The sequence below is a fragment of the Castor canadensis genome, chromosome 3 (genome assembly GCF_047511655.1).
Source record: "Castor canadensis chromosome 3, mCasCan1.hap1v2, whole genome shotgun sequence".
NCBI classification, from domain to species: domain Eukaryota; kingdom Metazoa; phylum Chordata; class Mammalia; order Rodentia; family Castoridae; genus Castor; species Castor canadensis.
Window position 1 is genome coordinate 30,736,377 of NC_133388.1, and position 143,533 is coordinate 30,879,909.

General features: G+C 48.5%; 1 protein-coding gene and 1 non-coding gene across 3 annotated transcripts; one reads left to right on the plus strand and one right to left on the minus strand.

Annotated features, from left to right (window-relative positions):
- Positions 1-10,859: 10,859 nt before the first annotated feature.
- On the minus strand, positions 10,860-111,484 carry Esrrb (estrogen related receptor beta). Of its 2 annotated transcripts, XM_074067485.1 has the most exons (7): positions 111,178-111,484; positions 59,244-59,653; positions 44,488-44,604; positions 27,234-27,344; positions 26,687-26,848; positions 18,740-19,009; positions 10,860-12,979 (listed from the first exon to the last, which is right to left on the minus strand). In XM_074067485.1, exons 1-7 carry the CDS (start codon positions 111,225-111,227, stop codon positions 12,735-12,737), a joined length of 1,365 nt encoding a protein of 454 aa, XP_073923586.1. In that variant the 5' UTR covers positions 111,228-111,484; the 3' UTR covers positions 10,860-12,734. The 2 variants fall into 2 exon arrangements, with proteins under 2 accessions (XP_073923586.1, XP_073923587.1); XM_074067486.1 differs by lacking the exons at positions 59,244-59,653; positions 111,178-111,484 and adding an exon at positions 44,707-44,725.
- On the plus strand, positions 77,450-77,552 carry LOC141421833 (small nucleolar RNA U13). Its single transcript, XR_012446523.1, has one exon. It is a non-coding gene; the product is annotated as a small nucleolar RNA U13 (small nucleolar RNA).
- Positions 111,485-143,533: the final 32,049 nt, after the last annotated feature.

Below are 143,533 nucleotides of genomic sequence, written 5' to 3' on the forward strand. Positions count from 1 at the left end.
GATGGAGAGCTTGTTGTTGCAAAGGGGAGGAGCCTGGGTAGCTGGTAGACTACCTTGGGGTTGCCATGATGTGACCCTGTACCAGGGTCTGATTGGCTGAGCTCAGATCCTGACCCCACCTGGTGTGGAGGGAGGGCAATAGAGCTGACAGCCTAACTGCCATCAAGTGGAAAAAGAATTGATAAGTGGGGGCTGATATGATAAACAGAGGAAAGGGGAAGCTCACAAGATCCAGTACTGAGTGGTACAAGAAGTAACAAAATGAGACAATGGGAAAGTAGCTTAGAGTTCATTTATTCTACACAGCAAGTTAGGGATTAGGATACCAGGATCAGAGAGACCAACTTGGGTCCCTGGCTTTCAGTGGCAAGTTAAACCCCAAATTTAGGCAAGTTCCCTCGCTATTAGAGCAGGGCTTCTACTTCACACTCTATCTGCTTTGAAAGCAAGAAAACACACACTAGCCAAGCCTCTGCAGTCTCCTCCTTTCCTGCAGCAGGCGTGCTTCTGTTTGCTTACTCTCAGGACATTTTCACTTGGTAATTTAGTCCTCCAAGAAAGAGACAAAACCCCCTCCACTCAAATGGAAGGCAAGCACCTCTAGTCATTTCCAGGCATCAAAGGGACCAGCAGAGTCACAGGAAACCATTGTTGCCCCAGAGGGGGCCATTGGGAGAACAGCTGGCTCAGGTTGACTTCCATCTCTCTCCAACCCCAGGGTAGCCACCTACCTGCAGGTTCAGGAGACCCCCCCAAGGAAGATGAATTGTGCTGCTGACTCTGAGCAGAAGGGGACAGAGTGCCCCCACCTCTTCCAAAAGCAAGTCACTGTTTGGTGCCTCATCTAGCCATGTGCTGGCTTCACTGCTCTGACAGTATGAAGGATGTTTGGTTTTGTTCCCGGCACTGTTATCATTTATCATCCTCTTGTAAGAGCTGGCACCCTCTGCCTGTGCCCCTTCCTGCGCACTCCCCCATCCCCACCTTACATCTAACCTCTCCCTTTGGCCTGTTCCCCTCACCACTTGGGGAGCCCTCTTGGAATATCCCAGAGGAATATTCTGGTTCCCAGAAGTCCAAGAGGCACTCCAACCGAATTCAACTCATAAACATTTGCTGAGTGTTTCCTCTGGGAACAGTGGGATGGGTGAAGTTGAAGGTAAAAGGATATTATTGTGGAATGAAGTTCCAGAAAGGACTGGTGGCCAGGGTCACATCTAGGGAAAAGGCTAGCTGTAGAGGGAAGTCCAAACACATCCATTTCAAGAACAGGAGAAAGGTAGAAATTGGTGTGCGCCTGGGAGGGATATTTTGTAATAAATGGAAACTATATTGGCTCCTTATCTGTGACTCAGAAAGTGAGGTCACCTGCTGAGGTGAGCTGGAGAGTTTGAGATTACTAGAGGTCTGGGGATGTAGCTCAGTGGAAAAGCATTTTTCCTAGATCTGTGAGGCCCTAGGTTTGATCCCCAGAAGCAAAACAAAAAGGATTACTGGAAGTTAGAATATCCATTGGGGAACTACTGAGAAGTAAAAGAGCTATTTCCCATTGAGGACCTTGGTGAGATCCAGTCTTACCACGGGGCCTTTGCACTGCTGTTTCGTCTATTTAAACATACTGGCATGGTTAGCATTTTATTATCTTTCAGATTTTGGCTAAAATGTTACCTCTTTAGAGTGGTCTTTTCCAGTAATTCTAAAGTGGGTCCCTTCCCCCACTTCCCATGATTCTCCATTTCAGCCATGTGTTTTTTCCTTTCTAAAAGTACTAACACTAGTATTCATTAGCTTGTTTCTTTTGTAATCTTCCTCCTGCTCCTTGTCCTCCTCTTCCTTCTCCATCTCTGTTTCTTTTTCTGTCGCACCCAACTAATACGTAAGCCACAGGAAATCAGGGACCACATCTGTCTTGTTTATTCCTGTGTCTTTTGTGTCTGGCTACATATCAGACACACAGCAAGAATGCACTGAATTCTTGTTGAGTGTAGGAACAAATATTAAAGAGCCAATCAGAAGGCTTCATGTTTTTCTCAAGTTGGGGACAACACAAGGTCAGTCACACTGGAAATTCAGGGTCCTAACTGGAAATTCCTGAAGTGCTTGATGAAGGGGAGTTAGCCCTTTATAGCAAATGTTCTAGAAAATTATAAATATGTGAGAGTTTTTTAGGAGGGGTGCTACATGCTATGATGGTTAATCTTGATTGTCTACTTGACTGGATTGAGAGAGGACTAGGAGATTTGTAAAGCACATCTCTGGGTGTATTTGTGAGGGCACTTTCAGAGACCATTAGACCATGAGGGCTTTGACCTCGTGAATGGTTTAATCTACTGAAGGATTTAGAATTTAAATAGACTATTGGGAGGTGCTGGAGTGGGGAAGGTGGAGTCTGGTTGGAGGAAGTAGGTCATGGGAGCATGTCTTTGAAGGGCACAGCTTGCACTGGCCCCTTCCTGTTGTGCTTGCTCTGCTTCCTGGCCACCATAAAGTGAACAGCTCTTCTCTGCCATGTGATCCCCGCCATGATGATTCCACCTTACCTCAGGCCCCAAGCAGCTGACCATGGACTGAAATCATGAGCCAAAATAAATCTTTCCTCCTGTAAGCTGTTTTGCTCAGGTATTTGTCATGGTGAAGAAGTCAGATTAGCACAATGAATATGTTTTATTGTGTTTCAAGAACCCACCACTCCCGAGCATCACACCTAAGGACACAGCCTTAACTTGACCAAGAAAAAAGCCAAGTCAGGATTGCTCTCAGGCTCCTGGATCCAGCTTTGCGGAAAACACAAGAAGCCACCGCAAAGCAGTCTGCAAAGTCAAGGTTAAGACTGCAGAGTGCCTGAAGGAAAGAAGAAAAGTGGGCTCAACCCATGATTGGGGATGGATAGCTTAGAGTATTGTGCTGGGAGATTTAGCAACTACTAATTCAGGATACCCAGTGAAATCTGAATTTCAGATAAACAACAAATAAGTCCATAAAATATTTGGGATATAGGTATTAAAAAAATTATTCGTCATTTATCTAGAATTCCAAGTTAACTGGCATCTTGTATTTTATCTGGAAAAGCTCCCTGGATGGTTCATTTTTGTTGCTGAAGGCCATGGTTTGAAGATTGGTTGAGATATTGACTGGTAGCCTTGGCATGAGGCCGCCCCACCCACAGCCAGGCACCCAAGTTTACCATATTCCTGGGGCAGGTGGTCAGATAAGCATCCTCCTCCACACATCCAGGGAAAGCTTCTAATTCACTGTCACTAAGGTCTATCCTTCATTTGCCTTACAGGAAGAGTTCCATCCCACATTCAAGAAAGCCAGCCTGGGGTGGGGGTGCAGGTGGCTGAGCTGCCCCTACTTTTGGGTACAGATGTGGACCTACCCACCCATCCACTTAGGGCCAGGTTCCTGCTACCATGACCCCTTAGCAAGCCTCTGCATGGTGAGCTGCTGCCTGTTCCTGTGCTGTTTCCCTGGCCTGCTGTCACCCACGTGCACACCTGATTAGGGAATCGAGTGACTTACAGGGGCTCCTATTCCCCAGGGTCAGCATTTGCATAGGGTGATGGATGCTGGGATGTCATCTAAACACAGCTGCACTTTGCATATTAAACAAAGCAATTTCCAGGGGAAGCTAGGGGAGATTTCTCTGCTTCCAGAACATTTCCCCTAAGTCAAATTTGCTCCCTTTCTGCCAACACTTCTCCCCAAGTCTGTCCTGGGTCCCTCTCCTCTACTGTCCCCTGTCTCTACGCCATTGCAGTGACGTCAGCATGGAGCATACGTTACTTGGAGCATAGGATGGAGAAGGACACAGGTCCCTGGCCAGGGTCAGGCAAGGGTCACTCCAGTCCTCCTCCATACCTGAATCTGGTACCCAGTCCCCATGTCTTGTCCACAGAAGACCTGTGACTAGGATAGGAAAGTAATCTTAGCCAGTGCCTGCCTCCTTGCTACCTGGCTTGAGGGACACAAAATGTCTGCTCCAGACATCACTGTCGCCTCTCCTTCCAAGATGCAAGCCAAGGGCTGTCATCTAGATCCTTCTGTGTTCTGTCTGAAGACATGGGATTCCTTCTGAGCTCTGACCTCTGATGTCACATAGTTGAGTTTTCCTTTTAATGAGTCAATGCCTTTCCCTCAGGGCCCTTTAGGATGATAATAAAAATGTCACCATACTATTGACCCATAAGGTTAGGCTCAACTTTTTTTTTCTCAGAGACAAGCAGGAAAGAACAAGGCTGGACGTCCCTGACCTTTGCCCCAGTGACATGGTCTGAAGGCATGTTAGTTCAGCTCAGTTACTGTAATTGGAGCAGGACTTCAGGTAAAGTCACTTAACCACCAAATGGGCACAGCACTTATCTCCTCCAGAGCCCCACTGCCATGGCGCACATAAGCTGTGTACCACCTAGAGATCCTCTGACAGACATGTGTCCATGTCCCCTCCCTCCTCTCTCCCTCCCTTCCCTGATGGAATGGTTGGTGAGCTGGCCTGGTGGGGTAGGAGCAGGCGTCTGTGGTTGGATGGGGTTCCTGTGAGGCCTTGTAGTACCTTGTGGTGGGAAGAGGATGGAAAGAAAGAACAGACACTTGAGGGACCATTATGTACCTGGCCCTAACCTAAATTGCAGCATGACGTTATGAGAAGAGACTTGAACTCATACAGATCTGGGTTCCAATTTGACCTCAGAAATCTTAAGCAAATTGATTCACCTCACTGAGGTAAATGAGGTGACAAAGCTGGGCAAAACTGGCCTCCAGTTTCCAGCCTTCTCTTTTCTTCCTCATCCGCTGTCTCCAATCAACCAACCCAAAGGTCTTCCCACTTCTTGAGGAAGCCTGGACCACCCCGTGTCTCGCTCTCTTCCTCCCTCCATTCCTGCCCCTCTCCCACCTCACCTGGCTCATCTACTCCTTCAGGTCTCAGCCTCAATCTGCTTCTGTTTCCCCCAGGCTGATGTCCTTGGACGCCATCCTTGCCACTTCAGGCCAGGCTGGTTCTCTGTGACCCCTCCCTGTGTTGGGAAAGTGTGTGCAATGCACTCAGGAAGCACTACTGTGCTGTCTGTTTTCTTTGCTAAACTGTGAGCTCCTGCTGTACTCCCCAAACCCAGTCCGTGCCAGGTGGCAAACAAGAGCATGGACCTAGCCAGGCACTGGTGGCTCACACCTGTAATCCTAGCTACTTGGGAGACTGAGATCTGGAGGATCGCGGTTCAAGGCCAGCCTGGGAATATAGTTTGAGAAATTTCATCTCCAAAATAACCAGAGCAAAAAAATGGATTGGAGGTGTGGCTCAAGCAGTAGAGTGCCTGCTTTGCAAGTGTGAAGTCCTGAGTTCAAACCCCGGTCCCACCAAAAATAAACAAACAAGAGAGTGGGCTAAAAGAGAGAGTCAATCAGGGATCATCAGGAGACCACCCTGGGTTGGGAAGGATTTGCCCAAGGGGGGTTGCTGCAACAAGACTGAAAACAACAATATTGCTGCCCTGCCTTGGAGCCTGGAGGTGACTAACTCCCAAGAGGTGGATCCCAGAAGTGAGTCCCAGAAAGCATGCATAGGTCTGTGGAACCACAGTGTCTACGTCAAAGCCTCAGGACAGTTAAGGGACAGTATTTTTGGGTTCTGGGTGGTTTCGGCAATTGGGGGATGAAGCATATTTGCAACTGAGGTAAAAATAAAAAATACGAGAGGGGAAGGTTCCTAGTGCTGTGCAGTATGCAGGTAGAAAAGGAATAACAATAATACAGAGGAGCCAGGGAAAAGGAGCAGCACCATATCCGGGTACATTTGGCCATACATTCTGCTCCCCCATTATCCTGGAGTAATGGTTGAGTAGCAATGGCTACTTCTTGGTATAGCAGCCAATCGTTCCCAGTAAGGACCCTCCACAGGGATTTTTCCCAACTCTACAGGTTAGCCAGAGGCCTCATCTACATTTCATTATAGTTGCGGTTTCTTGCACGCACCTCCCTCAAATCACCATATTGGCTCTGAGGACACTTCATTAGGTAAACCATTCCCGGTTCCCCGGTTCTTGGAAGTGCCCTCCCATTTCTTGGAAAACTCCACAATTATGTACAAGTCCTTAGCATAATCATTAACTCCTATCCACAAAAGTGTGTAAGACTGAGGGCTCAGGGCACTTGACTGCTTGGCCAAGCCTCCATCCTCAGTCTCCTATGGGGGTACTGTCGCTTTATGATCACTTCTGCTTCAATAAAATCTAGTTTCTGCTTAAATAAATCTGCCCGTTAAAGACACCTTGTGTGTCTGCCCCTAAATTCTTTCATTTGAGAGACCAAGGATCTGCCACTCCTCCATCTCCTGACTCAAAGGCTCGATCTGGGTATCCAAGAGGAGAGGAACAAGATGGGTGGGCCTGAGGAGGCCATGTCAGGGAGAGCTGGGGACCTCATGCAGGACCATAGAGAGGTTTTCGGGAGCAGCTCTGTGTGGGAGGAAGATGAAGAAAGACACTTCTGGTGAAGTTTAAAAACTTCATAGCTCCTGGGTGGTGTTGACAATCCTGGGGATAAGACTTGGGTCCCTTTCAGCTGTTTTGTGGTTGGCTGAGCTGTTGTTTGTTTGAAAGTGACCTCTGGGCTTTACTTGGGACATGTATTCATGGAGGGGTCTTGATGGGAATCAAGGTGGAGGTGTAGTCTATGGACTACAAATCTTCCTGGACCTTCCCAGCAACCTGACTGGCCCTATGTAAGTTACCCCCTTACCCTTAGTCTTGCTTGAGTTTGTCATATCCGTCGATGGGAGGAGAGAATGAGAGGTCCTGGTGCTCCCTTTTCTTAGGGAAGTGAGAGAGACTCCTTGGTCCCTGAGTGAGAGCCCCGGTGCCTCTTGGTGTGGCTTTGTTTGTGACAGTGGTCACTTGGGATCTCTGTGCAGGTAGGCTGGCATTTGGGCTGACAAGGGAGGGATGTCTGCAGACTTAAAGCCAATTTGCTGAAAAAAAGGTAAGTAGAGCCAGGTGACAGTGGCTCACATCTGCAATCCTAGCTTCCCAGGAGGCAGAGATCAGGAGGATCATGGTTCAAAGCCAGCCCAGGAAAATAGTTCAACAGACCCTATTTTGGAAAAAAAAAAAAATCACAGAAAAGGGCTTGTGGAGTGGCTCAAGGTGTAGGCCTTGGGTTCAAACCCCAGTACCACAAAAAAAAAAAAAATGTAAGAAGGAATCTCAAAAGACTCCCCAGCCCTAGCCTGCAGAATCGCAGGCTTGGCATCTGGGTTGCAGACATTGGGCTTTGAATGGCTGACCCAACCCTGACAAGGGAAGGGAGTAAAAGAGAAAAGCCACAGATGGAGTAGAAAGATAGGGACAGTCAGTCATGGGCTAGGGCCACTAGGGGGCAGGAAGAGGAGGAAATGAGTAGACTTTGTTCTGATGAACTTTGAGTGGGGAACACATAGGTTTGCCAAGCTGTCCCCCATCTTTCATCCTTGAGGACACAGGTGCTATCTTACTTTACAAAACCCAAAGTTTATATAGAAAAGGAGCTGTACCAAGTGTGCCAGGTGCTAGGAGCTCACGCCTGTAATCCTGGCTACTCAGGAGGCAGAGATCAGGAAGATTGCGGTTTGAACCCAGCCTGGGCAAATATTTTGTAAGACCCTATCTTGAAAATACCCAACACAAAAAAGGGCTGTTGAAATGGCTCAAGTGGCAGAGCACCTGACTAACAAATGTGAGGCCCTGAGTTCAAAACCCCAATACCGCCAAAAAGGAAAAGAAAAAAGAAAAGGAGCTGCTGTGGCCTGGCTATCCAGTGACTGCAGGACCATCGCAGCTGCCCCGACTTTCAGACTAGATCTGAGCAAGAGCCATTGGTAAACACAGAGCAAGGGATGTTTGCCCCAAATGGAAGTGTTGGGGCTAGAGTCAGACCAGGTGAAGTGCAGCTGGCATTAAGCTGAGAGTTGAAACCCCCCCACCCCAACAAATCCTGTTCCCTGGATCCTTGGGTAGAACCCAGGGGCCTTTCTAGAAGAATGGCTTCCAGATTTGCCTTGATAATTCCCAGAGTCCCTCTAAATAAGGGTTTCTCTGAGCAGCACCATGGACATTTTCGGAGGGACAATCCTCCCCACTGGGAGCGAAGGGTGCCATCCTGTTCGTTATAGGATATTTAGCAGCACCCTGGCCTCTGCTCACTGGATGCCAGTAGCACCCACCCCTCTGTGACAACAACGTCCCTGGGAGGGGGCACATTTGTGAGCTGCTGGACTAACTGTAGTCAAGAAGCTGTGTATTCCCCAGTAGAGCGAGCTTCCCAACACCTCACAGTTCCTAAGCCACGAGGTTACAGTTCTCGGGTTGTAGTTCAGATTTGTCCAGCAAGGGTCTTTCTCTTTTGGCTTATTTCTATCAACTGTCAAATAATGACAGAAAAGGCAAGGTTGCTGAGCCCTTTCCGTTCCACAAACCTGTGCTGAGATGAATTTAACTTTACAGTGGTTCCCCTTTATCCACTGGGGATACTTTCCCAAACCCCCAGCGGATGCCCAAAACCACAGATCATGTTTTGCACTATTTTCTACATTTTTACCTATACATACATACCCATTGATAAAGTGTAATTTACAAATTAGGCACATGAGATGTTAACAACAATAACTACAGATGAAATAAAACAATTATACCAATATACCATACCAAAAGTCATTCAAGACTTAGGGATTGTTTGTTTCTGGAATTTTCTATAATATTTTTAGCCCCTGCCTGATTGATCTCAGGTAACTGACATGAAAGTGAGTCCCTAGATTGGGGAGGTGGGTAGGGGATATACTGCCTTTGAGTTATCTGGGCAGATAATGGTGGAAGGTGTGAGCTGTAAGGAAGTCAGAGCCAGCTGTTCATTATTGGGAAGAGCACATTCCCTGCTTCCTCTTTAGCTACCCTCCTGCCCACTGCCTCCCCATGGTGGTGCTGTCCTGGTGTGCTCTAGCATCCCAAACCTCACGTGGATGATGCTCCAAGGCCCCGGCCCTGATCTTGCCCTTGAGTCCTTCCCATCCCAGCAGACAAGAGCCCTGCTCTTCCATTCTGCATCCCGTGACCTTCTTGTTGCATTATGGGATGTTGTGGTTGATTCTCCTTCCTGGAGAAGCACACAAACATCAGTAGTGTGTGTATGCATGTGCGAGCTTGTGTGTGCACACAGGTGTATCAGGCATCACGAATATGAATTGGGAAAGTACTTGAAAATAATCCAGGGAGTGGGTTCTTTCACCCCCACAGACGCTTGAAAACTTCATGCATTAGATGTGCTGCATGTTGTGTAGACTGCCTCGTGGTCCCACGGCTGTGGATTCCCAGCCTGCTCCTTTCTTGTGGCCTAGCAGCTAGGCTGTTGAGTGGGACCGGGCCCACCCCGAGAAGTGATTTAAGAGAGAGGACCCAAACCATTGGGATCCAGAATGAAGCTGAGACACTTTCCATGGTTGCAAGAAATCTGCTCCACACACACACACCTCCGCCGCCCCTGGTGTGAAAAAACTAGCAGCCTTCTTGCTACCATGAGAGAAGTTAGCTTGAGGATGAAGAACAGGGGAGATCTGAATCAGAAAAGCTGACCCGTAATTCCACTGACTTTGCAAATCTCTGCATCAAATCCTGTCTGATGCTTAACCCACATAGATATAACCAGTATAAGCTGAGTGTGGAGCCAGGAGCTGGTGGCTCACGCCTGTAATCCTAGCTACTCAGGAGGCAGAGATCAGGAGGATTGTGGTTCAAAGCCAGCCCAGGCAAATAGTTCATGAGACCCTATCTCAAAAAATACCCCCCAAAAAAGGACTGGCAGAGTGGCTCAAGTGGTAGAGTCAAGACCTAGCAAGCTTGAGGCCATGAGTTCAAACCACAGTACGCCAATAATAATAATAATAATAAATAAAAGCTGGAGGGTCTTTGACTTGCAGCAGAAGGCATCCTGATAGAGTCCCCTTTCAAGTCCTCCTGGTCTTGTGTACTCAGTGTTGTGTGTGTACATGGATGCACTTCAAAACCCTAAGGCAATTGTTTGTGGTTCACACATATCTGATGTCCCATTTCTCTAGCACCAAAAATTGAGTGCTTCCCAAGAGCAGTAGGGGCTTCTCAGACCTGTGTCAGACTTCGCAAGTTACACTTCTGAGTTTTGCTACTGATCGTGCTTATGTTTTTGCGGTGCTGGGGATTGAACCTGGGGCCTTCTGGATGCTAGGCAAGCATGGATCACACTGTCCATGTAACATACCCCTGCCCTGATCTCTGAGGCTGAGGTGGCTCCCCATGGCCTCTCCTAGCATCAACCTGAGATGGAGGGCAGTGAGCCCAGACAGATGATGCCTGAAGAAACTCCCCTGCAGGGCTTTGCTTTTCTATTAGATTGCAGATACACCGCACTGATGGGAGACCCCTAGGGCTTGTGATTTGCATGGGGCTGGGGGGAGACTTTGGGAGAACATGTACAGAACACAAATATGTACAGGGGGGCAAGACAGCAACGAGGGGCTGCCAGTTAAAAAATATATACATCTCAAGAAGTCATCCCAGCCACATGTCATCATTAGAAAATAAAACGACCTCTTCATAGTGCTTTTCTTTGCTGCTGTTCCATGGGCATGGGCTTCTGGGCCCTTCAGTCCCCTTGTCACAAGCTTGACTTCCACTTCTTCTTTCAGCCCTGCCACAGTCCCTCAACCCTGCTTCTGAGAGCCTCTTGCTTGGTACTCAAATCGCGGCCTGAGAAATTACCAGGTTCTGTGTGCAAAGATTGGGAGACACAGGTGATAGCCATCTGATACCTTTAGAAAGGACAGGAATGAGGGAACCAAACAAAACCCAAGCAGTATGGATTTTATGTTTTATTTCTTGGTTTGACTCAAATGACCTTGTATCATGAGCGCATGAGAGGGCCTTACAGATTCTCCCAGAAATGGCAGATTTGGGCTAAACTTGGGTTCCATCCTGTTTATGGGACTCAGTGTTTCTTAAAGTCAACTCTCATTAAGTCAGTGGCCTCCCCAGGGGACTCACATCTGGCAACACTTTGAACTAAGAAGCCGCCCTCATCCTGCTCTGGATGCCCAGGGGACCCAGCAGTTCTGCACTATAGGCTCCCTACCACTCGCACTTCCTGTCACCTGTTGTACGGACCGGCAGCCTAGGGAAGGAGGCACTGGTTAATTCAATGTTAACTCATCCAGTGACTCAGGCCTCAGATCCCCCACAGGCGAAAGGGCAGGGATCTGGAATCCTTGAGAGGGGTCTGCAGCTTCGGGTCTGGCCAGCCTCCTGTCTGCAGGACCAGCATCATCCCAGTACAGCACAGGCTGTCAGCTTGCGGGGCTGCTGGCCAGGGAGGCAGCTGTTTCCAGTGGAATAATCACTGGTGAAGAGGGGCCTAGGGTCCCAGTGCAGGGTGAGATCTGCCTACCTCTCTGGGCTGGAGGAGACTGGTCAGAAGCTGTGGAATAAGGACTTCCCGGGAGTATTCCAGACAGGTTTCTGTGATCCTGACTGTAGAAGGCTGTTGACTGGCAGGACACTCCCATTGCGGACAGAACCCCTTCATCCAAGGGAGACCCTCCCTGCTGCCCTCAGCCAGCCTGTGAGCACCCATGAGGATCTCCTTGAGTAGGTAAAATCTACCTTTGGCTGCCACCCACAGAAACAGGGTGTCCAACTATCTCCATGTGCCTGGGGCAGTGGGAACAGATCATTCAGTTAAAACCTGGAAAGTCTTGGGCAGAGTGGGATGGCAAGCCATTCCACGTAGCAGCCAGAGAGTGTAGAGACTTGCCAAGGTTTGGCCCAGCTGCACCAACATCCTTAGTCCAAGAGTGGCATAAAGCCACCCTCTACATGTGCCCCGGATGGAGCCAGGCCCCTGGACTTTCCATGGGTGCCCTGCTCTGGACCTGCCCAGAAGGAGGGAGGGGGAAGGAGAAGAAAGGAAGCAGAGGGGCTGGGGGTGGAGGGCCTGGACCCTGCTCACCTGAGGCAGCAAATTCCCGAATACAGGCCCTGGAGTCACCTGGGCTGTCTGAGCCCTCTGAGGTAGGGGCAGGAAGCAGCAAGGAGAGGGCCAATGGTGGGTGGCAGGTGGGCGAGCAGAGGGTGGTGACTAAGAAAATATGGGAGGTCTAGCTGCTGTTCCCTGTGGGTGCATCCGACTAGGAGCTGGATGCTTGAGGGGTGGGAGGAGGAAAAAAGGAGCAAAGAAGCCATCTGGATAATGGAGGAGCCTCCTGAGACCTCAGAGCAGGGAATCTTCTGGAAGAAGATGCTACAGCCCTAAGGACCGGTCCTCTGTGAGAGAAACCTCCAGGGCTCCCAACCTGAGCTGTGGGAGTCCCGGGCACCGAGTGTGGCTCACCCAGGCTGTTGACAGAGCACGCTCTTACAGTGGACATGCTATGTCCTGCCTCTTGGTGACTTGGTAGGGTGGGGGGGCTTACTCCAGAGCTCTGCAGTCCCAAGGGGAGTCAGCCCTGGCCCAGGTCCCAGTACTGCCCACGGAGAGGGAAAAACATACCAAAGAAAGAGCGCCCCTGCCCTCCCTCCCTGCCCCTGCCCCACCTCCCCCAGGAGTCTGCACATGTGGCTGGGAAGCAGGAAACCTTCCTCTGGGACAGCTCAGAACCACAATGCAGGGGTCAAAGGTGGAGGCTGGTGACTGTGGAGGTCTCTGCATGGGTCCATCTGTCCATCCATCTGTGTGCCGGGCCATCAGACCTTGGCCTCCAGCATCTCCAGGAAGAGTTTGTGCATGGGCACCTTGCCCTGCAGCTTGACGCTGTAGAAGTGTTGCACGGCCTTGGCAGCCGTCTGTCGCAGCAGGGGGAGCGTCAGCAGCAGCTTGCCGGTCCTCCGCGGCTCCTCGTGGCGCTGGCTCAGCTCGTAGTCCTGCAGCGCCTCATGCAGCAGGTCCTGCAGCTTCTGCACGGCCTCCAGGTCCTCGATGTACATGGAATCTGTAGGTGTAAAGTGAGCATCAGTGCCCGGCCGTGGGCCACCTCCAGGTCTGGGAGATAGGCAAGGCCACCCTCAAACGCTTGCTTCAAAAAGCAGCCTGAGGCTCAGAGAGGTTTCTGATGTCAGAGGCTAATGGCAGCTGGGCTCAGGCCCTGAGAGATACCCACATCTACGGGGTGCATTTCTTGAGAGACCACCAGGAGGTAGCCATGTGAGATGCTGAAGGACTTAAACCTGAGCAGACATGTTGGGTGCCCTGGAGGTGCCAGGCGGTCCCTAGAGCCTGACTGGCAGAGCTGGAGTCTGGTGCCTCCCACCTGCTAGCTGTGTGACTTTAGACAAGTTATCCGATTTCTCTGAGCCTCGTCTGTGAAATGGGGTTTAACAACCATACCTACCTCACAGGTTTAAAGGAGTTATGCAGGCTACGAGTTTCTAACAGTGCAGTGCTCGGGTAGCAGGACCACCACCACTGTCACTAGTCCCATGCTGCTGCCACCACCATGGCACCAGCTCCTCCAGTCCGCAGAGTAATCACCTAAGCCACCCAATCCTCGTTCCAGAATAGCCACATATAAAAGGGCTGAGCTCTGGGCCAGGTGCCCCATGCTGAGGGTCATGGGCAGGGTGATGAAGGGAGCTGATGGGAGTTTTCTTAAATCTTGGGGATGGGGGCCCTGGAGCTGTGGCTCAAGCAGTAGAGCACCTGCTTTGCAAGCTTGAAGCCTGTAGTCAAACCCCAGTCCCACCAAAAAAAGAATCTTGAGGATGGGGGTGTGACTCTGGCAGATCTTCAGCACTGCAAAGAAAAATAAACATTGGGGAGAGCTTTGAACTTAAGACATGAACTGGTGATCTGAAGGAAACTGACCTAAACCTGAGTAGAGCAGGGACACACCAGCTGACACAGGGTACAGTGGGGTCTGACTCTCCTGGAACCCACTGAGGGAAAACAGACAGTCTTCTCTGGCTCCCTCAACGCCTTGGGCTACCATTCTGAACTGTAGCCCAAGGAGTGCCGAGGCGCACCCAACACGGGAGCTGATCAGGCAGGCTGCCCAGCTTCCTGAATTCCTCAAAAGTGTACCTTTTAGGTGGTACTGGGGTTTGAACTCAGGACCTCCTGTTTCTGTTTGCTGGGTAGCCATGCCCCCAGTCCTTTTTTTTTTTTTTTTTAAATCTTTGTCATTTGTCCCATTAGATTTTTTTTGGCCTGGAGACAGCCTCAGGCTGCAATCCTCCTTCCTATGGCCTCCCACATAGGTGGGATTACAGAGATGTACTACCATGCCTGGCTTACTGGTTGAGATGAGGTCTAGCTAACTTTTTTGCCTGGGCTAGTCTTGAAATGTTTCCACATAGTAGCCCCACACCTGGCTAGGGCAAATCCCTTGCATACTACTCGGTTGATTAAGGCACCCCACTGCCAGGAGCAACTGTACCAACTGACTGGCCCCAGTGACTCTCTGCCAGGATCCTGCCTTTTTCTCTTGGGTGGGGAGCAACAAAATGAGGTAGAAAAGACTTTTAGAGTCTCAGATGCTGTGTGACACTGGCCAGGTTACTGAGCCTCTCTGAGTCTTGTGTCCTTATTTGTAAAATGGAGCAAATAATGGTGAGGGGGTAAATGAAGAAGCACATCACCAGGCACTTGGTAAGCACTGGCAAATGTCAGTTGCTACTGTCATTAGTGTGGGGCTCAGCTGGGGTGAGGGTGAGCCTTTGCAAGGTGGGACAGTATGGCAGCCATACCCGAGTCCCCTACACACTTTTCTGCTCCCTGCTACCAAGCCAGTGAAGACTCCCTTGCCAATTGAGAGATGAAACGTGGCTCTGTTCCTGTATTCTCAGCCATTTACAGTGCACTCAAAATGTGGCTAGGCCCTGAAAGGCTGGGCCCTGGCCACCAATCTCACCAACTGCCATCAGCTCCCCTCCCCATCCTGCCACCCTCCCCCACCCTCCCCAAGGAGATCGCAATTGGCAGGTGCCTTCGACCAAAAATGAAATAAAATAGCATTGCAAGATTAATTTCTTTGCAATCCATCAGCAAGTCTGTATCGATGGCATTGATAAACTGTTAATTACAAAATCAATGACTATGAATTTTTTTCTGCTGTCAGAGTCCTGGAGATGGTGGGATGCCGGCGGAGTGAAGGCAGCAGCCTCCAGAGGCATCACGGTGTCAGGCCTAGTCTGCCTCTGGGGTGCTTTGCTCTTCCACCTGGCATCAGCTCCTAGGCTACCAACCCACACCTGAGTCACAGCATCCACTCAGGCACCTCACTGTGTACTCTGATAGCGAGCTGCCTTTCTCCCTATTTCACAGATGAGGAAATGGATGCTCAGAGAGGCCAAGCTGCTGGACGTAGCAGAGGCAGGATGTGGAGCCAGGTGAAGCTGCACTGCTCACAGACTGGCTCTGCCCCTGGGGTCAGATAGGGATAGATTGTAAGCAAATGTCTGGGAACTTCAGAGCAACTTGGCAGAGTAATTTTCAACTATGTCTGTTAGATTTAATAGTTTAGAATGACACTTGCATTATGTACATGTTTTTCTTTTCTTTTTGGTGGGCTGGGGTTTGAACTCAGGGCCTCACACTTGCTAGGCAGGTGCTCTACCACCTGAGCCACCCTGCCAGCCCTTTAATGTGATGGATTTTTTCGAGAGAAGATCTCCTCAACAATTGCTGGCTTCGAATTGTGATCTTCCTGATCTCTGCCCACCGAGTAGCTAGGATTACAGGATTACACCTGGCTGAATCAAACTTTTTAAAATGGATCGTTCATCACAGGTACTCTGCTTCAAACCATTAGTTAAAAACAAAAAGAAAAAGGGGGGAAAAAAGGGGGGAAGCGGGTATTTATCAGCTGCTTCCTGAGAACCTGCTGGTAGCTCAGGGCCTTGTGTTCAACCTGTCAGTGCCAAGAAGGAAGCAGCCTTCACAGCTGGCCCATGAGGCCTGCAGCTCCTGGAGGCAGGCAATGCTCGGCCTCTCTTGGAAGTAGGGAAGCAGTCATGCATGTCACAAACTCCTCCTTCTACCCCGAGCTTTCACACACCACTGCAGGTAGCCCTCTGGGTGCCACTGGCCAAGAAGGCTGAGTTCCTCCAACCTCGTCCCATGTGGCAAAGCGTGTAATCAATCAAAATGTGACACCAGCAGAAGCCCCTAATGGGTTCACACCAGCAAGCCACAGTGGGTCCTCAGGTGGTGTGTGTGTGTATGCATGTGTATGCATACATGTCTATGTGTGGGTGTGTATTGTGCACAAGTGTGCACAGGCATGAAGATGCGTGTGTGCACATGTGTGTGAGCACACGCACGCATGTGAGGGTAAGGGAAGGGCACATGAGGGTGGCAGCTGTGTGGCACTACAGGGAAAGGGTAGAGACATGAACAGCTTTTCTCCTTCACTTGCCTCTGCAACGTGGGCAAGGCATAAGCTCTGAGTGTGGCAGGAATTAGGCAGGAGCATCCTAGATCGGGGACTTGACCTCCCAAGACTGAAAAGCCTCCTCCTTGCACCCTGCTCACCCAGCTAACTGCTTTGCCTGTCCTCCTCTGCCCATCAGAATGCCCAGCCTCTGAATGGGGTGGCTGAGTGCCCCTAAGAGGTGACACAGATTGGCAAAACTTCTGCATGATGTCACTCATTTGCCAAAACCCAGAGAAAAAGGCACAGCGCCAAATGAAGCCCAGTGCAAACTACACTTTTGTTAAGAATAGTGTGTCAAATCACTACACCAACGCAAGATATCAGAGCACCTGCCTAGCAAGTGTGAGGCCCTGAGGTTGAACCCCAGTGCTGCCAAAAAAAAAAAAAAGACTAGGGGAGACCTTGCTGGGGTGGGGGACCCAGCATGGAGCAGCGTATGGAATTCCAGGTATTATGGCTCAGCTGTTCCATAAATCTATAACTACGCTTTAAACAAACAAAGAACCCAAAACATAGCGCTAGCATTCCCCAACAAATACTTTACAATTTTGAAATCTGAATGTGTAAATGATAGAAGTATGTAATTTTTAAATTATTATTTGGTATTCTTTATTAATTGAATAAAAAATGCTTTCTTCTCTGTGTTAGGTCAGGCTGCCAGGAGCAGAGCCCGAGACAGGGGCTTGGGTTCAGGGCGTGGGTTCGGGAGAAAGGATACGGGGAGGCAGGAAGCATAGGAAGGAGTGGGCAAGGCAAAGAGAAGGCCTAATCCCTTCTCTCCTCCATGCAGGTCCACCACTGGCTGACAGTGGCAGGAAGGTAACAGAGTGAGATAACAACAGTGTCCCTGAATGCGCCATGAGGCCATGTGTTAGGGTGAGCAAATGTTCCAGTTTCCCGGGTACTGAGGAGTTTTGATAAAAGCCCCACAATGTGTGTGTGTCTCCACCCGGAGCCAGCTTTCCCTCCTCTACATACTGGTAGCACTGTTTTCTCTAACACTGTAATAGTAACGACAACAAGCAATATTTATCAAGGTCAGGCACTGGGCTAACTGCTTTATCTTCCATCTTTAATACTCACAAATGTGCTTGAAGGAGGTACTTGGAATATCTCCACTGAACCCAAAGGACACTGGGTTAGCCAAGGTCATGCTGCTACAAAGTGTCAGAGATATAATTTGAACTTGGAAAAAAAAAAATTTGAACTTCAGTCCCTGTGACCCAAACTGGAACGATTAACTTTGCCACACTTCACACTTGCCCGGCATTCTCAGGTGCGTGCTTTCTTGACAAGTGCTTGTGGGCAGGGACCTTGTATTTCTATTCCTGCGTGCTCCAGCACCCACAGTATCTGGCATAGCTTAGAGGCTCTCTAAGTGTTGTCACAGGTTACAGTCAAGGTCAGGGGAAGAGGATTAAGAAAGAGTAACAGAGAAGGTGAATACAATAAAACACAATATGCATGTATGGAAATATCACAATGAAACTCTTTTGCACAGTTAATATGAATTAAAAAAAAAAAAAAGATTACAACCTAGTTCACTCACCACCATTACCCAATGCCCACCCCCCGTTCCAGATAATCTAACCAAAGTTTGCAGATGCTTAAGAAATAGAGTGACTAATCCCCTTTTTTTAATGCCTCACTAAACCATTCATTTGGGGATGTTTTGTATGCTTGTGCCCAGGCAATCTGATGGGTCTATTTAAGGAGTGTGTGTAAACTGGAAATCAGACTTTGGTTTGAGTTCTAACTCTGACATTTTTAATCTGTATGATCCTGGACAATTTTGTTCACCTTTCTCAGCCTTAGTTTCCCCTTCTGTAAGATGGAGTTAAAATAAGAACTTTGCTCATAGAGTTGTTTGTAAGAATTAAATGAGATCATCGTCAATTGGCAAGTTGAGCACTATGCGCCAGGTGTGTTGTAAGCATAACTATGTACAGATAAGTCCCTTCAGTAGTGTTGTGGAATAAAGCCCATTTACTGTCTCCATCTTACTGATGAAGAAACTGAGGCTCAGAGTGAAACAACCTGCTCAAGTGGTAGAAGTAGATTTGATCATTAGCAACCTGGCTCCAGCTCTGTGTCCTTCCCCAGCCTGTTGGTCTGGCTGTCTCACCCAGTGCTAGCTTTCATCACTGTCATTTCAACTTCTGGCTTCAGCTGGAGTCTTTGGTGACAACAGTGTCAGCTTCCCAGCATCCCTGCCCATGGCAGCTGGCCCTGCTCACAGCAAGAGAACCCAGGAAGGGCGGTTTCTTGGGTTCCTGGAAGACCCCTTGGAGCCCTCTTTCCCACTCCAGGCCCCCTTACCTGAGTTGGCGAGGGCCAGGGCCTTGAGTGTCACAAACTCCTCCTTCTCCACCTTAAGCTTCTTGTACCTGCGTACCAGCTGCAAGATGGCACGGTAGAGCTCCAGCAGCCCTGCCAGTCGCGAGTGCTCCTCGTCCATGATGTAGTCCTCGGCGTACACCAGCTTGTCATCGTAGGGCAGCGAGCGGTACACGATGCCCAAGATGAGGATCTCCATCCAGGCGCTCTGCAGCAGGCTCATCTGGTCGCCCAGCGAGAGGTTTGAGAAGCCTGCAGTTCGAGGGGCCAGAGGGTGGCTGCTGGTCAGGAGGGGGACCAGGGCCTCTCAGGGCTCACAGGAAGGCAGAGGTGGGGGAGTGCTGGGGGTGGGGAAATCCCTGTGCAGCTGCCAGACTCGCTGTTCTTCCCTTGGTGAATGAGTCACACTTGGAATTCAGAGAAAAGACTTACATAATAAAAGCTCGATCAATGTTGACGGTTATTATTGCTATGATTGTTAGTTGGAGGGTGTTTTCCAAATGTCTGGAGAGGCGTTTTTTGATTAATTAAACGCATTTGTAATTTAAGGGCTTATTGAACTCACAGCAGAATCAGGAGGTAGCAGTACAGGACTGTTCTGTTCTGGGAAGTTTCCAGTCCCTCCTATCCCTGCTCACCCAAGGGGCTTTTCTGCTTGAAAATGACACCTTATCCTGATGCCCAACCTCTAACCAGAAATGAGGACTCAGCTCTTCCCAGCCTGGGCAGAGGCCCAGTGACCACAACCTAAGGATGTTAGGAGGTCAAAGCCCCCAGGATCATGGGCCCTTCCTCACAGGCAGCTATGCTCCCAGGGGTCGTGCACCACTGCTCAGCCCCATCACGCTATCCTGATGACAACCCAGCAGTTCTGTCCTGGGAGCTGGGACTAGAGCTCTCCTCTCCCTTCTTGCAAGGAGGCTGACTCCATAGTGAAAGGGAGCGCAGGGTGCAGAAGGCTCCAGAATTGTGACATTGTCTTGTCTAATGTGCTTCAGAGATTGCTAGGTCTTGAACTCTGACCCCCCAATGCACTTGCTGGTGGCTGACCTTGGGGAAGCAATGCAACTTCTTCGAACCCTAGCCTCTCACGCATGAAATGGGCTTGAGTAGTGGCTGCTTCAAAGTCACTGTGAGCGATGAATGAGACGATGGCTATTTACTGAGTGCCCGGTGAGGGTGACACATTGGAACTGCAGTGTACATGAACATAACATAGGCAAAGTCAATTAACGGCTTGATTTAGGAGAAGGCGAGAGAAAAAGAGTAAGATCGCTGATTTTCAAACATCTTAGCCACTAAACATAAGGCAGTAATTCACAGAGGGCTCACCCAGAAACTGAGTGATGGGTTCAACCCTGACCATTCCCAGTTTATTAAAGAGAGACTATCTGCAAAGCCGCTCTCCTTAGGTGCTATGGCAACTGAAATTAAGGATTTTTCCAGGGTAACTGTGCCCATGAAGGAATGCCCTGATGTTGCACTGAGCCCTGCCTGGATGCCTCTTCCACTGTGGGCGCCATGAGGATGATGAAAGGATGCCTGTGGAAATCCAGAATGGTGGGCTCAGCAGCCCTCAGCCAGGGTGCTGTCACTAACACTGTCATTGCTGATCCACCGGGGACATCAATCCTCCTTTGAACTCACCTAGAGGCCTGGGCAGGCCCAGCCCTACGTGGCCCGTCTCTTCTGGGTTTCTGTGACCACTCCTCATTTCCTACCCAGCGCGTACTTCTTCACCCTGGGGCACACTGGGCTGAAGGTGCATCACTGCACCAGCCACCCTAGCCTTCTATTTTCCAAATCCAATTCTCATTGACTCCTGGTCCCATCTTTACAACCTGGGCCTCGGATTTCCACTTGGCTTCAGGACTCCATAGGTGACCAGCTAGAGAGCAGGGAGGGTCACACCCACCAACATGAGAATGCTCTGATGGATGTGTCCTCTCAGGGGAGAGGGGTCAGATGTGTACGTATTGCTGTGCAGATTCCCAGAATGGGAGAGGGGGTGTGGCCGCCTGTGGGGGCCCGGGGATCTGGGAGGTAATAAAAGAGAGATAGAAATGGACATCCAATTTCCCTTATCAGGTTCCTGAGTAGAAGAGAGGCCTTGGGCAACGTTAATTAACAGATACCAATCAGCCAGCACAGGAGGGTGTGTGGGGGGAAAGCGCTGGACTGAACCAGGAGGGGTCTGAGAGCAGACAGATTGGGAGGGAAGATGGAGGAGGAGGGCAGGGGTGAAATTAATAGACAACTGAATTGAAGGTGGCAGAGAGGGAGGGTGAGGCAAGAGTCAGGCTTCTGGAAGGTCAGGAGAAAAGACCTGAGGGGCTAATCAGGTAAGTACAGGTACGATCCTCACAAGAACAAATGCTTCTGCCACATATTAAGCACCTACTGAGTGCCAGACCCAGGCTAGACACTGTACAAACAGCACACTCAAACCAGAACTGCAACTTGCCTCTGAAGGCTGACAGCGAAGAGGGTGTCATGTGGCAGCAAGTGTCACAAATCAGCACAAAGTCATGAAAGTAAGAAGAACTGTGGTGAACAGAAAGCTCTGAGGGCATGTGCTAGGAACAGGTCCTGAAGACAGTCTGGGGAGGCCTTGCATAAAGGGGGAACTTGGGCCTGACACTGAGGTACACACAGAAAGGCAAAGACAAAATGCTGGGGGGTCCTGTCATGGAGCTCCCAGGGAGCGTGGACACCGGGCAGCTGGTCTTCTACCCATTGCCTGGAGCAGAAGGGGCCTAACAAGATTCATAGTAGAGGAGAAAATGAAGAAAAGCCAAGAGTCTAGACCTCCAGGTGACAGGAAAATGTACCCAAAGCATGCACTTAAAAGCTCTTAGGTTCTTGTGGTCAAGTGCAGATTTTGCCGCCTCTGCCTACCATTTTATAAGCATCAGGAACTGGTCTGCCCTTCCACTGGGCCAGGGGGGGAGAGACAGCCACCTGAAAATCTGAGCAGTGGGCTCAGCTCTTGATTTCTCTCTCCTTCCCGAACATCTGCAAAAGTCCTGCAAAGAAATTAGAAAACCTAAAAGGACACCCCAAAGTGCTGGTCAGTATATACAGGAAGAGGAAAGGAATGTTTTGTATCTTCTAATATTTCAAGAAACACTAGAAGGAAAAATGAGGACCAAACATGGTTACTTCCAGGAGGGTCCCGGAAGGGGTCAGGGATGAGTAAGATATCTGTGTATACGTTTTTGCCTATTTTTGCCTTTTGAATCTTGTCAGTATTTAAAATGGTTGAAAATAGAATTAAAGCATAAATATAATTCAATCAAAAATAAAATAACAGGAATTCCACTGCTAGGAAAGTCTCCCAGAATGAAAAGTATGCATAAATACATAAATGAAAAAAGGTGTTGCTAGATCACTCTTTGAAATGACTCAAAGCAGAAAAACGACTCAAGTTTACTAATACGATACCTGTCACTGTTCTATAAACGCATACTGAATAGAACAGTAGAAACCACTAGAAAGCAAGAGGCGGAACTGGTGGCTGTGGATGTACATCGGTGCCCAACAGCTCAAGGATGGTGTGACTGGGAGCATGGGCTGCAGAGCCAGGCAGAATCTTTGCTCTGCTGACCCCTCAAGGTGACCTGTGTTTCTGCATCTGCAAAGTGGGAAAAGCATGTGGCTACTGGGTATGTGGCTTTCCACATGGAACACTTAGAATTTTGCTTAGCTCATGGTAGGTGCTGCTATTTTAAGATTCAGTGGTATAAATAAAGCAGCGTTGCATGGGGGGAGCGCGCGCGCACACACACACACACACACACACACACCCACAGAGATGGTTGCACATACACAAGAAACTCCCAGAAAGATGCTCAGATGGGAGATTTGGAAGTCTTCATTTCTACATCTGTCACATCTGTCATCTTCACTAGAAGCACATATTCTATTTAAAACCCAAAGGAGATGGGGCACCCGTCTTGCCTTCAGGAAACTAACTCCACACACCCCCTACTTCTGCTTCTCTGCACCTGGCTGGGGCTCCTTCTCCGTGGAGAAATTGGGGATCCCAGCCAGTAAGTCCCCAGGAGCAGAAGGGCGGGGGCAGCAGAGTATATGGCCCAGGCCCCTGGATAAGCAGGCAGAGCCCCTGGCTCCAGGCCTCCACCTTGGGCTCTGCTGCCTCAGGAAAATTCCTTTATCTGCACCAACAGATCTGATGACATTCAAGCTCTGCCCAAGTCCCCATCCCCCAGTGACTTGGCACCATGAGCTCCTGGAATTTAAAAAAAAAAAAAAGGAGCACATAATTTGTGGCAAGCGGAGTTCATAATCTGCTAATTTATGATTGTCTCTGCCGACCTGGAGGGCCATTAGAGAGGTAATAAAGGGAGATGTAATTATAGGATCTGGGGCCACTTCAGACACAGCTGCTGTCACTCGGCAGCTCATCTTTCATCCAGCCAGACGGTGGCTACCTGGGAGCAGGCCACCCAGGGACTCTTCGTGAGGAGGCCTCTGGGGATGCCCTGCACATGGCAGCCTGGGCAGCATGGTGACTTTCTGCAAAGGCTCTCCTGGCTGGGGAGGGCAAAAAAACAGCTCCTAAGGTGTAAAGCCAGTTTATCAAGTGCCCCTGGCCTGCTAAAGGCTGCTGGTTCCTGCGCTAATCGCTTGTTCACAGGGAACAGGAGGTGGGCACTCTGAAGACCTGAGCTTGCCCTCCAATCTGCCAATCTGCCCAAAACTTAGAAGACTCAAATCAAGGTAAAAAGCTGCACTCAGGGAGGGATAACCTCAGAGTAAACAGAACAATAGTTGCGAATCTGAGAAAATCACTATCAGTCCCCAACAGAGTTCATCCTTGTTCCAGTGGGATCCTTGGGGCAGAGATTAATCTCTCCTTGTGTGAGGTCAACTGTAGTCTGAAAATATTAACTGGGAATATTCCAAAAATAAGCAATTCATAAGTTTTAACTTCTGCAGTATTCTGAGTAGAGAGATCTCCTGCCATACTGCTGTCTGCCCAGGACATGAACCATCCGTTTGTCCTGTGTATCCACCATGCAGTCATTAGTCACTTAGCAGCCACCACAGGCATCAGATCAACCATTAGGGCATTGCAGTGCATGTGCTACAGCCACCCTTAGTTTACTTAATAATGCTCTATAGCACAAGAGTAGTGATGTGGAGGAAACACCAGGACATAAAACACAGAAGGACAGAGTAACGGGTACTACATGGCAATGCTGCAGGGCACTGAAGATCCAGGCATCTGATCTGATCTGATCTGAGGTTTCAGGCATCAGCTAGGAGTCCTAGAACACATTCCCTTGAATCAGGGCCAGCCCTACAATGTTCTGTGTCAGCCAGACCCCTTCTGTATGCAAAGGCAAGTATGAGTGCCCTCTTTGTGCCAGGCTGCGGACCAGAGGCTACAAAACTTTGAAGCATGAGATATCACCCTGTGTCTAAGGACAGTAGCCTCCTCAGAGCTCTAGTACTCTGAAGTGGCCAGTCCACCAGTCCTCCCTTCCATCTGTCCCAGACCAGAGGAGACAGGAGCCAGTTCATTCCCTCTCTCCTCTCCTCTCTTCTCTTTCCTCCCTCCTCCTTCTCCTCCTCTTCTTCTTCTTCTCTTTCTCCCTCCCTCCCTCTCTCCCTTTCTCTGTGAGCCTGTCTTCAGATGAGTTTTCCATATAATCAGAAATGGGGATTAAGTTAGTTAGTTTTTAAAACATCAGGCACTTGATATGTCGTCGCCCTCGATATGAGGTTTACATGCAGTGGCAAGAGACTCCACTAATTAATTTTACCTTAAGCACTGGAAGGTCAGGCCCAAATAATCAGCATGCAGATTTATGCAAAATGGGCAAATTAGTGCTTGACACAGGCAACTGAGCCCCAGCATTTATTTTATTATTTTTTTTAAAATGGGAGTGGGGTATGAACTCAGAGCTTTGCACTTGCAAAGCAGGTGCTCAACTACTTGAGCCACACCTCTATGGTTATTTTTGGAGACAGGGTCTCACGAACTATTTGCCTAGGCTGGCCTTGAGCCTCGCTCCTCCTGATCTCAGACTCCCAAGTAGCTAGGACTATAGGCATGAACCATTGGCACCTGGCCTATTTTACTTCTTAGTCCAGAGGAATTCAGCTTTGAATGAGGAGAAATGCTGGTGCAAAAGGAAGCTCTACTTACTATTGGTAAGAACAACCATGGTGACATTCTGGTAATTACCAAATGCTGCTGAGTATGCAGCAACCTCCCAGCAATGGGGTTGGGGGCGGGGATCTATTATAATTCCCATTTTACAGATGAGTACACTGAAGCTCAGGAAACTAGAATGTCTTACATCCAGTACGGACAGAGCTGGGATGGGAGCCTGGACTGCTTGACTCTCAAGTCCATGTTCCCAGCAACCACTCGGCTCTACTGCTTCCTCTCATTTGGGCACAGACGGAAGAAGAATGGGGCCAGGGAGACCAGGTCTCCTAGTCCTACTCCTCTCCCTTGAAAGTGCTATGGGGGTGGGGTGATAAAGAAGCAGTGACCCAGGTGACCAGCAGGCGCCACTTCAGAGCCATCAGAAGGATGCAGTATCAGTTCAACAGAGAATAGGAGTGTGGGGGCAGGGTCGGGTGGCTGTGCCCAATTTGGCCCTGGGTTAGTGGAGCAATCCAGGCTGAGGTGTCTTAGCAGTGGCCTGACCCCTTATACGTGCTGAGCTAGCAGTGGGCAGATTCAGAAACTACTGAGTATGTAATCCTCCAGAGGCTGAGCTTCTCAGCAAGGGCGCACCAGTCAGGCCCCTGCAAACCCACTCTGAAATCAGAATGCCCAGAGGCTACCAAGAAGTCCCCCAGGCCTCTTGCCTGCTAGTGTCAGCCAGCAGCATCTTGAGTCAACCAGATGCTTGAGCCCCTGTCTACAGAGGCTCCTTCCTGTGAGTGGCACATGCAAGGTGTCACTTGGGCCTACGCCTGGCATTCAAAGGCTGGGACACCTTTGCTATATTATCATGCATGCTGTGTTCATTCAAAGCCATGGCAAGAAAAAAAAGATCTACAGCAAGAAGATAAACTGTCCCAGGTCACATAGCTAGAAATGGAGTTCATGGGGGGGCGGAGGGGGGGAATGTCACTGTCAGATGGTAACTGGGTGTGTCTGCCACCCTGAGCCAAGGTGTTGGAGCACAGAGAAAGGAATCCACTCACACCATTTACCCAGACCAAGAGGGGCTTGGGTCCGGGGAGTTCAAAGAAGCCCATATGGCCTGAAATACAATGCACATGCTTCCCAACCAAAAAAGGTCCTTAACACCATGGAACCCAAATAAAGAGGCACTGCAAGAGATCAGGCAGGTGGCAATGGTGGGCATGCACGGATGCTAGCACATACCGGACACAGTGCTCAATGCTTCACAAACATCACTTCATCCTCACATCAAAGCCCACAAAGGAGGCCCTCCTACCATCCCATTTCACAGGGCAGGCAACCTGCCAGGGTTACACAGCTAGGAATTGCAGACCTACAATTTCAAATCCCAATCTGATTCCCTCTTCACTATTCTTCTTTAATAGGAGGTGAGTCAATCCTTCTCGTGAGGTGTTTTCCAGTGTGAGTCCAGTAAAGTCTGCAAGAAAACCCTACTCCTTTGTCCTTTAAGGGGTCAATGAACTTGCTCTTTGAATATTACCAATTGTAGATCCAGTCATAGCCCCATCCAGAATGAGAATGTTTCAGAAGAGCCCCCCACAGTTCATATTCATGAACCTTCTGAACAGCTGCTCCCCCAATCTCACAGGAGGGCAAAGGACCCCGAGGCTTACCAAGGCCTCCCAGGCCACTTGAGGACCAGCCACCATGTATAAGACCACAGCCATGGGGAGGCCTCAGGGAACCTGGCTGAGAGCCCCTGACCACACTCTTCCCCTGCCCCCATGACTCACCTGGGATGTGCTTGGCCCAGCCGATGATAACCACAAGCTCCCGGTCAGCCAGGTCACAGAGAGTGGTCAGAGCCTTGATGTCCCCCTCAGGCATCCCAGGGGGAGGCATAGCATACAGCTTGTCTGGCTCGGCTACCAGTAGGTATGAGACAATCTTGGTCACTGAAATGGCCAAAAAGGAAAGGTGACTATCAGGGCAAAGAGGGGAAGCCTAGCACAGGTCAGGAGAAGGGTCCCAGGAAGATCAAACATGGCTGGAATTTCTCTGCTGTGATTTGAGTGAGTGGAAAATAGCCCTCCATGGGAGCTTGCCTGATGACTTTTTTGGGAGGAACCTGCAGAGCACCTTTGGGAGGATGCTGAGGCCCATTCTTCATTTGGAGCCATGTTCTGTGTTGTCCCATGAGGATGGGCCTTCTGAATGAAGCCAGGCAACCATGCCAGGCACAAATGCTCCCTCCCCAAGATCCACACCATCCCATAATCCAGTGATGGGAGATGGCATTTCCCCAGTTGGAAAAGGGATATGGACTGCCCTTGTACACACATGGCTTTTTAGCAGGTGGAGAGATTTGTAGGCTCAGGTATGGGCTGCTCTCTGAGTCCAACCGTCGCTTATATTTCTGGCGGCCTCCACGCACTCGGTCGAGGCGTACACCTGTTGAGGAGGAAAAGTGACAGTCTCAATAGTGCCAGAGGTGCTATGGATTTCAGCACTGGCTAAGCCCTTCAGGTCATGCCCACAAGGCCAGCCTCAGGCCAGGTGACTAGCTAATCCTAAAACAATTGCTTAATAGTAATGGCCCAGCTGAAGTCAAGGCTTGGTCCTGCCACTCTGGGTTCCAAGTGACCTCTGGCTCTTGAATTTTCAAATCTCCAAAAGACAGAACACAATACCACCTGAGGAAGAAGTCAGTGTTTTAGGTCTACTCTGCATCCAGGAAGGGTGGAGTTCACTTGTCAAGATGGACAGCACCCCTTGCCTTTGTGGGGTGCTGGGATCATCAGACTTTTCATGGAAGTACATAGTGGGCTCAGGGCTTTGGGTGAGCACTGCACCCGGGAGCACACAAACTCAGTCACCAAACCATGTAGAAACTGTCACATCAGCTCCAAAGTATGAACACAGAAAGCACCAGAGGGCATGGCAGGGAATAAGATGGACAATGTGGTTCCCAAGAGCAGGGGTCCCTGACAGCCTGGAATCCACTCTGCCTTCCTGCCACAGGCTCTCCAAAGCCAGCCCTTGTGCAGTCTCCTTTACAGACTCCTTGACTTAAGCTAACATGAGCTCTTGTCCTGACCATGAAAAGTGACTTTACCAAAACACATAAAAGGTCAGATGTGGAACCACAGGCCTCAGAGGAAGAAAAGTGAAGTGGCTACCTGTGTCTGAGGTGACAGGCAAAGTTATATTCTTTCCATCAAAGATAAGAGCATCATTTTCCCAGAGTTGCAGCCAGTTCACCTTGGGGCCACCCCTCCCTTGGGTAAGCAACAGAACAGGCCCCAGAGCAGAAGCAGCGATCACTTTCTCCCAGTCCTAGGCCTCTTCCATCCTCCACTCCAAGGAGGTGGCAGACCAGCCCTGCCCACTCAGGCCTTGGTCCAGGAGAGGTAAGAGGCAGCCAGAATGATTGCAACCTAATGGAAGGAAGAGTTAGATCCCATTCATGCCAGGGGCAATCTTCTGGCTATTTCTTTCAGCAAATACTTTTAAGTCCTAGAACAAGAGGAAGATTCTTATTGCAAAGACAGCAATTGAAAGTAAAATGACTTTATGGGATGGGTAGGAGCAATTCATTTAAGCTGAGGGCGGGCACCAACCACCACTGTTTCCAATACAGTGCTGCAGCCCACATCCTCTTCCCTGAGGGCAAGGAAGGTGGTTGAGCTCAAGACCACAAGGCTGTGGCTTAAGTGGTAAAGCACCTGCCTAGCAAGCCTAGGAAGCATGATGCCCTAAGTTCAAACCCCGGTACCACCAAAAAAGTTTTAAAAATAAAAGAAGAAAAAGAACATGGGATTTCAGGGGCCAGTTACACTTTGCATTCACACCACACCCTGGTACTTGTCCTTAGTACTCCGTATGCTGCCATGAACATGGGGTTGAGAGTGTGCTCAGCATTTCAACCCTGACTTCTATTTAAGGTCACTCTCATCAGGCAACAGGAGGTGCACCTGTAATCCTAGCACTTGGGAGGCTGAGGCAGGAGGATCATGAGTTTGAGGCCTGCCTGTAAGGAAAATGTATTTGTTACCCTCTTAGATTACTTAAAAATATCTCAGGCCATCATCTTAGGTGACTTGCATGTTTAAAGGGTCCTTGCTTCTTCTGGATTCCTGTAGGACTCCATGGCCTGCCAACTGCATGCCCTAACCCATCCCCCAAGCCTTTTAGCCAATTGAGGGAGAGTGTGAACCTTTGACCTGGACAAATCCTGGGTTAGGGGCAGGTACAACTGTGTCAGGGATATAAGGAGGAGCCACTGTCAGCCATCTTGTGCTCATGTGTCCACTCAGCTGGAGTAAGTACAGGCTTGTACCCTTTTGATCAAAAGAAATTGCCTTGTCAAGATTTTCTGTCTCTCGTGTGTCTGTTTTTGGCATGGAGGGTCTTTAATTCCAACAAGCCTGAGCTACATATCAAGAATGTCTCAAAAAAACAAACCAAAACCAACCAAACAAAGAAACACAGTTGACGCCTCTGCTGGATATGAAATTTGGGTTCTACCCCTCCCTGTCAGAGCATAGATGGCCCTATGACAAAGGCACAGCCAATGGAATTAACAGGCACAAAGAAGTAGTCCAAATGTGGGCAGCCCCAGGGTGACTCCTGGTTTTGGACACACTCCCTACTCCTGGGTGCTCGCTCAGGGCTCCTGTAGTTTCTGAGTGTGATCCTCCGCCCTTGATAGGCCTCTTATAAGCCCTGCTCTGCCTGGAGATTCAGACATGGTTGTAGCTGATCTTATCTGTGCTGGAATGGTTTCTTCAGGAGTGGAATCTTCAGGAGACAAGGGTGTGCACACAAGCAGTCTGGGGGAAAGAAGGAAGCCAACAGTGAGTGTGTTGCTTGAGTAGGTGACCTCTGTAGACAGACGAGGCTCAACTGGTTGGACCTTTGGACTTGGTGTAGATCAGGCCTTGGTGATCTACCAATCATCAGTGAGAGCCTGCTTTGGCACCTCCTGCCTGCCTCACAGGTCAGATTGAGCCAGTCATGGCCATGGAAAGCCCTGGGGCAGAGCAGATCGGCATACACGCTGGCAAAGGTCCTGTCGAGTCAGTGTGCAGGAACCTTCTCTGCTGCCTTTCTTCTCAAAGTGTGGTTCACAGAGTTGTGTCGCTATCACTTGGGGCTGTTCAAAGTCTGAACATCTCAGGACTGGCCTCCAAAGAATCAGAACCGGCCTCTTAGCAAGGTGATGGGCAGCACGGAGCCTAGGGGTGCTGCTCTAGGGTATCCCAGCAGATGGGGCTGTACACTCCAGCTCCACCAGCCCCTTCACCTTAGGGAACAGCTGAGTCCATGCAACACGCTAACCCCGAATGCTGGTGGGATTGTGGCAGACCTTTGCCCTCACTCCTGCAAACCAGAGCGGGCAGAAGGACAGACACACAAACACGGGAAGGACAGTTCCTCCTCTGAGGGGGTGAGATTCCCTAGTGAGAAAGTTTCTAGCTCCATGATGTGACACATAGTCACAGAAGATTCCGACCTACCCCACCCAAGGAACCCAACTCCCACCCTAACTAAGCTCTGCCTCGCCTTGAAATGCTGGCAAGATCAACAATGAAAATCCAAACTTCATTCACAAAGGACCATGAGGACTGCATTTGCAGGACACCCACATGTGGGGGGGGGGGGCAGGTAGCCCGGTCTCACTTTCCCTTCTCTCTCCAGAAGTCACTGTAAGAAGCTGACCTCAACCCCAGGCACTGTCAGCTAGACAGACAACTGCCCAACAAAAAGTAAAAAGGAATCCATCCTTTAATAAGGTAGATGGGCAGTGACCACTTTTGCAGATGCTCCTTTTGGAATGTTCTCTGACCTGTTGCAGTCTGACCTTAATGTTCAGGAAAAATTTATGAATACAAGAATGGACATTTCTCTTTCCTCCTCATTCCACACCAGGCTGGTGCTTCTTCAAGAGCCCTTGGGATTCCCCTATGGACCAGGTGCCCCTTGAGCCCAGCGGCTGCTCATGGCCTACTCCAGGGTCTGTCATGGAGTTAATGCACGGTGGGTGCTTCCAAAAATCACTGTGTACAACTTTGGGTTAAGTCACATTAGCAGTGACAATGGTAACAGCATGATCCAAAAAGGACTTCCTGTATATAGTATGTCATTTAACCCACAAAATGTACAGCAGGTGTTACTTTCCAAATAAGAAAAACTGAGGCTTAGAAGGAATCAATAATTTGTCTCCACCCACCAAAAAAAAAAAAAAAAAAGCCAGTATCCAAGCACCTTGTCATTCCAAGGAGTGACCTTCAGGGCACAGCAAAGAGAAACTCTCCTCCTCTAAGTTTTCTCTGTAGATCTTTACAGCCTACTGGTCAATAGCTTGGATCAATGTCAATAAATGTATCAATTATCAGCTTTTTTTTTTTAAAGGCGCTCATTAGGTTTAATCATGCACACATAGAGGCCTGGTGAAATGGGTCTGCTCTCCTTGCTTCTGACAGCTTCTCTGATCCCCTCTATGCAGAGTCCAGCCCAGAGATCCAGTGATGGTGTTCCAGGCTGATCTTTATCCCTTACAGGTTATACAGCCTCAGATGAAGTGGTTCTTATAGCCTCAGTTTCACCATCAGGCCACGATGGTGAAACCCACTCTGCTCTCAACCTGTGGCTTTTGTGACAACGGAATGACTTAGTGGTAGGTCACAAGGTGGTTCCAATAGGCTGAGTGAGGCAACCCCCTTGGCCCCCTGTGATTGGGCCTCCACCTGGTGCCCAGCACGCCACCACAGGCTTGTACCCCTCTGTGCCCTTCAGCTCTTCCTGTCAGTGGATTCTTAGAGAACAAGCCCAGGCTGTCCGAGAAGCTAGGGCTGACCATATAACCTGGGTCCAGCCAATGGCATGTAAGGCCAATAGATGTCTAGGTGCGGGCTTCTGGTAGCAATTTTGCTCTTTAGATGAAAGGAACAAACACATTTGGGGGAACTTTTGCGCCTTTCTGCCCCAGACTGGAAGATGAAGCCTAGGGTTGTGGCAAAAACCTTGCAACCATGTGGCAGCCATCTGAGGACACCAAAACACATGGGAGAAGAAAGAGTGAAGCCCTTGATACTATGGCTGAGCCAGACGCCTATGTAACACCAGCGGTGGTCCATCTCCTGAAATCTTGTTTGCAGGAGCATTCAACCTTGTTTATTTGGTGCTTAAGCCCCTAGCTGTCAAGCCTGTAACTTGCAGCAGAAAACAGTTTTACTGACTGATACACGGCCAATTACTTTTTAAATTAGGATGTGACTTGCAAACACTGCCTGGGGGTGGGAATAGAGAGTCTTGAATTTCAAATGAAAGTTTCCTTATTGTTTGTGCACTTGTATTAGCAAAATATCTAAAAAGTTGACTCAGAAAACACAATTAAAATTGGAATGAACTTACAATTGTTGTCTGGGATAATAAAAACCCTAAGATATAAAGCACTGCAGACCCACAAATACTGGACATGGCCTTTGGTTTAAACACTGTTGAATACTGCTTAACCTTTTAATGTGTGCATGTTAAAAATTTAATATTCCGCCCCCCCCCCCCTTTTTTTTAGCAGTACTGGAGATTGAATTCAGGGCCTTGCACTTGCTAGGCAGGTGCTCTACCCTGTGAGCCACACTGTCAGCCCTTTTCGCTTTGATTATTGTTGAGATAGGATCTCACCTTATAGCTGGTTTAGCCTGGACCATGATCTTATTTGTATTTCCCCAATAGCTTGGGGTGACAGACATGCGCCATTGCACTTAGCAGGCTGAGATGGGGTCTCGAAAACTTTTTGCCCAGGTTGGCCTAGAACTGTGATTTTCCTGATCTCTGCCTACCACATAGCTAGGATTTTAGGCACAAGCCACGGCACCAGCCAAAAATTTAATATTTCTAAAGTGTTTCACGAATACTTGACTCCGTGCAGATGGAGTCCTTGAATTGAGCCCAGGGCCAGATAAGTGGGCCTTACTCTTGACCAATATGATAAGTGCCCTAAACCTCTAAGCAAAGAGCTCACCTGGATCAGATCTGGGTATCATCCCTAACTACTTCTGGCTAGCTGTGCTATCTTCTGTAAGTTTCTGCACTTTTCTGTGTCTCCACTTCTTCACCTACAAAAAGGGACAGCTATAGTGCCTGTCTCATAGGGACACTAAGTATTTAACTCCCAATAAGTTAATGCATGAAGTATCTAAAATAAGGTAGATGCCAAGTATTAAGTGCTCAATAAATCTTAACTAATATTATTTAAAAATACCTCATCCTTGAAGATGTTCTGTACCTTGACTGTATGTGGTGGTATATCGGTGTATTGTACAATAGTTTTGGAAGATGTTGCCATTAGGGGAAACTGGGAGAAGGGTACATGGGATCTCTGTACTTTCCTATAAGTACAAGTGAGTCCACAATCATCTCAAAATAAAAAGTTTAACTAAAAGCTTTCATCATCTGACCCAGCAATTCCACTTCTAGGTTTCTACCCAAAAGAACAGAAGGCAGAGGTCAGTGGAAGAATGCTTGCCCAGCATGAACAGTACTCTGGGTTCCATCCCCAGCACAGAAAAAGGCAGGAATTTAGGTCTGGAGCCATGGCTCAAGTGGTAGAGTGCCTGCCTAGCAAGTGCCAAGGCCCTAAGTTCAAACCCCAGTACTTAAAAAAATAGATCAATGGATAAATAAATACATGTACATGTACACTGTTTGGTCATAGAAAGGGTTCTGATACGTTTCAGTATGGATGAACTGTAAAAGCACTGTGCTACGTGACATAAGGCAGCGGAAAACATTCTAATTCCACTGAATTGAGGCATCTAGAGGAGTCAAATTCAGAGGCAGAAAGTAGACTGGAGCTTGCTGGCAGGGGTTAGGGGTAAGAAAAAGGGGCAAGGGGGAGTTAAACATTGAACAGGTATAGAATTCCCGCTGGGATGATGAAAACGTTTTGGGGATAGACGGGGATGAGTCCTATAAAACATGGTGAATATGCCATTAAACTGTACGCTTAAATAGGTTTGGGTTTGTTTGTTGTTATTGTGTTATTTATTTATTTATTTATTTATTTTGAGACAAGGTCTTGCTATGTAGCCCAGGCTGGACGTAAACTGCTGATTTTCCTTCCTCAGTCTCCCAAGTGTTGGGGTTACAGATGTGTACCACTATTCCTGGCTTTAAAATGTTTCTCTAAGTGGCAGTTTTTATGTGATATATATATTATGCCACAATTTAAATAAAAACCATTAATGTGATATGCAAAGCCCACCAAATTGCACACTTTAAATAAGCAAGCTGTATCTCAATAGAACCATTAAGACTTTTAAAAACGCTAGCATGATACAGAAGTCTTGTGGAGTGCACTGAGTGCTGACGGCCATACAGTGTGGGACCATCTGGTGGATTCAGTCACCACTACTGCAAAGTTGAGTGCCCTCTTTAATAAAGGTTTGTGCAGCACACAGTAAAAACAAAGAAAACTTCTGAGGCCAGTGGAGTTAAACGCAAAATGTTCAAAACATATAGCAGAGTGCTGGGTAGACAGCAGGCTATCCATAGTTATAACCACCATGGATCAGGAGTGGTAAACAAAAATCCTCAAGAGCCAGGTGTGGTGGCTCGATCAGAAGGATCGAGGTTTGAAGCCAGCCCAGGCAAACAGTTCTTGAGCCCCTATCCTGAAAAAAAAAAAAAGAAAATCACAAAAAAGGGCTGGTAGAATAGCTCAAGTGGCAGAGCACCTGCCTACCAAGTGTGAGGCCCTGAGTTCAAACCACAGTACTGCCAAAAAAAATAAAGAGCCTAAGGTTTGGAGAACATAAATATCATGGCACCTAGCCCAACACAGGTGCCAACAGAGCTCAGTGGCCACCTCTCCAGCCCAAGAACATGTTCTGCTGTCAGCTGCAGTCACATCTGCTCCTACCCTACCAGCCTCACCACCAATGTGGTACCAACCCTGGTGCCTGAGGGGTCCCAGGCTCAGTGCACATGAAATAGCATAGAAGCTTCAGGGCACTATGGAGCAGAAACTCCTTGGGAGGAGGGGTGCTGGGCACCCCAAGCCTCTCAAGGCCATGCCCCATCTGCTGGCCTCTCCATCCAGAGGAGGACTGTAGGACCCTCCAGACAGATCACTTGCTGACTTGATATGATCAAGCTTCTGACTTTTCTTAATGGAAGTAAAATAATTCTCGCTTCCCTCCTCCTCCCTCCTTTCTTCTCATTTTCCGTCCCTAAGCTGGACAAGAGCCCAGTCCTTTGGAAGTAAAAATAGCCAAATGCGCAGGACAGCAGTTGAGGAGGCCAGTTTAAGTTCCTTTCTTTTATACCCAAGTGCTAAAAATATCTGGCTGAAGCCCTGCACCTGGCCCCAGGCCTGTTCTGGCACTGCTGCCCATCACACATCTCTTCCCACCAAGGGGGTTTAGACAGGACAGCAGGTGAAAAGGCCCTGAAACCAGCGTCCTTCTGGAGCTACTGTCCAGGGCTAAAGAAAGGCAGGATCCTTGCTGACCTTCCAAGGTGTTCATGGTCAAGACTTTTCTATTCTCTTATCTGGAATACCCTACCACCACCACCAAATTCAGCATCGTTGGTGTACTAATGACACAAGCAGGTTCCTGCCTGTGCAGCACTTCCCTTTACAAAGCCAGTCACACCCACCTCTCATTTGAGCCACAAGGTAATGTCAAGGAGGGAGAGTGCATGACTGTCATAAGTTCCAGAAGAAAACTGAGGGCTAGAAGGGTCAGGTGATCTGTCCAGGGTCACACAAGCCAGAAGGAAGGTGTGAGTCTTGATTTATGCCTGTCCAGGTCCTGTGCCTTTGTCCTGAGCTTCTGGCTGCCAGTCCTGCAGTCATCACAATGTCCTGGAACACGGACTCACCCCCAGACGACCTGGGGACACATCTAGGAATGGCCATCATTTCAAAGCTTCTCTAGTGGCTCTGATTGTGGGCCAGGTCTGGGTCTTACTGATACTTTTATCTAGTTAGGGTTCCATCCAGGGGATCTAGGCATTGACTCTTAGTCTGGTGACACATCTCACAGCTGACTCTCCAAAAGCCACAAGGCAGCCAGGTGGATAAAAGACACACCTAACAACTACCGTCCCAGGGCTCCTGCCAAATGCTCTGCAGGCTCCCAGTACCCCTGTGGGTAAGATGGAGTCCCAACATTCTGGACACTGAAGTTGTCTCCTCCCTCTCTGCTCTCCTCTCTGGATCCTTCTCGCCTTGGGCATCTTATCTCCAATGGTGTCTGAAACTTACTCCTCAGGAGAAAGACATTTCATCCAGCTTCCCCTACTTTCCCCACTTCAAGGAGGGGCTATGGGCATTGCTAGTAAGCAAAGTGTCCACACTGAGGTTGGGAATGGGCTTCACACACCAAGGCCACCAGACTCTGCCCAGCCCTGCCACTCACTAGCTGTATGGCCCTGGGACAAATCACCTACGTTCAGCTGGGCCAGATCAAGCATGGCAGGTACTTGTCACCTGTGCCATTACCTTCCATTTCCTAGCCTGTGAGAGATATTGCTAATCAATCATGGCACGGCTGCCTGCTGGTGCCAGGCACTGCCTCAGAGTCTTTCAATCATGGGCTGTAGGCAGTCACACCCACCATGGAGCTGACAGTCCAGCTTAGAGGCAATTTGCTATCCTGCAGCCTTAATTAGAGCAAGAATGTTAGAAGCTGCCAGAGAAGTACAAAACCCAACAAGTAAGTAAGGCTGTTTTGGACCAGGACAAGTTTGATGGAGAGGTAACCAAGGGGACACAATAGCATGGGGATGGAGTGATGACATGGGAGGCAAAGGATGAGAAAGAGCCGCTTACAGGACAGCATGGAAAGCAGAAGAAAAAACTCTGAAGGTGCCAAGGTAGGAAGTTTGTCACGCTTGGGGATCAAAAGCAAGCTGATGAGGCTGGAGCAGAATGGATGGGAGTGAGTGGACAGGAGAGGGATAGTGGGAGATGACCCTGAAGACGTGGGGAGGAGCTGGACCATGCAGGTAGCAGGGGGGAGGAGGGGAGGACTTTCTGGAGACCTAAATAGCTGTAAAACAAAAAGTTTAGAAAAAGGCGGTATTTGTAAAGAAGACTAAAAAGCCTGATTAACCACATAAGGAGGAAACTAGGCAGGCATGATGTGTACCACCACACCTAGTTAGGATGAGATTGGGTTTTTGTTGTGATTTTTTTTTTTCACAACACTGGAGTTTGAACTCAGGGCCTCATGCTTGCCAAGCAGGCTCTCTACAGCTTAAGCCACTCTGCCAGACTTTTTTTTTTTGCCATGGGTTATTTTGAGATAGGGTCTTACAAGCTATTTGCCCAGGGCTGACTTCAAACTGCTATCCTCCTGATCTCTGCCACCTGAGTAGCTAGGATTACAGGCGTGAGCCACTGACACACAACAGGACTTCGTGTTTTAATTACATAAAAACAAAGCCATACGGGCTAGGATGTAGCTCAGTGGTAGCATTCTTATCTAGCATTCACAAGAAGCTGGGTTCAATCTCAACACCAGAGAAGAAAAGATGAAAAAAAAAAAGTCGTAAAGGAAAAGATTGATAAACTCAGCTTGTTAAAACTGCTAACTTCTGTTCATCAAAGGATTCCATAAAAAAAGAAGTCACAAATGGGGAGACTGCTGCAATACTGACAAATGAAAAATGACTTGTCTAGATATTTTTTAAATGTTATATAACATATTTTCTATTGGAATATATAAAGAATGTCTACAACCAGTAGGAAAAGTAAAGTAGAAAAACAGGGGAAAGGCTCAGACAAGCACCTCATCACAGATAAGGAATGAATCACTAGTGGTCAATGAACACATGAAATATGCTTGTCACAAAGTCAAGAAAATGTATGTTAAAGTGGTCAGAAGACCACACTATACACACTAGCTAAAACCAAAAAGCACTGGTGAGACTATGAAGTCACCAGAACATTTGGTAGTAAAAGCGGAAACCAGTACAACCGAATTAAACCCAGTCACCACCACCTCATAGAACTGAAGAAGCTCACCCCTGCTCCCAGACCCTACCTGAGGCTCAGGAATAATCAACCAGGAAACAAGGCAGCACTGTTTACTAGCACAAGTCCCCAGAAGCCCAAGTCAAAAAGATAAACAAGTTCTACTCCACTCACATAATGACCCACACAGATAAACCCAGCACCCCGACTTATTTTTATCTTTTTATCAAAACCCAGCCCTGCTCGTTCCTTACATGTGCATGTGTCATCACAAAAGTATGTAGGACAGACACACTGCAGCCTGCAAAGTCTAGAATCTATTAACTTCTGCTATACTTCTGAAAATTAATGGATTACAGCACCTGCAACCTGAAGCATTCATCTCAGAAATGTTGACTAAAAATAGTCAAGGTGCAAACCACAGTCATCAGAGATTTAAATAGATGCTAAAACAAAAAATAAAAGCAAAGGAAAACAACACAAAACCCAGGATAGTGTCCACCACCTAGTGGAGAAAAGGGAATGGAGAACCTTAAAAGTAAGGGTGCTTTTCTTTGTCTTAGACGGTAGAGGTCAGAATGCTTTGTGGTTGGCATTATTTTCAACAACAATTCTTGTCCTCTACAGCATATTATTCCCTCCTTCCACACCTACAGAGTTTCAGCTGAGCAAATGACACTGAAGGTAGACTACAATTCCCAGACTACCCTGTAGAGAAGGGTAGCCATGTGACCATTTTGCTCCACCAATGGGCTGTGACTAGAACCATGTGCCCTTCAAATGACCTGGCATAGGCTTTTACTTCTTCTGGCTGTTTGTGAGATGGAAAGAACTGGGGCCCACAGGTGGAAGCCATGGCTGAGAATGGTAGAGCTGTCAACCAGTCCTGGGTTTCCTGTGATCTTTGAACTATTACATTAACAATGAAAGAACTAAATTTTTAACCTGCTCATGCTTCTGGGTTGGTTGTTTGCAAGGAAGAAAGGGAGTCTCTTTGTTACAGAAACATATCCCTACCCTACCTAATATTGTATATTATAAATATTTTTCTGAATCTGCTCAATGTTTGTTTATTTCATTTTGTTTTTTTTGAGTTAGGCTCTTGCTATGTAGCCCAGGATGGTCTCAAGCTTACTATGTTACCCAGGCTGGACTTGAACTCATGATCTTTCTGCTTCCACCTTTGTCTCTGCCCCACCCCATGCTTACAGGTGTCCTACCAAGCTCAGCCCAACATTTACTTTTTAAAGTTTTTGTTGTTGTTGTTGGAGGCGGGGATGGGAATCAGGTTTGAATTGAGTACTTCATGCTTGCAGAGCAGGAGTTCTACTGCTTAAGCCACATCTCCAGTCCATTTTGCTCAGGTTTATCTTGGAGGTAGGGGTCTTGCGAACTATCTGCCCAGGCTGGCCTTGAACCAAGATCCTCCTGATCTCAGCCTCCAAGTAGCTAGAATTACAGGCAGGAGCCACTGGCACCCAGAGTAGAGTTTTTTAAGAGTAAATGGGGGATAGTACCCTATCTTGAAAAATACCCAACACAAAAAAAGGGCTGGTGGAGTGGCTCAAGTGGTAGAGTACCTGTCTAGCATGTGTGAAGCCTTGAATTCAAACCCATGTGCCAGCAAAAATAAGAAAAAGAAAAAAGAACAAGGGTGACTTCAGGGCACAGGAGGGGCTGGCTTTTGAGAGGAGCACAACTATCCCTCCTTTAGGAGAGACAGAGGCAGAGGCAGAAGACATGCACTTGCCAGTGGGTAAATGTGTGGACTTGATTACTATTTTCACAAAATATGAAATGAGGCCAGGCTCAATGGCTCATGACATAATCTCAGCTACTTAGGAGGCAGAGATGGAGAGATGCATTACAGTTGGAGGGACTGGAAAGTTATTGAGCCCCCATCTCAACAAACAAGCTGGGCATGGTGGCGTAAGCCTATCATCTACTCAGGAGGCTTAGGCAGGAAGATTAAGGTCCAGGCTGGCCTTGGGCAAAAACATGAAATCCTACCTGAAAAACAAAGTTAAAAAGGGATGGGAAGACCGGTGACTCAAACCTATTATCCTAACTACTTAGAGGCTGAGACTGAAAGGATTTCAGTTCGAGGCCAGTCCAGGCAAAGAGTTTTCAAGACCCATCTCCAAATTAACCAGAGCAAAATAGAGTGGACGTGTAGCTCAAGAGGTAGAGTGCCTGAGTTCAAACCCCAGCCCCATCCAAAAATTGAGACAAATAAAATAAAACCAGTACTACATGATGAAGACTATCTATCTCAAATCAATGGTCAGCATCAGACTTCATGGTTGAATCCTAGGGAAGATGGGGACAAAAAGAGCATGACCATCCTTGTCATTCTCCTCTTACCAAGGAGGCAAGAGAGACTTGACTTACAGAAGTTAGAGCAACTTGTCCAGGAAGCTGGTAAATGGCAAAGTTGGGATTTTGCCAGATCTAAATAACTGTGAATCTGTTGTCCAGTGCTCTGGCAACAAACGCCCTGAGTGAACAGTAATAAGGATTCGATGCAGACAGAATCGCCTGTGTCTTCACTCAATCAACACTTGTCCAGCCAGAGGTCATTGTGCCTGAGAGTCTCAGAGGCTTCCAGCTCAGGGAGATCTTGTGAGCTGTCAGGCGAGGGGGCAGGGGTTGCAGGATGGAAAGTATCAGGCTGGGGAGGGGAGGTGTAGAAAACATAGATTATACTTCTCCGACTGTAGTTCAACGCTACTTTCTGAAAGGCTAGAGAGTTGGTTTGCTTCAAAACACAAACGTACTTCAGAAAAGAAAAAGAATTTTTAAAGACACTCATCTTTCATTCTCTTTCTTCACTCACAGGGCCAGATAAGTGGTATTTCTGACATGGGCTAGAGGCAGAATACTCTATAAATACAAAGCCATTAAATCCCATGCAGCAGGAACCTGATCAGGGCCTCCTTTTAATTTCCTGACATGAGCTGGCCACTAACCCAATTACCCAGAATCCCCCGAGGAGCCCTCCGCCTTTCCAACAAGCACAAAGAGAGAGAGAGTGCATATTGCATGGATGCTGGCCCAACTCTCACTGAAATCAAATATCTTTTAGAAAACACTAGGGAAGTGAGGAGCAGCAGGCAGGGGTGAGTGGGGAGGAAACAGAGTAACCCCTGGGGCTGGTGGCTGGAGGGAGGGGAAGTGAGGAGAGAAGGTGAAGTTTGCAGGGTCAGGCTAACTAGGGAGAGTTGCTGGAATCCCAGAGCCCTATTGAAGACTTGGGGAGTAGCCCAGAAATGCAGCAAATGAGTCTCCAGAGTTCTTCTGGATTGGAGGCTCCCAAATGCCAGGGGACCCTCCCATCCTGATTCCAGAACCAAGACGGGGCCAACCCAAGACAATGCCACCCTCTAAGACTCCCACTAGCAAGTCCAGGAAAAGAATCAAGGAGGCTGGACCTCAGTCTGCCTCACTGAATGCAATGTGCAGGCTGCTGACACGCCAGCATGAAGGAGACCACCTTTGAATCCGATGCTCTGAATGCCCCTGGGAGCTGACAAGGCAAAGCAAAGCCACAGTGATTCCACCAAAAGGAGCTGTCCCATCCAGCCTCAGCTTTACTGGTGATGCCCAGTAGGCTATCAGTGTCCCTGTCTTCTATGGAGGCATATGGGTTCGAGAAACTACATAGCAAGCACACCTGCGAGCCAGGAAGAGAATGGCAGCCACCAGGTCCTAACCCAGTTTAGATTTTGTCTTCAATTCTGTATATAAAGAAAAAAATCATTTTTTCCCTGAAAATAGATTTTGGTATACTGGATTCACATAAAGGAAAGTCAGACCTTGGGACATCGACTCCATTGCACAGCCTGTCCTAGTGCCCCAGAGCAGTGCAAGGGGAGGACAAAGGGAAGACACTTGGGGCACAGGATCAGTCCCCAACTAGCAATCTGGTAAGCCCTGAGACCAAGAAAACCACACATCTAACCTTTTCTCTGGTCATTGCTGGGGCCCCTAAACCATGGAGCAGTCTCTCAGGTGACTATTTAAAAAAAGGAAAGCTGGGTGCTGCTGGTGTCCACACCTGTAATCCCAGCTACTCAGGAGGCAGAGATCAGGAGGATCAAGGTTCAAAGCCAGCCTGGGTAAATAGTTCATAAGACCCTGTCTCAAAAATACACAACACAGCTAGGCACCAGTGGCTCATGCCTGAAATCCTAGCTACTCAGGAGGCAGAGATCAGGAGGATCGTGGTTCGAAGCCATCCCAGGCAAATAGTTCGTGAGACCCTATCTCAAAAAAAACTCTTCACAGAAAAGGGCCGGTGGAGTGGCTCAAGGTGTAGACCCTGAGTTCAAACCCCAGTATCAAAAAAAAAAGGAAAAGTTATCAATGATCTCGAGCTGCTGCATAGAAGAGGCCAGACTTGTGTAGATGATAGGAAGGACAAACAGCATTCACACTCTGAGTCCCTGTAAGGTGACACAGGCCCCAACTCAGGGCCACTGTGGGATCCTAATGCAGCTGCATGGAAGAGTGCAGTATGCTTCTTGGAGTCAAGTTGGAGACTAAGGGAAGACAGAGGGAGGAGGGAGCATAAGCTGGCCCGGGGGCTGAGCCAGCACACACAGCCCGTAGAGACACCCAAACAAAAGCCAAAAGCTGGAGCCGGGACAGCTGGCAAGAGCCTCTGCTTGGCAGGGACTCAGGCTCTTGAGTGAGGCTTGCTCCTCCTGAGGACAGGTCCCTGTGGAGCCCCCATCCCAAGATCTGGCCAAGGCTCCGGGGGGACACACACTAAGCCAAGTAAACAGCTCCCTCCACTCTCAAGAGGCTGTGCGTCATCTTTCGCCTTTTGGATTTGGACCTGCCAGTCATGGAGGAGTGAAGGGAGTGGGAGTGTTCTGGTGACTGTCCCTTCCTCCTGCAGCCACAGCTCCCTAATGGGCCTCTTCAGGCTTAGTACAACTGCCCAAGGAACATTGGACTGCCACCCTAGGTGAAGGCCAACAACCACTGTAAGTGGTAGGGGGGAGGGGCCCTTCCTACTCACATCAGTTCAGCCATCATGCTTGGGTCCCAGCAGCACCCCTCACACACCACAATCACAGAGACATGTACCAAATAGTTAGAGAGCCCCCCATCTCCAAAAATAGCCAGAGCAAAATGGACTGGAGGTATGGCTCAAGTGGTAGAGTGCCTGCTGTGTAAGAGTGAAGCCCTGAGTTCAAACCCCAGTCCCACAAAAAAAAAAAAACCCCAAAAAACAAAAAATTTGTTTTATAGTTGCAGAGGCTGGGGGAACCTGGCATGTAGAAACAGAAGTGGGGGGGGGGTCCCAGTTTCCTCAACACACAAAGGTCCATTCAAGCTGACTTACAGGCAAAGCATCTAAAATCCTGGCCCCTTCTCCAGAGGGCTCTGGGAAAGTGTTAGGAAGAGTGTCCAGTGTCCAGGCCTTGTGAAGACGGGGCTGGCCTTTGGAGGTCCACTTCCACACTGCCCTCTCCCAGGCAGGGAACCACACTCCAGGCTCCTTTCTCTTCTTTGCCAACCACCCATTCCCTGACTTCCCCACATCTCTTTTCCTGCTTCTTCCTACTTCTGTAAGGATCCCAAGGCCCAGAAATTCATCTGAAAGACTTTCCACTGGCTCCCTTTAAAAGATGCAGAGAAGATATACACACATACATACTGTTCACCCCCAAAATGGCACTGAACAAGGTTCAAACAGAGTAGATCGACAGGGACAGTGAGGAAGGAGACCCAGCACAGCTGTGTACATAATGAACCACATGTCACCTCAAGTTTCCCAGGAGCCACAGTAAAGGAGGTGTTAACTTCACCCTTCGTTTTAGTTAACCGGGTGTATCCAGAATACCACCATTTCTGCATGCAACCAGTTTTTAAAATGACCACTACCACATTTTACACTGATTTTACCATCCTAAGTCTTTGAAATCAGTGCGCATTTTACACTTAGAACACACCTCAGTTAGGACTAGTGCTCGGTCACTATGTGTGGTTTGTGGCTGCCATGCTGGATAGTACAGCTCTAGAGAAGAAAGAGGTGACGAGGAGAAAGTGAGAGGAAGGGAAGGCAGGTAGCGGGGACAGGAGAAGCATTCACCCAGAGGGAGCCACATCCACCCCCACCCCACCCCCAACAAACAAGGCCACTCTCTGCAGGTGAAAGGTAAGGTGCTGCATTTACTCTTCATAGGTGACATTAATACCTCTGGCCGTAATACCTCTGCCCTTCCATCCCCAAATACTAGCAAGCACTGGGAGTTAAACACTGCAACTCAAGCCTGCCTGTCCCAGGTGGAGAGGGCCCTGCCCCAAAGGAGGGCTTCCGAGAGTGACAAGCCAAGCCTGTCCAGGGCCCAAGTGGGGTCAGAAGTCCAGGAAGGACACGAAGAGCTCCCAGCTCCCTCCAGGAGTAGGACAGCTGCACTGGCTGTGGCAGGAGGCCTGCTTGCAGGGTGCAGGATGGCTTTGCAGGACGCACGTGCTGCCCTGGAGGGGGCCCACAGTTTGTGGGAGTCTCACAGGGCCTGAAAGTCCCCTGTGAGAAGATCTGAGCCCCTGTCCCCAGGCCTTGGCATGGGGCCTCAGCGTGGGGCCACTTACCTTCCTTCAGCATGCCCACTTTCAGGCATTTCATGAAGCGGCAGGCCTGGCAGGACTTGCGCCTCCGTTTTGTGATCTCACACTCGTTGGTGGCTGGGCAGCTGTACTCGATGTTCCCTGCAACACAGAGAGGGTTGCCAGGTGCCTGCCGTCCAGGACCCTGACTTGTTGGTAGACAGCTGGTTGGTGATTAACTGGCCAGAGCTATAACTCACCTACCTAGGGTGCCATAGGGCAGTGCTTCCCAAAGCAAGGGCTCTGAGCTGCCAGTCAGAGTACTTCACACTTGCTTCCTTCGGACTCCAGTCTGAAGGTCTGTCTGGGCCAGGCACCCACAGCCCTGAAACCACCACTAGACAGGGACATCAAAACTCACTGCACTGGCCTTTAATCCAGACAGCCCTGTGCAGACCACATCATCCATCCCTCTGCTTCCGTTGCTGGGAAAAGCCTTGTGGAAACTCAGCCCACAGGGGTCAGGGCCTGGGTTTTGTCGCCAGCTGGGAGGCCCATGCCAACCTTTGCTGACCTGGAGTCAATCACCTTTCTCCTACGGGTCTCGGTTTCCTCATCTGCAAAACAGGGGCTGACTCCTAACCAAAGGAATAGCAAGACCTTGAGTGAAAAGGTGCTTTAAAGCCAGGTGCCAGTGGCTCACCTATAATCCTAGGTACTTGGGAGGCAGATTTCAGGAGGATTGTGGTTCAAGGCCAGCCCAGGCCTCGAACCCAGTTCAAGACGCCTTAACTCAAAAACACCCAACACAAAACAGGGCTGGAGGAGTGGTAGAGTGCCTGTTTAGCAAGCATGAGCTGCTGAATTGAAACCCCACTACCACAAAAAAAAAACCCAAAAACCAACTTTGTAAAGTGTGAGCTTGGGGGGTGGGGTGCACCTAGCCCAAGTGGTAGAGCACATGCCAAGTGCAAGAGTGCCAAGGGCAAGCAGGAGGCTCAGTACTGCAAGAAAACAAACACTGGTGCAGAGTGTGGGTCAATAAGGATGCAGTCAATTTTATAAGGACATTTGTGTGTGTGTCAGAGAGAATTTGCGACTCATTTCCAAGTGGGTTATAATGGGGCTATCATCAACCCGACCCTGGGTTTCTAGGAGGCTGTGAGCTCTGTGAAGACAGAGTGTGTGCTGCTCAGTAAACTCCAAAAGTACCTGGAACAGGCTGGTGGAGTGCTCAAGTGGGAGAGCACTTGCCTAGCAAACTCAAAGCCCTGAGTTCAAACCCCAGTGCCACCAAAGGAAAAAAAAAAAGACAGTTTAGGGCTGGAGGAGTGGTTCTAGTGGTAAGAGTGCCAGCCTAGTAAGTCTAGAAAGTGTGAGGCCCTGAGTTCAAGCCCCTGTACTGCAAAAAAGTACCTGGAACCACCGCCTCCCAATAGGCAGGGGCAACACTAGGAGGAGGAACAAATACTCTCCCCATTTCACAGATGAGAAACCTGGGCCTTCCAAAGTGCTTATGGGCAGCGTGAATACCCAGTCTTATGAAATCTACTGACCTTCAAGTCAGGGAGACCCCTGGTCCTTATCAGCACCTCGTCCTGGGGAGGGCTTACAGGCCAGTCAGAAGGCTGTGGCTTTCTGACACCACACTTAAGCGTGCACTGTGCACCTGCATCACACCTGGTGCTGGAGGGCAAGGCCACGGGATGTCAAGTCAAGTCCCTCAAAGCAGCCCCACATAGATATCACCTTGGGAGGGGAAGGGAGAAGCTGGAAGCCTGCCTGTCCTCTGAACCCACCTACTTTATAGTAACAACATCTAGGGGTTATCATGCTCTTACTAGGTGCATATCTGCATTGGCTCCCTCCAATCCTCACCACAACCTGAACTGGCACACCATGGACCCATTTCACAGACCAAGAAACTGAGACATGGGGAACAGAAACAAGTTACCCAAGGCTGCCCAGAGCCCTACAAGGATAAGCCCCTGTTGCTAATCCAGAAGCTGAGGTGGCCTGGTGACCTGCAGGTGAGGAGGGCATCCTCAGGAATCCATCCCTGTGCCACAGCCTCTCCATGTGGGATATGGAAAAACACTACGGGATTTTCTTTGTTCCTTTTCTTTTGGGGGATACTCAGGGCCTCTCGCTTGCTAGGCAGGTGCTCTATCACTTGAGCCAAGCCCCCAGCCCTTTTTGCTTTAGTTATTTTTCAGATAGAGTCTCCCTTTTTGCTGAGGCTTGGCCTTGGACCTCTGCCTACTTAGCAGGGATTACAGGTGTGCACCACCATGTTGAAATGAGGTCTCACTAAGTTTTTTTTCCCCAGGCTGGTCTTAAGCCTTGAACCTCCTGATCTCTGCCTCCTAAGTAGCTGGGATTACAGTCGTGAGCCACTGCACCCATCTTTACACTACTGGATTTTCTAGGAATAAGTACAAACCATGTGCAACCACTGACAGAATACTTGAAAGGAAGAATGGTATTGGGCCCCGATGACAACAGGATTAACTGCATGGAGCACTCACCACAGCTGTGAGTACTCTTACACATTTCTACTGGAGAGGAAGCTGGCTTTCTTGAAGAGAGAGTTGGGTGGTGCAGGCACCCCCTTCCTCCCTGTCCCACCTCCTGAGGGAGGACTGGAGTCATCCTCTGTGTTGGAGGGGGAAAGGGATGAGGGGAGAAGGGATGAAGATTCTGTGCTCCTCACCCTCTTCTATCCACCCCTCCATTTACCAGAGTACCCACTTGTTTGACTTAGAAAACAACTTAATGCTCACACAAGGATTAAGGTAAAATTAAAGAGAAGCAGAAAGGAGGAAAACACATGAATTAACTGAGGCATTGTTTTGGCTTGCAGGGCTCTGGAGAATTTGGCCTCTGTCTCACTCCTCCCTCCATCTCCAGCCTCCCCAGCAGAGTGCCTCCACTCCCCAGCCACTCTGCATAATTACCAGTGCCAGGCCTTTGCTTCAGGACTGAGGACAAACCCACCACACTCCCTCTGCCCCCACTGGGGAAGGGAGGTGTTTCTTCTCTCTGCTGACCACCCACTACCATCCTATTGCCTTGTTCTGTCTGTCTCCTCCACCCAGGTCAACTCCTCTCTGCAGTCCAAATACTCAGCACACAGTAGGTGCTCAATACATCCTGACAGGGAACACGGACCAGTGGTCATTGTGGTACAGCTGCAACCCTAATTTACGTGTCTTTAACTTTCCCAACAACCCTGGAGATGAACTGATTTTTCTCCGAGTTACAGATGAAAGCCAGGTATGGTGATATCCGCCTGTAATTCCAGCACTTGGGAAGCTGAGGCAAAAGGATAGAGAATTGGAGGCTAGCCCATGCTACATAGTAAGACCTTGTCTCAACTCCCTACCCCCAAAAGAGGAATTTACAGATGAGAAAAGAGAGCAGAGTCCAGGTTGAGGGAGGGTGGGACTTGAACCCAGGAGGTTGGCTCCAGAGTCTGCTCCAGGCAACTGGCATTGCTTGGGATGCCCTGCACACTGCTAACTTTTCTCACACTTCCCCCCTCCCAGCTGCATAGCAGCTGCCATCCCTTGAGGGAGGGTGGACCTCATCAGATTGGGGTCAGGCATGTGCGTGGGTTTGGCCCTGGTGCTCTCCCAAGACAGGAGGACTGAATGCTTACAGCAAGTCTAGATTAAAGCACGATTCTTGGTCATCTGGTGGTGGTGGTTGTGTGGTGTGTGTGTGTGTGTTCTAATGTTACTTATTTATTTTTGTTCCTTTCAATTTGTTTTATGGCCACAGCGGCTGGCTGCCAGCAAAACCAGGTTGGTGGCTATGTCTTGTCATTTCTGTAAGTGCCTCCTTGATAAAGTGATGAGATTAATCCATCAGAGTTCCTGTAGTCTCAAGGGGAGTTTAGGGAGGGGACATGAGTGGTGGGTGCACACACACTGTGCCAACTCAAGTGTGGCAAGTTCATGGTGCACCTTCCCAGGACAGAGACATTGCCAACGTCTAGCATAAATTTAGGGTCCTAACCTGAGAGTGTGTCCACTGTAGACATGTACAGACTCCACTTTAGGCGAGGTGTCATTCTAACTTCTCTGTGCCTCAGTTTCCTCACCCGTAAAATGGGGACAGTTCCCATCTCATAAAGCTGGACAAGTCATGACTTAATGGAGTACATGGTAAAGCACTTGCTTAATGGGACAAAAGTCAGCACGCCAATTTTTAGATCCAGGTAGATCTACCCAAGTAGATACCAGAAGACATTGGGATGTGTCACACACATCTGCCGGCCCCTGTGGCTCACGCCTGTAATCTTAACTACTCAGGAGGCAGAGATCCAGAGGATGGTGGTTCAAAGCCAACCTGGGGCAAATAGTTCTCAAGACCCTATCTCAAAAACCCCAATACAAAAAAGGCTGGTGGAGTGGCTCAAGGGGTAAGAGCACCTGCCTAGCAAGTGTGAGGCCCTGAGTTCAAACCCCAAGGTGGCATCTGGACTCTTCCTGCTCCTAAGGTCCTTTTAATCCTCACTCCTTTCCCAGGTGCCACAGCCCCCAGACCCTCAATCCCTTGCCTGGCTCTCTCCACTTCCCTTTCCAATCCATCCTCCTGTGCCCCTGAAGGGATGTGAGGAAGCTTCCTAACCTAACCCCAGACAGACCTCTGTCTGGTTTGTCCCAGCACACTGAACCAGGCCTGCAGCATCCCAAAAGCCGCTACAGGGCAGCACTGAGAGAGGAATTTGTCAGAAGAACAGAGAAAGTAGGCCAGGAACCAGTGGCTCAACCTGTAATCCTAGCTACTTGGGAGGCTGAGATAAAGAGGATGGAGTTTTGAGGCCAGCCTGGACAAACAGACCCCATCTCCAAAATAACCAGAGCAAAATGGGTAGGAGGTGTGGCTCAAGTGGTCAAGTGGTAGAGTGCCTACTTTGCCATCTGCAAAGCCTTGAGTTCAAACCTCAGTTCCATAAAAAAAAAAAAACAAAAAAAAACCCTGGAGGAAGTAGAAACCCAATTAGCTGAAATCAGAGATCCAGGTAAGAAAAAGGCATTTGTACAGCAGAGCCTCAGAAAACCTCAAGCTCTGAAGACTCAAGATCAGCAGAAGGGGAAGCAAAGTGGCAGCTGAACACCAAATTTTCAGGAAAGTCTGTATTGCATCATCCCACTGTCATTTCATGTGACCACCAAGAATTCCTCCAACATCTGATTTCATCCCCGGAGAGTATGAGTGAGGGATGCTCTGGGCACAGAGACCCCAGGCTCTGCTGAGGACAGAGGGGGAGCCTAGGCTGACCAGGGTGAAGGAGTACTGCACGTTGAACATGAGGGTACCCCGCCCACTCTCCCCTCCACTGCCAGAACACCCCAAGCTGAAGACAGGAACAGAGATTCTTTCCTAGAGGAGCTAACGGCATTAGTACAAGACCAGCACGTTAGGATAAAGGAATGAGCAGTGCAATCCTAGCTAGTTGGGAGGCTGAGACTGAGAGGACAAAGGTTCAAGACTAGCTCAGGCAAATAGTTGAGACCCCTCCATCTCTAAAATAACCAGAGCAAAATGGACTGGAGATGTGGCTCAAGCAGTAAAGTGCCTGCTTTGTAAGTGCAAAGCCCTGAGTTCAAACCTCAATCCTACCAAAAAAGAAGACAGTATCCACAGGGCATAGGTTCCCTTCCAGGCCACTGGCAAGTCTTTTGTTTTGAATGTTTGTGTGTGGTCTAACCCAGAGCCTCACGCATTGCCAGGCAAGGGCTCTACCAGTAAGCTACACCCTCAGCCCTCTTCTGCAAATTTTGATGCGTATGCGAGGTTTATGACAACCATAGTACAGCTGTCGCCTGGAGGACAGTAACTGTGGCACCCAGCTCAATGAGATGTACATGGGAAAATGTGCTCCTGATGAAACAGTACTTTTCCAGGCTCCTCCCCTCTCCTGCTCACCAGCCCCTCCTTCCCGCCAGTCTTCCCTCTCCAGGGCTTTCCCCAGTACAAGTATTTTCAAACTTGAGCTTGCTGTCAAGCTCACCTGGGAGGGCTGGGTGTTTAAATCAGATTGCTGAGCCTGGCTTGTCCATGGGGTCTAACAAAATGGAGGTCTGGGGTGGGGCCTGCAATTTGCATTTCTAAAGAATGCCTGAGGACGACACTTTGGGAACCACAGTCCTAGAAAATCTCTCATTATACCTAAACCCCACTGGGATCCCACACCTGGGCTCAAATTTCAAACTCTCCAGGGTCCCTGTGAAATGAGCAAACTCTACATGTCCAAAACTTCATCCACCATCTCAAACTCCTTTCTCCTTTCTCCCACCAGCACAATTCCTGTTTCTTTTCCCCTGATGGCCTCACCATCAATCTTCCCCCCAGCCCAAGTTCGTCAGCACCCTGTTTCCACTGTTCAGTCATTACACTTTTAATACTGAAATACTGAAATATTGAAATACTGAAATATTGAAAGTCGCTATACTTTCAATCCACTTTGGGAGAATCTGTTAACTAGATTTCTCTCTCTTCTTATTTCTTCTTTTCCTCCTTCTCCTTCTCCTTCTCCCTCTCTCTCCCTCCCTCCCTACTTCCCTCCTTTCCTGTCTTTCTCTGTCTCCCTCTCTCCCACTCTCCCTCCCTCCAACTCAAGATTCTCCTGCCTCAATCTCCCAAGTGCTGGGATTACAGATATGACCTACCACACCCAGTTTAATTAGATCTCCTAATACATGATCACCATCTCCTCCTAAGTGGCCTCCCTGTGCCCAGTCTCCCTGGCTTCTAGACCCTCGTTCCTCTCATTGCCAAGATTATCATGCTAAAAGGAGAGCTAATGAACTCCTAGCTCAAAACTCTTCAATGGCTTCCTGTGGCCAAGCATAACTAATGAAATAATCACCATTTTATTTCGTGGTTATCCTATGCCAGGCATTCAGTTGCACAGTTTGCATGCATGTCTTATTTAGTTTTTGCAATAACACTCTAGGGGCAGGAACTATTTTACTAAGACCCACATTACTAGTAGAGAAATTAAGGCTCAGAAAACCATCGCCTGTCGGGGGTTACAACTAAGGAATTGTGGAGCTGGAGTTGTAAGTTAAGCTCACAATTCTGTCAACTCAATCACATCTTGCATCTCCAAAACAGGACCTGTGAGCTATGCTTCCTGTTCGCTTAGTGGCCTGCAGACGGCCAGTGCTCTATAGGTTTTACTGACTATCATCAATGAGGAAACTGAGGCAGAGGTCCCTAGTCCCTGTTCAAGGTCAGCCAGTTGGCGAGTCACTGGACTGGGACCTCTCTCCCTCTCTTGGGCTTTGTCTCCTTAACACTGTCTTGGGTTCCCCCGGGATCTGCCAGCCAGCCTAGTTCTCCAGGACAAAAGCCTGAGGTGATCCAGGCAGAGTAACCCATCAATCACGCCCCTGCCCACTCCTTGGGGACATTCCTTCCAAGTCTGCACCCGGGCCCCAGGTGAACAGAGGAAGCGCATGCCAGGATGCCTTCTCTCATTCTCATTTGTTCCTTGTCGTAAGTCACAGACCCAGGAGTTGCCTGAAGGGTCTCCTGCATCCTGGGGACGCTGGCCACCTCTCCTGGGGAGTCAAGGAGGGGGGTGCACTCACCCTGGCCCTAGACCTTTTTTTAAATTTTGGTGCTGGAACCAAAAGCCTCATGCATGCTAGGCATCCGCTCCACCCCTGAGCTACATCTCCAGAACTCCTTCTTTAAAAAAACAAAACAAACAAATAAACAAAACACCACTTTTACTGTGTATTAAAGTCCTGATTACACTGGTCCCTTTCTGGACTCTGGGCTGTATACTGGTCACATACTATCAATGCCTTTTAATTACTGCAGCTTTGGATCCATTTTTAGGTCAAAGAGCCTTGTGTGCTTCTGTCTTGAGGTAGCTGGAGCACGGGGATGAGATGTAAGGTGTTTTGTGACTTGTAACTCAGGACTGATTGGTTACCCCGGTGTTTTTTGTATTCTATCTTTTAATCAATCTCCATGACTTTATTAAGGCAGGCCTGTAAAACAGGGTCTTGATATGAAGCCAGGCTGACCTTGAGAAGGTTCAAGCCACCCTCCTGCCCCAGCCTCTGAAGTAATGGTGACTACAGAAGTAAGCCACCCCACCTGGCATCATGGTCCTAGACTTTGCCCAAGCTCTCCAACCCCATCTCACTCACACTGACCACGCTGACTCTCCTGGTCTTGAAATAGTTTCCTCCACTGGAACACTGTTCCTAGGATTCTTGCGTGGCCTTCACCTTACTATGAAAGTCACCTGTTCACACACCCTTCCCTGATCCTCCATCCACACTAGACTTCCTCTCTCACTTGCTCTCTGGTCCCAGTGTTGTGTCACTTACCTCAGTCTGCGCTCAGCTTCTTCTTACCTATCATAGCTTTTGTCTGCTTTCCTCTTAGAATGCGAGCCACTAGGGTAGGGTCACTCTCGAGCCCCAGAACAACCAGTGTTCAATAAATATCCACCACAGAACTGAACCATGGTCATAAGCTCAAATTTAAGGCAGAGGGGTTCTGTCCTTTGGAAAAGAGGAGGTTGCTTGATACTTGTTTTTTGCTACTGCTTGGTTTTTGTTTTGTTTGTTTTTGCTTTTGTTGTTTTGAGACAGTCTCACTCTGAAGCCCAGGGTTGCCTTGAGCTCACAATCCTCCTACCTCTGCCTCAAGTGCTGGGATTAGAGGTGTGCACCACCACATCCAGTTCAGTATTTGAGTGTTAAAAGATCTATATTGCCGGATGCCAGTGGCTCACGCCTGTAATCCTAGCTACTTAGGAGGCAGAGATCAATCAGGAGGATCACTGTTCAAAGCCAGCCAGGGCAAACACTTCTCAAGATTGTATTCTGAAAAAAACCACCACAATAAATAAAAGGACTGGTGGAGTGGCTCAAATGGTAGAGCACCTACCTAGCAAGCACAAGGCCCTGAATTCAAGCCCCAGTACTGCCCCCAAAAAACAAAAACAAGGGCTGGGGTCAAAGACCTGAGTTCAATCCCTAGCACTGCAAAACAGAAAAACATGGGCTGGAGGTATGGCTCAAGTGGCAGAGTGCCTGTTTTGTATGAGCAACACCGTGAGTCAAACCCCAGTGCCACACACACACATGCATGCATGCACACATACACACACAAAGCCACATTTGGGGAGGAAGCACATACATACTCATCCAATCTAAGTAACTAAGATGGAAGTAAGACATTGAGCCCTGAAATACTGTGTGGAATGACTGAGAAAGGGCTCCAGAGAAGGCAGGCAAAGATCCAAGGTTCACACGAAATCTGTCATAAACTTGCCTAGCAAAACATGAATTTTCTAAGATACTGCTTCACACGATGTGACTTAATTATATGCAAGTAAGACTAAAATTAGTGCATCGTCAAAGCGACTTTAGATTCCTACATGTTCAAATATGCAAACTGACCAAACTTAAGAACTTCCTGTGGGCTAGGAACAGTGAGAGACCCTGGGGGTCAGTGAGAAATAGGTAAATGCAGCCGTGTTCCTTCGGACTGTCTTCCCAGGGAATCAGACCAGTGAGGGCAGTGTCCACTGGTAAGAACTGATGTGTCCGGAGGTGGTCCCACCAATGGGAAAGGCCAGAGGATGGGAGGAGCCTCCCTAGAGGAAGTGGGGCACTTCTGGGACAGCCCTGTGGAAATGTGCACTGAGTGTTAAGGGAGCCAGAGCTGCAGAAGGGGTTGAGGGCAAGAGCTACAGAGCTGAACTTCACTGGGATTCCAGAAGTGACCAAAGCCTGGGCACAAGTGGGCACAGAAGGTGGGTCAAGAAGGGAGCTGGGCTCAGATGGCTCATACCTGTAAACCTAGCTACTCAGGAGGCAGGGATCAGGAGGATTTCAGTTCAAAGTCAATCCTGGGTAAGTAGCTCCCGAGACCACCCTATCTTAAAAAAATCCCATCACAAAAAAAAGGGCTGGCAGAGTGGCTCAGGCAGTAATAGTGCCTGCCTAGCAAGCGTGAGGCCCTTAGTTCAACCCCCAGTGCTGACCAAAAAAAAAAAAAATGGAATTGAGGACTGTAAGTGATGGGTGAAGGATAGTGTTTTGAAGACTGGAGACACTAGAGGTGTTTAAATGTTGATGGAAGACATGAAGGAGACTGTAGAAAGGGAGAGGGAGAGGACAGAAGAGGAGAAAAGGGATGAGGGCCTCTGGGAAGGGGAAGAGGTGAGTGCAGTCTGCGCAGGGCTAAGCCTGGCTAGCAGGTATCTCTTCCTTCCTTGAGTGGATGGTAAGAAGTACCTGTGGAGTCAATGTGTGAAACCGCAGAGAGGGGACACAGGCTGAGTGAGTTCCTGTCTGAAGACTGCCTGTTTCTCAATGAAGCAAGAGGCAGAGCCATTGCTCAGTGCCTCTGAGGGTCAAAGGTTGGGGATACAGCAGGGAAAGTCCCCAGTGTTGCTGTTCGGAGGGACACCTCACTCCCTTGGCACTCATGTCAAGGATTTTCATTGCTACAGGGTCAATATCAGAGTCTGAATCCGGCACTCAGTCTGAAGACCCAAGGCCAGGCCGCCTCTGCCTGCCACAGAAGAGGCTCCATCTTGCTGAGGTAGACTCCCACTGCCCAAGTTCAGAAGCTTGATATGTAAGCCCAGGAATGCCCATGCAAACCAAGGACAAACTGACCTGTCCATGTAACTAGCAAGTTCACAATTTACAGAAGACCTACAAGAGATCATAATTAAAAAGATTTTAATCTGAACGGTTAAAGTTTAATGGCCACACACTCCCTTTCCTAGGTGTGGTGCCTTTGCCTAACTCTGACTCTTTTCTCTGCCTCTAGGGCTAGCCAATCCCAGTGGATGGCCATTTTCTCCTTTTAGATATGCTAGAAAATTCAATCAGACTGAGGTCTCTCTCCTTCGCCTGGAGCCATTCTGTCCCTTCAGGAAGGTGCCTCTGTCTATCTCTGGGCTCATCTACTCTGGGTAGTGCAGCCACAGCCCCCAGGGCTGCACACTGCAGCACAGAACTGGGCAGAGTGAGTACAGCCACCTCACAGGCTCCACAAGGGGACGAGCCTAGGCCCCAGAGAGCTGGGAGCTGAATCTGTGCTGCTACACAGAGTGTGAACTCACTAGAAATGGCAGATTGGAAACTCACTTGACAGCTACCTAGCAAGTACCTATTCAAAGCGGTCACAGGACAATATGTAAATGAACAGGTGTGGCTGTGTTCCAACCCTACTTGATTTACAAAAGTGAGCGGCTAGCCGCAGGCTGTGTTATGCCCGCTGCCCTCATTCCCCAGTTTCCCCTCCCCATCTGCCTTCTGTAAGCACCCGGCTCAGCCAGGTACATCTGCAAAGGAGTGACCACCCAAGGGCTTTCCCCCCAAGTCTGGTGCATCCCAGTTTCTGCGAAATTCCTTCCCAGTCTGCTGTAACTGCTGGATTGAACAGACTGAGCAGGCATAAGGGAGAGAGGCAGAGTGGGAGCTAGCCTGGGTTTCCAGAGACTTCCAGGAATTTACATATACATAATACTGGATCCTTTCATGACTAAAACTTTCCTTTCAAGAGAATGGACTTTCTTTTTTTTAATGGCCTGGGGGCTGAGAGTGTAGCTGAGTGGCAGAACTCCTGCCTAGGCTTGATCGCTAGCATCTGGGGGGAGGGGGAGGAAGACAAAAAGAAAAAAAATGGCCCAAATATCCTCCTGAGAGGGGCAGGTGCTTAGGAGACTGCCCTAGTTGGGCGCCTACAGCTATGCCTGTGGGTACATGGCATTAAGCACTGGATTCCAGCTTCTGGGGGACAGGATCCATGTCCCCATCTCTCCTCTCCCCTCTACGCCTTACACAGAGCAGGGGCTCAATGAACTCCTCAGGTCTTAGCTAGTCTCTGATTGACCAATCATAGGTCTTTTTCTTTTTGCTACACTTATAAACAACAAAATCAAAATCTTTGTTAGAACAAAACCAAAAAGTAAACTTTAAAAAATCAGAGCAATCTCCTGAGAGAAAAGTCTCTCTGTGGTGATGAGCACGGACCTGTCCTGCTGAGGAGGGAAGAGCCGGCTGTCCAGTTCCCACTGCACATGGCTGATGCTTGTCTTCGATTTCTAGGAAGAGATTGGTATCCCCTTCGTGGTAGGAATAATTAAGACTATTTACAGATCTTTTCTGTGGACTCCAGGCTCAGTTGAGGGGGCAGCAGGGCTTCTGGATTTATACATTCCAGCCTCTGCTTCCAGAAAATCTGATGCAGAACACACCAGCCCTGTTTAAGGGCTGTATGGATAGAAGAAAATGTGATTGTCTCCTAAAAAGCAGTCTGCCAAAAACTGACCTCAAGAAGTCTAAAATAATGACAAATTCAACCAAGACTACTTCCCAATTTAGGAAGAAAAATACTGCTAATTCAGTAACTTAAATTGGCTTAAACATTTCAAGAGTGTCAAATATCCACTGATTTGTAAGATCACTGGACTACAGGACCCCAGCCCTGGCTCAGACAGGAGCAAAAACACGCAGGATCCTACAGCTTGTTTCACACTTAGATGCCAGGGCCTTCAGTCAAGTGTAGGCAGTATAAGGCTGGCAGGTGCCACCATGGATGAGGCCCTGGGTTCCATCTCCAACACTCAAGGGGGAAAAAAGTGATGGCAGAGACCAGGATGCATTCATGGTTCTGTCCTGGAAGCCAACATGGCGCCTGGTACAGAAGGTGCTCATTAATAAATATAAGTTGAGTTGCCATGCTCCCCTGCTTGGCCACCGGCCCTCTCATCTTTGCTTTAAAAATCATAATAGGCCGGGCACCAGTGGCTCACACCTGTACTTCTAGGTATTCAGGAGGAAGAGATTAGGAGGATCAAGGTTCAAAGCCAGCCTGGAGCAAATAGTACTATCTTGAAAAAACCCAACACAAGAAAGGGCTGGTGGAATGGTTCAAGGTGTAGGCCCTGAGTTCAAACCCCAGTACTGCCAAAAAAAAAAAAAGATTTAATAGTAATAAATAAATATGTGCTGGGTAAAGCTGGTAATAGGACTCCTTCCAGGCTAGGTAAAGAATCTATGGTCTGGGGTTTCTGGAAAATCTGCTTTTATTTTTTGCACTGTTTGAATTTTTTGCACGCTTATTTTTTAAGGGTTCCTTTGAAAAAATATTATTTATAACAAAAATACCTAAGATAATCTAAATCATATTAGATCAAAATAATCATTCTACTTTATTTAATACATTTAGATTACAAAAATTTATTCTGTAAGATCAAATAAATTGTGTCTGTTGTCTTAGTAACAGTGTGCCTTTGGGCTGCCTAGCTAGCATGAGGCCCTGAGTTTAAAACTCAGTGTTACCAAAATAAATAAATAAAAATAACAATGCGTCTTAAATGATTTTTGTTAAAGTGAAAAATCCTAATTGTACGCATCTATTTAGCACGTCACAGGTGACACACACTATTCAGAGTGCCTTCTACATATAAATGCACACAATCTTCTTAACAGGTCTGTTTGAGGTAGGAATAGTGGCTCACTTTACAGAAGAAACAAGCACAAAGAGAATCAACCCTGCATGCTGCTTCGCCTGTAAGGTAGAACTGTCTGGCTCCAGAGCCCAGGAGGTTAGCCAATCAAACATGTGCAATTCTAATGTCCTCAATTGGTTTAATAGATTGTCATCTGAAGAACTTTTAGCAAATAAATACTTGTTGAATGAATAAACAGAATCATCCCAGGGAAGCTCAGCCTGCCTCAAGGGGGGATTCGGGAGGAGAGAACACCCTCATTCACGTGATGGCCAGTCAAGGCCAGTGAGGAAGGGTCTGATGGGGCAGGACAGGAGTCCTGGGGTTTCCTCCAGCTGCTGGCACTGGAGGCCCAGTGGAGGGTCATCAGCGCCTCTGATTACCTGCAGTGTGGATTCTTTTCTGTCCTGTCACCAACAACTAGAACACTGCCTGATGCCTAGCGCTCACTAGGTGCTCTGTAGACGACCTAACTGAACGGATGAAATTGAGTGCTCTGCCCTAGGCCTGCTGGAGTGGGAGTCATGCAGACTCTCTGTGCCATGAACTTGACAACAGCCCTGTGAAGGCAGACTCACCAATATCCACAACTTACCTGCGGGCCTCCAGAGGGCTCCTGCACACTTTTATCAGAATGAGTCACTCTACAGTACCCATAGAAAGAGGCAGCTACCCCATGGCGAAAGGCATGTGACCCTGATGATATGCAAATGTATCGAAAAAAAGGCCTAAAGATAGGCCACACTGGGATCCCAACATAGTTCCAGTTCCCCTGAGGACAAGGCAGAGCCTTCTACAGTGACAAAGTCGCATCTCACTTGTGCAATTAAAAAGAAAACAATGGTAGAGCACTTGCCTAGCAAGGTGAGGCCCTGAGTTCAAACGCCAGTACCGCCAAAAAAAAAAAAATGAGGGAGGGACAGTTAAATAACCGGTGCTCTACCACTTGAGCCACACCTCCAGTCCAGGGACTCTTGTTATTTAAAAAAGGTATGGGAGGGGCAAAGCAGTGATGGTAATTTTTTTTTTTTCTGAAAAATAAGCTTTTTGAGAGGCACACATTTGACACTGTTCCCCATGGTGGCGAGACACATCCACAGAGGTATCTGTGTGGGTTTTCTTGAGGGTTGAGGGGTGCACACTGTCTTAGGTTAGAATGCAGACATGAGGAAAGGGGCCCTTCAGAACCTCTTCTCCCAGGACTGCCCAGACTTAAGCTCTAGGGAATGCTCCCGCACCCACCCGCACCCAGGCCCTGCACCCAGGCCCGGCTCTGCCCAGCACGCACCTTGGATGGTTCTCTTGAAGAAGGCCTTGCAAGCCTCGCAGGAGGCCACGCCGTAGTGGTAGCCAGAGGCAATGTCCCCGCACACGAGGCACAGGCGCTTGGGGATGGCGTTGAGCATGTACTCGCACTTGATGGCCGAGTCCTCCATGATTCCGCTGGCACAGTCCTCGTAGCTCTTACGGCACGGGGTGCCTCCCAGCCCCGCACCTGCGAACATGGGCGGCGAGTCCAGACCGTTGGCGTGGGTGCCCAGGGCCATGCCAAAGCCACCGCTGGCGTCCGATGAGCCGCTGGGACTGTGGTGGCTGAGGGCATCAATGCCCGAGGACGGGCTGGACGGCTCGGTCTTGATAAAGGAGCCGCAGCTGGAGCCCAGGTGCCGGTCGTCTGCGGACATCCGGTTCAGCAGCCTGGGGACACAGAGCACAGGAGTGAGTCCCAGCAAAGTGGGAGGGCGGGGCCACGGCAGGGTGGGTGGGGCGCCTGCTGAGGCCTTTTGGGGAGATGCATGGTGGCCCAGAAGGCCAGTTGGTACAGCTCACACCAAGTTTCTACAACCTTGTGAGCCCTCCAAGAAACCTTGGATTGGTAAACTTCAGCTCAGACACCCCGTAGTTTGCAAATTGCTGGCCTGAGGGTGACACAAGACGGCAACTAAATATTTGGCTAACTTTTCTGCCTAAGAACGATACATAATGGCTACAATGTAACCGTTTCCGTGTGCAGAGCCCTGGGTCGGGCACTCTCAGTACAAGGACCCAATAACCCATTCGCAGTACCCTTCATCCAGGATGGTGACCCTGCTGAAGCATAAGGCAAGCCCAAGGTTGGTGCTTCCCTCAGTTCCTCACTGTCATCTGACCAGAGAGGCAGCTTGGAAAAGGCACCAGCTAGATCTACCACCCTTGGGTTTTGCGGCTGGTTAAGGATTGGTAATGGAGGGCAAATTGGGAGGGCGGCTCCCTGACCTCCTTTCAGGTCCCTTCCTCCCTCTTTGCCAGGCCATCTTCCACCCAGTCTACCTCCCACCAAGGGGCTGCGCCTCCATCAGAATGCCCCAACCATGTGCGTGCACACCCCCTACCTGTTTGTCCTCTCCCTTCTTGCTTCCTTCCCTTCCTTTCTGAAAAATGGGGGTCTCTCTTGCCCAGGCTAGTCTCAAGCTCCTGGGCTCCACCACGAAGCTACACTGCAGCGCTTAACTTTAGCCTGGAACCTCCCTGGCTCACCAAAATGGTCTACTAGCCTCACCAATATGGCGGGTCACTGCGGGATAACAGCATGTTTCCTGGTAACCGGAAATCCCTCCTCCCAGAGCCATGCTGGGTAGCAGAGATTGCAGCTAGGATGTACCCCTCCCACAGCTCCTACAGTAAGAGTGGGAACTTGTCCCTATCTCAGCACGGAGAAGAAATGCAGCTGAGCTCACAGCAGGGAGCTTAAGTAAGATGTGTGTGCAGAGAACCCAGCTATCCAGAATCTGAGTCAGGAGGCCTGGGTAGGCTCCATACGCAGGTGGTCCCACTCTCTGGTCTGCCTCTCTCTATGGAGGGAGAGAGGAAATTGAGACTCATGCCCCGAGGTCCAGGTGAAAGGGGAAGAAAGAAAACTCTTGGAAAACAGTGCAAGCAGAAAGCCACCTCCTAGGCAGGAAGGAGGATCTCAGTGCTGGAGGGCCCACAGGGGAGCTTCCAGGATCCCTCCTCAGGTGTTATTCAGAGACAGTGGTAACCTGCTTCTTAGTCCCTTTTCTGGGCAGCCCACTGATGAAAAGACTGGGCACTCCTTGAAAAGGGGCTGCTTCATTACAGCCACAAAACCAACCCCACATCACAGTCCTTGGCCATACTCCAAGACCACAAAGGTGTCTGTGCAGTCTTCTGGTGGAGGGGCCTCCACAACCCTTGGTCCCACTAATGATTTCATGACCAATATACCTCGTAAGGTTGCCCCCTTTCTGCACTTGAATGTGTGCAGAGGTGGGAACCTCATACAGTTGTAATCACAACTTGGGAGCTGCGGAAACTTAAGATAAAAGACCACCCAAGGCTGCGGCTCTCAAGTTCACACTGCCTGGAATGTAGTGTGCAAGAGGTCGAGGCTCTAGGGCTCTTCAGTTTCAAAAGGAACCCTCTCCTGCAGGACCGTAGTCTCCCTTGCATTGGCAGAGGCGTTTGTCCCCACCCCCCACCCCCACCCCCACCCCATTGAAGGTCTCCTCCAGACCTTTTCACATCTCTGGTGCTCCATCATCTCCCTGGGCAATGCTATCCACTGTCCCTCCAACTGCTAGGGCTGTGTCCCCAGGAGATGCCATCAGCCTGGCAGGTCACCATCCAGAGGAAAATGTGGCTGAGCAGGCAGGAGTGTACTTCTGGCCTCCTCCTCAGATACCCTGCCATGAAGTAACATGAGGACAGCTGACCACATACCCTTGAATTTCCTGATCTCAGCCTCTCTAGTAACTAGGATTACAGATGTGAACCACTGGCACCAGGCAACTCTTAAGCTTTTATTCCTCTCTACTTCCCCTGATGGCTACTTTAGGTTCTGCTCTTTAAAGGACCATCCCAAATGCACAACGAAGTGCTACTGGGCCAGAACTCCCAGTCCCTGACCTCCATCCAGCCTTCCCTGGGCTCCAGAAAGTTCCAAAGATTTCATGAGCTACACTGTTTTAGGAGCATGTGCTATATGCCCCTTGCTTCATCTGTCCCTGGTGGTACAAGAAACATTTGCCCTGAGGGAAGCAGGTGGAGATACAGCCTCTCCAGGAGTGGGAGGCCACAGTTTTCCCAGCTGCCTTCCCAGCCCATTGAACTCTGACGGATACCCAGGGTGATGGTGGCTGTGTCCCCAAGCCTTGGTTTCCTTGCTAGCCCCCTCCTTTTTGATTCAGAAGGGCCCAAAGCATCTTTCTGGAGCTGCCCCCACAGCTATGCCCAGGCCCTAATTGGTGCCTCCAGGGCTCCATCTTAGCCTCAGTCAGAGTTGGCACAGGAAGTGCCTGCTAATTTAGCACCTGAACTCCTGCTGGGAGGGTAGGGGGTCTAATGAAGTCATTTCTAATTTCTGGGGTTTTTTTCTTCTTTCTTTCTTTGTTTTTTGAGACAGGTCTCACTATGTAGCTCAGGCTGGCCTTGAACATGTAATCTTTCTGCTTCAGCCTCCTGAGGCCGGGATTACAGGCATGAGCCACCAGCCAAGCTCAGCTTTCTCATTTCTGTAACCATTATATAAGGCCCATAGAATGTGTTTTCCAGAGACAGCACATATTTTGCATCTACTTTATGACAAGTGTCTTCCATCTGTTCTTGACCTCCACAACAACGTTCATTCACTCACTCACAGCAAAATGTAGAAGCACAGAGGGAAAGAAGCCTAAGAAGAGGATAGAGAAGTGGCCAGAGGAAATGGAGGAGAATTAAAACAGCCTAGGCTGGCATGGCCCTACATGCCTGTAATCCAGCACTTAAAAAGCAGAAACAGGAAGATAGCAAGTTGGAAGCCAGCCTGAGCTATATAACAAGAGTTTATCTCAAAAAACCAAAACAAAAACCCAGGTGCTTACTCAGGAGGCAGACATCAGGAGGATCCTGGTTTAAAGCCAGCCCCGGGCCAATAGTTCACCAAAAAAAAAAAAATCCATCACAAAAAAAGGGCTGGCAGAATGGCTCAAGTGGTAAGAGCACCTTCTAGCAAGGGTGAGGTCCTGAATTCAAACTCCAACACTGTCAAAAAACCAAACCAAACAAACAAAAAAACACCACTACAACAAGAACTTATCACAAAAGTGTGATACACAGAGCCAAGGGGTGGAGGGAGTGAACAGCAGGTTGGATGTGGCTGCAAGATCAGAAGAGGCCAGTGTCCACAGCACTTAGTAATCAGGAGGTGGCCTGGCACTAGAGAACGGACAACTCTGCAATGGCTGGAGAAGGCAGTATATGCAGACAGTTAGCTCGTCAGGAAGTTTACTGCCCAGGTTAAAGGAGGGGTGACAACAAGCGTGCCCGCACACTTCAGCAGTGCCAGCTCCCCTGTGAACAGGGGTGTGGGTGTGAGAAGGGGTGTTGTTACTGTGAGTCCTTGGGAGCTTGTGATGAGCAGGGAGTGTGTTGAAGATGTAAGGAATTTAAGGTATTTTAACATGACAGTATCCACACTTTCCCATTTGTCCTGGGCAATCCTAGTCCCATCTCCTGACCCAGTATCGTGACCCATCAGTCCCTCTTCCTCTCCCCAAAGCAGATAATAAATTCCAGGTTGAGGATCCCTCATCTGAAATGCTTGGGAAAAGAATTGTTGTGGATATGGAATTTCTTCCGATTTTGGAATGTTCGTATTCAAATAATGAGCTGTCTTCCTCTCCAAGATGTGTATATTTCATATACATCTCATCCACATAGCCTGGAGGTAATTTTATACAATTTTTTTCAGTGCTAGGAACTGAACCCAGAGCCTCGCACATGCTAGGCAAGCACTGTGTTACATCTTCAGCCCTACACAAATATCTTTGATAATCTTTTTTTTTTTTGGCAGTACTGAAGTTTGAACTCAGGGCCTCATACTTGCAAAGCAGGCGCTCTGCCACTTGAGCCACTCCTCCAGTTCTCTTTAATAATCTTGTGCATGAAACAAAGTTTGTGTACATTGAACCATCAGATTTGTGGTGTCATGGTGGCACTCAGAAGTTTCTGGATTTGGGGCTGAGGGTGTGGCTCAGTGGTAGAGCACTTGTCTAGCATGTGTGAAACACTGGGTTAGAGCCCCGTACTCCTAACAACAAAAAACAAGTTCAGATTTTGGAGCATTTTGGGTTTTGAATTTTCAGATCAAAGATGCTCTATTTGTCACTCTATGCTAAACGCTGGTAGTGAAGAGGAAAGTCAAGAAGAGAAGGCTAGAGATAGAAAAGATCAATGTTAGCTTTATTCAAACTGCAGTTCAGCCTTCCTAGGGATCAGCTAAGCAGCTTTTTTTTTTTTTTTTTGTGGTTCTGGGACTTGAATTCAGGGCCTTCACCTTGAGCCCTTTTTTGTGAAGGGTTTTTCAAGATAGGGTTTCATGGAACTATTTGCCTGGCTGCCTTCCAACCATGATCCTCCTGATCTCTGCCTCCTGAGTAGCTAGGATTACAGGAGTGAGCCACTGGCGTCCAGCCTGGTAAGCAGCTTGAACAGGGAATTTCAAGCTTCCCCTGGGTTGAGGCGGGGGTGGGGTGGGGTGGAGGAGTGTGGTCATTTGATTTTGTTTGGAGCAGCCCATTTGGGATTCCTATGGGCATTAAGCTGGAGCACCACTGAAGTTGTGGGAGGATCAAGTAGGAGACTGAAAGGCATCTGGGATACGAAGGGGGAAGGCCAGCCATGCAGATGGGAAGTTAGTAGGAGGCATGGGGGGAGTTGAGTGGGGTCCTCTTTACCCCTCACTCCCCATTCACTCCAGCCTGTCACTGCAGGGAGGTGGGCAGAAGCCGGAGTCCTGAAGGATCGACCAGGAGAAGGAAGAAAGTTGGCAATAAAACTGTGAGAGGCCAAAACAGAAGAAATCAGAGGTGCAAAGGTTTACCAGGCCCCTCACCTCACTCTGAAGGGGAGACGCCACATGCCCTTCAGAAGTTGAGACCTAGGCTCCCGGCCTCTTAGCAAAACTGAGACTTGAGACTGGGCAAATCTTTGGTGTCTTGCCTTACAGAATGTTCAAGAGCACTGCTGGCCTCTACCCAGTACATACCAGTAGCACCACCATCCACATACATCAGCCAAACCTTGTCAGCCATTGCCAGACAGCCTCCCCGGGTCCTAAACCATCCCCAGTTGAGAACACCTGACTTAGCTGAAGACACGGTGCACAGGAGGTGAACCGTGCAATTCCTGGAGGGGAGTGATGGCAGGAGGAAGGAACTGAGGGAACATGGAGGAGCCAAGAGAGTAGAGGTATCCATGGGGCGGAGGCTGAGGCCCAACAGGAAGAAGGAGCAAGGAAGCTAGAAGGCTGGGAAATGGGGTCAGGGCCTGAGAATCTGGCACTTAAGATTTCAGAGGTGGCCGTGGTGGTGGCCAAGGCAGTGTCTAGGGAGAGAGCAGCAGCAGGAGGAGGCTGGAAGGCAGCTGAGAAATGGGCTGTGGGAGGAGGGAAGTCCAGTTGGTTCCATCATTGGTAGCTAGCTGGGACCCAGCGCCCAACTGGATCAATGACTATTGATTCTTGAAGGGGAGGGGACAGACACCCATCACAGAAGCATCTGCAAGAGCAATAGTCCATGGTGGAAGCCCCTTGGGTCATCCCGGAGTTCAGCATGAGCGGCCCTGGCTTCAATGTCACCACCATGTGATTGCCCCCAATCTGCTCAGTGTCTAGTCTTGGGCTCTGTTCCCCAGAGTGCCCTGACTCCCAGGGATGCCCTGCTGGACAAGGGTTGAAAAATTTCCTAACATGGAGACCTGTAGAATCTGGAAAATTCTGAATGACACTCAAACTGTTGAACTATTTTGCCTTGGACCTGTAGGAGAAAAAGAATTCCTGGGTATCTGCAAGAGAGATAATCAGAGATTTCTCAGCTGGAATCCCAGCTGGCCCCCTGGAGGTGGCCTGCTGTTGGTCGGCAGATGGAGGAGAGCGCTGGCCTGAGGACTCTGTCCTGTGAGGTGGGGTCTTCCCACCCCTTGGAAGAATCTAGGTCATGCAGAACTGCCCTGAGCCCAGGTGGCTTTCTGCCCAGGCCTCACTCTTGAGCACAGGAACCAGTGGCTGCATCCCCTAAGAACCTGCACACTGACATCAGATGTGCCATTCTCCATGTTTCTGTTGACTTTGAGTGGCCAGCTCATCCTCCGTGGACCTCAGGGTTCCTCTCTGTAGAATGGGCTCAATCACAGCACCTGCTTCCTAAGACGTCCTGGGTGAGAGAAGGGAAAGGCTTAGAACAATGCTGGCCCTAAGGCCAGATACTGCTGTTGTTGTGGTCTTCCCAAGAATCTGCTTCCAGAAAATATAGCAGCTGGAAGGCCTGTGGTTAACTAGCAAACCCTTCTGGATCCAAAATTGAGGACAATCCTGTAAGGAACTTGCCATACCAGGAGGGAAAAGGGTTGACCAGGTGAGCTGAGTATGGTAGGGTACACCTGTAATCCCAGCACTTGGGAGGCTGAGGCAGCAGGATCAAGAATTCAAGGTCAGGATGGGCTACAAAGACAGGGTCTTACCCTGTCTCAAAACATGAAAGGGGGGCTGGGAGAAAGCCAGAAATGGGGATCCACTCTACAGAAGAAAAGTGGTTTCTGAACAGTTGAGAGACTCTTAGATACATTTCTGTAATGAATTTGCTAACCAGTGGCCATTGCACCATTCACTAAAGCAGATCCTCAGGCTCCCAGTAAGGCTTTGTTACAAACCATCCCCTCGGGCACATGGAAGTGACTTCTAAACTTCCTTTAAATATAGTATTACAAGCTAGGTGCTAGTGGATCAAGCCTAGCTACTCAAGAGGATCATGGTTCAAGGCCAGCCCAGGCTAATAGTTCACAAGACCCCATCTCCAAACTAACCAGAGCAAAATGGACTGGAGGTGTGGCTCAAGTCGTAGAGCACCTGCTTTGTAAGCATGAAGCCCTGAGTTCAAACCCCAGTTCCACCAAAAAAAAAGAAAAAAAGTACTGCAGATACCTGTAATCCTAGTACTTAAGCAGTCTCGAGACTCAGGCAGAAAATTAGGAGTTCAAGGCCAGCCTGGGCTACATGGTGAGACTGTGACCCCGACTCAGAAAAAAAGCCCCCAAACCAGAATACCTTTTACAGAGGCATAGGATAGGGTCCATCATGTAGCTAGATATGAATTAGTATCAAGGCCTGGCTTTCCTGTTGGCCATAGATTCAAAGGCAGTCACTACCTACCTGGGAGGGATGAGGGGGAGGGGAGCAGGCCAATGATGGACATGTTATAACTGAGGGTTGTGAGAAATACATTATCCACTTCTGTGCACTGAGGTCCATTAATTAGATATGCATTTTTTTAAACCCAGAAATATCATGAGCTCAAACTCATTTTCCCCTAAGTAGTATGAATTGCTTATTTAAATAGAAAATATTTTGGTTGTTTTTCTTTCTTTCTTTTTTTTTTCAAGAGGGTCTCACTATATAGTCTGGGCTGACCTTGAACTCTATCTAGATCCAATTGCTTCTGCCTCCCAAGTGCTGGAATTATAGATGTGTGCTACCATGCCAGGCTAGATAATTTTTTTTTTAATCATTCCTGGGATGTTGAAGCCTTGCATAATTTTTCAATAATAGGTTACACTTTCTTGGACACACACACACAGCAGCACAGTTGCTCACGAATGGTGAGTTCTCAGAGGTTCTACCTTCTCTGGTGACTGTCAGATGAGGGAACCCAAGCCTCCAGAACTAAGTGACTTGCTTAAGGTCACAAACTAGACAGCCAGGCTGGTTGGTGGTGGTGATACCTGGGCAGGGGGTCTGGGGTTTACACACACAGTGAGGGTGACTTGCCCAGGAAGTCATCTACCTGCCACTCTCCCCACCTAGGCCACACGGCTGCTGAGGCACTTTGCTCTGCGATGTTTCAATTGTATTTGGCACCCTTGGGAATATTTTTCTAACACTTTTCTTCTTTCTCGCCTTGGGGTCCTCTCTGCCACCTGGGGCTGTAAAATGACACACCAGCGCAGTGGCTTTCACAAGACCTGCCTCCCTCTGCAAGCGCTGGCGCTCAGGCAGAAATCTCTAATTACGAATCTTGTCACTAGAAAAATTAGTCAAAACCAGGCTGATCCCACACGACTGATGGAAATCTCGTTCCACACAAATTACTGCACAGCAAATAATGATGGGTAATTAGTGTCTTTCAATCAGGGTTTTTTATTCATGATTTTCCAGGCTGCATCCATCATTGTAAGAGACAGGCTCTGCTGATGCAGGAAGAGTCACCTGGACATGGAGTGGCTGCCTTGGGATAGTGGGAGGTCCTAGTCCACCTGCCACAGGTGACCATTGCTGTTTGTTTGTTGGTTGGTTGGTACTGGGGTTTGAACTCAGGGCCTCACCCTTGCTAGGCAGGTGCTCTACCACTTGAGCCACTCCACCAGCCTTTTTTGTGTTGGATATTTTTGAGATAGAATTTTTTGTTTGTTTGTTTGTTTTGTCTTGTTTTTGCCTGGGCTGGCCTTGAACTGCCATCCTCCCAATCTCTGCCCCCTGGGTACCTAGGTTTATAGTACCACCAGTGCTTAGCCTACTGCTGGTTTTTTTTGTTTTTTTTTAACTTCAGCTCTCACTTGGGTCCTCTTGGTCAAGCGCCCTCATGCAAGGCCCGAGTGTACCTGGTGGCTCTTACTTTAGGTTCTGACCTCCACAAAGGAGGTGTTTGGGGGAAGAATGGAATAAAAAATTGAAATGTGCTTCCAGCACACCTCCTGTGACCTATGGGAGATCTGACATCTCTGAATTAACTCTTCTCCACCCTGTTTTTATTTTCACCCATGTCAAGCAGTGACATGGCACAAACATTCCACCTGCTGTTGCCGAGCACAGTAGCTTCTGGATTGGCATTCAGTTCTCACAGGAACCACAGCACTGGGTCATAGAGCTCACTGATCAGAGCCACACTGTCTAGGTTTGAATCCCAGTTCTTCTCACTGTTTAACCTCTTGGTGCCTCAGTGTCCTCATTTGTAAAATGGGGATGAGATTAGAGTACTCATCTCACAGGGCAGTGTTAAGATTTACTGTGTTAGTACAGAAAAGAGCCTAGAGTTGGGCGCTGGTGGTTCACACCTGCAATCCTAGCTACTCAGGAGGAGAGATCAGGAAGATCGAGGTTTGAAGCCAGCCCAGACAAATAGTTCTCTAGACCTTATCTCTAAAAATCTCATCAACTCATCACAAGAAAGGGCTGGGCTGGTGGAGTGGCTCAAGTGGTAGAGCACCTGTCTAGCAAGTGTGAGGTCCTGAGTTCAAATCCCAGTGCTGCCAAAAAAAAAAAAAAGCTTAGCACTCTGGCTGGCATTCAGTAGTACTCAGTAAATACTGCAGTTGTTCCTAGCATACCCTTTTGGTAATAAAGAGATGGCTTCCATTTATGGTCTCTAAAAAGTTCAATCTTAGAGCAAGCAAGATTGTCTTACTCCTTCTTGCCTTCCATCATCCCTCCATCTTTGCATCTGCCCATCCATCCACTCAATCATGTGCTCAGATACCTGCTACTTCCACCAAGAAAGTCCCTTTCAGGCAAAGGGGTCCATTATACAGGCACGTCTAGAACCAACTGCCCAGAACTCACCTTCTCTTGGAGGTCATACTTCTCTCTCTCTCTCTCTCTCTCTCTCTCTCTCTCTCTCTCTCACACACACATACACACACACACACACACACACACACACACACACACACAAACCCCTCCCTGGAGAGATGCCATATTTTTACAGACATCTACTTCCTGGCCCAGATGACTGACCCAGGTTGGGCATCTGACTCAAGCTAGGTTGAGTCTCTCCCAGGAGATTTCTGGTGTCAGGGCTGCCTCCCCGGGGACAAAAGTAATAAGTCGCAGAGCTCAGGAGCTGAGCAGAGTCACACATCCCACCAATGTGCAGTGAGAGAGAATATCAAAGCTGGCAGCAGAGGAGAGCAAGGGTCAGAGGCAGAGTCCCGGGAGCCTCAGTTGCCACTGGCAGTGGCCTCCCACCCCTGTAGCATCCCTGCACAGGTGAGCAAACATGGCCTGGCTCCCGGATGCCTTAGTCCACACCTGACTCCCAAAAGAACAGCTCCTGCACCACCTCACTTGTTTATTCACTTACTTTCATTTGACTAAAATTTTTTGACTACCTACTGTATGGCAGATACTATTCTAGCCCTGGGAATGTGTTGATGAACAGGTGGCAGGTCCTTGACCTCAGGAAGAGGCAATACCTTATTGACTCTAAGCTGTACCCTTTTCTCACATTTCACCATTTCGGAAATCAGAGAGCATCTGAAATGGATGGCATGTCATAGTTTAACTGGTAGTTCCAAAAACAATGCTGCCTTACAACAGATGACGTCTCAGATTCAATGAAACATGGTAAATAAATATAGCTGAATGAGTTCTCCAGATGCCATTTTGTTTGTTGTAAATACCGGGAAGATTACATCTCCCACTTGCCCTTGCAGTTAGGTGTGTCCATGTGACTGGATCTCAGCCAATTGAACACGGCCAAGAGGATTTAAGCCACTCCCCTACCTGGTCCATAAAAATTTCCCATAGCATTCTTCTTTGTCTTCCCTATCTCTAGTTCTGTCTTTGTCTCTCCCACCATCACCTATATATTCAGGGGATCCAGAAGGGGACTCCAAGGCCCCAAGAGATAGCAGAGCCACACCCTGGAAGGAGCCTGGGCCCCCAAATCACCTGGCAAACTCTACCTGTTGTTTAGCCTCACTAAATTGTTATGTGGGCAAGACAACTTCTGTTTCATTAACCACTGATACATGGGGGCTGTAGAAGGGAGAGCCAGTGCCGCCCCCTAACTGATACAACTAAGTCACTACATGGCACAGATTCAATTAGTGAGGGTCCTGAAGAAAGAGCAGGGGAGGACAAATGAGGTAGGATGGAGTACGCAGATGGGGCTGTCAGAGAAGCCTTCTTAGAGGAGGTGGCATGTTGGCAAAAGCCTGAAGAAAAGTGGCCAGACAGGGAAAGCTCTGCTGGAGGAAGGGCTGGGAGGCCTGTGGCTGGGAGAAAGGAGGGAGTGAGGGGAGGGCAGGGCTGCCCTAGCCTGGAGCTTCGGGCAAGCAGAAGGACTTCAAAACCTCTAATCTGCTTCACTGTGTACTTAGCCCAGCCTGTGGCTGCCTGCCTGGTCAGGACCTGGGGACAGGGATGTCAATGGCCTAGAAGGCAAAGGCAGCTGTCCACTACACTGTTGTTGCTGCCATGCTGGGAATCGAATCCAGGGCCCTGAGCATGCTAGGCAAGCACTCCACCACTATCACATCCCAGCATCCCCTTTCTCCCCCAGCTTTTGAGGCATGGCCTCACTACTTGGCCAGAGCTGACTTCGAATGCGACATGTGGCTCCAGGCTGACCTCAAACTTGCAGTCCTCGCCTGGTTTTGATTATTTTTTAGAAGTGCTTTATGGGCTGGGTAGGTAGCTAGTGGTAGAGTTCTTCCCTAGCACACACAAGGTCCTGGGTTCAATCCCCAGAACCAGGGTAGAGGGAGGATGAAGGAGAATGGTAGAGGAGATGAATTCAATTATGATATACTGTAAGAAATTTTGTAAATGTCACAATGTACCCTCAGTACAGCAATAATAAAAAAATTTTAAAAAGAAACAAAAAGAATTCCAAAAACCACTAAAAAAAGAGAAAAAATGAAATAAACAGGGTGCCGGCAGCTCACGCCTATACTCCTAGCTACTTAGGAGACTGAGATCGGGAGGATCAAGGCCAGCCCAGGCAAACAGTTCTCAAGACCCCATCTCCAAAATAACCAGAGCAAAATGGACTAGCGGCGTGGCTCAAGTGGTAAAGCACCTGCTTTGCAAGTGGGAAGTCCCAAGTCCCACCAATGAATAAATAAATAAATAAATAAAAGCTTAAAAAATAAAAAGTGCTTTATGACAAGCCAAAACATTTCTTCTTGTGAACTTATAGTTTATAACTCCACCCTGCCGAGCCTACAGAAGTCTAACACTTTTCACAGCACAGCTTCTAGATGTCTGAAAGCGACTTCCTGCTTCCTGACAAGGGTCCACATCCTCAGGACCTCTGAGAAGAACCCATCTGCTGTGTCTTCTCTCATAAACAGTAGCATCAGAACTGGGCATAGCTTTCTAGGTGAGCTCTGAGCAGCCCAGACCAGAGCAGCACTGACACCCTCCCTCATAGGCACTATACTTCTGTTTATGTGACCTGGATGGAATCAGCATCTAAGACGCTTGGTTTACATCATTGATCACAATTATGACTTTTTTTTTTTTTTTGGTGGCACTGGGATTTGAACTTAGGGCCTCACTGAGTTCACTTGCTCAGAATGCTTGAGTCACTCCCCTAGCCCAATGCTTCTGACTCTTGTGTCAGCATTGCATCTAAGCCTCCATATATGTATTCCCAAAGGGACTAAGTTACAGCACTCCTCTGCTCCAAACATCCAGGGGCTTCCCATCAAAATCAAAATCCCAGAAAGCAGGAGTCTTACCTGGCTCAGAGCCCTACAGAATCAGGCCCCACCCCCCACCCCATCACGCTGTCTTCTGGCCCATGGCCACGCCATCCCAGGCTCCTGACCGCTTGGCTCAGTTTTTTTGTTTTTGTTTTTTTTGGCAGTATTGTGCTTTGAACTCAGGGCCTCAGGTTTTCTAGGCAAGCACTCTACTACTTGAGCCACTCTGCCAACCATATTTTTTGTGTTGGGTATTTTTGAGATAGGGTTTCTGGAACTGTTTGCTGGGGCTGGCTTCGAACTGCAATCCTCATGGTCTCTGCCTCCTGAGTAGCTAGGATTACAGACATGTGCCACCAGCGTGGCTGGCCCACTCTTTCCTTCTGCCTGTGACGAGGATGGAAGCCAGAGTCTGTGCAAGCTAAGCACAAGTTCTGCCTCTGAGCCCCACCCAGCCTACCCCAGCTGTTTGCTGACCTCAGCAATCCCACCCCACCTCAGGGCTTAGCCTAGCATCCATGAGGAGCTGGGTCTGATTTCCCTTCTGCTCTACTCCAGTGTCTAGAACACCAGCAAGCACACAGTAGGTGCTCAGTATTTGTTGAGTGGAGAAATGAGTGAGAAGTCTGAGAGTTGAATGGGTCAAACCAATGTCATACAGTCCCCAAGGTCTTCTCAGGATGTAATCTACAGACCTGAGCACAGGGCAGGACCGGCGTCCAAAAAAGGGAGACAGTCGGTGCACCGGGACAAAACCCATAGAGATGAGGTCCCTGTGACTAGTTCCCATCAGTTCTGCTAGAATTCCCATAATCCTCCTTTAAATGTTTTACAAGGATGCATGGATTTTTCTTATTTGTTTTTTCTCTTTAAAGTACCTGAAGCCATGCCATGCAGTGGCAAGTAACCTAGTCTAGAGTCTACGAGCACATTATGGATACATTTGGCTTCACGATGTTTAAAGATGTTATTTTAACTCAAACATCAATGTGACTTGTGAAAACCTGTGGGGTGAGGCCTTAGAAAAGGGCTGCCTGACTTCAGAGCTAGGGCCCCTGGGGTAAGTCAAAATGGCATTGTGTCTGTCCCTTGTGTCTCCCTTCCCCCATCCCCAGCCACCCACTTGAGACAAGGACCCACAGGGCCACAGGCAGGTGGGCTCTGGGCTGGATCAGCTGGGTCTGAATCCTGGCCTTGGCACTTATGGCTATAGAATCTGTCACATCCCCTCTCCATGTCTCAGTTTCCTCATGTGTTAAATGGTAAGCTAATCCTCAACTCATGGAATTTTTCTGGATTAAATGACACAACCTACACAAGGTCAGTGCTCAGTAAACAGCTGTTACTATCTCTCTTGGCTCTCTTGGGTATAGGTCCTGTGAGTCTCAGTTGGGCTGTCCCTGGTTCCTGACAAACATGGATCTCAGTCATCTGTTAACCGGGTATGAGAAGCAAAAGAGGAAGGGACGCACGTGCTCAGCCTTCTGACAGGGAAAGCAGAAGTGGGCCACCCCCAGGCTCTTTGGTCCTGGTAATTTGGGCCATTGTGGGAAGGGGGCTGTTGTGGCCAGGGCCACCCTGGGCAATGCTGTCACTTATCACATTGACTGGATGCCCAGATAGGGCAGCTTCACTATTGATCAGATAAATAAACAACCTATTTTGCATTTCAATTCCAGTTCACTCTAGGCACCCCCATCCCAGCAGGATGCTGCTGGTGTGGCAATAGCCTTGCCACTGTTTGGAGACTGGAGCCACCCTCTGCCAGTATCGTGGTGGCACTTCTCCCTGAGGAGGGGTAAGGCAGGATGTGAGGCCAGAGGGGCAGGTGTGTAGGGAGGACCCTAGACCAGGCTGCCTTCTTCAGTGAGTCAGGCCCGCAGAGAAGGGCCCCAGGCTGCAGGTGTATCAGACAGAACTACTCCTAGGCTAAGACCCACCTCCCACGTGAGCTGTAAACAAACACAGTAGCTGGCAGGAGCAGCAGCACCACCCAGTATTCAGGAGTGGAAAAACTTGTAAAAATGGCAGTGGGAAGAAAACTCCACAGGAGAAGGGGGAAGACCCACTTCCCACGTGAGCTACCAGTGGCCTCCTGCACCCTGAGTCTAGGATAATCAGTGTCCTCCAGGCCTTAGTGGCTGGCTTGTTGCTTGTCAACCTTGGGGATGTCATTACACTTCATTGCACCTCAGCTACTGCACCAGGAATCTGAATCCCAGGACACACCCACTGCACAGGGTTGTTGTGAGGAAACAGTGAGAAAACAGACCAGAAGTTCTTTGGAAAAGAAGAAGGCTGGGATGCTGTTCCAGGACAGAGAGAGAGAGAGAAAGAGAGAGAGAGAGCCAAACTTCCTGCTTCTGTGAGCACCAACTGCAAAGGGTTCTACACATCTGAGCCTACCTAATGACCTTATCACTCCGTTTTACAGACAGGAATGAGTTCAATAGAGGCACACAGGTATTGGGTCATGAGGACACAAAACTTCTTTGGTATGTTGAAAGATAGAGACTTGAACTCCCAGCCCCTCTTGGGTGCAGCATCCTGGGTGCAGCATCTTGGGCCCAGGCATCTCCAGAGAATCCCCCTTCCCTCTCCCCTTTACTGGCCAGGCTGGCCTTTATTGAAAGGTGGATGAGGAAAACAGGCCTCTGTTTTGCTGGTGAGTCCAGGGTAGTTGGAGGGCATGGTTGAGGACAGCCAGGAAGCCAGGAAGGGAGGCCAGGGCAAACTCCTTGCTGCACCACCCCAAGTATGGTCACCAGTGTTCAGGGCCAGGGTTGAGTGAGGGCTATTGCTGTTGCTTAGTGAGAACCCGGCCACTGAAAGGGTTCAGCACCTTGGCTTACCTCAGTAACAGAGGACAGGCAGAAGAGCTGTCATTGAGAGTCAGAGAATGGCCTGGGCTGCAGTAGTGATGAGGGTGGGGGTAGTCTGTAAGCCTTGAATTTAGAGTTCAAAGTGGGGTCCAATGGGAACTCCCCAAATCAAAGACACAGAGGGCCTGACCACCACAGGGCCCCGGGAGCCCACTCCTCCGACCAGTGTGCTGGTTAAACTGAGGTCAAGTTTTGGCTCTGTGGCCTGCGTGATAAAATGTTTTTGTTCTTTGCCTTCGTGGTGCATTAACCTCACATGCTTCTCTCTCTGTCTGTCACTCACATACACACACACACAGCACACATACACAGCCTCCATTCAGGACAAGAACGGTTAGTTCACACAGTTAGAACTGTAGCCTCCCCACTCAGGGTGGAATTAATTTTGTAATTTTCATTTCAGGCTTAACAATATAATAGACAGCATGAGTTGTCTCCTGTGCTCTTGTATGCCTGGTAGAAAGAAACTAGACACAGTTCTGGCTTTGCTCCAGCTCCAAGGCTGTGTGTCCTTGACATAGTCACTCACCCTGTCTGATGTGTCCTTCTACTTCCCTTCCTGGAAAGGGAGCCAGCCAGCCCTAGCCATCTGCTGGAGGGGCCCGAGGGGAGATGCACGACCCTTCTGCAGGAAAGCTGTGCCTCTGGTCCTGAGACTGACCTGGGAAGCTGGATGCCAGGCAGCTCTGTGCTCATTGGCTTATGCTGATTTCAGAAGTGACACAAGGGTTAACCCTTGTGAATGAAATCACCTAAAGAAAATAAATCCACATTACATAATGAAACACTGGCTGAATGCAATGGCCTGAGATCTGTATGACACGGAAATTCATAACTGGTCTCCTGCCCCACGTGCCTTCCCAGCCAAACCCCACACAACAGACCTCTCCTCCCCAGGAGCCGGGGGCAGAAGCACGACTTCCCTGCCCACCATGTCCCCAGAGCTGCCTGCCCAACTACCCACTGGCAGAAGCATGGCTCCTCATGCCAGGTTCAAGTCCTAGGTCTGCCCCTTACTTCCCAGTGGTCTTCAGTGGGTTCTCCATCTTCTCTGAGCCCCAGTTTTTCATCTGTAAAACAGGGCTATCCCATTTTACTGTGTCATGGAGTTATGTGAGGATTGAATTAGGATACCAACTTCAAAAGCTTTGCAGGGTGTCAGCCTCATGCAAAGTTGTCACATCCTCCCTTTGGCATTTCCCAACCCTGGCTCCTGGGAAAGGAGGCAAGCATCTTCCGGATAATGGGGTGCTCCGGGTTCCCACCTGCAAATGAAACCCAAGGAGCCCAAGTTTAGGAACCATTTTGTGTGTCCCTCCCAGCTGGCCCTCACCAGGTCTACACTGAATGGTGAAGGAGCTGAGGCTCAAAGGTTTCCTCGGTCATACAGCTTAATGGGTTGCAGGCAGAGTCAGGATTTGAACCCAGTTTCTGAGTTCTAAGCTTGACCTTAACATGTCACAGCCTTTCAACATCAGGATTCCAAACAGAAACAGAATGTTGAAAAACGGAAGAGCAAAATATCTGGTCTGCATGCCTGAAATTTGTCAAGGGCACAATAACTTAAGGAAAACCTGAGAAAGTGTCACAGACCAGAGGAGACTAAAAGAACATGACAACAAAATGCACTGTGGAACTCTGGATCAAATCTGGAAGAAAGGACATTAGCAAAAAAACGAATGAAATCTGAGTGGAGGGTTTAGTTCATAGGAATGTAGCAAGATCCATTTCTTAGCTGTGACAAATCTGCCACAGTAATGTAAGAGGTTAGCAGAAGAGAAGCACAGAGGTGGGGAGTATGAGAACTCTGCACTGTCTCCACAGTTCTGTGCAGCAAAAACCTTTTTCCAATAAGTAGGTTTTTTTTAAAGAAATTTTAAACATAACTCAAATTCAACAGCAAAAAAAAAAAAAAAGAAAAACAAAAACCCCAAACTCTCCAATTAAAAATGGGCAAATTATCTGAATAGACATTTCTCAAAAGAAGATACAGTATAAAAATGGCCAAGGAGTGTATGAAAAATTGCTCAACATCACTAGTGATCAGAGAAAAGCAAATCAAAATCATAATGAGATATCATGTCACCCCAGTTCAAATGGCTATCATCAAATAGACAAAAATTAACAAGGGCTAGAAAGAATAGGAAGAAGGGGGAGCCTTTTCTGGTTCATAAGAGTGATGACTGGGCATTCATGCCTTTGTAGGACATGTGTCTTCCTTAAAACTGTTACAATGTCAACGCATTACCCAACTGACATAAAAAAAAGTTAAAGGAAAGAGCCAGGCACTGGTGGCTCACGCCTATAATCCTAGCTACTCAGGAGCAGAGTAGCTGCTATTTAAAGCCAGCCTGGGCAAATAGTTGGCAAGACCCTATCTCGAAAATATCCAGCACAGCACGCAGAAGGGTGAAGGAGTGGCTCAAGCAGCAGAGCACCTGTCTAGCAAGTGGGAGACCCTGAGTTCAAACTCCAGTACCGCCTCCCCTCCCCCACAAAAACCCCAACAACAAAAACAAAAGAAAACTAAAACAAAACCACCAAATGATTCAGCTATACCACTAGTGAGTATACATCCAAAGAAAATGAAATTAGAGTGTCAAAGCAATACCCCCACACCCATGTGAATTGTACCATTCACAATAGCTAAGATACAGACTCAACGAAGATGTCCATCAGTGGATGACTAGGTAAAGAAAATATGGTACATCTACACAACAGAATAGTATTGGGCCACAACAAATGAAATTCTTTCATTTGTGGCAAATGTGGATGGAACCGGAGGATATTATGTTAAGTCAAATAAGCCAGATACAGAAAGACAAATGCCGGCTGGTAACATATGCCAGTAATCTTTGCTACCCAGGAGGCAGAGCTCAGGAGGATCCTGGTTGGAAGCCAGCCCCAGGGAAATAGTTCGTGAGATCCTATCTCAAAAATGTCCAACACAAAGAGGGTTGGCGAAGTGGCTTAAGTGGTATAGCGTCTGCCTATCAGGTGTGAGGCACTGAGTTCAAATCCCAGTACAACCCCCCCCCAAAACAGGAAAGAAATACAAATACCACATATTCCCATTCGTATATGGAAGCTAAAATGTTGACTTCATTGAAGGTAAAATGGTAGTCGCTGGAGGTTAGGAAGGGGGTGGATAAAGATTGGATGGTGGGGACCGAAATTCAGTCGGAAGGGAGGAATAAAGTTTAGTTCTTTCAGCACAGTCAGATTACTATTATTCTCAACAACTTACGTATTTTATAAAAAACAAGAGAGAGAAGGTTAAGGTCTCTTAACACAAAGAAATAACTGATGTATAAGGAAAAGGAAATGCTAGATACTCTGGAGTGATCACCCCACATGGTGCACACGCACGAAATTATCACATCGGACCCCATAAGTATGGACAATTACATGCCAATTAAAAACACAAAAAATGGTAAAGACCAAATTAAACATTTTTTTAACTGGAAAAATATGTGATGGCCCCACCCGATTGTGCCTCTTAGGGGAAGGGAAGGGGAAGGAGCCCACTTGACCATGGTCTGCACCCTGACCACTGCCCCCTCCCGTGATGCTGTGGGCCTGGCTGTGGCTGGCTTATCCTTGTCTCTACCCCCGAGCACTTGCAGGTCCATTGCCTGCAGTGCCTTCTGCACGCCTCACCAGAAGTCACAACTGCTGGCCTTACCATCATGGCTTCAGAGTCATGAAGACGATCCAACATTTTGAACCAGTGGTCCCACATCTACAGAGCTAGCTTAAGAGAATTTACTAGATGCCAAAAGCCACTTGCTTGAAGTGAACCTGGTAGTGTCCACTACCACACACACGCTGCTGGAAACAACCTCCTTGTACGTATGCCACATCCACCTGGTCGCCTTGTAGAACTGCTGAAGTGAGGAGAATTAGAGGACAATGGAGAACCGTGCAGGGGACAGAATCTAGTCCTCCTATGGTCTGCAAAGCCCCCAGGACCATCCTGGCCACCTTTCCAGCATCAGCTCCCTCACTCTTCCCCAAGTGTACCAAAGACTGTGTGGATTTAGGCACTGCTATTGTCTGCCCCAGACCCCAGACACCCACATGGCTGGCTCCCTCACTCCAGTAAGGTCTCCGCTGAGATGTTCCTGACCACTTTTCTGCAATGGCCCTTGCTATCCTTTCTTCACAGCCATTGTTAGAACCTGGTATTCTAGGCTGGGATGTGATGGCACAGCCCTGTCATCCCAGCACTCAGGAGATTGAGGCAGGAGGATGGAGAGTTTGAGACCAGTCTGAGGTACATATCAAGATCTTGTCTCAAAAAAAAAAAAAAGAAAAGAAAAGAAAGAAATCTGCTGGGCGTCCGTGGCTCACACCTGTAATCCTAGCTACTCAGGAGGCAGAGATCAGGAGGATCTCAATTCGAAGCCAGTCCCAGTTCTCGAGACCCTATCTTGAAAAAACCCTATACAAAAAAGGCCTGGCAGAGTGGCTCAAGCAGTAAGAGCACCTGCCTAGCAAGGGTGAGGCCCCAAGTTCAAACTTCAGTGCTGCTAAAAAAGAAAAGGAACAAAAGAAAATGTGACATTCACTACCTATCTGTTTATGATCTGTCCACCCATAGTAAGATTCAGGAAGATAAGGTTTTTTCTTTTTTTTTTTTTGTGCTAGGGCTTGAACTCAGGGCCTTCACCTTGAGCCACTCCAGCAGTCCTTTTTTGTGATGGGTTTTTCGAGATAGGGTCTTGCAAACTATTTGGCCAGGCTGGCTTCGAACAGCGATCCTCCTGATCTCTGCCACCTGACTAGCTAGCATTACAGGCATGAGCCACAGGTGCCCAGCAGGTAGGGACTTTTAACTGATTGTTTTGCCTCAGAGCCAAGACGCATTGCAGATTCTCAATAAATGCATGAACCAATGAACAAAGTCCAGAGGCAGGGTGGGCGGGGGGAGGACTGCTGTGAGTGGAACACAGAGAATAGGACATCACTCTGATTGTGACATGGACAAGAGGCACTGTAGAAAAATGGAAACAGAAGTGATTTTGAGAAATTAGCAGAGTGTTTTTAATCTTTCTCTAGTTACTCAATATTGCAGTATGACACTGTGTAAAGAGTACAAACTTTGACATCCTTCAGGAACCAACTCAAAGTCTCCTCCTCCTACTCCCCTGCTGTGTGACTGTAGGGAAGACACTCAGCCTCTCTGAGCTTCCGGCATTTCATCTATAAAACTGATATCACATCCCTTTACTCAGAGTGATGTGCGATTAAAGAGAAAATAAGAAGAAAGTACTTGGCACAGTACTTGACGTAGAGCTGACCTCCAAAAAGGTTACCTCCTGTAGCCCAGGCAGACCTTGAACTCCTTCCTATATAGCCTGGACTGGCCTAGAACTCTCCATCCTCTGGCCTCAGCCTCCTGGGCACTGGATTGCAGGTGTGTACTACCACATCCATCTCTAGTTCAAGGTTGTTTTGGGCTGGACCCAAAGTCCTCCGTCCCAGCTTTCCTGAATTGGAACTCCACTGCGCTTACAGTGTACTCAGTCACAGAGCCAGCCTCCCTCACTGGCTCCTGGAAGCCATGGCTCTTGCCTGGCTCACACCTAGGTCCCTACCACACCTGGCCAGGCTTGAGGGTAGGCTGTGATGTGATGTGATTAGATGAGTGATTCACAAACCCCAGGGCAGATGTTGAGAGGTCAGAATGTGAGGTTCATTGAGTTCAGCCTCACTTCACAGATGAGGTTCTGAGAGAGCAAAAGACTCTCCCAAGGCACCAAGCCAGCCCTGCACCTCCCATCCTTCCTGGGGATGGCTGAGCCCTGTGTGGAACAGGAGGGACAGGCCAGGGAGGAGAGAAGTCACACCACACGCCTTCCCATGATCAATCAATCAGCTCAATTAAATCTAGAATGCTGGGGGAGGAGAACAAATAAAAACAGCAGAAAGTAATGACTAATAACAACTAAAATTGGATTATTCCTGTGCTGACTGGGTGGGGTGTTGGGCAAGTGAGGGAGTTCACTGCAGCAAGTGAGGAGGAGACAGCAAATTCAGCAGCCTGAGGATGCTGGGGAGCCCAAGGACCTCGGGTGGACCCACAGGCTAGTCATAGAGCCCACACGAACTTCGTGCAGACTGGGTGCTAACAGCCATACTGGTATTACCTCACTTCATCTTCACAGCGACTTCGAGCTGAGAACTGTGACAGCTTGGTTTTATAGGTAGGAAAACTCAGGGGCATTTGTTAAAGGTCTCATGACTGAGATAGAGCTGGATTTATCTGGACTTGTGTGTTCCAGTTCCAGGGTTTTGCTCTCAAAGACATTTTGTGTGTTTGCTGGGGTGCAGGGCAGGATGGGGTGCTCCATGAGCTCTTGGATGAAATGCTCTTACCTCCAACAAACAGTAGCTACTGTTTATTATTTATTTAATTTCATGTACCCACATTTATTGAGTTAAACACAACAGACCCTGTACCTAAACTCAGAAGCACATGCAGGTGGAAATATGTGACCAATGACAATAGAGTCACTGACAGTAGTGTCCTAAGGCACCAGGACAGAGTCACACACCAGGCACATCCACAGAGAAGGGGTGTGTAACCCTCCTTAGGGAACATGGGTCAGGGAAGGCTTCCTGGAGGAGGCAGAGTCCAGCCTATGTCATGAAGGACAAGCAGGTGTCAGTCAGGCAAGGACCCATCCCACCTTTTTCCCTTGGCCCAGGCTTGCTTTCTTTGCAATGCAAACTACAGACGCATTATCATAGCTAGTTAGTTAAAGGAACCCAGCAGTTAATCCTTGCATAAATGAAAAATCCTTCAGCAAAGCTAATAATCACCCCATAATCCAGCTGTTTTGTAATTCCAGATTTTACAGTTCAGTCTGGGGCTGAGATAGTCTGGTCCCTACAAAATCTTCTTTGTTGAGTGCAGAAAGGTTTGATAAAAAGGTGTAGCCTTCCAGAGTGGCTCAAGTAGTAAGAGTGCCTGCCTAGCAAGTGTAAGGCACTGAGTTCAAACCCCAGTGCCGCCAAAAAAAAAGATGTAGCCTTAGGGAGAAGAGTGATGGGATTGCCAGGGGGTGTCATATGTAGCAGGATGGGGGGACACACACCTGCCTAGTGTGTGTGTACACAAGAGGCCCTGGATTCAATCATCAGTACTGGACAGAGAAACAGAGAGAGGGAGTGCCCAGGCTTGCCGGGGAGAGGGTAGGGTGGGTACAGGAAGAATATGGTGATGAGTGGGAAGAAGAAAGAGGATCAGCCTAACCACACCAGCTGGGTTGTTCTAATCTTTCAAATACCAAGGAACAAGAAAGGCAAACAGATCCACTATTCAGAAGGGAAAACTGAGGTTCAGGAGAACACAAAGCCAAGAAGCCTATGACCCACTGGCACTTCCATTCCCCAAACCCAACCGCCTGGACTGCAGTGGATCCCCATTCACAGCCAGTTCCTGTTCTCATAAACCCTTCCAGGGAGGTCTTTGGCCTATTCATCCTTGTGTTCCTAGCGCACAGCCGATGCCAGTAAACAGCAGGTGCTCAGTACATATGCTGAGAGGAAATGAAAATAGGTTCACTTTACAGAAATTAGATCCAGAATGAGGCCAGGCACCAGGGGCTCATTCCTGTAATCCTAGCTATGTGCGAGGCTGAGATCCAGAGGATGATCTAAGGCCACCCTGGGCAAACAGTCCTGGAGACCCCACCTCCAAAATATCTAGAGTAAAATGGACTGGAAGTATGGCTTAAGTGCCTGCTTTGCAAGTGTGAAGCCCTGAGTTCAAACCCCAGTTCCACCATAAACAACAACAAAAATCAGAATAAGGATAAAGGAAAACGAAGCTCGTAAGGGGAGGGGAACACAAATGGGGATCATATTTACTGAGCGTCCCTTCTATACCTTGGCACTATGCTAACTGAATTTAAAACAATGTTGTTCTATTATGTACACGGAGTATGCTTTTTTTTTTTTTGCAGTACTGGGGCTTGAACACAGGCCCTACACCTTGAGCCACTCCACCAGCCCTTTTTTTCTGTGTAGGGTTTTTTGTGACAGGGTTTCGTAAACTATTTGCCTGGGCTACAAGCACGAGCCACTGAGGCCTGGCACAGATTATGCTTATTTAAAACATTAGCTAGCGAATAATAATGTAATAATGTAGAACAGTTCTAGTTTTTCTTTTTTACTAGCATATAGTAATTGTACAAAGTAATGGGCTTCGTTATGATTTTCATCCATGTATGTAATGTACTTTGATCATAGTAACCGCCCCTCTCTCTTGTTCTCCTCTCCCCTCTCCCGTTGGTCTCTTCACTCTTCCCAAATAGTGCCTGTACTTTTTTGTCCTTGTTTTTTTAAATCTGGATTTCACATATGAGAGAAAACATGAGTGTAACTTATTTTGCTTAACCCAATGATCTTCAGTTTCACCATTTTAACAATCCTGTTCTTTTTTTAACTTTTTTGCAGTGCTTTTTTTGCAGTTCTGGGACTTGAACTCAGGGCCTTCACCTTGAGCCACTCCACCAGCCCTTTTTTCTTGTGATGGGTTTTTTCAAGATAGGGTCTTGTGAACTATTTCCCCCGGTTGATTTCAAACCATGATCCTCCTGACCTCTGCCTCCTGAGTAGCTAGGATTACGGTGTGAGCCACCAGTGCTCAGCTCCATGCTGGGATTTGAACTCAGGGCCTACACCTTGAGCCACTCCACCAGCCCTTTTTTATATAGGTTTTTTCGAGATAGGGTCTCGTGAACTATTTGCCCAGGCTGGCTTTGAGCCTCAATCCTCCTGATCTCTGCCTTCTGAGTAGCTAGGATCACAATGTGAGGTACCAGCACCTCGAAACAATCCTATTCTTATCTTCTGTTGAGGCAACCTTGCACAGAGTGGATGGGTAATGTATTAAAGCTATCTAGCTAACAATACTAATACTTATTGAGCGTTTGCCTTGAGCTGGGTCCCGGGCTGTCATACCATGTAGACCTCTCAAGAACTTTATCGGTTGGCCTATTATTATCTGTAGTGAAACTGGCCCCCAGGTTCTGATGTCACACTCCCCTTCCAGCAGACACTGCCACCTGCACAAATCCCAACCCTCCCCACAGCTACCTACCTCTGTCCCCATAACACAAATAGTGCCTGGTAGGAAGGGAAGCAGAACCCACATAAAGCAGGCAAGAGTCACTCACCTCCTTTGTCCCTCACTCACATAAAGGGTGGCCACTTGAAAGAAGCCCTCTCAAGTTTCCACCCTGACACGGGAGCTTGGGCATAAGTGCACACAACAACAATGGATGGGTAGGACTAGTTGGACAAGTGAGAGCAAAGTGCTTTCTGCTGAGCTGGGAAGGGCACATGATTTCACAGGAATCCAGACCATTCAGAATTTGGTTCCTGGCCCTGCCACTCAGCAATTGGCACCCAGATACCCTGAGCCTCTACTTCTCCATCTGTAAGATGGGGACACCCAGACTCCTCTGCAGGTTTCTTGGAGAGATGATCACAGCTGTGCCCTCGTGCACGTGGAAAACCTGTGACAAGATGACAAGAGTCACAGAAAACTTGGAGACAGTGGTTACCCTGGGGAGGTTGTGTAGGGACCCAGGACAGTGGTTACCCTAGGGAGATTGTGTAGGGACCCAGGACAGGTAGGAAAAAATAATATATCCGTCCGTATTGTATGTACTCTTGTAGGATTGGATTTTTCTTATTATTATGCACGTGAATGTGTTACTTTTCTTCAGCAATATGATAACAAGTCCTCTTGCAAGCTTCATTCTCCTGGATGAGGTCCAACCATCAGAAATACACACAGCACATACAAATGCAGTCTCAGTGCAATTTCCACACAGGACCTGTGCAGAAATGCTTCTCTTTTCCAGGTGCCCAGCCCTCACTGCACCTCCCTCTCCAACCCCCAAAATCCTCTCCCTAAAGAAGCCCCTTCAGCTTGTTTGGCTAATGTATTCGCAAACCAAATTAGGGGGGCCTTGGCTCCCAGGGAGGTTCCCAAGCTAGTTGCTAGATGCGAGGAATTAGATAGCATCTCACGCTCAAATCTGATTAGGTCCGCCCGCCCCGCCCCCCTTGCCAAAGCCCACTTTCTAATCAATTTTACAAAGGGCCCTCTGCAGATATACACTAATGGTATTGAACTGCAGTCTGTAAACCAAGTCTTGGAGAGAAGTCTGCAGAGATAAAATGCACACACTGTATTAAGGAGGAAGCCTGTCGCCAGGGTGGTGTCCTTCCTCTCAGATGGGGCGGGGGCACAGCTGAGTGTTCACTACAGACCAATGTCATCCCTGCTCCAGGGACAGCAGCTCCAACTTCTCTCCCTCCTTCAAACCGAACCTCCATCCCAATTCCTCCCCATTCAGGTCCCTTGCACTGAACCTATAGGGTCCAATAAGTGATCCAGGAGCTGGAATGACCTTTCATCTTGGTCCCCTGGACAGCCCCGGGCAAAGGTAACCACTATTACACTAGGCTGCCACTTACTACCTGCATGGCCTGGGGCATTAACTTGACCTTCCTGACCGAGGCTATGACAAGGGACTCATCACCAAAGGTTAGGGAGGTATAGGTGCAATATGTTCAGAGAAGGGCTGCGTGTCGTTTTAGTGGATGTGCTCATTGAGAAGAGTCGAGAATGGAGAATGAAGAGAGGGAGGCTCAAGCGCCACCTCCCCCCCCCCCCCCCCCCCCCCGTAACTAGGGGAGGCACCCTAGGCAGCAGGAACAGGTTCAAAAGACTTTCCATGGATTAAATGAACTAAGCAGCAGGGTGCAGTCAGACCCCGTCCCGACCCCACCTCCACCAGCCACTTAGCTGTCCCTCAAAGACCCCAGAATTCTCCAATGTCCCTTTCCCTGCACTGATCTTTCCTGCCCCTTCCCTGCTCTGGGAAGGGCAGAAGCAAGTTTGTTTTTTGCGCTCAGCCCTACAGACACAGAGCCTCTGGCCTGGGAATTTTTCTGAAAACCTTCACACATTTTGATCTCTAAATATGAAAAGGAAAAATGCAAAATCCAAAAATTTTTAAATAGTTCATTAAATGTTCACAAAGCACATGATGTCAACTTGATTTGTTTATGGCGTAGTTATAAACATGTCATTACCCCAGAAAATCACTTGTAGGTTAGATTTTCTTAGTAAGAATTTTTGACTTGACTTTAAGCAATCACAGCCTATTTTAAAGTCAAAATTTATATTTCAATGATTCCAAATAATTTTGGATCTTTTTTTTTTTTTTTGGTGGAAAAGGGTGTGAACTCAGTGCATCATGCATGCAAAGCAGGTGCTCTACCACTTGAACCATGCTTGCAGTCCATTTTGCTCTGGTTAGTTTTTGGAGATGGGGTCTCACAAACTATCTGCCTGGGCAGGTCTCAAACTGTGATCCTTCCGATCTTAGCCTCCCAAGTAGTTAGGATTACAGATGTGAGCCGCCAGAATCCAGCTTGCTCTGGTTATTTTGGAGATGGGGTCTTGAGAACTACTTGTCCAGCTGTCCTTGAACCACAGTCCTTCTGATCTGTATCCCAAGTAGCTAGGACTACAGGCATAAGCCACCAGTGCCCAGCCAATTTTGGATCTTTATCAATAAATTTTACAATACAATGATTTTTTTTTTCTTGTTTGAGATACATTCTCTCTATGTAGCTCAAACTTGTGATCCTCAGCCTCCAGAGTGCTGGGATTACAGATGTACACCACCACACCTGGCACATGATATCGGTAAGGCATTTCGTATGAATGCTGTGATCTGGATCTGCGAAGACCTTGGTAACCTTGGCTAGCACTCACATGGACGTGTGCTAGGGGCAATGGCTCCAGACCAGGCTCAGAGCCCAGTGCCCTAGGATCCAGGCTCTTTGCAGCTGGGGCCAGAAGTGGCAATGCAGCCTAAGGACCGGTTTTATGGACAGAATAAGGGACCTTGCCAGCAGGGAGTGATCTTCAAGGCCGAACACACAAGCCTGAGGTCCCACTCCAAGAGGAGCAGGGTCAGCGTCTCCATCACAGGGAGGGCCCAGGTGGTTGCTATTCCACACCAGTAATGTTAAGGGGGAGTAGTTTGGTGGTCACCAAAGATTAGGAAATGGGGGAAGGGCTCAGCAGAAGGACAGCAGCTCATAGGAAGATGAAAATCTAGGGCACTGACCAAAAGATTACCTGAAGTCTATCTAGTTCTTCCACCAGAATCCTAAATACCTGCACACTGTACTGCCAGGGACAGTGGGGTCCCTGACCACCCGACGATTGCTTAGGGAGCTCGGGGACTTTGACTCTGGTGGAGAGAAGGTGATTAACAAGGAAGGAGCATATGTAAGGTAGTTTAAAAATACCGTATGATACAGGAATACGTTTACATGTGGTCTGTGTGTACACGTGCATATGCTGGATGAAAAGGCCAGCTTCCTCCCTGGTGAGCACAGCTGCTAAAGACAGACAGCCAAACACATGTGCACACACACATGCACACATTTGCATGCATATACACACATGCAACTTCCTGCATGGAATGCTCTAATGCAAAAATAGCATGGAGACCTTATTTACTTACAGATAGGCAGAGAGCATACTGGGTATTTGAGAGCTCCCAGACTTGTCAACATCGAGTATTGGACTAAAGGTCCTGTTCTCAATAGCTGGGTCTTACTGCCTGTTACCACACCCACCTGCTGCCACTCTCAGGGACCACTTCTGAGGTGACCTGGTCCTCATGCAGCAAGTGAAATGTGAAATGTGAATGTGAGCGTTCTCTGTCTATCACCAGCAAGGCAACCATGGCTCAGGACACACTGTGTCCATGTCCTTTTGCCTTTCCCTCTGGACCACACACAGCCTCCCTTCCCTAATAGCATTCTGCTCCCCACACTCCCCAATCTCCTCATTTCCCTTCTGCCATCCAAAGGCATTCCATCAGCTAAAGACTTTCAGATAAATGGATGAACTTAAGTGACATGCCTGGAAAGGTTTCTGTCCCTTTGCTCCTCAAGGCTTCCCTTCCTTCACAATAGGAAATGGGGTGGCTCATGATCAGGGCCATTGTTCTGCAGCCACACAAGCCTGGATCCAAATCCTGACTTCTCATTTGCTACAAAGTCCCATAACCTCTCGACGTGCTTGTTTATCTGTCAAATGAAATACTTGTTCCTAGCTCCATGGGCCGCTGGAAAGATCAAATGAGGTGGTGTGCACAAGCACTCAGCATGGAGTCGGCAGTGAAGAAAACATTTTTTTTTCTTTTTTGTTGGGACTGGGATTTGAACTCAGGGCTTTACACTTGCAAAGCAGGTTCTCTACCACTTGAGCCACATCTCCAGTCTCAGCATGGAGTCAGTCCTGAGTAAGCATCCCATAAATACAATTGAATTAGCGATCACAGAAACTTCTCTGAGTCCCTTCACTTTTAGGTGCACTTTGACCTCCATGGATTGTGTGTAGAGCAAGTTCCGTGGGATTTTGACAGATAACATGTTCCTTCCACCCAAAAGCGCCATGGTCAAATCAATAAAGAAAGCATTTGGGTGAATAAGTCAAATAGGTTTCTTTACTGCTGGACTTCTCAGAACTTGCAGTAAAGAAATCTATTTGGAAGGCCTAAGACAGGGCATCTGACAGAGGTGATTAAATTAATTTTAACATTTGAGCTCAGGGCCTCAACACTTGCGAGGCAGGAACTCTACCACTTGAGTTGAGGGTTAGGAGGGTACCTCTTTCATGCATGACAACTCCTCTGGGCAAGCATTCTGCCACTTGAACCACTTCTCTAGCCCTTTTTGTTTTAGGTATTTTTTGTATGAGATGGGGTCTTGATAACTTTTTTGCCTGGGCTAGCCTTGAAACAATGCCCCTCTTCCCCCATCTCTCCCTGGGATTACAGGTATTGGCCTCCTCGCCTGACTTTCCCCTCCTCTTTTGACACAGGACTTCAGTGCTTTTTCTCCTCTCAGCCCTTCCATGTGAATACCAGACTGTCCTAGGCCCAACAGCCTTGGACCTGAGCTGTGATCGTGATAAATGTAATAGAACTCTTTCTTCCCACATGGGTGACTCCTTGCAGAAGGCCAGAGTGGAATCCAAGGAGCGTGAGGACTGTGTTCAGGCCAACCAAATGGGACATCCATCACTGAGTTAGCATCACTGTTCTCTGACCAGCATAGATGAGCAAGGCCCCTTCCTCCAAGGACAATCCCTGGCAGCCTACCCCTTGGACACACCAAATACAAACCCTTGGCCCAGATCTTTGCTTTCATTCCCAGGTTTCCTACAGAGCCCTGAGGTCCAGTGTGAGAACACCTGGCTTCCAGCATCTAGGTCCTAGGTCAGGGGATCCCCGTCTTTTAATCTCATATGACACACCTACTCTGTCCCGCTGTCACCAACTCAGGGACCAATACACAGTAGACTATCTGTCAAGTAAGAACATAGAGAGAAAAAGGCACTGAAGACACACGTGGATTCATAAAGGAAAGGCCACTTAGACACCCCGAATGGGGACAATAGCAATCCCAGATGAAAGAACAGTCTTTGACCACAGGGAGTGCTGGAGGGTTCCTGGATTGTTGTGCCCAACTTTGGTTCTCATCTCAAGTCTGAAGAACGGATTTGCCATCATTGTTCACTATTCAGAGTTCTCCCCCCGTTGTGTTCTGGGCTTGCTATGCTCTTATTCTAAACTCCTAAATGTCTGCCTCTCTCAGAAAGCTTCTCTAGACGTTTCCAAGAAGGAATACCCCAGGGGATGGTAGTGAAAGAAAAGAAAACTGAAAAGCCCCCTGCCTAAGGCTCCCACTGCCAGGCTTTCTCAGGAACAAGTGATGGAGCAGGAGTTGCTGCATGTGTCCTTCTTCCTTCGGTTCCCAGCTAGACGTTTGCAAGTTCTGTCTCATTTGGCCCTCCAAGCCAAAGCAGCATGGGTTCTGCTGGGTAATTTGCAGGTTTGGTTGTAAGATGAGAAAGTTATCAAATCTTGCTGAGCCATTACTTATTCTACATGGAGCGGGTGGAGGATGACCAGTGACTACCACAATTGCCCAAGTTCCCATGAATTGCACGGAAGTGAGGACAACTGGCCGAGAGCAGCCAGGTGTGACTGTGAAGTCAGGAGACCCATTGTGACCAACCAATATTTATATACCCAGTGAGTGCTGGTCTCCTGCATGTGGTCACCTTGGACGTCTCTTCCTCGTTCCCAGTGGTGCTGTCCTTGGTCACAGCATTTTTGGAGCTCCTTGTGGGAACCACGTTTAGGACCAGATTACCTGAGAAAGAGTCAAAGCCTCATTTTCTTTGTAATCAAAAATTGCTTTGCTCAGCTTTGTCACACAGCTGATTCCCCAGACTTGCCTCTGAATGACCTTGGCTACATTAAAAATTAAATTTACCTGAAGGGAAGGGGACTTGCCACCAGAGAGCATATCCAAAGACAATAAAGCAGGCTGGCAATGTAACAAGGAGGCGGCATCAAGAAGAACATCCCTCCAGCAGGTGCTGGATCTCATCTGCCCTCCATTTACTCATGAGATGCCCTGCTACTGTACCCATTATGCAGATGAGAACACAGAGGCTCAGAGACGAAGTGACCTGTCTAAGGTCACATTGCTACAGAGAGGCCTCAGACCCCATCACAAGGGCACTTCCTGTTGGATTGGGAAAGGCATGGCATCTTTTTAAACTGATTTAAAAAACCAGCCAAACAACAAACTGTGTGATCATCTTCCTTTACACCCAGCCACCGTGACCAGAACCAGACCTTTGGGCCCATCTGCAAGGAGGCAGACTGATGCCAGGACACAGAGGTACCTGCTGGGAACTTGGCCCCAACTTTCTGACTTCCACAAGACACTCTGGCTTCAGGGTGTGCATCTGGAAAACAAGGATTAAAACAATTCCTAGCCCTCTGCAGCTGTAGCCTTTCTGCTCTCCACATTCCCTCCACTGAGCAGTAAAGACCAATTTGAATGAAACTTGAGAAGTTCAAGTTCATCTCCACCGTGCACTGCCAAGCAACCTTGGGCCAGCCACAGCCTCTTTGGGCCTCTGTTGTAGCTTTCTTTTTTTTTCGGTGGGCCTGGGGTTTGAACTCAGGGCTTCATGCTTGCAAAGCAGGTGCTCTACCACTTGAACCATGCTTCCAGTCCATTTTGCTCTGGTTAGTTTTTGGAGATGTGGTCTTGCAAACTACTTGCCCTGACTGGTCTTGAACCTTGATCCTCCAGATCTCAGCCTCCCTAGTAGCTAGGATTATAGGCATGAGCCACCAGTGCCTGGCTCATTGCAACATCTTAATATGAACACAGGCACTTCTGGCCTTGTGAAGTTGTAAGAATCCATGTACACATTTATCTCCTGCCCAACAGGAATGCTGTGTCCAGGGCAAAATCCCCTTGCCCTGGGCCTGTGCCCCCTTCTGCCTAGACTGGTGCCTCTGAGAGCCCTTTCCTCTGATCCCTTCTTTTGATGTCCTACCTTCCTCCCACTCACCCAGTAGATCCTGCCGAGAACTGGCACTGCTCTCTGCTCTAGAGAGATGCAGGCAAAATGGTGACCCGGCCGCTCACCATAAGCAGCAAAGCAGAGACACCCACTCTCTTGACTGCATTTGAACTCTGATGGAGTAAACAATGATAAAAAGAAGAGAGGGAAGAACACAGGGGACCATCTGTCATACAAATGTGTCTAGTGTGGTGGATTCCAGAGGTGTATCTGGGTAAAAATCCTTGCTCTGACTTCTATAGTTCTGTGCCTTTGACGACGCACCTCCACCTCTTTGGGCCCCCACCTGCTCAGTGAGGAGAATGCACAGCCCACTTTGCAGCATAGTCGAGAGATTCAAAATCAGAAAGGAGGGAAAACATGCTGCCGCGTGCCCAGCACACAGTTAAATTCAGACAAAGGCTATTACGGATATTGAACCAATTTTCCATCATGCACAAGCTGGCTTAGAGGGACCACATTTCAAGGATCAGAAGCAAAAAAGAGAGATGCTGTCCCCTGGGACCTGGGAATGCTCACTCTGTGCTCCCCATCAGTATGAAACAGAGTCGGGGGAGGTAATTTGGTGAAAGCATAACCCCCACAGAGGTGGCTTCTCTGTGATATCCCAATAGCTGCCCTGTCCACCCACAATCTCCCCAGGGCAGTGCATTCCTCAGCAGGTAGTCTGTTTCTTTTCTTTCTTATTTCCTCCTTGAGATGGGGTCTCACTATGTTGTTCAGGCTGGTCTAGAACTCCTGGGCTCAAGTGGTCTTTCACTCAGCCTCCTGAGTGTTGGGACTGTGCTACCATGCCTGGTGTGGCAGTCCATTTCTGAGCACCAAACATCTACTAAATCAAGGGCCCTCTCTTTGGCCCCCAGTTATTTTGTCCCATTTTTTGCCTTGATAACTCTAGTTTGGAAATACTCTAAAGCCAGTAACCTCAGTCATTTTTTTTTCTTTTTGCAGTACTAGGGTTTGAACTCAGGACCTCACACTTGCTAGGTGGGCACTGTACTGCTTGAGCCATGTCCAGCCCTTTTTTGCTTGGGTTAGTTTTTTGAATAAGGTCTCAAATTTTTGTGTAGGGCTGGCCTAGGATCACCATTCTCCTACCTATGCCTCCTGAGTAGCTGGGATGACAGGTGCATGTCGCGGTACTGGGGCCCTCAGCCTTCTTCTTCTTTTTTTTTTTTTTTTGGTAGTACTGGAGTTTGAACCCAGGACCTCATGTTTGCTAGGCAGGCTCTCTACCACTTGAGCCACTCCACCAGCACTTTTTGCTTGGGTATTTTTTGAATAGGGTCTTTTGAACTATTTGCTCCATCTGGCTTTGAACAATGGCCTCCTGATCTCTGCCTCCTGAATAGCTAAGGTTACAGGCACGAGTCACCTATACCCAGCTCACAGTCTTCTTAATGTAAAGAAAATAAGGATCTGTGACTAAAGCTGAGATTTCTAGGGCCAAGGTCAAACTCCATCCATTTGGCTCGAGGATGGCACCTAGATGTAGCCATTTTGTGGAGAAGGGTCAGACTGCAGACAAGGAATGTCAGAGTCGGGGAGGTTAAGAGTTCCGCTGCAAGGCGGGCACAGGGCTGGCTTGGTGGGTGCAGTGAAGAGGGTGTTAGGCTCTAGGGCATCCTGGCTCACCTTCTACAAGCCTCCTCTGAAAGCATCCATAGGACAGAGGGACTCTAAGCCCCACAGGCAGCCCCCTGGAGATGCATGTCAGACGGTGACCTTGAATCCCAAGGTTCTGCCAAAGGAATAACAGTGAGCAATTCACCAGGTGCAGCCCTCTTTGATGTGTCCTGACCTGGGGAATTGGTGTCAGAAGACACAGAAAAGCCAGATGGTATTTTCCAGGGTCATGGTGCACCATGGAGAGGAGCCCAGGGCCCCTTTCATGTCCTTTCCAGAGTCATTCAGTGCCAGGGCCGCTGGCGTAGGCAGATGAGAGTCCGTGGAGATACAAGATTAATGGCTTCCAAGGCAGGCGAGCAGCCGCCCCCGCACCAGTCACGATCCTCCTCAGCTCCACCAGCCTGGCTTCGTGAGGCGTGCAATGTAGAAAGAACCCAGCCGAGAAACCAGCTCTTGCCAACCAGGCAGAGCCTGGCTGTGCATCCACAGTCAGCGCTGGGGAGCCAAACCTTCAGGCTCAGCCTCACTGGGCTTTGTCACTGCTGCACGCAAAGGTACTGGCTTGGTGAGAGGGGAGGAGGCAGGTACATGGGAGTCCCAGCAAGGACAACTTCTAGAGGTCTGTCAGCCCCAGCACTGGACTCTACGTTTGTACAGAATCCTGTTATTTCCATGTTTTTCTTACGAGGCCATATTTGTTTGCTTGCTCGCATATACCTGGTTTCCTTTACTTATCAACTAAAATTGTTGTCATTGTAGAATATATACTCACATGTGATCAAGAGTTAAAAGCAAAAGTGTCACATAATATGAGGATTCCCAAACCTATTCCCCACAGGTCACGCAAATGGTAATTTTCCATGTCTCCTTCCAGAAGTTTCCAAAGCACAGGTCCAACATTTGGAGTTTTAGAAAATGTATGGTTTTACTATCTACTGCTCAGACACCTTTTTTTTTTTTTTGGAACTTAACTCTATTTGCCTGTATTTCTGCTCAGGTCATGTGGTCCCAGGGCCATGACTCCGGGCTCAGCCAGGGTGTTACACACACGGCAACACTGCTAGACCTTGATACCACCTCCACCTGGGCTTGTCAGCTAGGCTGATCTTAGATGCCAGCCACGGGGCTGGGATGCTGCCTGGAAGCGGCCACAGGGCTGGCAGCAGGGTGAAGCATCTTCTCCTGAGCCAGCCTCAGGGCCACCACACTGGGAAGGCCTAGGTAAAGCAGACAGGGAACTTGGTCTTTGCTCTCCTGACTTCACACCTCCCCACCATCTCTTCTACTCCCATTGGGAGGGTGGAGGGCTCTCCCCACTGTGTCTCCATTTAGGTCACAAAGAGCAGAGAACTGCCTGAAGAGATGGGAGAGAGAAAAGCTGGGGGGCCTGAAGAGATGGGGGAGAGAAAAGCTGGGGGAGGGAGAAGAGAGTGTGTAAGGGAGCTGTGGACTGCTCCCCTGGGGAGGGGTGCTGATGCTAAGGAGCCCTGCAGAAGACGCAGCCTCACCTGCCTGATGATTGGCCCCAAATTCTACCCCACTAGCTTCCATCTGCAAAAACTCTCCATCTTTTAATTTTCTTACATGGGAATTGTTTGCATCAGCCTGTCTGAGTCCCCTCTCCCAACCTGGAGTAGGAGAGCTGTGAGGCCCTGGCATGTCACATCCACAATCCACACCACCGGCCCCAAGGCTCAGAGTTCAAGTCCTCAGCATCACTAGTCAAAGAAGCCCTATGGAAGCTGAAGCACATGGAATGTCCAGAAAAACAGGGAGGAAGAGACAAAGGGCCAGGCCAGGGCCAAGTAGCTGTGCTGGGGCCTAGTCCGACACCTGAGTTGTGGCCCAATTGCCAAGGCCTTCATCCACTCAGGTCCTCAGTCTTCCCATTTGTAAAATGAGGGCGCTGGAGCCAATGAGCCTTTCAGGTTCAAGTGGCCCCACATTCTGTCTTCTCCTGCCAGGGGGTCCCACATACAGCCACACAGGGTGCTCAACAGACCTGGAGTCAGTGTTCAGAATAGAAAGCCAGTATAAGCAGCTACCAGGAGCACTTGGCACAGTGTGTGGGTCATAGCAGGCATTCAGTGGATGATAGCAATTATGACTGTTGTCATTAGCACCAGGAAGGAGAAAAACACCATGAAACTGGCTGAGAATGACAGAGGTGGAAATCTAGCACTATGAAGAAAGTATGACAGGAAAAGCCCAGAATGGCACAAAAACTGGCTTAGCCTGGAGCCGAGCCCACTCGTCATATGCACAGACTCTGGCCTGGTCCCTGTAGTCAGGAGCTGAGATTCCAGAGGAAAGCAGAACACAACATGTTCTCACTGAGAAGGCCACAGCCACGGGTTCCCTTGCCACCCTCAAGGAAGAGCTGTGGATCTGGCCTCACGGGTGTATGCAGTGCGTGGACACTGCTGCCCACCCAGGCCCTGCGGGGAACCCTGTGGCCCCACCCACTGTAGCTGCCAGCACCTGCCACCCCAACCCAGGATGGGTCCTGAGAGCCCAACTCCTGCGGCCAAGAGGCCTTCTGTTCTGAGACTGCCCTGATTCCAGGTGACATTTGTCTTTGTAATAAAGGTATTTCATGCAATGTCCCAATGTCATAAAATAATATTTTTAGATAAATATTTTACAGAGAGAGAGGAGGAAGAGAGGAGAAAGAGAGATAAGAGAGAGAGAGATCTATTGCTGGACCCCATGTAACTATGTTTATTATTATTATTTTAGTACCAAATGAAAGCAGCCAGCCCAGAGGAAAGGCTCTGGAAGTTTCCAAGAGTGGAGGGAGCCCTGTGAGCAGAGCTGACAACCACAGCTGGGGGATGAGGTGCACTTTTCCAGATGATGGGAATCTGTTCATTGTGTCCCTAGTGAGGCCTGTCAGGTCCCCACATGTTGCCCTGGTGTGGGGCTGAGTGAGTTTAAGGCACTCGGGTTCATAAAAGCACAAATCCAACCCCAAGCCTGCTGGTTACTGGCCACGACCCCTGTGGACCATGGCGGACCCCTTTCCACAGTGCCCACCCAACACATGCAAGACTGGCCTTGTGCATCCCTACACACCTTGCCTGGGCAGAGGCCCTCCAAGATGCTGGCCACAGGCCCCCTGTTCTGGCTCAGTCCTTTCTGTGGAGCCCAGTGGCCATGCAGGGCAGCTGACTGGGGGGTAAGGAAAGCCTGAGCTTCTGTCTTCCTCCTTCCTTCCCAGCAAGGGGATGGGCACTGACATGGGTGCTTCCAGATGGCCCAACCCTTGGCACAGCCATCCTGGAGGAGGGGCTGGCAGCAGCTTCCTGAACCATATATCCTTCTCAGGGGCTATGCTCCCCCTTCCTGTGCTGAGGTTCAGCTGAGAGATTCAGCTTGGGACCACGCTAACATGCAGGGAAAACATCCAGAGGGCTGGCTTGGAGAGATGTGATAAAAATGGTAGATCTCAGGCCTCTGGACTTCTGAGCTATTTCAGGTGGACAGACTTGGATTTGCATCTGAGATCTTCAGGTGAATGCACTATGGCACCTTGGGCAGGCATAGCACTCCTGTGATCCTCTGTAAAGTGGGGCCAGGACTCTCTTTGTGTCACTGTAAAGAGTAAAGAGACTAAATGACATCCCACACAGCAGCCTCCTCCTCCTCCAGCACCTTCCAAGTTGCTTCACTCCACATCCCCCAAAACCTCCTCAAAGTGGCCTCAAAGCTGGGGTCCCGTGTGGCCCATTCCCTCTAATATGTTCCTGCCAACCAAGGTGTGCTCAGGCCTTCCCACCTGGACATGGGACCCCAGCATGGCTCTTTCCCTGGGCATCCTGAATTCTCACCAGCAAGAGCAGCTCCCCTCCCTGCTCAATCTGCTGAGAGCTGTAGGTGCCCACTAAGTACAGCACAGAACAGAAAGCCTTCTGGAGAGGTAGCAGAAGGGAATTTAAGCAGCAGGGACGGTGCCCACAGAAAGAAAAATAGTAGGCTTCAAGAACTCTGAGCACATAGTAGTCAGTGAATGAATTATGAATTGGACCTGGGGTTCGTTAGCCCCATCTATATCCTCAATCCTTTGGGTATTCGCTTCCCTCTCTTCCCTGCTATGTGTGCCTATAGGCCTCCCCTAAAACCCTTCATCAGGCACTCTTGGGTAGTGAACAACCTGTACAACTGTCCAGGTAAATCACCAGCAGTTCAGCCTAGCACCCTGGAGGAGCTCAGGGCAAAGAGAAGACTCCCACACAGGGGCGGCAAGTAAGAATCTAATTCTTAGTGTTACCTCCTTGAGCAGTCAATGCCAAGGACACTTGATCAGGAGTTGAAGAAACAAAATGGGATCCCAGCAACAAGCCTGTACAGCTGTGTAGATGTGGCCATTACCAGGTGACTGTGGACTCCCAGATGGCTTACCATCAGGAATGCGCTGAGCTGGGGACAGGGTGGGGCTGGCCTGGGAGCTGCGTACTAATCACTGAGTGGTCCCTCCTGATGCCACAGTTCTGAGCACAAAGCAACGTCCTGGTACCTTCAGTGCAACTACTCCAGGGCCAGTGCTGGCTGGGACACAGGAAACCCCCCAAGAAGGCACAAGAGCCCTGGCCCACTTGGTCCTCTCTTGGGCCTCAGCTGTCTTGGTGGCTGTAGCTCTAATCTTTCAACTTCCCACTCCTGTGACATCGTAAGAAACTGCAGTGCATCTAACATGTTCTAGACCGAGCTGTTCACTGCACACACTCAGACTGAAGGCACCAGGAACATTCCCTCCATTCCCAACCTCCATGGGCGTGGCCACTGCCCAGCGTGTCTTGCTTCTGCACAGGGTCTCAGTCCTCCCATCCCCACAGGCCCCCTCCAATCTCCCTTCAGTTGGCAGCTTGGCTGATCTGGCATTTTTCTTCATTGCTCTCCTGACCTCACCTGCTCCCCCAGATGGGTCCCACTGTGACCTCAGATCTACATGAAACCTGGGGCACAGTCCTCTCCTGGCCTGGAGGCTCACGCATACTGCCCCATCAGGTCTTTCCCCTCAGAAAAATCAGTGTTTTTGGTTTCCTGATTGTAGCTAATCGAGTTTGAGGCCACGGGCAGGAGAATAGCAGGGTAAAGAAATTAACCTCAAACTCCAGACTTAAAATATACATTCCTCTATCTAGGAAGACTTCTGTTTCGATAGAATTTGGATAGAGATGTGTCCAGAGCAGTGAGAAGAAATAGTAAACCGCGATAAAGTTCATCGAGTACTTACTGAGTACCAGTCTCTGCTTTAAGCTCTTTCTGTTTATCAGGATTTAATCTTTACAGCAACCCAATGAGGAGGACCACTGCAGACCATTTATCTGAGGCACAGAGAGGCCAAGTCACATGAGGGAGCTAGGTAGAGTGCTGGTGGCCAGTGGGGGCAAGAACACTGATTTGCAGCATTTGCCAATTTTCATGGTACAAGTACCACTGTGGCCAGCTTCAGGCTACCAACAGGACAACTGAATTCAGGGCTGGGAGTCGTGGGCGGCGGCTCACCATCAAGCAGTAGTTCTGCTTCGGGGTACTTGGCACAGAAATGTACTCCAAGCACATGCGTGCTCTGCCGTCAGAAGTGCTGAGTATTGTGTATTGATGATCTTTGCCCTTAATACAATGTATTTAATTCAGAGTTTGTGTAAAGACTTAATTTTCAATAGTGGTTGGGTTTAACAGTTAATTCCAACACTACTGAACATTTCACAACAGGCTATCCTGATCTCCTTCAAGCAGTTTGCAAGATAGCACAGGGGTCAGGATTTTGATGTCAACTATCATTTCATGACACTGACTGTCTTTCAGAAGGGCCTAGATGCCCCTGGCCAGGCAAGTGGCCCTGTGCTCAGCTGCTCCCTGCTCAGCCAGAGCAAAGTCAGTCCTCTCAGGCCACTTTCTCCTTCTTATACCCTGGGGGCTCCCTTTTACCCACTCCCAATCTTCCTAGTGTAGCTCAACCAGCACTTATCCAGCACTTTTCCAGCACCTACTGTGTGCCAGGACTGCAGCCCAGGGCCAGAGAGCAGCTGTAACAAAAAAGATTAATTAATCTCGTGGAGGCATCGGTAACTTCACACAAAGGTGTCACCTGAGCAGGGTTCTACAGGATGCATAGATTCACCAGGATGGGGGAGAAGCAACATAGGAAGGAACAGATTTGGAGTGCATATTTAGGTAAAAGTTTCTAAGTGTGGGTGGGGATTAAGCAATGAAGAGGGAAAGGGAAGAATGAAGGGTGAAGGGAGAGAGATGGAAGATTCCAGGACAGGCAGGTTTGGAGTGTGATGCTGCTTTTGGTTTGCGTGACTGCTGCAAGGCACCTACAATCACCAAGGTCAGATGCTGACATTCAGACTTGGAAGTCAAATAGAGATTGAATGATGGGAGGGTATGAGAGTGGAAGAAGAGAAGAAGGGAATCTTACTCCAAAATACACATATGAGAGACTCAGAGGGAGGCACAAAGCGGTCAGGTCATCAAGAAGCCATGGGCCCTTGGAGGATGATGTCAGGAAGACCCAAAGTTCTGTCTATGCCAATGACAAGGATGAAGACCAAGGAGATTTTTATTTATTTATTTATTTATTTATTTTTAGGACCATGATATAGGACCCAATTATTCCCTTACACCTCTACCTTAAGCTTTACCTGTGTGTCGGATCCATGCGGCAAAGGCTGGGGTTAGAAATTCTAAATTTATAGTGCACTGATAAATGTAACTTGCTGGTGAGGAGTGAAGCTATGCAGCTAGATGGCATCTGTACAAATCCTGGCTTTGTCCCCTGTGTGACCTTGGGCAAGTGACTTAACATCTCCGTGCCTCACTTTGTTTTTACTGTGAAATGAGGGTGGTAATTGCACCTGTTTCTCAGGGCTGTATGAAGAAGCAATGACTTATTGCATGAAATATTCCTAGGACAATGCCTGACATAATAAATGCTTAATAAATGTCAATTATTCCAACTATTACTATTATTAAAATCATCCATCTTTGGTCCCACAGTTCATTATTATCGGAGAAGAGAATCTGGACACCACCATCAGGCTCTAAACATGGTGCAGGCTGGACGGCTCCTATTTTGTTTGTTTTTGTTGTTTTTTGCAGCTGGTATTCCAACCCCCGGTGTAGGCACACTCATTACCACTGAGCTCCATCCCCAGCTCAGAGGTGGGGGTTGAGTCTGCATATTCAGCAGCTGGAGGACATTCCTCAGAATGAGCAAGTGCTGAACACCTTCCAGCCAGTCTGGAGGTCAGGCAAGCCAGGGGGGCAGCGAGTGTGTCGTGCATGCAGGTGCACTTGCAGGAGATTGTACGTGTGGAAGCCAGTTCACACAGGGAGGCTGCTGCAGCACAGCTCAGAAAGGTGGATCTGAAACCAGAGCTGTTTTCTGAAGCCAGAATGGTGCGTTCATCCCCCAAGGTTCTGGCTTCTGAAGGTTCATCCCCACTCCCTATCGGTTTCCCCAGGACCTTGTACACACTCCTTTTCTGGAGCCTGGGCTGGCACTTATGGAGTGCAGTTCCGGCAAAGGCCTGTAGGGGGCTCTAGAGCTCTTCCATTCCTGGTACATTGGCAGCGAAGACTGTGAATGAAACAATGGCTGTTTTAACCAGGCTGCCAACTATACTTTCTGGGAGGTGAGTGGGGAGCAGCTGGGGTTTGCTGGTACCCTGCTGGTGAGCCCCAACTTGTGTGGGCTCCCAGCTGGCTCTGTTTCAGGTTTGATCCTTGGTCCTCCCTGCTCCATCACCTGACACTGTCCATGTCCTCTAGGGAGACAGGGAACAGCCAGTGCCTTGGCCTCCCTGGTGGAGCAAGGGGTGCACCCCTCAGGTTCCTGCAGCTCATCTCTCTGACATGCTTGTTGGGGAAACACCAGGCAGAGACCTGTTTCCCCCAAGACTTAGCTCCTCTCTAAGGCAAAATTCAGAGCCTTAAGTGCTCTGTCAAAAGACCCCATTCCACAGGTCACCTGGATGACAGGAATCACTTATCCACTAACTCCGAAGACATGGCCTCCTAACCAGTTGATAGCAGCAAAAAAAGTTGAAGGTGGTCATTTAAGAAAAACTTGAGAAATTAAACATATAATCATGCTTTTGGACTTTGTCAAAAGTGTGGGAAAAAAAACAAGGGAAATGTGTGTCTTAATCAGACAAATTTAATAGTCATGGATAGGGTAGCCAGAGTCAGCACATATCGCATGAGATGTCTTTATGCTAAAAAATTATTTGTTGTTTATCTAAAATTTAAATTTGACCAAGTATTCTGTATTTTACCAGGCAACACAACCCAAGAACCTGAGAATATAGGAATTCATTCAGAGAAAATTTTCCTGTTCATTCTCCCCACCCCACAAGGTAATTCCTTCTCCAATTCCCCTGTGTTTCATATAGAAATGCAAGTCATGCCGATCGCGTTAAACAAAATAATCACTGCTGGGGAGGACTCTTATTGTGAAGCTGTATCAGAGGAGTAAAAAGTAACTTCCAAAAGATAGTATCAAAAGATACATACCTATTATGTACCTGGTACTTGTGCGTTACCTGGAATAATCTTCACAACAACCCAGGAGGTACACAGTATTTGTGGAAATGAAAAAAAAAAAAAAAGAAGAATCTAATTTCTGCACAAATCTATAAATCTAATTTCTGCACTTCCTGGAAAGGCATGTAAATTTTTGGTCAGTTTCTTCTTGAGAAAGAAGGGCTCCATCCCATCAACAAATGGACTTCTTCAACATGCAATGCCAGGTCCTCTATTTGGTTTATATGCCACTTACCCAGCCAGGAAGTCGTCTTAATTTCAAAGAATTGCCACAGGCTTGCAGTATGGGTTGTGGCAGAGAAGTAAGTGGTGAAGCCGTAACAGCCATCAGTAAGTTAGCCTTACAACTGTGGAAGATGTGTTCACCTCGTGATAATGAACAGCTCATTTGCCGTGAATAAAAGCACATTCGGGCCATTCCTGAACACTCAGTGACAATGACACACAGATTCCAAATGTTCTCCGTAAGAAAAAACACCCCTTCTCCTAATCCTTCTTAAACTCCACAAGACTGATTGGTTTTTATTATTCATGAATTAATTTTTTACTCAGGGTCCAACAAGGGAATTGCAGCTATAAAATTTCTTACTGAGGGAAAAAGGAAGCCCGAGTTCTTGGCCTGAGCGGCACAGTCAAATTCTTGCTTTCGTTCCTCAGGGTGGGATGTTTTATTTTTTAAATCAGTTAATAATCAATTAATAATCCAAAGCTTTGGGTTCTGGTTTTCCTGGGAGAGGAAATTCAGCAGAACATGAGTAAGAATATTCAGGTGTTAAAAAAGAAAGCAGACAGCCATGGGACTCTGGCATAGGAGGCAAAGCAGAGAAAAGAAGAAAGCAAGAGAGAAAATAACAAAAGCATTCAAAAGTAACTCACAGATGAATATAGTCTGCGAATGAGCAGAGGTCAGGTCAGGGAGTCGCCATGGAGAGCCACAAGAGGGGTCAGCTCCCGGTGACCTCCCTCTAATCTCTATCTCCAGAGTAGAGCTCAGTCACCTGGTATCAGGGACAACAGCCTGGTAGAAGCAGAATGGCCAAGAAGGCGACCAAGGGTGGAGAGGTGACTTTGCCTCTCTCTTCACATGGTTCTTTTTTTGCAGATTTCCTACACGCCAAGTCATAACCCCCTTGTCCTCTGCGTGCCTTTGGTCTGCAGACCTCTCCTGAGAACGCAGCCAGGAAAACCAAGAGACATGGGCCCTGAGAGGCAGAGCATCACTCGGGCTGCTGCGGTAGTGGGGTCACATCTGATCCACACCCTTTACAAGAAGCACTTCTCCCTTCCTCGTTCAAAGGCAAAGCAGCCCGCACTCCTTGGGGGCACGTGGCTAACACCGGTTCCTCTCTACCTGCCTCTTCATATTCCGATGCTGAGAGGCAGGTTTCGCTCCTGGATGAATTCAGACATGCAAGTCTGATGCCCCCGAGTGTTACATCTGAATGAAGATATTTATGTTCAGAAGCAGGATGTGAGCACCCTCATCCAGTGACTATGAGAAAGCTGGTTTGTGGTTTTGGGGAAGAAAAAAAGGTGCAAGCTGTTATCACGGTTCTCATAATTATTACTTATAACCACCACGTTAGTGCTGTTATTTCTATAAAAGCTTGTTAGCTCAACTGTTGAGGTAGACAATGTCAACACACCCAAGAGAAATGACAAAGTGGGAGGCTCACAGGAAGAGGATTAATACTGCACTCTGCATGCTGAAGGGCTGTTTCACCATCAAAGGGAAGATTCTCTGCTAATCGATCAGGAAGGCAAAAACAAAAGCATATACCAGCTCATTTACTCCGTGTGTCACCAAGAGCCCAAACTAGGGCTCTCAGAACTCGGCAGCCAGAGGAGGAGCAAGATTGAAAAATTGGTTTTGAATAAAGTTTAGGGCTTCCTGATACCCTCACTCACACCTCTTATCTGGTTCCCCAGGTAATAGACACAGACAGCCTGGAGTCTCCTATAAACAGGAGGTCTTAACTCCTTTTATTGTGTCTATCATAACAGGTGAATAGTGTCCACAGTGACAGTGGACAAAGGTATGGATGGCTGAAAAAGAACGAGGTGGCCAATGAAGGGAATTCTGCATTGGGAGTTCACCGGTGTAGTTGTGCTCAGCACCTCTGAACAGCTCGAACTCGCACTCATGTGTGCACATGCACACATGTACACACACACAGACACGTAGCTATCTGCCCTCATCCAAAACATGAAGTTATCAGGAAAAAGACAAACTACAGCAAGCTGTTACAATAAAATAGAATGGAAAAATAAATGAAAAAAAGAAAGTGCTAAATTGTAAGTATAAGAAAAATCTCATCTAAAACATCAACCTTCACCCACCCCTTCCTGTAGCATTTCCTTGTTCTTTGCCTTTCAGAAGTCAAAAGCACATGAAAAGGCTAGTGATGTGCAAAACCCTTTTCTAGGTATTTATCTTAAAGCACAACCATGTTAAAAAAAAAAAAGAAAACACAGAAAACAAACCAGAACTAGAAGAAAACACATTAAAACTGTAAAAATGGATTCACAAGAATAAAACAAAAAATTAGCTTATGAGCTCAAGTCAATTCCAACAATTAAAAATATAAAGAGCCAAGTTCAAACAATACCTTACACCTAAGGCTTTGAAACTCACAGCTTCCCGCATGGAAGAGTCCTGAATCGTACATGTCGCCTTCGCGCTGTGTTAAAGGCAGCATTTTAGTAAACACGGTGGTCCAGCACCACACTGACCACAGCTGTAATTGGCAGGAGAGGACCCTGATACAGTTTTAAATGAAAACTGATCACATTTGAAACCAGAAGATAAAGAAAGAAACCTTGTTGGAGTTTGTTTAACTGTTTTTTGACCCTTGAATGAAATGACATTGAGGGATAAAATAACATTTTCTAGGAAAGCTTCAATCCTGGGCAATGCTGAATGACAATGCCGAATAGAATATTTTAACATCCTAATGAACAAAGGAGAAAAAAACTAAAAAGAAAACAAATTTTTAAGACCAAAATGCACAGAAGCTTAAAAAGCACAGTAAATTAAAGATGAAAAACAATTATATCTCCAACTCTCAGGAAAATTTTTGTTTCAGGTTTATATAATTTTCACTCACACTCAGATAATTCTAATTTTAAGACATTTAGCAGGTAATTTTTCCCCACCTTATCTGATTCCATACTGAAAGTCCCACCGCTGATTAACCAGTATGATTTTCCTTGACTTAAGCAAACATTTGACCCTGTCGATGGTGACTTCCAGGGAGAGCAGAGGAAGTGGAGGACCAGGAACAGAATAGCCCAAGTACTCCTTCCAGTGTGGCCATCTGTTATTCCAGAGAAGGGGGGACCCCCTCCTCTCTCTCTAGGGTCTGTCCCAGTCCTACTCAGGCCAGCAAACTAAAGAGAGACTTTTAAGAAAAGACTGAAGTCCTCTGTACTGCAGTGGCAACCTCCAGCAGGTCCCTCTGCACTTCCTTTCACACTGCAGAATAACCGAGCCCTCCTGGACTGTGGCCAGGCCTGACTTGAGCTCAGGCAAGGGGCACAGCAGGCATCAGGGTTTATGTTTAAAGAGCAGAGCCCTTTGCCACTGTCACCTGTCTTAAGGGGAATACTCACTATAACATACTTGTACACATTCTCACATTCGGATTCAACAACCCAAACTCTCCAGAGCAGATGCAGCTTTCCATATTTGGGGGCTCAGAAAGTCTCTTTACAACAGGGGGCTCTGATGGCATCTTGAAAAGACTTGCCACTTCCTGAAGCCATTATTTACAAATACAGGTCCTCTTAAGATCTTTTGCAATTTTAATCCTCGTCAGTGCGGAAAGACCCCGAGACAGGCAGATACCAGTACGCAACTCATAGGAGAGGGGAAAGACCAGGCAGCTCCATGTTTCCATACTTGTTTGGTGTCTTTCTGTTGAATGGTTGGTTAAGGTCTTGGCTCCCCAGAAACAGTGGCTCTACCACTGATTAGCCTCCCCACAGCTCTGGTAGGACAGTCAGAAGTGTCCAGTTCTTCAGAACACATGCTCAGAGCCCAGGTGCCAGTGGGCACTCAGAAGCTGGCTCTAGGAAGAGGTTGGAGAGATGATGACCACAAGCCACTGCCTGCTGGGCTTCAGGAACACCAGGCTGACACCCTATAATGTCCTGCTACCTCCAGCACCACCCCCAGAGCTGCAGAACTGACTGATATGCATCTAAAGTCTTCCCAAAGTGTCTTTCAGGGTGGCCAGGGAAAAAAGGGAGCCTACTGCTTAAGATCACATTGTCACAAGAGGTGAGGGTACAATGCCCTCTGGAAGAAAGAGCCCTCAACTACCAACCTTTCACTGCCACTGCCCTGACAACCCCTCCAAGGAAGGGTCTGTCACTGAAGGTCAGTGGCCTCACCAGTGGCAGGAGATAGGCCAGTCCTGTGGGGCTTAATCTGCCGGGCCAGCCATCACAGGGGTCACCGTGGTGTGCAGAGAAGTTGAGCATCCCAGTCCCCCATGGCTGGTCTGCTAATTACATTTGCAATTATAAATACCACAACCTCCCTGTGCAGGGATCAGCCATACCAGTGGATGGGACAATCAGATGTAATCCGGCCCCAGGCCACCCTAACTACACCAGGGCCAGCTGAAGCCGATGGGTCCCTTCTCCACAGAATGACCATATCTGTCTGAGTCCACTGGGACTGAGAAAAGGGAAACTTGCCAGAGACAAGCTCTATTAGGGCCCCCAGGATGTGCACACTAAAAAGACCTTTGATTTATCCCTACAAATCAGCAAGTCTCCCTCAGGATGTTCAGGAAGCCTCCCAGCTGATGGGTTCCAGCCCATCCCCAACTTTCACCCTTCACAGTTTCCCAGGAACATTCTTCAGGTCATGCACTTGTAGCCTCCTCTTGGCTACAGGGACTAGGGACACTCAAAATTGAGTGTTCCGGTTAAGCTGGTGTCCCACATTCAGGCAAGAGCCACCAGAATCCAGACAGAAGCTCCCAGGGCGGGTTAGGGAGACTGGGAAGAGTGTTGGTTGGTTCTGGGCAGAACTTCTGGTCACCTGGCAAGATCACTTTAAGGCTCTACTGTCAAGAAGGATGGACAGACCTGGAGATGGTCGGTGGAAGAGGGAAATGTCAGAACAGGGGTCGGGCTTTCCTTTGAAGAGGTGGATTATGGTTCCTTCAATTTGGAACCCAAAATAGTTTTAGTCATTTTGAGAAAACCACTTAAAGTCCTGGGCAGACAAATTCTAGGAGAACTGGAGATCCAGGTCACAAGCATCCTGCCTCTGGTCTGCCGAATTCTCTCTCCTGCAGTGGACTTGTGCCATGCTCAACTCCACCTTCCGCCAGGTGCATACTCTCAATGTCTCACAGACATTCAAGTGGCCTTCCGAACAGCAAATCTTCACTTAAAAGAAACAAAGTATTTTGCAGAGGATGGAGGAAGGAGACAAACTTTTTCAATGACTTTAAATTATCTTTAAAAATCATTTGGTGAAGTGTTCAGTCACAGAAGCACGAAAGGCACGTGCAGGACAGTTATGAGAGCCCCCAAGCCACGGCCAGTCAGTGTGTGACATGAAATCTCTATCACAGCCACCTCCCTCCAAATGTTTCTATTCCTGAAAGTCCCCTCTGTCCCTTTTCTCTCTGATTAAATAGGATATTTATTGATTACTCCAAATCAATAGAATGAAAAGGTTCCTGTTAGGTGGGTCAGGTTGTTTCTTCCTTTTTTTTTTTTCTTTTTTTATACCCTTGGTAAAGAGAGATCTTTTCATGTATCCTAGTTATTAGTGAAATAGAGGATTAGTGAAATAAAATGAAAGAAAGGAGTTAGGGGAAATAATCAGTGTCAAGAGGAAATTTCCAGGGATGTCAGAATCTCACTGAGCTGGAAAGGGCCTTAGCCTGGCTTGGACAGGGCCCTGAAATCAAGACCTAATGCTTGCTGTATTTATCCTCCTGCAGCTGAACAACTCCCACTTGCTATCACCCAGCCTTTTCCACCAGCCCACACCCTCAGAGGGTGGCAGATACACTAAGGTTTATTTTCTAGAGCCCCTCCCTTGGAAAACCAAGACTAATGTCCTTACTCTGATTTATTTAAAAATGTACCATTAAAAATTAATTCCCCGCTTTGTTTTTCTCCGGGTCACTGATTCTAAATTACCATATGGCATTTTTCTTACGTGTGAACCCACATATTTTACCTTCAGGACAGTTTGTTTTTTGTTTCCTTAACAACAGCAAAGTGGTCATCAGATGGTAAGGCCACCCCCCCCCCATCTCTGTGTTTTGTGCTGCAGGTCTCCAGCCGGTTCCGTCAGGGACACATTTGTACACAGGCGGAGAGCACGCTTACTCCCACTCCAGCTGATTAGATATGTACATAAAATATTGATTAGAAAGGGTAATGGAGTCACTGACAGGATTGGCTACAGGAAAATGACAATGAAGGAGAAAAAGTTAGGAAGGTGCCTATGTGGGCATGTGTGTTCATTTCCCACCTGGGGAAGTGAGGATGACACACATGTTCATATGACAACATCTCTGTGTTCTTTATCTCTGAACTCTGGTCCCTGTGCCCTTGGGTTTTCACAAGTCCCGGGAAAGTCACTGAATTCACATGGGTAAAAGCTGTGTGTACAGAGCGCAAGAAACCCCTTGAGTGTGTTCTCTGGGAAACACCAGCACAGAAATAAATGGATTCATTGTACTGTTCTTCCAACAAACCAAAGCATGCTGCCCTGTTTTGCTAATTTGCTACTGATGGCTCTGAAGCTACCTGCAACAAAGTCCTGGGGTAGAGGTCAGAAAGATGCCTCCCCAACACTAGCCTCGACCTCCCCAAGCTTGTCCTCAGCAATGGTCCTACCCTGTATAATGGCAAATGAAAACCATCTCTGGGCCACACATCTACAAATGGGGACAGTCACTAATGCTTGGGGATGCTGCCCAGCAGGTCCTGAGCTTTGAGAACTGGGGTATTGCACAGGGATGCTTTGGTTCTCAGTGGAGACAGCAGGGGCATTTTTGGCTTTTCCTGTGCCCCATGGAGTGAGAAGCTAATTTTTTTTTTCCAGGAAGGGCGGGGAATCCAAAGTACTGACAGGCTTAGTTTATAAATGATTCCACTTCAAACCTTTCCCAGACATCCAGGACCTGGTCTCCCTCCTTCCCTTTGCTGCCTCCCTGACAGTCTCTCTGCTCTGATTTCTCCTCAAACTCAAACCAGGGTTCCTGTCAACTCTGGAAGTATTCAGTTGGTAAACCTCCCCTGTCCCTTGGTTTTCCTGATCAACACAAAGAATGTACTTCCTTCCCTACACATTTTTATATTGATTGACTACGGCTTAAGCCAGCGACAAACACACAGATATTTCGAGCTTGACTGAAGAAGTCACCTCTGGAGAGAGGGAGCCTAAATAATTTAAATATCCAATATTTGTCCTATTTGGTAATTTTATGTGAGGAAATGCCCCCATGAGCAGGAACATTCTTCATAGTCTCACTTAACCCCTCCCCCCCCCCCAGTATTCTGTGGTGTTCCCCACTTCCTTACGAAAGAGCACTTGGAAGGCAAGCCCCCCTCCCTGTCCCCGTTGCACAAGCTGGGATCAGTGTGATCTTTAAAGAGAAGTAACAGCCAGGTGGAAATCGGAATCCATCATAACTAAGGATCTCCCTCATCTCCCAGCCCAGTGCCTTCCTCGTTCGGACCCTCTGTCTAAATTCTGGTGGCATCTCAAGGACTCACTGTCTGGGAAAAATCTTAAAACTAGAATTAAAAAAAAAAAAAAACCTCAGCCTGAGTCCTGGGACAGTCCAGTGATCAACCCGAGCCTCAGTTGTAAAGTTGCTTCTTCTCCCACGCGTGGCTAATCCGCGGTGGAAGTAGTCTTACTGCGAGGTGGGGGGTTAGGTACTTCCTGGAAGCCCACATGGTCCACAATATTTCTTTCAGATTCTCTTTTAGAGACATCGTCCTGATTCTTTGGCGGAATGGGAGAGCCAAGTGGTGCGAAAATGAAAAGGATGGTGGAACGAGAAAAACTTGGATAGTTTGCTTTGGAAAAAAGGAGGAAAAGCACAAAGTTACGCAGGAAAGCTGTCCGCGAGAACCTAAAGTTTCCATTTTAGCATCTTTCTTTCTTTTTAAGCCTTCCTTCCTAAAAGACCACAGTGCGTGTCCCGCATACCCAGACGCTAGCTCCTGGCTCAATGGGACGCCCGGAGCCAGAGGGAGACCCGGGCAGGTGGGACGGTCATCGCGAAGGGCGCTGGGAGCGAAAGCGCGGGTGGCCATGGTGGAACCCGGGAGAAGCCCGGGTAGGACTCGCGGGGCAGCCACTCGCCACTCAGGGGATCAGTTCTCGGCTTTCCCACTCCGGGCGCTTGGCGCGCCGCCCGGGAACTGGGTATTCGCAGTCGGTGGCAGTCGAGTGTCGCAGCCACAACCGTCGCCCACGACGCTAGGGCATCCCCAGGTTTTGGTACCAAGTCACCCAAGGGCAGAGGAGTCGCGCCTGTCTGTTCCCCGGGCGCAGCTTCTCCCGAAACCTCGAACAAACTTTGCCTCTGCAGTAGCGCCTCGCCCGCCACCCTCACTCCTGGCCGGACACCGGCTCCCTGCGCAGGGCGTGCGGAGCGCAGCCGGGGTCGCGCCGCCCGCACCCCTGGGGCTCCCAGAGACCGCGGCGCAGTGTGCGCACCCTCGGGCCCCCGCTGAGAGCGCGGTGTTGGCCCTCTGCAGTCCCAGACCCTAGCGGCACATTCGATTCTTTCCCCCGTGTCAGATCGCTTTTTGGTCCCCAGAATGGAAATAAAATCAAAGCGCCTGCGGGGAGGTTTTCTCGGTCGGGACAGAACATCCTGCACCTGTTCTGGGCTCTCGCCTCTCCTTCACGGAAACTGAGATATTCTGTCACCGGAGAGCAAGATCATAGAGTAAATGAGAACGCGCTACTCTTGCCTCAAAGTGAGGTTTTAGAAGAGGGGGTGCGGGAAAAGTTAGAGGCGGGTTTAAACCCGAGAGAGAAACCCAGGAAGTGCACAGCTTTCTTCCTCCTATGTCCCCCGAGTTCACCCCGAGGTCCCTGGCACTTCGAGAATGTATAGAAGAGGAACTGAGAACCCAGGACAGAGACAGCTGGACGGGCAGACCGACCGACCGACAAGCAGGACACCTACTGGTTGTGATAGCCGAGGGGGTCCGGGATGCAGAGTTCAGACACGTCCATCAGTCCCGTGTTAGCATTCCCAGTTGGTGGAGAAAGGCGGCGGGGAAATCACGCGGAAGACGAGTGAAGGGCACAGGCGAGGTGCGAGTCCGGGCAGGGGCACAGTGAGCGGGAGAAGGCAGAGTGGGCGGAAGCGGCCGCGGCGGGCGAGAGGGAGGCCGAGAGCCGTGCGCGCACAGCTCAGCGCTCCCACTCATCCGCACGCTCGGGCAGAGGGGCCGCGAAGCCGTGGAGGAGGCTGGGGCACCCGAGACTTGGAGCCCACTAACCCTACTGTAGCTTTAAGGCTGAGAGACTGATGTATGGTGTGGCTCCTATTGGCTATCTCTCAGGGGCTGGACTTAAAGTGACAGAATCAAGCTGGGGTGGGGGGAGGGGGGCAAGGCAGGGAGACTTCAATGGAATAAGACGCTCTTGCTGACGCGCAAGGTCCCCACCTCCTGAGGAGTAGGAGGAATGGATTTCAGAGCCCTGAGGCTTGCCCTCTTGCAGTTAAAAGAAAAAGAAAAAATAATGTCCAACTGCCTGGTGCACCTGTGGGTAGGGGGAACATATTACATACCCCACCTTCACGGCCCTATCTTTTAACTGGCAGGCCTAGCAAACTCACCTCTCAGCCTTTTGGAATGGGTTTATTTCTCAAATTAAAAATGGATCATTTTACTCCACCCGGCAGCAAGGAGAAGGTCAGTGCCTTTGAAACTCACAGCCTCAAACCTTGTGTTTTGTGCCCAAATGTGCAAAGAAGGGGTCAGGGGAGCAGGTGAGATACAGCCAGAGAGCAGGAGAGACACAGATTCCCTTCCCCACTCCTGTCACTTGGGCGGGTCGTTTCTGAACCAAACCGATGGTACATGGTTAGATGCAGGGCAGGCATCCATGGAAGGCCTCTAGATGTATAAAGCCAGACTGTTCACTGGCAGCTCTGTGCATACCCAGAACACAGACCCCAGTGCATAAATCTGGGTCTGCTCAGGAAAACACAATTGTGGTTTAAACTTACCTGCCACAGCCACTCTGAGGCACAAGTAGACATTTTCAAATGTGCACCTGCATCCCCAGCTATAGACACACCTGCAATCCTGTCCACTGCTCCCTCCATGAACCAGAATATTATGGGCTGCCACTGTAACAAAATGAGCTATAAGTCAAGACCGAACCCTTCTTGTGGGGCTTTTCATCTTTGAGATGTGCCTGCCACAGGGATAATAATCAATTTGATGATTCAAATGAGTGTGGGAGGGGGGTAAGTATAGAATTATTTAAAAGGGGAGAAAAAGCCCTCAGGAGAGACCACCACCTCATTCCCTACATTCTACAGAAGACAATGAGCAGTAGGGGGGAAGGCATAATTTTATCATCAAAATAATGTCTAAATGGAGTGTAACTGCAGGCAGTGCCATGCATTTCAGGAATAAAACAAGGAGAGAGGGTTGTGGGAAGCCCCAAGAGGGGCTGGCCACTCAGGAAGGGGCTGGGGGAACAAGCAGCAGCCTGGCGGAGGATGTTCGACTTGGATAAATGTACTCAAGCAGGCCTGGAAACGGAGTGAGATTTTTCATATGTGCCAAAGTGGAGGAATTGTGTGGGATTCTCTGGGCTCGAGGCTCAGGAAGGCATCTCACCGAGAGATGGATGAAGATGTCAGCCTTGTCAGTAGACCTGGGATTTTTTTTTTCTTCTTTTTTTTATCACATAGGTATTTTGATAGAAACAAGAAGGAGGGTGCAGAGTGCTTTCCTTGATCCTGGCTTCTATACCACCCTCATCTCTTGCCAAGGCCTCCATGCTGGTGTCTCGGCATCCTTTCTCTTCCAGAAGTTCACTCGCCAAGCACACAACAGCTAGGCAGGGCTTTGTGAAATGCGCATCCTATGTTCCCTTTCTGCACATAGGAAGGAGGCCAGTCTTCGGTCTACAAGGAAGTCTCACAGGGTGCTGCAGGTCCCTCTGCACCCCTTCATAGCTGGCACTACTCTTCCCTGAAGCCCCAGTCTTTGCACCTGTCACCTAGAGATCTCCTCTTACAGATAACGCCAGAATCTTCTGTTACATGCTTTGCTTTGGCTGCTTGTCACAGTCAGAATCACAGGTACAGTGGGACTTCCCGGATCTTCCCCGTCACTAGACTGGAAGCCCAGTCTAGGGAAATGACCTTGTCAGCTCTGTTCGCTGGAGAAATTTCAGTGCGCAGCTGTACCTGTGCACACAGTTGCTGGTAAAGATTCTGCTGGTTGAACTATGAAAGGGTGGCTATTTGGAGCTGGTGTCATAGCTGAGGGACATGCTCCTGCCCAGGAAGGGGGATAGGCTCTTGCTATGAGGTCAGGTGGATCCTTGCTTTGTGCAGAAGCATCAATGTCTTCCCTCCCTCCCCGCTCCCTCCCCTCTTTCCTCCCTCCCTCCCCCCTCCCTTTCTTCCTCCCTCCCTTCCTTCCTTCCTTCTTTCTTTCTTTCTTTCCTTCCTTCCTTCCTTCCTTCCTTCCTTCCTTTCTTTCTCTTCCTTCCTTTGTTTTTCTTTTCTGTTTTTGAAACATTTTCAGAATAGAATTTTTCTTTTTTTCAATTCTGGGGATTCAACCCAGGGCCTTGACCTTGCCAGGCAAGCACTGTACCACTTGAGCCAGCCCAGCCCTCAGAAGCATCAGTTTTAACTGGACACAGCTTACGCTCAATGGCAATAAAGGCCTCTCTGTTCTCTGTTTTGTTCATTCCAAACCTAGAGTCATGGGTTCAAAGACACAGAGAGCAATGCGACAGAGGGAGAAGAGGTCTGTGGTAGTCAGAGCATGGGCTCATGACCACACACAGTCTCTTTTTGCATCCAAGGCACTAGAATAGCAGGAACTGAGGGCCTCACCTTTGGGAAGCAGTGGACTGGCAACAAGAGATCCTACAAAGCCCTCCTTAGGACTGTGCCTGCCCAGCCCTCTCTCCATAGTCCTAGGGCTGACTTCCTTCCCCTTTCCCTCCCTGGCAATAGTGATCCTCCACACTGCTACAGGAGAGATGAGGGCCAGCAAGCCAGGACACGGTGGTGAAATGATCCAACTTGGCAGGCCCAAGCCTCTCCTGTGACAAAACCTGGCCAATCCCATTCTGTGCACAAGACCAGCCTCTCCCTACCCTGACCTCAGCTAGCTCTGGGAGGACGGGATTCCTTCCCAAAGCCAGGGCTGGTTCCATGCCTCTGGCTGGAGAGAACACAGTGTGGGATTGTGCAGAAGACTTTGGGATCCAGTCCTCCCTCCTCCATGTGACCTTGCCAAGGTCATCTCTTCTCCAGAAACAAAAGGGATAGAGTGGAGTGGGCAGAGCTCTTAGCTTCCCTCAAGCTTGAAATGCATTCACAACTTCATTGTTCACCTCCATTAGGTGCTATTTGTAATTGGTCCCTACCAAAAGCTCTAAGCCACCCCTTCACTTCCCAGTGCCCCAATACTGGTGTCCATGTAGGCAAGGTAGCCCAAAGGAAATAGGACAAAAGGCAGTAGACACAGTCGTTGCAGAGGGTGTAAGATGACAGAGGCTCACTTTGTATTTGTGACAAATTCATTTAAATAAATATTTATTACATTCACAGCAACTTAGGCTAGGAGAGGCTCAGGGAATTACAGATGGTTCTTAGCTTACATGGTTTCACGTAAATTTCTTTTTGAGACAGTATCTTTCTCGACAGATAGCCCAGGCTGGCCTTGAACTTACAATTCTTCCACCTCAGCCTCCTGAGTGCTGGGATTACAGCCCAGCTTGACATGATTTTTCAACTTTATGATGGTATAAAAGCCATATGAATTCAGAAGAAACTGAGCTTCAAATTTTGAGTTTTGGTCTTTTTCCAAGAAAAAGATATGCAGTATAATACTCCCTAGAGATACCAAGAAGCAGCAGCAAGTCACGGCTTCCAGGTGGCCCCAGAACCATGAGGGCAAAGGCTCGTCCATGGTGTACTGTGTTCCTGAGTTATGGCGCTCTTAGGTTAGGTGTAGTCAATGCATTTTCAGTTCGAGTGGGTTTATGAGGATGTAGCCTATCATAAGATGAGGAGCGTCTGCATTTGGAACTAACATCACATTTGACAAATCAAAAGGTGTGTGCGTTTCCCTGTGTGGCGTAGTGTCCTGCCCAAGGTCACCCAGCAAATAACTGGCAAAGTTTTTTCCCATCTTTGGTCTCTGAATTTCTACTTAAAAATTTTTGTAGATAAGACTCTTCCCTTTCCTGACCTCTTCCTCTGAATTCAAGCTCTTTCTAAAGAAGCAAGCAAGAATATCCCAGCAGCGTGGCCCTCCACACACTTCACCTGGTGGATAATGAGGATGGGGGCTACTGTGGCCATGCCCTTCCCCTGTGGTCTCCTGGGGAGGCAAAAGGAAGCACTAGCTGGTGGAGATCAATTTCATGACCTGCCGTCCTGCCACGAGCAATGCTCTGGTGTTAGAAAATCAGGAAGCACAATCAGATGCAGTATAGCTCACTTTATTCCTCAAGCCTGTACTTCCCTAGGGACAAAGAGCACTGCACAGGGCCAGGCATGGTAGTGTATACCTGTGATCTCAGCTACACAGGAGGTGTAGGTAGGAGGATGGAGGTCTGAGGCTGTTCCTAGGGGGAAGGGGAGACTCAATATCCTATCCAAAAAACAACTAAAGCAAAAAAAGGGCTGGGGGCATGGCTCAAGTGTTAGAGCACCTGCCTAGTAAGTGCAATGACCTGAGTTCAAATCCCAGTACTGCCAAAACTGAACAGATCATGATCTGTCTAAACACAGGTCCACACTAACCCACCACCCACTATGTCCCATCAAAGCCTGGCTCAGTCCTCAGAATGGTTGTCTTAATGCCTACACCTGGATTGGTGTAACTGACCCCAGAATAGCACCCCTGGCTCCAGGGCTGGTGCAAATCTCTACTCTTCATAGAGTCTCCCTTGACAATGGTCATTTTGCACAAGGCAGCCGCAAGCAATGTCTCTAGGGCCAATGATAAGAGGACAGCATTTGCATTTTTCAAGTGAGGCAACTCAGCAGGAGCTTGTGGACCCAGATTGGTCTCCAGGACAGCAGAGGACTCAATCACTAAGTGAAGACTCATCACTAAACAATAAGACCCAGCATACATTTTTGGAGAGTCTTCTGTCTGTTTTCCACGTGCAGTGGAACACATTGTTCTGTTACACCATCCCTGTACCTCACCCATACCCACTTCTTACCACCAGCCCAGGGAGGGGAGGAGGCCTCCGTGGAATTGTCTGCACCGGAAACCAAGCTTGACTGAGATCCACTGCACTGTGAGGGCTGGGGGAGGCGAGTCAAGGAAGGGCTTCCATTGACAGTCCACGGTGACTAAGGTGGGACTGGTCTGGACAGTGAACCTAACCTGAGCATCTGTGGGGAGTGTGCCATGGGCTCCAGGCCAGGGGCATGTCCTCAATCATACACCTCTGTGGACCTGCTGTCTTCAGTATGGGGTGTGGAGTTATTTCCCCAAGCATGGCCCGCAGACTGCCAGCCCATTGGCTGGCACCTATCCCAAGGATCCTAATGAACTGATAACCTAATACAATGTGAGTTTGTACTCTATAATGGTCTCCTGCTGACAGATAAACCTGCAGAAACGTGATGGCTTTTCCTGAAGCTGTAACGGGCCATTGTTGGGGCAAGAAATCTCTTGTCCCATTAGCACTGTGCCATGATACTGCATAAGGCATGAAGAGGACGTTTAGAGTGATAAATGCTTGGGTCTCCACCCACCATCACATTACCCATTTCATTACTGAATTCCCTGTGAGGAGTCTTGGAAAAACTTCCAGGTGGTTCAAAGCTCTATTTTTTTTTTCCCCACATCTCAAGATATCATTCTCACCAACACAGCTGAATAGCACATTAAAGTTCCCTGCCTACCACAAGGATTCCTTCTTCCTGCAGCCCCTATGCACAGGTCAAGTGCAGCCAGTGCGCAGGTTGGAGGGCCAGGAATGTGAGCACTGTCTCTCCCGAGAAACAAAGATCTTTTTTCCTCCTCATCAGGAGAATCGGAGAACATCTTGACTGCAATTGCTTTGTCCCTGCCAAATTTCTGGGAGAGAAAGGGGGTGGGGGGTGCATAAAGAAAAAAAGGGGGAAGAAGAGGAGGAGAAGGAAGGGGAGGAAGCATAAGAAAAAAGACTATGCTTTGAGAGTACCTGGTAGCTAAGAGGCATTGAACAACTAGCTATTGACTGAATGAATGATCTCTCTAATTAAATATTTTCCATTACAGTGCATTGTGGGGTTTTTTCTTATAACAAAGAAAGTTGACCTTATTTTTGTCTGTGTCACATATTAATTTATCATCCAATTTCTCGTGATTTTGGCATCAATTTAAGCATAAAGCATAGTTGACTTGAAATGGCAGTATGAGCAATTTGTTTCTACAGTCTTATCATTGGTTAAAAAAAACAATAAAAACTTCTCTTTTTGGTTGATGACAGTTTGCAAAAAATCCCATTGTCAAAATGTCTTGGCCACAGATAAAGAGTTTGCTTTGTAAACTCAAAGATTATATGCTCACTTACATTTCTATTCTCAAGGATAACTGTCTTCTAGAAACCATAAAATATCCAAAACTTTTGGAAATTAATTTGAAAGCAGCCCATACACTTAAGTGTTGTTATTATGTGGGAACAAAGAAACATGCTGACCATGCCTGTCTCTCTGTCATTAATGACGTAGCATTCAAAACTGGGGAATCTTTAGGCTGGCAGAGTGGCTCAAGCCTAGCTCCTGCCTCGCAAGCTCAAGACTCTTGAGTTCGAACTCCAGTGCTGGAAATAAATTTTAAAAAAGTGCTCTTTAAAAACTGGAGGCCTTCAAACAGGTTTTAATTACCTCGTGGTTCAATTGAGGTAGAACTCTTTGCTTTTCAGGATAAAATGCTTTCTACTTTTGCTCTAATAAATGTTTTGTAGAACCCAGGTGCCAATGGCTCGTGCCTGTAATCCTAGCTATGTGGGAGGCTGAGATTGGGAAGCCCATGGTTGGAGGCTAGTCCAGGCAAATAGTTTACAAGGCTCCACCTCCAAAAGAAGCTGACTCCAAAATAATGGACTGGAGGTGTTGCTGTAGGGGTAGAGCACCTGCTTTGTAAGCTCGAAGCTCTGAGTTCAAACCCCAGTCTCCCTCCTAAACACAAATGCATATAACCAAAACCAATGTTTTGTAGAGGGGAAAAACACACATAAAAGCTTCCAAGTTTTAGGAAAAAACAAATGGAAATGTTTTGTAACATGCAAAGTGAGGGGACATATTGATGATTGCTTTTAATGGTGTTCTGGCATGAGAAAGAGCCCATCTACCACTGCCCTCACAGATGTGTGCTGTAATTAACCCAGTCCCATCGGCCAACTCCCCGCCGCTCCCAGTGATGCAATTATGAATGGGTCAGCACCGATTCCACAAGAAGGGCCATCCATAACATCTTTATTCTTCATAAGCAATGGGGAACATGAAGCCATAACAGATTTCCTGACTTAGGAGGGCTCGCCTTTCCGAGAAGGACAAGACAAGGCAGGAAGAACCAAAGCAAGTTTAGAAAAATGGGGAAAAGGCAGTCACCAGCCCAAGATTTAATATGGATAAACACCAGTAATACACTTGTCGGCAATGACCCTCGGCCGAGTCGCAGACTGTTGGATCACTGGTGGGAGAGCAGCGAAGCAGAGAGACACCTGGGGTCAGTGCAGATAGCACATTAAACACCGGCATCCAGCTCAATGGCACGATAAACACTGCTTTGGGGTAATTCCACCAAGCCCAGCAGAGCAGGGAGCAGCAATAATTCCTCTTTACACCTGCCGACTGAAGGCACAGATGGAGGTTTACACTCACCCTGGGGGACTTGCTCTGAAGGCAAACTGGAAGGGTGAGGGGGGAAAAGACTGGGAGACAGGACAAGAAGGTGTCAAGGCTCCACGAGGATAGGGATAAACATGAGTGAGGGTAGACAGGTTGCCTCTGTCCCCCTCCCCTGAAGGGCAACTATCTGGGTCCAGATTATCATCTCACGTTCCCTGACTGCCCTGTGCTTTCTCTATCTTGGCACCTCACTCAGGTGAGTCTCACCTTGCTGGTACATGAGATATGGGTTACTGAAGTTCTGAAGGGTAGTCTGTAAATTCCTTCCTCCATCCTCCCTCTCTGTGCACAGCTTCGTGGTGGGATTTCTTTTGATTTCTTCCAGAAAAGACCTGCATAACCAGCAACCTGCGAGGTCTCTTTGAGGCTGGATATGAGGTGGTGGTCAGCATAGAGGCACATCCACATCTGATAGCACCGCTTGGCATCCTTCCTTGTCCCAGTGCTCCCTTTCATTACCCTCAACCCCCTGGGCTTGCACCATCCAAAGGAAGTAACAGCATTTTAATGCCTGCTCTGTCTTCTAGAGAATTAGGGCTAAGACAAAGACCAAGTCAGCAAGGGGCCTAGAGCCACTGGCTTTGTCTCGATGTAAAAATTGATTATTCACAGCCCCTCTTTGGTTGGGGGGTACATAATGAGCACAGTAATTAATAGATTACTATCTGTTGTCACACTGCAAGTTCCAGATTGTCTCTTGCAAAAGTCCAATGGTCCCTGCATGTGCCATCCACCCAACCATACCTCAGAACTCTGGTTCTGGTTCAGTTAATAAGGTGTTCAGCTCATCCAAAGCCAATCAGAGGTTTCTCCTTCCTGAGCTAAATCACTTCCTTGAGTGACATCTTTTCCCCACCTGTACACACAAGCAACAATAACCTCAAGTTGCTTTTAGCTTCAAGCAACAGGAGCTTAAGGGGCAGTGGCCGATTGAGTGGGAGTCTATGAGTCTATCATGTACACAGCAAACACCCAGCAAGGAGTTTCATCTTTTTGTTCTGCTGTTCTTTACATATTTGCTTTCACCTTCAGTTTTCCTGCCTGGCTGAAAGTTGGTTCTTGTGACTGTGTCCAAATCCAGGAAGGGGGTGAATGTGTATGTGTGTTTGTGTTGAGGAAAATGTCATTCTTTATTTCCCTAGTTTATGTTTGTTTGCTTGTTTTTGGGGGGAGAGAGGGGAACTCCCAGGGAATGGAATTTGGACTCAGGGCTTCCTGCTTGGATTTTGCATTTAGTGCAGAGCGAAATTTTACCTAGGAGCTCTGATCCGCACCACAGCATGCTTATCCTCACTTCTTATTGGCCAGAATCCAGTCATGTGCTCATGTCAAAACAATCGCTGTCAAAGGAGAAATAGCCATCCCTGATTGGCTTCAAATATGTTTATTCCCTGAAGGGAGAAGAGAGGCCAGAGGTTCCTGAGCTTGTGGATGCTTAAAAACAAACAAATCCCCCTCTGTTAGAAGAGGAAGAAGGCAAGTGGCTGTTGGGTCAGCAACCACAGTTTCTGCCAAACTGGTAGTGTGTGGTGGGCAGGGGTGGGAATAAACCTCCATGTCGGCCTGCAGTAAGAGAGCCAGGCTCTGTACAGAATGTAGAAACAATAATAAAGCTGACTAATAAAAGGCAGGCTGCTTTTTGGTAAGTCAAAACAATGTCCGTAAGAAACTACCCCTCCCCAAGAAAATCTTTTGTTAGTCAAAGTTCTAAGCAATTGTTGCCTTTACTGCTGAACTGTAATAACCTATGTAAGTTTCAAATTAGCATACTCTTATGACCTGTTCTTTCATATAAATTGTGTTCCTCATGGAAGCTGTGACATCACACACAATTATGTATAAATTCATAATGGCTCAGAATCAGTCAAGTTTGTTTAAGGCACACGTGAGGTCCCAGCCCCCAAGGTGCTCCGTACCCCTGTGCTCAGGCAGGAGAATAAATAAACAATGATGGCACAGATTCTCAACGTAAAGAATTTGCTATGTCAATATGGCTATTCCATATGACCACCTGGATTTTTTGGGGGATGCACTGAGATACACCCCTAGCCCTACTTCGATTTTTTTTTTTCCCCGATACTGGAGTTTAAACTCAGGGCTTGCACCTTGAGTCACAGCACCAGCCCTTTTTTGTGATTTTTTTTTTTTCAAGATAGAGTCTCGAACTATTTGCCCAGACTGGCTTTGAACCACGATCCTCCTGATCTCTGCCTCTGAGTAGCTAGGATTACAGGTGTGAGGAGGTTGGCTCCCACTTGGAAGTTTTCTTTGGATACAAAGAAATTGAGCAGGAAGGATGCGATGTGATATTTGGTAAGTTCACATGTTAGCTCATATATGAAAATTTTTATTTAACATGAATAATACCTTTAAAATTGAAATTTAGTCTTAGCCAGGACAGACCCTATCTTGAAAAAAACCCATCACAAAAATAACGGCTGGTGGAGTAGCTCAAGTGGGAGAGTGCCTGCCTAACAAGCGTGAGGCCCTGAGTTCAAACCCCAGTGCCACCCAAAAAAAATTGAACTCTTAAGGCCTAGCTCAGTCACCACACTTCACCACCCTTCCTTTGGCCTGGTGACTGTTTGCCTCTTCCTACTCCACAGCTGGGTTGGCAGTTCTGAGAAGTAGGAAAAGGTAAGTGTTCACATTTCCCTAGGACTTTTTGTTTGTTTTTGGGACAGGGTCTCACTATGTAGGCTGACTTTGAACTGCTAGTCATCCGGCCTCAGCCTCCCACGTGTTTGGGTAGGACTAAACAGGCATGCACCACCATGTCCATATTCTCTAAGACGTTTTTTAAGTGAACTTATCCCTAAATAGATAGCAACAACCATCTTTGAGCCCCTGAAAGGGTCCAGAAATCCCTTGGCGTCTTCATCCTTTCCCATCTTTCTCTAATTGAATAATTCTACCTTGACTTCTCTGTTTTGGCCAGTGACTGAAATTGTAGCATTTTCATTTTCTACCTCTTTTTTCATGGCACATAAATAGTGCACCAACTATCATATGGGTCTCCAGGCTCTGACTGGAGATGGAGTGGGATGGTGAGCCAGCCAGCATTGCTGCACACCCACTTGGTGCTGGGCACTTGGCATTGTTCTACCACAGCATAATCAAGTCACCTCACAGCTAGGTGGGTGCCATTGTCCTCATTTTACTGACTGAGGAAAAAAGCCCAGAACTCACCTCAAGTTCACCCCAAAATTACTGTGTCCATTCCAACCACGGCACCTCAGTACAGTCCAGGTGAGTGCAGCATCATATGGTTTTGGAATAGGCTCCTGTAGGTTAGCCTAGAAACCTAACCACAGTGAATAACTGGGAAAACAGGTACTTAGTCACACCATTCAATTTGTATGAGGACTTTAGGGACACAGCCTTTTGGGAGGTCAGTGTGGCCAAACTCATCCCCATGTACCTGTATTTAAGATACATTCATTCCTAATAGAAAAGTTCCTTCAAATCAGGATGAAGTACGCTCTCAGTGTGGAGGGGAAAGAATGTGAGAAGGAATGGGATGCTGGGGAAGAAACTAACTGATTTTATGGAATGATGCCAAAAGGTATATTTTAACTTTCTATGGCTTGGAGAAAGTAAAGGGCAGCAGGAAGAAGGAGGACGTGATGAAAAGGAAGACCATCTACTGCCAAGCAAAATTTCCCCATTAAGGCCAATTTGCTTGGTTGGAACAGGTTCAAATGGGCAGCCTTTCTGAAGCCAGCTGGATGCCCTCAAAGATTTTTCTGTGTCTACACTCGAGAAATTAGGAGATCCCGTCTAGAGATGGAATGAATTCCCTAATAAGAGAAGGAGGTTCATGACTTTCTCTTTCCAACTTGAAAGACCACAACAAGAATGAGTAGGTGGTTTTGTTTTCTTGTTTCTTCTAACATCAACCAATGTGCCTTTCCTTTGGTTCCTTGGATCCTGGTAAGTCTAGGCAATCTAGCAAAGACATTCACTTCTTGTTCCCAGTATCAAAGACTGGGCTAGAGAATGGGTCTTACAGAGACTCAGTTCCTTACGGCTTTCAGACATCCCTTCAATCCACAAAAGAGAAACTTACCAGTGAGCAGACATGGTATTGCCTATGGAACTGCAGAAGCATCATTTGAAAGCACTGGTTGTCAGACTTGAAAAAAGAGCCCAAAGTAGTTATTCTTCTAATGAAACCTAATACATAAAACAGCCAAACAGTAGCTGTTCTGGTCTGGGCCAGTGGAAGAAAGCCTGTCCCACTCTCAACCTGTCCTCCCCCTATACCAGGAACCATGCCAGTGGAATCTCCAGGACTCCCTGATTTGAAAATCTAAATGATATCTCTTAAGATCAGTGTTCTCTATAAACAGCACAAAAGGAAGAAAGCAAGCATCACCACTGTAAGTCAGACCATGCCTAGAACAACACCTCTCCTGCTCTCCCAAGCCTCCAGGGTCACATTGGATAAGCCTTGGTTGAAGGTCAGCCACTCTTCCACACCCTTGCTTCTTTGTTGATGTCCTTTGCCGTTCACTCAGTGTGGGGCCAACACCATTTTGGTTGCTGGCCTTGCCACACACATTGTGACAAGTACCAAGCTTGTCCTCATGGGTGGAGTGACTTAGTGGTTCTCAACCAGCATCACGAAGTCCACATGGATTTCAAATCAGGCTTTAAGTCTGTTACTGGGGATGTTAACACTGATAAGGAAGAACACTGGCTTTGGGGTCTGTCAGACCTGAGTTCAAATCCTTCCTCTGCTCTTCCTTAGTGATACAACTCTGGTATACCTCTCTGTCTGTGTGTCTTGATCTATAAAATGGTTTGTCACAGGGTAGTGTGCATAAAGAACTTTTGTACAGTGCCTGGCATGTAGTTGGTGCCAACAGACACTGGCTCCAACCCCTGCTTTCCTGAATGGAGATTATGACCTCAGCTCACAGTGATCTCCACTCTAACCTAACCAGTGTCCACACTGCTCTTGAACTTGGTAAGGCTCAGCACCCCCAGCACGGTGCAGCCGAGGCGTTAGCTCTTGGCTGATCTTACTGGCACCCTGTTCACATGATCCCTTTTCCCCCATCTCCAGACCCTGGAGGGTCAAGCCCCAGATGTGACTGGAGCACAGCCAGTCCCATGCACTTCCCACCTTCTTGGGAACTCTCTAAGCACATAACCTGATGCCTGGGCCACCATGATGAGAGCCACAGGGGCAGCTGCCTATCTCGGGGTTCCCTCCACACCCGAGACTCACATGTCAAGGAACCTGTCAATGCAACCACCTTCAACGGTTCAAACAACAGCCCAGGAAGAGAACTTTGTGAACCACCACCTGCATGTATACCAGGCAGTCAAGTCATCTGGGATGTGTTGTCACCTCCCCCAGGTAGGATGGCCTGGATGTAATGAACACTGGCACAGCTTCTCAAATGTATGCTGCTACCCTTCATGATCTATTAACTAGAATGTGAGTGAGCTCCCTGCCCAACATCTGTGGGAGGAATCAGGAGTCAGCAAAGCAGAAGCCATGCATAAGGTACACGTATCTTGGCACTTCAAAGCCCCTCTGGGATGTTGTCTCTTGGATCTTACTAGATTATAGTCAAAGGCAGAACAATACCTTCCCTCTGTCTATTGAAGGGAATGAACAGTTAACAATTTGCCTTCTGTGGTCCTGTGGGTCCCTTCTTGGTCATGGTGATAGTTACAGAATGCAAAGATATTGATTAGTACCAAGTCCACGGACAGGATGGACAACCAGGAAAATAGAAATGAGGCCAGTGTTACAGTCACTCATGCTGTAGAGCCATTACAAAGCAGTCTGTGAGGCAGCAGACTGCCCCAACAAAGGTAAGGGCCTATGCTCAAGAGAAAGGCCAACGCGCTCCCTCCTCTCCCCTTGTTGCTTCTCTGCCCACTGGAAGGAGAGGAGATGTAAATCTGATTGGTTGGTGCCTAGAACATTCAAAGGACCACCTTCTGCTGGTGATCAGGCCCCTGTATGTTATAGGTTTGCTCACTGGCCCGGTGCTCTATCTTGCCCTCTTGAAGCTTTCTATAGTCAAAGTCAGTTTGTTCCTGCTGTCCCTTCTGTTATGGCTTAAATGTGTTCCCAGAGTTCATGTCTTGGGAACTTAATCCTCATTGCAACAGTGTTGAGAGGTAGGACCTTTGAAAGGTGATCAGGTCATGATCTCTTGCTCTTCTGCCTTCTGCCACTGGATGACACATCAAGAAGACCCTTACATATGCATGTCCCTTGAGCTTGGGCTTCCCAACCTAGTCAGAAATAAACCTCTGCTCTTTCTAAATGGCCCATTATTCTGGTATTCCATGTACACTTCAACAATTCAGAAGCATTTCAGACCAAGACATTCTCTCCTTCCAGTTCCACCGTCTGAAACTGAGCACACCAGGGTCTGCTCCAGAGATGGTGGGGATGCTTTGTATGAGATAGAATTGCTGTGTCTTGCTGAACCCAGATTGGAGCAACCTGACAGTGCAATAGGGACACAGGCTTTTAGCAGGAGGCTTTCCAACTGCCACACTCACCAGAGAAGGGAGGAAAGAAGCCCTTGGCATGCACATCCCCACTCACAGTCCTCAAAGCAACTGAAAACTAGATGCTGGCAACCTGACATCAGCCTTATTTCCAGTTCTTTTTCTTCTTTTTCTATTATGACCCTGTAGGAAAGCCAGAGAACCCAGGAGAGGTAAAGTCCTGATGATTCCTGGATCCAGCCATACCTGAAGACAGAATCTGCCCTAGACATAGCAGATGAATGCCCTCAGGAGGAGAAGGGGCTTGTGCTCTGTGAGTTGCATTCCTCTGACTCCCAGGAGTCCTGGAAAATGTGGGTCATTTTCCTTTGCTTCCTGTCACTCCTGCCTTCTCCAAAGCCTAGCATTGAGTAATTGCTCAATAAATGTTTTTCACTCCTACAAAGGCACTCACTTGTGTTTAAAGGTATAATGTCACTAGTTTTTAATTTGTGCATTTCCCTGTCCTTGAATGAGTTTGCCTCTGTCCCTTTCAGATCTAGTGACACCAAACCGATTTAGATTGAGTGGCCCTTATTTGAAATGTTAGGACCAGAAGAGTTTTGGATTTTGAAATATTTGCATGTACATAGTGAGGTATCTTGGGGATAGGACCCACATTTGAACATGAAACTCGTATATGTTTCATAGATGCCTTATGCAGATCACCTAAAGATAATTTTACACAACATTTTTAGTGCATCTGTGTTTTAACTGTGACTCATCACGAGTTTAGGCATGGAATTTTCCACCTGTGGTGTCAGAGCAGTCAGGAAAATTTGGATTTTGGAGAATTTTGGATTTGGATTTTGGGATTAGGGTTGCCCAACCCATACCAAGTTGGCTAGAATTTTGGGAAGGTATCAGTGAGGCTGGTTAAAATTCATTAGTTCCACACAGTTCCTAGTGCTTTAGACAGAAGTTACCATCACGGTGGCTTCGGTTTTTCAGAAGAAAGCATGGTTTTTTATATTCTTCAGCAACGGCCCTCCCCAGCCACCAAACTTGTGATTCTAGAGGGCTGATTTAGGGCAGTGGTTCTCAAAGAGAGTGCCACAGGCTAGCAGCATCAGCATCACCTGGGTTCTTAGCTGAAATGCAAATTCTCAGACCCCAGACCTGCTGGGTGGGGCCTAGCAAGGCCTGAAGTCATCCAGAAGATTCTTGGGTTTGGAACCCACTAATTTAGAGTATTCACAAATATTAAAAATTTTAAGTTAAGTCTACCTCCTTACAGCCATGTTTTCAGCTTCCAAGAATCACAGAGAAATTTGAACTCAGGGCCTCATATTTGGTAGGCAGGTGCTCTATCACTTGAGCCACTCTGCCAGCCCTGTTTTATGTTGGGTATTTTCGAGAGAGTCTCATGAACTATTTGCCCTTGCTGACTTCAAACCACGATCCTCCTGATCTCTACCTCCCAACTAGCTAGTATTACAGGGTCCCAGGGAGAAAACAACTTTTAAAAACTGTTGGTACTAATTTTTAATAAGAGGACATTTTAGGGGGAAAAACTACCAACCTCTGAGCAGACAGGCTGTGGTTCACCATTTGTCTTACTGAACACAAGATGGCCACCATTTATTTATTCATTTATTTTACTTTTTCACTCTTTTTTTTTTAATACTGAAGATCGAGTCCAGGGCACCTTGCACAAGCATGTGGTCTACCTCTAAGTTACACCTCAAGGTCTATTTTTTAAAGCATACCTTCTGTATGTATGCATACATGTATGTACAATAAGCAAAACCTCTTCCAGGTGTAGCATACTCAGTCTTCATAAAACAACCGCATCTATGCCCCAGCATCCAGATCAAGAAATCAACCATTGCCAGCCCCCTGATGGTCCCCTGTCCCATCACCACCCTTGCTCTAATCATCTCATTTTAAAAAATTTGCACCAGGTGTGGGGGTGCATAATCTGCAATTTCTGAAGCACTCCAGAGGCTTCAGGCAGGAGGATCTCAAGTCAAGCTACAAAGGAGACCCTGTCTCAAAAGAAGCTGTAAGCATGTTTCAAACAAGGAAAATTATTTTAAAGCAAGGAAGATACTATCTTAATCACTACTCTTCCGGCAAAATCCGTTTCATTTTCCTCCTTCCCTTCTGCAATATGATCTATGTGGGTTTGCATTTATCTTGCCATGTTTGTGTTCCATGTTAACACTCTTCACAAGCATTGCTTACAACATTGTGCCATCACATCCACGTGTCAGTCGTCTCGCTGTTCTCCCATATTTAGGCTTTTCTATTCTGCAACAAACTTCCTCCTGCCTCCTGCTTCCTTTTTCTTCTCGGGAATTACTTCCTTGGAACTGGCTCTCAGAAACAAAAATAATGAATAGAAGATCCTGGATATTTTATTAGGGCTCTTTATTATTTGTACTTTTTTTTAAAAATTCAATTCCCTTTAAGGGTAATACTTTTGTGCATTTCTGGGCTCTTTCCAACATCTTAGAATTATGGATATAGACTCTTTTCTTCCATTGCTTCGTGGAGTGGAGCAGGAGTGGCAGACATTAGTAGAAGTTCCCTTAGATGGGGTGCAGCCTGACAGGGACCCCAGGCAGGAGCCCAGACAACCCTCTCTCCCCAGAGGTGCCTGTGTGGGGAGGTGGGATTCAATGAGAGAGTAAACCACATGAAGCTCTCAGTAGCCATCAAGGGTCCCCCAAAACCCTTTCCTTAAAAGAGATGGAAACTGTGGTAGGGAGAAGCAGTGAGGAATAAGACAGTAAAACAGGGAAGCCCACAGCAGGAATCCAACTGCTCAGAGACTGCATGGGTGGTTATTTATTCACATGGTGCTTGTTCTCCAGTCCCTAGGCGACTTTCCTCTTTCCCTTGAAAGCGCATAGCACCCAGAGGGTAGGGCCAACCTAGAATAAGCACAGATCTGGAGACAGCACAACACGGGTGGAGAGCACAGGCCTCAGGACTCCCTGGGTAGTTGGATAATTTGAGCAAGTTCTCAGTTCCTTATCTGTCCAATGCGGGAAAGCAGTACCTACCTCCTAAAATTACTGTGAGAATTAAAAGATTAAAATGAGAATGTTTGTAGTATATAAACTTGCCCTGCACATACTGCGGCGGGCGGGGGGGGGTGGGCAATGTGAAGACAGAACCAGGCAGAGAAAAAGCAAGAAAGGTCTGCTCATGCCTTCTGCAGCATAGTGAGAGAACAAGTGAGACCCACCACTGCTCTGCTGGAGCTCAGTGAGCCCCCTGCTCTTTCTCTCAAGCCTTGAGGGGGTTCTGCAGAGGTGGGGCCTCTGAATCTCTGTCTTGGTCCTCTGTAGGATGAGTGATCACTATTTACCATGGGTCCTTTTCTGATGGGAAAGGAAATAGGGCTCAGTGAAACAGGTTGACAAAACAAGTGGGAACTCGGGACTCTGGTGTACAGTCTCATACATGGGTATATCATCCCCACTCTATAGAGGGGAAACCTGCCTACTCTAGAGCATCTATTGGTGCCTGGTTCTGTGCTGCCCACTGTGAGGGGACACAGACCTCACAGAAGACCTGGTCCTTCCTCTTAAGGACCATGCACAAGGGCAGGTAAAACAGGGCTGCCTGGTAAGCCCATGCAAATGTCCACATTGACAGAGTTCCAGGGCTCAGTGATGGGGTCTGGGAGGAGTGCAAAAGGATGGGGCAGAGGAAGTGTATGAGGAAGCCCAAGAGGTTGTGGAGGCTTGTGCAGGACCTTGAACTTGGCTGGGAAAATATGGGGACAAACACTGTACTCGTGAAAGGGGAGAAGGGGAAACAAAGGTACATCAGGGCAGACACAGACTGTGTGCTTTGGATTCCCAGCTGCCCTGGCAAGCAGCAGGCAGCTTTGCCTCGCTTCATTCTCAACTCCTCCATCCCCTTTTAGATACCTGGCCCTGATTCAGACAGCAAAGAAAGCCACCTGCAAAGAAGACCCATCCAGGGAGGAAGGTAAATCCAAAGGATGAGATACTTCAAGGGGAGGCTCTGGAGAACAAGACAAATAGGACAAATGTTGGCTTCAAATGCTCTTCTCCTTGGCCCAAAACCTCCCTCTGCAAACAAGGCCATTCTTTCCTTTTTTGTGTGTATTTTTTGTTTTGTTTTGTTTTTGGTGGAACTGGGGTTTGAACTCAGGTCTTTGTGCTTGCAAAACAGGAGCCCTACCACTGGAGCCACACCTCCAGCCTATTTCGCTCTGGTTATTTTGGAGGTGGGGGTCTCCAGAACTATTTGCATGGTCTGGCTTCAAACTTTGATTCTTCCAATCTCTGCCTCCCAAGTAGTTAGGATTATAGGTGTGAGCCACTGGCTCCTGGCAACAAGGTCACTCTTAATCCCTAAGACCCACAGCTTCTGTGAGTCCTCTCTCACCTGATCCTTGTCTCTCACCAGTGTGTTTGGTTCACTATATGGAGCTGGATGATTCCTTACCTCTGTGACCTCAATGTTTCCATCTCTTAAATGGACCTTCCCAGTGCAGTGATGAGATATGCCCCTAGGAAAAGGCTGCTGCTGTCAGAGGCTGGCTATATCCCATGAGCACCAGCTGTATGCCTGGCGCTGTGCTGGGCAGTGAGGACAGCAAATCTCTTCAGTGAACAGCAGCTCCACAGCCTAGCAAGAGGTGGGCAAGTAACCCAGATGGCAGGTACATGGAGAGGTGGGGCAGGCAAGCAGGAAGGACTCTACAGAATTCAATAGGAATTCTATGGGACATAGTGGTAGTGACATCAGTGTGGAGCCCAACTGCCAGAATTTAAGTCCCTGTTCTGTGTGATCGTGGACAAGTCCCTGTTCCCCAGTTTCCTCTTAGGTGCTCCTGTCTATAGGTCCTACTGTAGTCCGGATAAAAAGTCTTACTGTAGTCTAGGTGCACACAAAGCACCTAGAATAGTGCTCAGTATATGCAGAATGCTGCTTATATAAATGCTGGAGACTGCCAGGATGAAATACGGGGCCGGACAGCCTCAAGAGGCTCACACAACTACACAACCAGGCCTACGGGATGAAATGACCTGCGAACCCAGAATATATGGGGTGAGTCTAAGGCAAATTTGCAGGTGTGAGGCCCTTTTAGGGGTCAGCCAATTTCAAAAAGTAGGGCTGTTGGGAACAGCTATGCTCCTTCCTTTCAGGCTGGAAGCAGAAGGCAGGTCCTGAAACTTGCCTGGGATAAGAGGCAGAGGTGCCGCACTCCGCCGGGCATCTCCAGGGCCCAGCTTCACCCGCGTGCTCCCCCGGGTAGTGGCACGCGCGCAAGGCGTTAGCAGAGCGGGACAGCTGTTCCCACACGCGCGACAGAGGCCAGAAAGCCAAGGTCAAGGGCGATTCGGAAGGCGAAGCGTCGGAACCCGGAGACGCGCCCACTAGGTGACGGTCGGAGAGGCCCGGCAGGAGCGCGCCTGGGGCCTCGGCAGGGCCGATTCCCGGCTGAGGGCCACCAGAGGGCGCGCTGGGTCTCAGAGTTTGCGGAGCGCTCGGCCGCGGGGCGGCGGGCGGTGCGAGTGCGGGCGAGCGGGGGCGCGCGTGTGTGCGCATTGGGGAGCAAAAGAGCGTTGGGCAGAAGCCCCAGTCAGTCCCGAGTTCCAGGGTTTTCCAGTGATCTAAGTGCGAGCATCCGGGACAGATGACTGAGAAAGGTGACACTAATAATGCAGGGTTTACTCTTTACTCGCTCTGTGCCCAACACTATTATTCAATCCCCACCACAACCCGTAAGGCAGATGTTATTATTGTCCCCACTTTACAGCCTGAGAAACTGAGCCTCTGAGCTAGCCAGGGCCAGAGCTGGGATCAGAACCTGCTTGCGGGGTGGGGGGGCTTGGGGGGGGTTGTAGCTTTCTCACAAGGCTCCCTGGTTAGGGGAGCTCAGTCACTCCTGGCAGAAAAGAAGGCGAGTAGCTACATTTCAGTCTGGGGACTGGCATTACTCCAGCTGCCTGAACACTCAGGCTACAGGATAGCCTCCAGCTGATTCTGACTTAATAAGCATTTATTGGACATTTAGTAAGTGCCAGCAACTGAGTTAATGCATTCCATGGGTTCTCATGCAACACCCCCCAATGATGTGTCCGTATTTTTATTCCCATTTTACAGATGAGGTAAGTAAATTTCCCTGGGTTACACAGTCAAGGCTTCACTCAGTTTCTGGAGCTCCAACCACCATATTCATTCAACAGACATTTAGTGAGCACCTGCTCTGTGCCAGGCACTATTTAGGGACTGGAGATTCCAGAGGACACAGGACAGATGAAAATGCTTGTTTTCTTGGAATTTACATTCTTTCATCAGCTATAAGGAGCTAAGGGGTCCGGGTCCTTGTTCTTTGGGGGCTTATAAGAGGAGGCTATGCACACTGAATGCAAAGGGAAACAAGACTTTTGCTTATGGTGACATCAATGACATAAGGTTCCTGGCCTTCCTCCAGAGGGTAGAGGTTTGATGGCTAGGGGGTTAATTGCATTCCCTAAAAAGACACGCTGAATTCCTAATTCCAGTACTTGAGAATGGGACCTTATTTGGTGGCTGTGGATGTAATACAGTTAAGTCAAGGTCATGCTGGAGCAATATTCATGTCCTCATAAGAGGAGAGAAGGCACAGACCACATGCATGTGGCAGTGGAATCAGGACTGGGGTGTTGCTGCACACTAAGATTCGCTGCCTGCATCTAGCCACAGAAGTGAGGCAGGGGCGTGGAGGATCCAGTTTTAGAGGGGTCCGCCAGCACCTTGATCTTGGACATCTAGCCTCTCAAACTGTGAGATAATACATTGTCATCGTTCTAAGCCACTCAGTGTGTGGTACTTTTGTACAGCTGCTTTAGGAAACTGTTAAAAGAAATTAATACTTTTTTTTTTCCACTGCTGGAGGTTGAACTAAGGGTCTTGAGCATGCTAGGCAAGTGCTCTACCACTTGAACCGTATCCCCAGTCCTTTTGCTTTTATTTTTGCCCATGCTGGCTTTGAACTTGAAATCTTCCTGTCTTCACCTCCAGAGTAGCTGCAATTAGAGGCGTGTACCATTATGCCCAGCTGTATTCACCTTTTTTCCTATCCCTCCCCTACAGTGCTCAGGGTCAGAAGTAATACCATGGCACACACTGGTGCAAAGCTCACTGGCCACAACAGCCTCAAGCCTAAGCTGGTGGGCCTCAGTGTCACTGTCATTGCCCTCTACCTGACTGAAGCATCCTGAGGTCCCCAGTCAGGATGACAAAGGTGTGTTCAGTTGGCAGAGGCAGGGCAGGCAGTAGGCAGGTGTGCCCAGGGCCCTGCACCTCACCTGCCATTCCCAACTGTGCCAGCCTCGCTCAGCACTGCCAAAGCCTCATGTCACTGATGTATTGCCTGTTGGTTCCTGGAGAGGGACAGGGGCAAAGGGAGAGACAGCATCATGCTAGTCATCCAGCTGTGTCCAGGTGGCCCACAACAGTGACAGGCAAAGGCCATCAGCATTGTGGGGAGTCATGCATAGCCCAGTCTCTCTCACTCAGCAATCACCCACGCGTCTCTGTACAGCGATTGCTGTACCTGGCTCAGCTGAGGCTCCAGGTTCCAGAAGACAGAATATTGATTTACTTGGCTTAGGAAATTCTGACTGGAAAGGAACAAAGTGTCGAATCTGAAAACTGGGAAACCACTCAGTGCTCCATCGTGAAGCTGCAAACATGTAAGGACCTAGTGGTCCTGCCATCCTGGGAGGTTAGCCTGACGCCCTGGGGCGGCCTGGCATCATTTCTCTGAGCCCCTCAGCCCACTGACATACTTCAGGGCATGCAGACTTCCCGATGCACAACCCTGTCTTGGCAAAGACAGGTCTGTGAGAACCATCTTGTGTCCAACTCAGCGTCTTCCACAGTTTGGCAGAGATGGGCACAGAGTCATCTCTACAGACATGTTTTGGGGAGAAGCTGAGCCTTCTGGATTGTCCAGACCAACTTATGAGGAGGGAAGTTAGCTGAGACTTAGGCAGATGCCCCTTCTAAGACAGGAGAGAGCTCTTAGCTGGAAATGTCCCTGGGGTGGACATTGCAGAGGTTGGAGTGGGTAGGTGGGTGACCCCAGAGTGTGAGGAAGAAAAGAAACCTCCAACATCATTCACTACCAGAATATTTGTGTCTGGCATAAACAAGGACCTGAGAAATGGGGTGAGAAGCTGTATAGAGGATGCTATTGCTTGTTTCAAGCTCCTAGTTGTTCTCTGATAAGCCACCCTGGTCGTGTGGACTCTGCCTCCCCAGCAGTGGAGCTGCGTTTTCCTGGTTGCAAAGCCACCTTTCTTTTCCTGAGTCTATCTTCCTTCCTTCCTTCTCTCTCTCCCTCCCCCCTCCTTCCTTCCTTTCTTCCTCTCTCTCTCCCTTCCTTTCTCTTTTTATCTCTGTTCATTCATCGTTAGATAAACTTTGACAAGTACCTGCTCGGAGCCAGGTATTGTTCTAGGCTGTAGGGACCCAGCAATGGGACACAGGCAAAATGTCCCATCTCCACATATTTAAACCCTAGTGGACACACGGCTCTCCTTTCCCTTCATTTTTTCCTGCGCTTTCTTTACCTCCTGCCTAGTAGTTCAGATAAACCTCAGTTAGTGAGTGTAAAACCATTAGTTTATTCTAAAGCTGTCAGTTAAGTGTCTGCCTTGTGTTGGGCACCGTTCCATGGCTGAACATCTTGGGCATCTATTGTGAAGTGACATCTTCCGGGTTAATGGCATTCAAAAGGAATTACCCACTCCTCCCAGATGAGTCTATCCCTCTGGGCAGACAAGTCCCAGGAAACGCCTCATTATCCATGGATGTTGTGTATAAAATCCAAAAGAAGCAGAAAGAGCCAATTTTTTTGTTTGTTTGTTTGGTTGGTTGGTTTTTTTTGACACAGAGGCTCACTCTGTAGCCCAGGCTGGTTTTGAACTCTTGATCCTCCTGCCTCTCTGACTTCTAAATGCTGGGATTACAGACACTCACCACCCTACCCAGCTGCTGAAACAGACAATATTAAGCCACTGTTTTGAGCTAGTTTGGAGAGCTACTGAGGCCTAACCCCCCCCATTTTTTGTTTCCCCCACAGACCCACACCAGCAGGCCACAGAGGGAGCCCCATTCCTGCTGGGAGCCATCTCTGCTGTAGCAAGCAGCTCAGCGCTTTGGCCTCCAGCTGCCCCACCAGCCCTCGCTGCTTTAATTAACTCTGCCCGGATGCGCTGACTCACTCATTGGCTCCGTGACCTGCCTGCTCGCAGAGGACAGCTCCTCAGACACAATTACATTTGAGGATGAAGTGTTTCCTCTGGGCACAGAACAAGCCAGGGAAAGCTTGTGTGTAGGGGGCAGAGGGGAGTGGGGGGAGTCCTGTTTAGAGATGACTCATGGGACAGGCCTGGAGGTTAGCGTCTTCCCATAGGGCAGATGCATCTCGTTCAAACAGTATATACCTTATAGGTTGATTGCTTAATAGGAATTTCTCTTCTGTGGGAAGGAAGAGTGTGTGTCCGCTTTCCTAGGCCAAAGGAACCAAATGCGGATATCAACATGGGGGATGTCAGGTCCTGGCAAAGAAAACCAGCTTTACCATGTTCAGGATCCCCGAAACCTCAGGTGGCATCCCAAAACTTCACAATACGTCACCTACACCTACTTAACACAGACTACATGCCTGGGTTTAGAGACAAGAAATGAAGGCTCCAAGCACATAACACAGGGAATCCCAGGCCCGTTTGATGGACCGCTTTCTCAGGACTGTAGGAATGGATTGGCTGAGGATGATTTAGGACTAGCACAGAAAAGTGGAAGCCTGGTCCTCTCCCTGATTTACAATCTAAAGACAAGTCCAAAATCTGCCTGTTGTCGTGAGGGAAACGGGCTTCAAGTAGAACACAGTCCTGTCTTTCTCTGAATGAGGCCTCTTGCCAGCCTGTGGGGGCCAGCAGTGTGGAACCCACAGGGCTGCGTCCAGCCCTAAGCCTGGAGTGAGGGACATTTGTGTTTCCTTTGCCGGAACCCAGCACCTTCCTCTAAATAGAATGAGTGGAATTTGCATTTTAATGATGATTTTCCCAGGCTTGTGCCACACTGAATGGCTGTTATTAAAAGACACTGTCAACAGAGCTACAGTGGGAAACGAGGCAGGTATTTAGTTTAAAACACCCAGGCACTGTTCTTATGACATCTATAGGAACACCATCCAATCACCCACCTACCCACCTACCCATCCATCCACCCACCCGTCCACCCACCCATTCATCCACCCACCCATCCACCCACCCATCCATCCACCAACCCGTCCACCCACCCATCCATCCAAATACTCCTGACCACAGTTATCTGAGGGAAAACAGTGGATTAGCCACACGTGGGCCACACCTGCAGGAAGCCCACAGTCTAATGCACATAGGCCCTAAGTGATAAAGACACTCTACTTAAAAATGAAAAATCTAATAAGCTCCAAGCAAGATCAGGCTTAAGCTCCATGAGGAGGATAAAAATCCATTCTCGCAGTCCCTGGATGGACTGTGAACTATTTGATCATAATTCTTGACCCCAAGTTTAGCTTAACAGAAATGCTCTGGACCTGGAAGAGCTGGAGTTCTGGCTTCATTACTTACTAGCTGTGCAACATTAGACAGATTACTTAACTCCTCTGAGCTCTGGATCCTTTATATGCAAAATAGAGTGATACCCACCTGGAAGTGTTGTTGGGCTGATTAAGTGAGCTAGCTCATTGAGATAGTGCCCACCACTCTAATATCTGAGCTAAGTCAACTTATAAATGAAAAGGTATACTTGACTTACAGTTTTGGAGGTTTCAGTTCATTACCAACTGCCCCCCTCCATTCATGAATGAATCCTGCTATTAGCCCATTTCACAGATGTGGAAATCAAGACCCAGGAAATACGTAGCCAGTCCAGGGTGGCATAGGTAGCAAGAGGCCTTGCTGGGATTTGATCCTCATTTCTCTAGCTCCAGAGCCCATGCCAATATTAATCCAACCCACTTCTCCCAGGCATGGACAGTTTAGTTCAGGGTCTAGGCTCCTCCTTAAGCTCCCAGAATTGGTTGAGGAAAGATGAAGTCTGAACAGAACCATCTCCCAGCAGGTGAGGCTACAGCCCTGTGGTCAGCCCCCTTGCTCATTCCCAAGAGGCTGGGACCAGGAAGAGAGCCTTGGGTTGGTGTCTGGACCCAGCCTTGGCCTGGCTGTTCAGGCGGTGTTCACAAAGCACGCGCCCGTGAGTGCGTGTGCTGGAGGCGATGTTATCTACAGCCACTACCAGCAGTAAATAAGACAGCGGGGCTTGATTCATGAGCTCTGACAGGAAATCTATAGCATGTGGTGTCTATAATCCTCACGTTGCGACGTGGCAAAATGAAAGAACAACAGTCCAATTACGGATCCTGGTTGATCCCAGCCATGCTGCTCAGACCTTGGGGGCCTCGGCTCTGCTGGCCAGGGGCAGCCCGATGACAGTAGTCAGGGAAGCCCACATGGAGCCCACGTGGAGCCCACATGGAGCCCACATGAAGCCCAGGCCCCAGAAGCAGCCACCTGGTAAGGTGCCAGGGCAGTGCTGAGGTCCTGAGAGGAGCTGGGCTGCCCAGGAGACAGGAAAATGGTCATGATGGCTGTCAATCCCAGCGCCAACAGGCTCCAGCTGCTCCTGCCAGTCCCAAGGTCCTGGGCCCGGCCTGAGGTAGACAGAAGCACTGTGCACACCCCATGCTCTCCGCCTTCTGCTTTCAAACCCTGGAAATGGAGGTGTTGCCCTGGGAGACCAGGAAGGGCACCCCTGCCAGTGGTCATGTCCACATCTGGCCTTAGGGGTTTAGAGGAGGCTGAATTCAGGTGACTAGACTGGTTAGGGTGACAGGACCCCTCCCCTCCCTCTTCCTCCCCTTTCCACTCCCACTCAAGACTCATGGCAGCTTCCTGTCAGCAAGCACAAGAGCTAGGATAGCAGTTTTACTTCTGCTTAAGGATAAAGAAGCTTCAACCAGTCCATCTTTTTAGCCTTGATAACAGCCCTGACCATGCACTGGCTTGAACAGCAGGACTCCAAATTCATGTCCACCCTGTGAATATGACCTGATTAAAACAGGGTCTTTACACATGTAAATCAAGTTAAGATAAGGCCATGCTGGATTGGAGAGAGTCCTAAAGGGACAAGAAAAGGGACATTTCTTTTTTTTTTTTTTCTTTTGGAATACTGGGATTGAACCCAGGGGCTCAGCATGTTATGCCCCAGCTCAGTTTCTCTCTCTCTCTCTCTCTCTCTCTCTCTCTCTCTCTGTCTCGGTGGAACTGGGGTTTGACTTCAGGGCTTCGAACTTGCACACCAGGCACTCTACCACTTGAGCCGGGCCTCCAGTTGAATGGGGTCTCACAAACTATTTGTCCATGCTGGCTTTGAACCTCAATACTTCCGATCTCAACCTCCCAAGTAGCTAGGATTACGGGCATGAGTCACCGATGGCTAGCCAGCTTCTTCCTTCTTCCTTCTTTCCTTCCTTCTTTCCTTCCTTCCTTCCTTCCTTCTTCCCTCCCTCCTTTCCTTTTTCTACCTCCCTCCCTCCATCCACCCATCCTTCCTTCCTTCTTTCCTTCCTTCCTTTCTTCTCCCCCCCTCTCCCCTGCCATTGCTATGTAGCCCAGGATAACCTCAGCTTCTCAAGTGCTGGAATTACAGGTATGTGCCACCATACCCCCCAGTAAAAGAGGAATATTTGGACACAGAGACTAAGACACAGGGGAAAAGGCTGTGTAAAGACAGAGGCAGAGATGGGAGTGATGTCAATTCAAGTCACGAATGGTCAGTAGCACCAGAAACTGGAAGGAGGCATGGAACAGACCTTTCTTAGAAAGCCTTCCTTAAAGGGCCTTGGCAGACTTGAATTGTGAAAAAATAAGCTCTTGCTGTGTTAAGCCACTCAGTTTGTGGTCATTTGTAAGGTAGCCCTAGGACGCTAACATATGGCACACAGCAAACCCATTCCAAAACAAATGTGAGCACAGCACTTAGATCTCAACTCAAGTCTTGACTTTGGTCATTGGGTTTACGTGATCCTATTCAAGCCCCTCTCTAATGCTTTCTCCGTAGAAGCCAGGAAAGCTTTAAAAGTATAACTTTAATAATAATAGTGAGCATCGTGAGCAAATAATACATGCCAGGAACTGTTATGTCCTGTCTAAGAATTAACTTCATCCTCAGATCACACCTCTGAGGTAGATCCTGTTACTAATCCCATTTTACAGATGAGAAAACTGAGCCCAGAGAAGTCATGAAACATGTCCAAAGTTATATAGCTGATAAGCAATGCAGGTAGCCTTCAAACCCAGGCAGTTTGACTGCAGAACCCATGCTGTCTCCCACTGCAGCTGCCATCACGCTACTTAAAACTGATAATGACTGCGCTTCAAGTAAGTGAAAAGCTCTTTACCATGACTTGCCTGATCCAAAGTCTTTGTGGTGTGAGACTGCAAATCTTACTGTTGGAACCCAGCCACCATGCTGTAAGGAAGCCCAAACAGCCCCGAGGGGAAGCCCATGTGCAGAGGAATGGAGATTTCAGGGTGAGTGAGCTTGAGTCCAGCTCCAGCTGAGCCACTCCAGCTCCATTTTCAAAGGAGCAGCAGCAGTCCACCCTCACTGAGCCCTGCCCACGTTCCAACTTTGTGAGCAAAACAGACTGCTCAACTCACTTCTGTTCCTGACACACAAAGATGCCAGCCCTTGCCCTCCTGTTCCTTCCACCTGGGCTGCCCTTGGCCTAACTGAGTCTTCCTCCCCTGCAGCCCTGATCCAAATTGTGAGAGGCCTTCCCACAAGCCCTCTTGGAAGATCCCCCACTTCCCCCACCCACTCTCTCCACCTCCCTTCTTATCTCCTTCACCACGAGGTAGGGGGCACTTTGCAACTATGTCATTCTTGCCTTCCTCTGTCATTACCGCTAGGACAGAAGCACTTTGAGAACAGTAACTTGGCTGTGAAGTTTACTGCTGTGATCCCTGGTTGGGCACAATGGCTGGCATAGAGTAGGTTCCCAACAAAGATTTTCTCAATGAATGAATAAATAAATAATCAAGGCAGTTATTATTTGTCAACATTCTACACAGAGCCATACCAGGAAACATGCTGGGTGATCAACACCCAAGATCTCTGCTAAATGAAAGCTACTATTCCCATTTTATAGATGAAAAAATCAAGGTTCAAATAGATAGACTCTGACCATAACTCTTTGACAACACAGCCCAAGGCTTTTTTTTTGGTGGGACTGGGGTTTGAACTCAGGGCTTCACACTTGCAAAGCAGGTGCTCTACCGCTTAAGCCATACCTCTAGTCCAGTTTGCTGTAGTTATTTTAGAGATGGGGTCTCTAAAACTACTTGCCCAGGCTGGCCTCAAATCCAGTCCTCTGGATCTCAGCCTCCCAAGTAGCTAGAATTACAGGTATAAGCCACCAGTGGCCAGCCAAGTTCTTCACCACATGGTTTTCCCTGCATCACTCTCTACTTCTCAGAGGGTTGAGCCCACACCAGTGTAAGTGGAGGCATTTGTGCTACACTATGAGGCCAGAAGCCACCCTCACATGGTCAGCAGTATTTCCCTGGTCTTGGGGCCTCGGGACTGTTACTGACTTTCCCTCAACCTCTGACCTTTGCCCATGTTGTTCCTTCTTCTCTGCAGATCACCACTTCTTCAGAAGCTGTGTCTGACTTAGCCAGAGTGGAGGAGGCAGCTCACACTGGAAGTCCTGCTGGCCCTCTGGCCCGTACTGCTCCTTCCTGTGACCCTCACTGTCCCATCCCACAGGGTTCTTCCCTATTCTCAGGTGGGGCCATTGCGTTGGCTACATGTTGCCGCACACACCCTGATGTCTCCGGAGTGAGATGTTTCCTTTCCTTTTCTGTGCACTGCCATCACCACTGCCACTACAGTGTGTTCACAGCCTGGCATTCTGAAGGTCTCCATCAGCCCAAGTCCAGGGTGGAACAGGCCAGGGCCTCACTGGGGAATCTTTCAGACACAGGTCTCATCTCCCAGCATGCACCTTCAGCCTCACCTTCTCTAGCACAGAACGGATGCCGTGCATTTGGAGAAAACCAAGTCTTGGTTTGTCAAAGCTTCTCTGCTCGCTCAGGGATGCTCTTAGATATTCCCAGATATATTCCAGCCTGGGATGACCAAACCTACTCTTCCCCATCTGGTAGTTTAACATTACCAATGTGATCACCAGAACTGGCTTCAAATTCCATCTCTAGAGACAAGTGGGCTCCCTAACCTCTCTGAGCAGGGAGTCCAGCAAGGCTGTTTGGATGTGTGAAATGCTGCAGAAAGAGCAAGCACTTGAAGCTGGACACAGTGGTACATGCCTGTAATCCCAGTACTGGGGAGGCTGGGGGAAGGAGGATTGGAATTCAAGGCCAGCTGGCGCTGGTGGCTCACACTTGTAATCCTAGCTACTCAGAAGGCAGAAATCAAGAGGATCACAGTTCAAAGCCACCCTGGGCAAATAGTTTGCAAGACCCTATGTTGAAAATCCCTATCACAAAAAATTGGACTGGTGGAGTGTCTCAAGGTGAAGGCCCTGAGATAAGCCCCAGTATCACAAAAATAAGTAAATAAATAAATAAATAAAAATAAGGAATTCGAGGTCAGCCTGGGCTACAGAGGGAGTTCAAGGACAGTCTAAGCTATACAATAAGACCCTGTCTCTTAAAAAAAAAAAAAAAAGAGCTAGCACTTGGCCTTTGTCTTCCCTTCTACCCACAGGAAGCCTTGGGCCCACCTGACCTGAGACCCAGAGGATAGGAGTAATAGGGCTTGAGAGCCAAGTCTTAAGAGAAGTGTTGTCCCCAGGGCCTGGGACATGACTGCCAAGGGTGGCCTTGGGAATCAGGCACATCTTAGGGGATCTGGGCTCACAGGGAGCTGATGGCAGGAGCTGTTTTCCGGAGGCCCAGTCCAAAAGGAGTGAATTTTGGGGTATCTCTGACAGTGGTTGGGATGTGGTATCTAGGGGAGGAGGGAGAGCAGGACGAAGCCCCAGGCTGAGAGCTGGTGCTCAGTCACAGTGCACAGCATCAATGAGGAACACACAGGTTTCCTTCTGAGGAGCACAGTGTCTCGGGGCTGGGGAGAGGGATCAAAAGGCAGGGGCCCCAGTCCTTGCAGGGAGAGTGGATTGAGGGGGAAATCCCACACACAGGAGGCTGGGGCGTGGGTTACGGTGGGGTTCAGGCAGCCCTGACTTGATAAATCTACTGGACAGCTATCTGGGTAATAGGGCTGGGAGAGCCAGGGTGTTTCCTGTCCAGCCTGAAAGGGGGCTAATATACCTATTCTGCTCCTGAGGAAACTGAGGCAGAGAAAAATCAAGTGGACTCGCTCAGCTCATAGCAGAGGAGGTCAGTTCCAACTCAGGTTCACTGCAGAGCACATGTGACTCCCATCACCTCCAAGCCGAGCAACCTCACCTGAAACAGAGTTTGCCAACCAGCTGTTCTGTGCCCTGTCCACCACCCCCAGGTGCACTGTCTCTGATGCTGGACAGAAACTCACCCCAGGAAGGCAGGAGACTGGACTGCTCCCTTCTCCCTAAGTAACACTGTTCCTGTGATGGGGCAAAGAGGGGAAAGCAGTGGGGGGCGGGGGTGACATATGCTCTTGCACATACGCCAGGGGGATCCTACCAGCAGGTGGACTATCCCATTTGGTGGTGAAAACAACTGAGCCCGGAGGGGCTATGCCACTTACCTAAGGTCACATATGCTCCTTGACAAGGAGGATTCGAGTCACAGAATTCCAGCTTAGGTCTTGGCTCTTTCTGCTATGCTTTTAAGAACACTTGCGCAATAATGGAGTTCATATAGAAAGAAAAGACATATGTGTCAGGAGCATGGGCCATGGGCAGGGGACACAGGATGCTTATGTGTCTGTCAGCCACTGACCTGGCCATTCTCCCTGCAGTCACTCTGAGGGTGTTATCTGAGGTCACACCCCTGCCCCGGGGCATCTGAGTTAGAGCAATTCTGTTCGGGTTGTCTTGGAAGGACACTCTCCTTGGGCAAATGGCCATTTTCTGGCCCTGCTGTCCTTCCCCTGCCTCCTGGGCTCCCCACCCAGCCCCCCAATTGTTATCTGTCAGTACACAGTAATTAGAGATGTGGCACGCTTGATAAAGATTGCCGCCTGCCCCAAGATGGAGCTGCCCTCTTGGATGTGGCTAATTAAAGTCCTGATTGATAAGATGAAGAAATCCCACCCGGATGGATGTGTGCCGGCCTCTCCCTCCTCTGTGCCCCAGCCTCTTCATTATGGGTGACGAGGGAGAGAGATATAAAGGACCCCAGGAAATGCTATACAATCCAATCAATATGTCCTTTTGTGCAACGTGACGGGGCACGCGGCGCAGTCTTTTGAACCATTGCTGGGGTCACAGAGGCAGCTGGACGGCCCCTTGCCCCAGGCTGGTGGGGGCTGTGTTTCTGCTCCAGCCTGGGTTGCTCTCTCTCAGCCACTGCCTCTTCTGAGTAGTGAATTGCAGAATCCCAGGCTCCTGGAAGAGCAGACGCAAGGCCACAACTGGGGCAGTCCGGACACTGCACGCGCCACACATACCTAAACAGTCAAAGCTGGGTGTACGCGATGTGCACGTCTGAGGTGAGGCTCAGAGCCACAGGTCCAACAGGGGGGATTGTATGTCGTCCTATAAATACACCACTATTTCAAATCCGGTGTTGCTAAGGCAGCCCATCTGAGATGTGCCCTCTGGCTGAGAACACACAGGTGCCAGTAAGGAGCCACCTTCCCTGGGTGTAGGGGAGCCAGCAGCTCTGGCAGGCAGAGCTAGCACAAAGGAGCCAGCTGGGGGCAGCAGGTAGTCTGCTCAGCACTGCCC

Excerpts from the sequence above, each read along its gene's own strand:
- Esrrb (XM_074067485.1), bottom strand. The coding sequence starts at position 111,227 with ATGGACGTGTCTGAACTCTGCATCCCGGACCCCCTCGGCTATCACAAC. Across the intron at positions 59,654-111,177 it reads CCCCTCGGCTATCACAACCA|GCTGCTGAACCGGATGTCCG; the intron begins GTAGGTGTCCTG and ends CTGTGTCCCCAG. Across the intron at positions 26,849-27,233 it reads TCCACCTGCTAAAAAGCCAT|TGACCAAGATTGTCTCATAC; the intron begins GTGTGTACAAGG and ends TGGCCATTTCAG.